Genomic DNA, 138,489 nt, shown 5'->3' on the forward strand with positions numbered 1-138,489 from the left:
AAAAACCTCCAACACCAACAGGGAGTAAAGTATGTGGTCTGACACTACTTTAGACTATTGTTTGGGTAGATTGCTTATTAAAAATAAAGTTCCAAGATGAGCAAGTTCATTCATGGGGAATAGCTAGAGCTTCTGATGCCCTCTTCTGACCATTACTAGGAATTGCATTGTAAGGCTGGAGCAATGCAGTGTTTGAATTTCATCCTCATGAATTTTATAGCACTTATAAATTACTTGTTTGGCTACATATTCACACTAATAGCAGTCATGTCCTCATCTCTCTGTGTTGAGATTAAAGCCAGCGGGTGTTAGCGCCAGTTCATTCACGCTGACATCTTTACCAGTGGTTATTCCACTATAGCCCACATGTATTTACAGACCCCTTGAGGTTGACAGCCCATCAGCTCCTATCAGAAGTCCTTTTAGTGCGCTCCATGCAAGCACAGAGAGACCTTGCATCATTCCCCCCTTGACTTTCCAGATGGAGAAAAATTGGAATATTTTCTGAGCGAGCCTCCCATTATGCTTTTTAGGAGCTCAACACAAGTGCAATCATGCGACGAAAATGAAGGGTACAGTTAGACTTTCCGCTGCAAGAGAGGGAGCAGGAGATTCGTAAATTGTTCCAACTGGATACAAGACAGTTTTTACTTTTAATGCTTTAAGGCTGCAGCTGTCTCAACAAATTTTACCCCCAAAAAGCAAACCGCCTTTCTAGGACTTTACCATTTTTAGAGTACACTCTACAAAGCCCTTTTAGGACAGTTTAAGTGCAGCTGTTAAATGTTTACAAGTTCTCTGACTATTCCTCTAATTTGGGCCTATTCAATTGGCGGCCCGCGGGCCACATCCGGCCCGCGGACCCCTCACAACTGGCCCACCCCCCAATGACCCCTTTCCAACCATCTAAAGCAGCCCTATTCAACTAGCGGCCCGCGGGCCACATGCGGCCCGAAAGCAACCCTCGAGACGACAAGTTCTTACAAAAATTCCAACATTATTCGCAAACATTGAATGCAACACTTACCGTAACCTAGCAACTAACCCACAATGCCTTGCGTTGAGGAGACGCGTTTGAAAAGTTAACATTAGCAGTTCTACACAGGCGAAAATAGCAGCATGTCTTTTTCTGTCCTGAAACGACAAATCGGCGAGGAAAACCGTCGGTTTAATCCTGCGTGGACTGACAAGTATTTATTTATTTACCACCAAGTCTGAACGCCAAACCAATGTGTTTACGCTGCAATGAGTGCTTTGCAGCGCTGAAAGATTATCATGTCCGAAGACACCACATTGGAAAAACATGCCGCGTTTTGGACAAACTTTCCCGAGGGATGTCATGAGAGAGCGGCTATAATTCAGAGTTTGACTGCATCTTACAACCGGAGCTGTACTACAATGAAGCGGACCTGCACAGCTCAGGAAAGGGCCACGAAAAAGAGGCCGTTCACAGACTCAGAAACTGTGAAGGACTGCATGTTGGCTGTCGTGGATGAAGTTTTAACGGACCATAAAGTTAAGACGAGTGTGACATCTGCTATCAAACAGGTCTGACACGTCAAACATTCTCGCCACAGATGTCTTCGAGACATGGTAAGTGCAACAAAGCAGCGTGCTGTAGCAGACACTAAAGGTAGTTTTATGTATTTATGTGACTATTTTCTGTTCACTTATTATAAGTTTAATATTTAAGAAAGACATTTTGTTTTGACAGTTATTTCACTTAGTTGCACTTTATTATGCACTTTGATGTCCGCTTTATTTCATTTCAAAGGGATTGATTATACGCACTGAAGCTGTGACTGTCTCTGATGAGACCAAATATGGACAGGGACACACTGTTTTTTGTTATTTCCAAAGAAGAAAAATGTCTCAAGTTCTGAAAAGTTACTGTTAACCAAGTTACTTTTTAATGCACTTTGAGATGTGACCAAAACAAAAGATGGTGTTTCTAATCTACACTTAGTTTTTATGTTCATATGCACCTTAACATGTGCTTATATTTACCTATCAAAATGTGTTGAAGTTGTGTGTTTGAAATGTAAAATTTAAAGAAGCAGTATTTCAGCACAGGTTTAGTTTAAGTACTGCTCTTCTATTGTGTTTATGTCCTTTTGGATGTGGCAATACGTTAATAAACATCCAGTGTCTTTATCTGTTTGTGTTTATTTTAAATGTTTAACTTTGCTCAGTGTCTGCTAAAAACATCCGGCCCAGCTCATGTTCTTAGTCTGAAAATCCGGCCCCAGTGAATTTTTAATTGAATAGCCCTGCTCTAATTAGACAACTTTAATTAACTGAGTTACTGATGCACACTGCATTATCACATCCAAATGAAGAAAGGGGGTTTGGTATACAATAGGAAACATTTTATTACTAAAAAGTTGCCTTACACTGAAGGTGCTCTTTCAGCAGCGTTTCCACAACTACTCTTTATTGAACTCACAAGATTGGATCTTTTTTAACCACTTAATGGAAAAAGACAAATAAATCATACATGAAATGACAGTAACTATGGGCTATATACAGCAATGGGAGTGGAGGGTCATAGGTGAGGCTTCAGTAGGCCAGCATTGTTTGGTGTTTTAACATACGAGGCTCATACAGGAGGCACTTGAATGTGAGAGCCTTAAGAGCCAGGGGCCGAGCCAGAGTACTGGAGGGAGAGAAAGGTTTAAAAAAAACAAAAAAAACATGGAAATGTCCAGCAACAAAAAACAATGACTACCTGTGTTGAAAAAAAGGAGTACATAAGGTGAATGCATCTATTCCTTCAGCTCAAACCTGAAGGTCTGAGGACTTGGTTAGAGGGGCGTCTGCTGTCACATGTGGGACACTGATGCACATACAGAGCATTTACACAGGCCTGCACCACAGAAATCTAGAGCACAAAGGGTGCACATTCAAAAGCATGCATCGCCCCACAATGAGCAATGTGGTTAAAAAAAGAAAAGATGTAATTAGACATCTGCAACTACGACGAAATTTAACTGTCTGCTGCTTGAGATTGTTAATGCAATAGACATACAGTATTTACAGGAATTATATTTTTTTCTTTTAAACATCTGTCACTCCAATGCCAGTTAAATAAAAAAAAAAAAAGTTAACTGCATTGCGGGGTATGAGGGGAAGTTTACAATAACTGCAAAAATCAGTGTCTTCAAGAATGGCTACCATTTCAATGATCTATTTACAATGAAACACAATTATGTATCCATAAACAAAATAATGTTGAGGAAGAACAAAAAAAAAAAAAACAAAAAAAAACAAAGACATTCTGAAAAGAAGTCTGTGGGTTGGCTGCCTCACTGCAGAGCTCCTGTCAGAGCTGCTTCTGTCCGTCTGCTCTGGGAGTGTGTGGCGTTCAGTGGGTCAGATCTTCTCCTGGATAAAGGGGTGCTGCAGAGCCTGGTTGATGCTGATGCGCTTGGCTGGGTCCAGCATCAGCGTGCCATCCAGCAGGTCCTTCAGCTGCATTACCTTCTTCCTCTGGTCCTCAGGCAGTCGCTGGCCTCCGATCATGTCTGCCAGCAGGTCTTTGGTGGGGTTGATGGTGCTCATCACCGTCACCTTCTCCTAATGGGGGAGAGGAACAAAAAAATGAAGAAAGATGCAAGTTAAACGTGATAAAATGATTTTAACTTCTCAACATTTTAAAGTTTAAAAATCATTCTGTACTCATTAAAAATGCAGGAAATGTTAACTTCCGTCAAATTAAAATGTGATGTAGAAGGAGCAGATTACCCTTTCAGTCACTTTGTCTACTTCAATGTACAGGAAGTTCAAATTCTGATCGAAGTGCTGGTCTTTGAACAAGCCTTTGCGGATCATCTGAGGAAAGAAACCACAACATTGCATCAGTGTTGACTTCTGGACCACTGCTTAGAACAGCAACACATCTCGCTTCATCTAGGCAACAGAAAGTCACTGAAGGAACCGAGATTCTATGATGCAATTTTACCTTGTTGGGCATTTTGCCCTTGAGGTCCATAGCCAGCTTGATCATGTGGTTGTTGGAAGATCCAGGAAACAGAATTTTGCCAGTGTAAAGCTCATACAAAGTGCAGCCCACAGACCACATGTCAATGCCGTAGTCGTATGGTTTTCCTATGACTGAGAAAGAAATTGTGAGGCAAGTGCACATTTAAAAGCAACCAGTCAATGGTGACTGCACAAATAGAGCAACTTACTGATTTCTGGAGCCCTGTAAAATCTGCTGACCAGATACGGTGTAATGTCATTGTCCGCGACGTGTGATGCAGAACCGAAGTCACACAGCTTCAGGATGGTCTTTGATTCATTTACCTGTTAAGGACACACCAAAAAACATACTTAGGAGATGCACAATTTGGTGATTTTTGACCTGATTTAAGGTGAGTGAGCACTTGGATCGTACCAGGATGTTGTCTGGCTTGATGTCAGCGTGGAGGATATTGCATCGTTTAAGCAGCTTGAGAGCCAAGAAGAGCTGCTGGCTGTATGATCGCACAGCCTTGATGTGGAGTCCAACATCTTTGCCGTATTTCTTCAGCACCTCTCGCAAATTCATACTACACACAAAAAATGACATCAGATAAGTGCTGCAGCAGTTAATGAAATGCACATATCTCAAATGATGATTTAAATAATGGTGTTTCTTTTTTCTTAATACCTCAGAGGCTCAAAGACCAGACAAAGATGCTGCTTGTGGTAGAAGTGCCTGAAAAGGCGAAGGCAGTGGAACTTGTCATCAGGATCAGCATCATTCAGCTTCTTGAGGAATTCCAACTCTTTTAAACCAGTTTTCTGCCTGTTCACCAAAAACACATGCATGTTGTCATCAGCGTGCCAGTGGATTTCCATTTCAGAGTGCCAATACTTGTTTAGATAGGAAATGTTGAAATCCACACATAAATGGTGTGACTCACATGAGCTCGTTGTTTCGGATGATCTTCACTGCCACCTCCTGGCCGGCCCTGGCAGTGTCCCTGGCTCGGATCACGTTGCTGAACACACCCTGGCCCGTGTAGCCATAAACATCATAGCGCTTGTCCAGCGTCTCCCCAATGTTCACCCCTAAATAACCACACATTTCACAAATTTGTATTTAGCAAGAATTCTGTAAGTCAACTTTAAACAACGTAGACGTGTGATATTAATGCACTCTGTCTTCACGGGGGCTTTTGCTTGTATTGAGCTGTAATGCCACTTTGCTGTGACATTGAGCAAGCATCCATGGACTGTTCCCCTGATACTGCCACAGTCCACATTGCAGGCATACCTGCAATTAACAGTAAAGATTTGGAAGCACTTACGGTAGTAACCCTCAGCATCGGTCCAGTTGTCCCTGAGGTTGGGATTCTCTTTGAAGTCCTTTCCTACACCTGCTGCTCTCATCCTGGCACTCTGTACAAAAAGCACAAAAAAAAAGAGGTCAGTGTTTCACAGGTGTTTCCTATCATTTTATGCTTTTATACACTGTAATGGTGCAGCCCACGGCTTACTGTAAGCAGTAAATATATTATTTTTCTACTTTTAATGAGGACAAAAAGTTTCTGATATGCTGACACCAGAGGGCAACATGTTTGACCTACTGACAACAGGCAAGTAAGTGTTGCAATTGTGGGACTGTACCAGTTGGTGGCGGTAATGCAGCAAAAGGTTGTTTGCTACCGCCAAAAAAAAAGACTCAAAAGAAGACTAATCGAAGTGGAGTTCATGGCTGCCGCCGGTAAAGCTACACGCAAGGTGTGTGGTGAACACAGGACATTTCAACAGACATGGGAGGAAGAATTTGCTTTTGTGGAGGTAAATAACAAGCCTAACAGTGTGCCTTCTTTGCCAGAAACAGTCCATTCCAAAACGAACGAATCTCCTGCGCCACCACGACAGCTGTCACAAAGACTTCAAAGTTGACTTTCCACCAGGCAGTAATATAAGAAAAGACAGAATATGCAGTCTCATTGGAAATCTTCGTGGTCAATAAGCTGTTTTGAGATTCAGCTGTAAAGAAAGTGACAGAATCACGGAGGCATCATTCAAAGTAGCGTGGACTGTAGCAAGGAGTCGGCGGTCTTTCACTGAGGGGGAGCTGATAAAAAAAAGTGTTTTCTGGACTGCAGTGAGTCCCTTTTGCCGAGTTTATAAACAAAGCTGAGATCACCCGACAGATATCCAAACTGCAGCTTTCAGATTTAACTCTCAGCAGACGTGTGGAAAACATTTCGGATGATTTGTTCATAAAATTGATCGACAATCTTAAGAAAACGCAGCACTTCAGCCTGGCCATAGACGAGTCCACCGATGTGTCGGATACAGCGCAACTTATGACATGGGCTCGGTTTTTTTAATGGTGACACATTCATGGAGGAAATGCTTGCTCTTTTGCCACTGACTGGCCAAAACAAGAGGAGAGGACATTTGTTTGGCACTCATGGACTTTTTCCGGGGACCAGGGAGAGAGATTGCACTGGAAGCAGCTTTTCTGGTTGACACAACCAAGCACCTGAACTCCCTAAATTTGAAGCTCCAGGGAAACAACAAATTGCTGCCTGCCTTGGTGAATGATGTTTCTGCTTTCATGGAGAAGCTCTCTCTTTATGAAGACCAGCTTGGTGACAATGACTTCACACACTTCCCAAACCTACGTTCACAGGTCAGTCAGTTGCACAGTGTCTCATTTGAACCTGCTATCGGTGTTCAGTATTTGGGTGAACTTGCCAGTGGCAACATCTACACTGCCACTATTTTGTTACTGAGACACTTCACAAAGTTATTTTTTTCTTATTTTAAATCCTGCGTGAATTTGACTTTGCTTCTCCATGCTAAGAAATGTGATACAATGTCCTGATTTCAACTGAGTGTAATTGTTTTAGCTTTGACCTCTTCTGTCAGGGCTGCCTATTGATGCACAGTTTCTGTGAATAATGCACACCTATATGTTTTTTATTTCATTTGGTAATACCTCATTGCTCAAAAAAGTAGGTCACCTAAAGAGCTATGTTCGTATGTTTTACAATGGTTGGTTTTTGGCCACAGATGAACTTTTTTGTGATGTGGAAGATTTAATTTTTACTTTATTTTTTGGAGTAGTAGGCCAATTAATTTTTATAAGCAATCTCTTAATTTATTTACTTGTTTTTGGAATAAAGCCTACTTAGTTTTTTGATGTAATTTAGTTAATTTCTCAAAAAAGCATTGCTTGAAAAAATATTTTTAAAACTTTGAAACAGTACTTTTGTTACAAAAAAAAGTGCTAATATGCAGTAAGTATGTATTTTGTTCATATTTTGTGAATAAAGCCCCATTTTGTAATTTGATATATATGACAATTTTTTTATGTCATGACATTTGGCCTTTTTGCTTTTACTAGAAATGCAGAAAACAGCCACAAATAGATCTATAAGGCCAAGTATAATATATTTTCAACAAAATCTTATTTTACTTTTACAAAAGCCTTATGAAATTGTCTTTCTATTGTAGTGCATTTAAAATATTTTGTTACTGAATATTACCTTGATTATTTAAATGTCGTTTACATAATTCAGTCTTATTAAATTAGTACTTTTAGGTTGCAGCCCACACAAACAGAGATATTTTTCTATGTGGCCCATGAGCAATGGTAAGTTGAGTAGCCCTGCTCTAAACTGTAGAAGAATGCTATAAGACACACGTTCAGATGTTCCACAGAGCTTAATATCTGAATACCTACATCAAAGTCAGCAGCAAACATGTCATCCGACTCTGTAAACATGTCAGGGGCTGAAGGCTTCTTTGGGTTGGATCCTGCAACAAAGAACAAGAAAAAAGAAAAACAACGCAAGATGAGCTTCTGCTCATACATCATGTTGTAAAACAGTATAACTGGAACATGTGTTTGATTCACATACTCTGCAGAGATCAAAACATGCTGCAGGTGGCAGAGACACCCAGGCTTTGGATTACAAGCCAGCAACTGAATGAACACGACAGAAAGAAACAAAATTAAAAATCCCTGCATCACAAAAATCTGGATTTCTCACACAAATCAAGCTACTTAATGCAATTTTAGTTTTTTACAGATTTTTGTACTTGGGCCAGTTTTTATTGTGTCCTTGTGTTCATGTGTAAATACCAGCTTGTTCTAAATTGCAGGGCAGTGCCAATGTTAATGCACATGTATAGTTCAAATTTAAAGGCAGTCAGTACCAATCAGATTTCACCTTTAGAAACTTGACGTTCTCCATTTGTGCTGAACTGACCATGAGAGAAGTGCAAGTTAAAAACACTGAAAAATGGCCATTTTGCTTGCTACAAAAAAAATAAAAAATCAGACAGAAAACTGAGAAAAGACCAAAAGATTGCTTTCCCTGATAGAGCTTTTAGCTGTTCAGTGTCTGCGTCTTTCATGTTCACCGAAGGCTGTGCTCTCCAGAGATCAAGCAGCAGTGACTCGTGTATCCTTTCTACAGATTTCAAAGACTTTAACGATGGGTGAAACTAGAGGAAGGACAGAGCAGATTATTGTGTAGTTACCTGGGTCAAGCTAACCCCATTCTGCCACAGATAACATATATGGTACTGTTCTTTGTACGGCCTAAAGCTCTGACCATTTTAACTAAGATTTAAAGGCTATGTGATTACTGTGTCCTTGGAATCCAGTGTGATTGTACTTCAAAAAGCAAGAACATTTAATTTAAAAATAGCTCTTAAATGTATTTATTTCTTCAAATCATGGCCAGCAGATATTGCGGTGTGGTTCATTCAGTTGGCCTTGTATGCCAACAGACACAGTAATTCTGACTAGGACATTACCGTCTTTCTCCTGGGCGATGAGGTTGTGCTTGGCTTTGATGTTGGCCTCAAAGGTGTTGAGGTTCTCTCGTTCATACTCCTTAACATCTGCGGCTACTCGCTCCAAGATGTCATCGGGCGAGGGTGAACGGCTACGTGTGCTGCTCTGGGGGCTGCTGGGCTCCGATATCATGTTGGTATCCTCGTTCACGACCCTGTATTTCTGTACAATAGAAGGAATCATCGGAAATGTTTGTGAGAAGACATAAAAATACTAAGATCAAACTAAATTCAGTTTCACCATCGTTTGGCAGATAAAGGAACTACTGAAACAGCAGATTGGATCAGAGTAGGTATGAACAGACCTGGACAATGGCCATGCGCTGCTGGCGGCGCTGTTCGATGAGAGCCTCTTCATCGATCTCCTCACCATCAAAGTCCTCCAATCTGCAAACATAAGCCAATATTTCAGATATAAAAAGACGACAATTTGCTGTAGTGATCCATTGAAGTTATAGTGAATTACAGGATCAGTACCCATTGTGGCATATCCCAATAAACCAAAAAAAAACTTGATATAATTAAACGTGACTTGTAAATGTATGAGATGCCCTTTGGGTCACAAAAAATCCAATAGAGAAACAAAAGAGTAAATATCTTCTTTTACTCACACTTCTTCCTCTGAGGACTCCTGGTCGACTTTCATGCCCTCTGAAAGACTGCCCTTAAACTTGTCTTCATCTCTGCTGCGCCTTCTTCTTCTCTCCCGATCACGAGATGTTGAGCGTCTATACTGTCGGAGTCGACCATATCTGTCTCTTTCATCAGACCTGCAAGGCATAGATGTGAAGAAAAGGATCATTCAACATCTAAAAAAAATGCAACCTACACCTGCCACACACCAAATACAAGAAAATCTCCAGAAAGAAACACTAACATCAAGCTAAAATTCAGACAACTGTCCTAGCATCAACAACTGACAGGTATCTGAATAAACAGGTAAGTGAAAGTTTCCTTTTAATACGTGAACTGCTTTGATGTAACTCAGAGAAACATCTTCTGTCATAAGCAGAAACAAGCGACAACTGAGTGAAAAGTGAGCTGTCGTCACCTGTGTCTCAGTGGAGACCTGCTCCGTCTGCGGGGGGATGAGCGGGAGCGTCGCCGCGGTGATGGGGACCTTCGTCTTAGAGGTGAGCGACTCATCCTGCGGCGAGAGGATGATCTAGGGCTGTTTTCTCGTGATCTATCTCTGCCTGGTCCTGCATCTGGCCGGGGGCGCTTCCTGTAAGACCATGAAGCGGACAGACAGGCTGAAGTGGGCATTTTACATTTCAAATCGACCAAAACTGCTCCAATGTACCTACCGCAGGAAGAAATATAAATAAAATCTGTCAAACTTCTTTAATTCTTCCATATTCAAGACTTACTGATGTGGTCTATCAGAAATAGGTTGCATAAAGGAACGACAAACTGTCAACTATTTGATTTTTGTGCATATTTCAGTTAGATTTGTATTTACTTAGGTGACACATACTCTAAGAAAGTAATGACAACTTCATCCTCTGTCAGTCAGTTTATATTACTGGACAAAGTTAGTAGGGTCAAAACTGTTCACTTACCTCAGCGGTGAGTCCTGCCTGTCAGCATCCCTTCTCCTGGTGTCTGTTGAGCGGCTGCGGCCTCTCCTGGGTGAGGACCTTGTTCTGGATGGAGAGTGGCTCTGCTTAGATGTCCTGTCTGAGGCACTAGCCGAGGGATGGTGGGCATCTCTGTGGCGAGGGGAAGCACTGCGTTTCCTCATAGGGCTGTGAGGCCCTCGCCTATGAGGGGACCGGTTCTCTTTTCCTGATGAAGCGTCCTTGGATGGGGACTTTGCTGGCCGCTTGTCCCGGTCAGCTTCTGAGCGACTTGGCCGTTCTCTCCCAGGTGATCTGGACCGCCGGCTTGCTCTGTCCTGGTTTGGTCTGTCATCCCGTTGTGGAGAGGAACGTTTATCAGCGCGGCTGACTCTCTGCTCTCCTCTAAAGCTGGAAGGAGAGCTGGACTTCCTTCTCTCCTTGGACCTATCAGTACTGTCTGAATGCTTTCTGTCTTTTGACCTGCTCCTGCCACGGCCTCTGTCTTTAGCACCTGTGTCCTTGGTGCCTTTGGTCACCTTGTCTTGCTTAGACTCCTTGGCAGGCCTGTCTGCAGACTTACTCCGACTACGACGCTTAGAGCTGGTTTTACTGCCCTCTGTTGAGTCCCGTCTAGATTTCCCACCTTTTCCCCCTCTGGGAGATATGGGTTTACCTGAGCTGCCCCTTTGACGCTGTTCTCCATTTCTGAACCTTGCATCTCCATCCTCTTCAGATCCAGAGTTATACCCCTGAAGGATCAAACCCATGCCAGACTGAACCTTGCCCTCCATCAACTGGCTGTCCAGCTCAGCTTTGATCATGGCCCTTTGTTTCTCCAAATCCTCCAGCAAGGCTCGGTCGTCCAGACTTGGATTTCCAGAAGAGGGAGAGGATTCAACTTTTCTATGAGTTGAGGAGCCAAAGAGGACAGCACCAGAGGGTGAGGATCCTTCTTTGCGTTTGTGTTTCCTATGTTTGTGACGATGCTTGCGTTTTCGGTCCTTGTCCTCTTCAGAGGCATGTTTGTGCTTTTTGTGCTTACTACGATGCTTGTGTTTTTTCCTCTTGTGTTTACCGCTGCTGCTGTGATGTTTGGACCCCTCCTCTGTCTTCTCACCATTAGTTTCAGCATCCTCCTAAGATGTGAAGACATCAGCATGGCAATTAGTCCAGATATCACCTCAATATTTGAATTGTTAGATATGTTGTTAATATGGTTATGTTCTTTCCCCTTAAACTTTTGTCTGTTTAACTCTTCCATACTGTGTGCACAGAATGATAAATGTGGACTACAGTGTACTAAATTTCCATTAAGGATGATTCTATTTGTTATTTAATTTGTATGCTTGCAGGCAATAATTTCAAAGACACAGGAAGACATGGAGCACCTACATAGTAAGTGCAACAAAGCTTAAACAACATAGGCAAAATGAATTAGAATTACATTTCATTTAGGGTGTAGAAAAAAGTTTAGATCTGAATTATGACATCATACCACTGAAGATTTTTAGATGTTGGTTTGTCCACCCCTACCTCTTCCTCCTCTTCTTCCTCAGACATGTCGCCACTGTCCTCGTTTCCACTTCTTTCATGGCTTTCCAGATCTTGTTTCCTGTTCAATAAAGGACAACATTAAACAGTGCAGAGACAAAATTACAAATTAGTGCTAAAACAGCAAGTCAATTAGCTGACTGACAGAATTAATTGAAAAGAAATGTGAAGGAACCAAAGGTCTGATACGGACCCCCACCTTCCTAAACGGATCTGGTATCAGCCACGACAGTATTGCCACTATCAGTTACAGTTATTCAGTGACAGCAGGTTGTCACAGCAATCCCTGGCTTTAAGTTACCTTTCAGGAAATTCTAACACAATGAGGTACTGTAAATAGATTTTAAATTAGAAAAAAAACAACACTGGCACCTGCACATAATATCAGCAGACAAGTTGCTTAAAGGTAACTGTATATGGAATAAAACACTGGACAGGTGTGTCTTTACACATTCAATGACTGAGTAAGAATCTCCACCAAAAATACCAAACATGTGTTGGTTCCAGTCACACACGTTTTAAGTATAACCATGGATTTGCTATTTTTAGACTCTCAGGTGGACTTAGCAAGCAATTTGAAGATATGAGCTTTAACTCTGGGGTGCCTGGCAAATATTTAACGTACTTGCATTTCATAAGGAAAAGGCTCAATCAAACAATTAAAAACTAGACAATGCAATAAATAATAATGGCAATAGCAATAATTTTATTTTATTTATATGTCACTTCTTGAAACAAAGGTTTTCAAAGTGCTTGGACAGATAACGCAATCACATGATGCCCACAATACAACAGGTAAAATAAAGGTAAAACAAAAAGACTACAAAAATGAAATTATATATAGAAACAATAACTGCAAATAAAATCAAAAAAACCTGAACGTCGTCAAGCCACTGATATTTAAATAGCACACTTAAGACAGCAGCCAATGAGCGTACTGCAATAATCTCCATACGACAGTCAAGACCTTGTGAGTAAGTGTGTTTTTCTACTCCTCTGATACTACCGTATAAATGTATATGTGCCCATCTGACAACCTGGACACTAATGATTTAAGGAACTCTTTCAAAATCCCAATAACCTGTACTGTTATGAACTTCACTTTAATCCAGAGAGTGTAAAGTGATAAGGCTACTTGTTGAAAATTGTATGAAAAAAATATGTATATATGCGTATGTTATCTGCGGAAAACACCACAGAACGTGCTGTGCTCTTCTTGAGTCATTTAACAAACACGGTGTACATTTAGACTACCTTTTAGTATATTGTTTGTACTACAGTACTTTAATTTAGGATAAAGTTGAAGCCATCATCACCCAGAAGGCAGCATTTTATATCCCCTTGAGCACAAGTGAACTCAGCGGTTAATATGGGATAAATCGCAGTTACGTAATGTGCTCAATTTAGCTATAAACTGCAGAAACACTAAGCAGGAACGGAAAGAATGAGGTGCAACTTCAGCGACAGAAATCAACGACATTGCCTTGACTTCATCTACACGCCACTTGTTCTCTCTTCCCATGAGCAAGACCGCCAAGATGATTTACACTCGTTAGCACGGTTATGCTAACCGTCTTAGCAAACTTAGAGCTAGCAAGCGAGATCCTCGGGTAGCTTCTAGCTATGCTAACTTGCGTTACACTACCGAGGCAGGCCACCAAAAACAAATGCTTGACTATGTGTAGTCTGGCACACACACTTTATTGAGGCAAGTAGACATAAACGCAGTGAAAGGACGTTTCTGCGTGCAACGCGTTAACTTAATGCTAGCAAAGCTAAAGAACATTAGCTAGTTAGCTAAGAACGTTAGTCAGCCGTTAGTTAGCCCCGGCAACAACGTGAACCTGCTACTCTGTTAGCCTCACGGGTTCCAACAACTCCCTTTGGTTCCAGAACCAGGAAGAGGCTTACACCACAATACCACGAAAGTGTTATATTTAATTAAATGACTTACACGTGTTCGTTGCCATTATTCATTCTTCTGGACGTGATGTCCATCTCAACGTCGGCCATTTTCCTCAGCTGAGGGGGCCTTTTCTTCTTCGCTGATTTGGAGCAGCTGGAATGTGACGATATAAAAAGGCTAACGTGACCCCCGATGTGCTGGCGGCACATTGCAGAGGGGATTTGTGGGCTGAAACGTGTATTTTGTCCACCAGAGTGTACACTTGTGTAACCTAAAGTTGTTATTAATGTTTTCTTCAGTATATTAAACACTAATCTGTGAAAAATGCTATAAACTATTAAGGGTTCATAAATTAATTAGAATGAATTACATCTGAATAAGTGTCCCATACTCATTTAAAAAGGTTACTTCCTCAAAACACACAAAAAGGAGATGTTTAGATTGTGTTCATATTTGTGTAATAATAACAATAATAATAAATGTAAAAAAACAAACAACTTGAAAGTAATAACGAATGCCCAAGAGCCTTTCTGCACTATATTCCATTATATTTTAAATTGCCACCTACTATGGGAATTCTGTGCCTTCATTTTTTCATATTTTGACATTTACACCATAAATTGATTCAGAAAAAGCACAAATCAGTGCGTAAAAGTCACCAGAATGCAAAGAATCATGTATGATGTTCAAAATTTACATTGGAAATTTCCCTAAACCTTGCATTAATTAAAGATTTAAACTACATTTATTCTCATGCAGCTCATCATATGGGTTTACGACATCACTGCCATCACTTAAATACAACAGAGGGTTTTAATGAGTCAGCTGACTTCATGGTGTAATGCCTAACCTGAATCACATTGCACACACAAGCTAACTTTATTTTGTCACCCAAATTGCCTCAAACTGGGGATTTGATCCCTACAGTGCAGTTATTGTGCATGAGTAAACTTTGTACCTACATTTTAAATAGTCTTGATGGCAAAAGTGTGAGTTTTAAAATCCACAGAATCATCAATAAAACAGTCAATCGAACTTAAGGGCAAGGCCACATAAAGGGAGAAAACAGAGGGCAAAGGGCAGCTCTTGGAGGTTGCTCAGTTTGCCTTTATCACAGGATGGAGGTCAATTTGTGGGTCATGTGGTTGTTGAAAGCCTCTTGTGCACCCTGTGGCGGTTCTCCTCAGTGTGCACTGCTCACTGAAATGTCATGTGAATGCTTGATTTGAATTCTCTGTTAGGAGTCTGCAGCAGTTTTAACATCTTTTGTCGATGTTCTAAAGTGAAAAGCATGTGACTGTTTAATGTAAAGTTTAATGCCCTAATTCTACAATATAATCTCTAACTGCACTGCATTGTCCAATATCTTGGGCATTTGTCTTGCAGTGAATCCATTCTATATATTTGCACCCATTTCTTTACAAACTATTAGTTTTATTGGCCTGAATTTAGCAAGTATGATCCCGACAAGCCTTCATGCTGCTCTAACTGCAGGCCACCTAAATTTAACTTTAATGGTCTACTCATTAGAATTTATTTATTTATTTTGCTGGTGCACACGAGACATGAACTGCAACAAAATCTCAACAACAGCTCAAGTTTTAATTTGCATTGCACTCAAAACAAGATGTGCAAGTTCCATTTCATGTGAGTTTGACAGTGTTTTTCGAGAGATAGCCATCAGGCCTGCTAAGAAGTACACGTGCAAAAAACAAGTCCATTATCACAAATGCTCATCTTTCTCAAAAGGGAAACCACAACACATGACAAGGAACTGAAGAGTAAAAATGCCAAACACCACGTGTTGCATAGTGTGTTGCCTCATATGAAAATTTCAAATATAATCAGACAGGTCTGAAACATCATGCTGTAATTGCAAAAAGTTACAAAGATATACCTCTGAGTAGAATTTCAAGGATGCAACAGTGCTGAAAGGCTGCTTATTATCTGCTCTTGACAGTTTTATTTGAGGTAGTAAATTGCGTTATTGTGCAGCACCTGTGGCGTGCTTATTCAAAACAATGAGAAAGCAACAGAGGCATTCAGATATAGCAGCACTAATGTCAGCGTTCTGACAGATGGGACATGTGTTTCTGGCAGATGACAGTCCTGCAGGTGTTACCATCATGTTGCTTGGTAGTAAAAATTCTAAAATGTTTATTTTTTCTGTTTCAGATTGGAAACTGAAAGTATATACTGAGAAATATTTTAGTTTTTGCTGAAGCATCTCTGTGTAGAGTGTAAACAGGGAGTCTGGAGCTGTAACTCAGTCGAGGCCCTGTGCTGTTCGGTGTGTCACAGATTTATATGGTAAAGTTGCAGGCTGGTGGTCTCACAACAGATTAAAGTCTCAGTCACAGAGACATTAGATATTCCATTAGTTGAGACCTCTGTCCCAGTGTGCTCAGTAAATCACAGCCGCATACAATATGTGATGAATGTTGTATACTGCGTTCTGCTGTGCCACCCGGAGACCTGTCTCTGTGTCATACAGATTTATTATGTGTGTATGTAGTTTGTAAATACAAAGCTCGGAGTGCTCTCTCTTTTAAAAACAATATATGTTTTTCATTTTCTCTTTATGTCATCTTGTTTTATTTTTACTGTATTAACCTGAACAACAAACGGCACTGTTTAAAGACCCCTTCAGGTGAAAATCAAATATTATTTTTGCTACCTTCCTAACACGTAAGTATGGTGTCTTTTTATGTGCTTTATATGCAAAATTAGAGGAATAAGCAGTAAACACCATGCGCTGAGCAGTTCCAGTTTAAAGTTGAGCATCAATGACAAAAACAACTTGGATTTTGACTTCATATGTAACTAACTTGAATGACTAATCCTGTCAGCTTGCAGATCAGGGCTTTCCATATCATTATTCTTCAGCAATTTTCAGCATGTATGCCTGAAATACTACAATATTGGAACTTTCCATTGTGATGCATCACCAATTCTTCCTCTTGTGCAAATGTAAAGTCAATATCTTGTGGAAATGGACATTGCCATCTTGCACCAGTGATGTCATTTGCAACCATAGACTGTTTGCAACCACAGTCTGTTGGTTTAATAAATGGCCAGAGAGTGACACTGTTGTAGGCTCCTATTTCCTGAAACTCCTGCAGGCCCAGTTGTGAGTGAATCATGTTTTTTTTATTATTTTTTAGATCTAGAAAACCATAAAATATTGCAAGTGTCATGGCTTTCCAAGACAGTCAAGATTACAGTGGCTGTCTTTTCTCAATAAAGTAAAGACTTTGGTTGCAAATAGCCAATTGTTGCAAATATCATCACTAGCACAATATAGCAATAACCATTTTAAACGAGATAGTGACTTCACAGTTGCACCACAGAATGAATTGGTGATGCAAATTCATCCATCTTATGTACAATTTATGATATAAATACACCTAAATGGCAACCGATAGATGATAGTTGTACATATGTCACACTAAGACTCTAGAAGAGGAGTCAGTCAAGGGATCACATAAGTGATTTGGATTCATCATCTAGAAACTACAAATGCTGTGAAGATATTTCAGTCAGATCCAAAGTGGCAGAATGTCCAACCACATCAACACAGTGACTTACTGCTATAATGTATAAAACCTGCACCTTTGTATGAATTAGCCAAGGTATTGACATTGCTAAAGCACACAACAAACACAAAAATCTAAAAACGTTTGTGAGTTTGAGCAGTAAAACCTGCAACCACTTTACTGATGGATAGATTAGTCACTTGGTGCACCAACCCCACAGATCTGATTGATGCCTTTTGCTGATTCCATAAAGAGGGAATAAAGCAGGCAGACATTCGGTCTGCCATGACTCTTCGGGCCTCCACTCTCCAAGCTTCACTGGAGACACAATAAGGATGAGGCCATAAAACACGGGGTCCAACAGATGCTCACTGAAGACAGCCACAGTCCATTATGGAGCCTGTTAAAGACACGCGGGCGGTTTGCTAACCCACCGTCACCCCCAGCCCTGCACTCTTAACTGGGTTTTGTCTCCTTGTGTGGAGAAGGACAGAGTTATGGCTCAGAATGACTTCCTCTGACAGAAAGTCTGCCGGCGCTTCTCAATGAAGAGGGAACGCCTGCTTCTATCAACGCAGATGTTCTTTGTTCCCTGACAGATGTGTTCATCTTTATGGTTTTCTGTCTTTTCTCTTCCTTTCTGAACAGTTTTGCTTTATGAGCCTCTGATGTTTGGTTTTCTGAGCGATCGAGGGGCTGGCATATGATTTACTAGAGTAAAGAAGCGGGTTTGGCAGCCTGACCTCAGCATATGGCCGTGTCGGAATGTTAAATTTATGTTTGTTTCGAGGAAAGGCATAAGAAAGTGTGCTTATATTGTCATGGCATGGTTGATTATTTCTCTGCTATCATCATAGGTGATTTTAGCGCAGAGATAAGGCCAGGTCTTGTAATTCCAGGCAGGTTGGACTATGATTTGGAGCTGAATTGGAGACATTTATGTTAACACCATTAGTGTAGGTTCAGGGTGTGGCTGTTGGAGAGTGACAAATTAGAAAACAGGGACTGCAGAAGCCTTCATTTTCCTCCTCACTGCATAGTTAAGCATGGGTGTAAAATTGGACATGGGTGATAATCAAGGCCCTGAATAGCAGCACTGGAGGTCCACCACCACCCAGGCTACAAAATAAACAATGGAGCTTCAGTAGAAACCAACTAGACTTCTCTGTTAGGTTCTTGAAGATCTTTCACCTCTCATCCAAGAGGCTTTTTTAGTTTTAACTGACTGATATGGAGTTTCAGATGTTTATTGTCTCACATGGCTAATGGCGCATAGACGACCCAGGACACACATGTGCCTCAAGGTGTAAATGATTGTGAAACCAGTTGGTCCCACAACAACAACAACAGCAATCATGGCTGGGGAGACGCCAGTTTACACGACAAAAGACATGAACCAGGAGTGACCCAAGGTGTTAATGATGTCAAAACTTTCTGGGGAGAGATCTTAGATCTTAGCTCCCCTCCTCTGTCTAGAGATGGCTGGTTCAGTTTGACATAGATAGCTCTCTGCTATTTATTCTCCCTCATACAAGTCTGTTCACTCCTCACTGCATTGGACTGCATATACAGCATTGCTCCACTTCAGTGTCGGTGTTTTATCCTTGGGGAGAATCAGTCCTCATAGTGTTTCTGAGCCAGAAGTGCGCTGGAGTTTCAGATACTTCAGCTACGTTTGGAATGACGATGTCGTTCCTCCGGTACTTCCTGTCTTCTCTGTTTGTTGTGAGGCTGTGTTTTTCAGATCTTTTGATTTTAATGAAAGCCCAGTTGGGATAGTCCCAGTTTCGCAGTGCTTTCTTATTGTGTCTGTGTTTGTTATCATTTTCCTCTGCATTAGTAGGGACATTCGTAGCCTTGTGCTTTAAGGTTCTAATAACCTTCAACTTATGTCCCAGTGGATGGTGGGAATCAAACAGCAGTTACTGGTCTTTTTTTAAAAGTCAGATTGCAAAGTTAAGTTACAAATATTCTACAATTTCATTGATGATGCTGAAATATCCCCAGGACTCTTCATCTACCTGATTTGCTGTTGGTGTTGAGGATCGTCTAAAACAGTTTGTCACAAGCTTTTTTAATAATCGTTAGTGATTGTTAAAATCGTATACAGGAGGAATGTCCACACTATGTGTGTAGTAGATGTATAGCTTCACTTTTTAAGATATACTGATGTTTACTTTCTGGCTGAGAATTAAATAAGAAAATCATTACTAATGCCACCATAACTTAGACAACAAGGGAAAAAGCTTGCCTCCTGCCAAAGTTAACTAAATCTGAACAGATGAGTTGTTGTTCCCGTAGTGTCCTTCTATGCCAAGATAATTAAACTATTTCCTGGCTCTGACAAATAGCTTCTTGTTTAACTTTCAGCAGGAAAGAAGATACTAAATGTTTCCTTAAATGTTCTGAGGCCTCAAATCTTCTAAGCTCAACCCTTGTATAGATATAAAGTCCTATGCTTATAAACCTAGTGATATATTTTTCTTAATCCTGAGCTTATCCTGAATTGCAAACTTAACAAATGCAAATTTCTGTTTCAACCCAAAAACCCAGTTTCTGATCCTAAAGTATTCCATTAAAAGTAGAGACCAAAATGTCCTCTGTTTGGAAGATTTCTTTTGACGTCTTCCTATAATGTTAGGATACCAGAACATACACTTAGACTGTCCTGCTATCTGGTGACAAATCAGTCTTCAATCAACCAAACCATTCCCGAACAATTCCCTTCACTCCCTTACTTCTCACCACAAAGCTCTGGCATTGGTTCTGCTGTAACAAATGACAAATGTGTTTAAAATTCCACATGAGAAGGGCTTTAAGGATGAGCGGCAGAGAAAAGTCTCTTTTTCCATTTAAAGTTTACTCTTTCAGAGGAATTATACTGGAATGAGGTATTGAGGCAGAATGTGCTGACTCTGTAAATGTGGTCAAGCCACAGATTGAAGCCCTGCTCAAAACAGACAGATCCTATTATTACAAGGGGAGAGGGGGTTTTCTGATAATAGTGAGCCGGTTTGTTCATGTAATACAATCATTCTCTAATCATTGGTGCTTAAAATGAAATGTACAGCATACAGTGTCTCCACATTTGGTGTCAGTAGGAAACTGAGGCTCTGTTTGTTTTCCAACAAATTCAAAGTCTGAGGTCAGCTTTTGACTTTGTGTTATTTTGGGTGTTGCAGTTTTTTTTGAAGCAGAAAAAGTTTCTATCTCTGAAAGTGTGGCCATTTTCAAGAATAAATGTTTAAGTGACTAACAAAACTGGATGTCAGACAGTTGCATCTGAGCCTGGTTCGTAAGGTTTTTAAACAACAGATTTTTCATCTATCACAGTAGAAATGTAATTCTCTCCATTGTGTTCCATGACAAATATTAATGAATAATAACTGAAATGGATATAGTTATATTTAGCAATAATAACCAAATGCTAGCATGCTAAGGTGCTAAACTGAGACCCTGAAAAGAACACCTGTTAAAAATCAATATGCCAACTATCATCAGCATAACAAGGAAACATTACGTCTGTGTAGATTCTCAGTCATCAAGGTAATTCTAAATCCTAAAAGATGTTTTATGCACCTCAGCAACTAATTTGCAGGAAGTCTTGGGAATTTATGGTTACCTCCAAATCACATGGCTCATCACCCATTAACAACCCAAGACTTATACAACTTAAGGCGTAATTGGAGGCAAAATCTCAGGACTGTATCATAACTACCTGATAAATGGTGTCGTAAACCTCCTCCTCTGCGTAAAGATGGAGGTTCCAGTTTAACTTAGATGGCTTTCTTGACTTCTTTCTCAAACCATATGTCATCTTTGTCCAGAATATGTACACTGCTGTCCTCAAAGGACTGTCCATTATCCTTCAGATGAAGGTTGAGTCTTGTCCTGAGAAGCTGACTCTCCCGTATTGTGGCACACCCTCCAGCTTTGTTTTCTTTACCATATTTTTTGTTTCAAATCTTGGACTCTTTCAGTTTAACTTCAGCCTTCCATCCATCCATCCATCCATCCATCCATCCATCCATACCAACTTTATCCCACCTACACACTGTCTGAGTTGACACTGGGCGAGATGCAGAGTACATCCTGAACAGGTCATCGTGCACACTTTCTCAGATAAAAAAAACATTTTCTTAAACCAACAATGATCCCCATAAATTGTTCAACTACTGGTGCACCCAATGTTGTTCAGAGTAAATGAATGACAAAAAGTACCTGGTAGAAATGCAAGTAAAAACTATAATTTACCCTTTTGACTGACATTTAAAACCATAGATTTATCATTTTAGAATGACAACAAAGCTTAATTTTTCCTTTCACCTGTCACGTCTTTGTCTGAAAGTCAAAAAATCATTCTTCTGTGATGCTGTCCAATAAGATTAATCTCAGTCTGTACAGCTTGACCTGACTCTAAACGTGCACCACACTGTTTTCCTGTTAATAGCTGTGCTCTGATGCCAGCAAAGACAAGCTAATAGCAGACGGACAGCAGAGTCTGGCTGAGATATATTATTTTCCAGGTGCCTTTGTAAAAGGTTATATGTAAAACTGTATCAAACCTCATCCACCACACAACGATTCAACAACCAGTGGTAGTGCTTTATTATTAGAGGGCTTCACAGTAATTCTCTTCCCACTGTATCATTTCTGCTATTGTAATAATACAGGTTGCTTGGTACTGTGCAGATAGTGATATCTGAAAGAGCTCAACGACCCATTTCTTGCTGCAAACAACCACTGAGGAGAGCAATCCTGTAATTTTGCATTTCTCATGCGTTGCTCCATATCATTTGCGATGTTTACTTTTAGAGGGATGTTTTATACATTCAGTACACATAGCTGTTTATAAAAATGAAAAAGGATCCAAGAAACATACAAGAATCAGAATGTGGAAGTGTTGAACATTAAGAAACATGCTGGCAATATTTAAATTGCAGTTTGTGGATATTACAACCATGTTATGATCCCTGATTCTAAATCTGTTTGTCATTTTCCAAAGGATGGATGTTCCCAAAATGCAGTTCAATTCCAATATATCTCAAAATTACCTTCAGTAAGTAGTTTACATTTACAGACATCTTATGATGAAACTGAAAATTACAAAGAAATAACATTTCATTGGAAGTGCATTAGGAATTTTTTTTTTGTGGTTGATGATGCAGAATTTCCAGTGAAGCAGGAATCATTCAATGCAATCTTTCCTTGTAACAACATCTTTTCCACGTGGGCCATGTGAAAGTAAAATCTTCTCACTGGTAACAAGAAATGATGGAACAGCTGGATAAAAACCCATCAAATGTTAACTGGACCGCTTTGGGTCGCTTAAACGTGGCAAATTGAAACTTTATCTTTTCATAACTGGCTGAATTTCCATGTTCGGAGTACCTGTATTTGCCATAATGAAACTGAGTCACTCACAAAGGTACAATTGGAAGCTAAAGGGGGTGTTTGAAGGCAGACTTTCGCACCAACCATTTGCCCCATCTTAAATATAATTGTGCACATTAGAGTAAAATTACCTTTCCTGATTTCAACTGTGCAATTTCCAGCATACTGTACAGATTATTATGCGTGCAGGTGCATTTGTGTGCCTGCACAGTAAGGAGCCCTTTTACAGCTAGCTTTTACTTGCAATTAACATGCTATTTCCTGTGCAGCATTGTTATGAATTGCTTTTACCAGAACTGTGCACGGACGCTCCTTTTCCCACTGTACAGCAGTTAATTACAGCTGAATCGTCATTTCTTCACTTGACCGTGGCTTCCTGTAAAGCTCCTTTTTTTACTGGCTTCCGTTTCTCCACTCAGTGAAACATTAGTGTGCTGCTCAATGGAGCAACAGAAGAGAAAATATGCTCCTTTTTTGGTCAGGAGACAAATATTCGGCAGCAGAGCATCTTTTTTGCTGTGGCTGGACGTTGGCGAGGATACCGGTATTTTGTGATGACAAGAGTTATGTCAGGTTAGAAATGGAGAATCTTGCATTGGCATGGGCTAAAATCTCACTGAGTACCTTTACTGCTCTTACTTGTTGTGCATGGATCCAAGCATAGATTACAAAATGGGCCTATCAGGTTGAGATGTCTTCAAAGATGCACAAAACCATCAAAAGAGACCAAAAATAACCACAAACGGATGCAAAATAACTCCAGGAATACAAAAGAGTTACAAATGGATCACATGGCAATGCAAGATTACCACAAAAACACACAAAGCACCAACAAAATGTCACTATTGGCACAAACCAAGACAATAAATCCATTTAAAAGCTAAGATTTCCACAGCCTCTTCTCAGAATTCTCCCATGTGGTCATTTCCAAACATCTCATTTAAGGATTAAATGTACAGATTGCAGGAAAAGATGCAGATGTGGCATCACTAATAACTAGCTGACAAAGTAAGGGGAGAGAAAAGAGAGAGTGCAAGAGGTTATATGTCCTGATTATAAATAAGGAGATGACCAGTTTTGTCTTTGCAGCCCTTTGCATTCCTTGCATAATAATCCCTGTTGTCAAGGAGGGAGGAAGGAAGGAAGGAGGAAGGAGAGGGGAGGAAACTGTGCTGGGAGAACAAGCAACTGCTGATCCAGACAGTGTGAAGTTAAATGATTTTGGAAACCAGCAGCAAGAGGGAGGGAGCAGGATTGTACTTTAAGAGGTATACACAGTAAAAGTGAGGTTTTGGGGACTTTAGTGCGTATTTTACGCACCTTTAAAGTGGATGACGGTAGATTAAACAGCTGGTGGATCGATATCCCCAAATCAATTCTTTTTTTTCTGAAGGGGCGTTATCTTTGACTTTAACGATTTTTTTTCAAAGTCATGCCACGTTTGAGATCACGCCTGTGATGGGCTGATCCTCCTTGTTTTTACGCTCAGCTGCTGCGAGAGCTCAGACAGGGCTGAGGCGAAAAGTTACCGAAGTTGCCTTTCCTCGTTTGCCAGGTTTCTTCTCATCTTTTTTTTCAATTCTCAGATCTCTACTCCCAGTCCTGCTGCCCTCCCCAGCATGCCTGGCTGACGCCTTGACAGGAATGGCATCGGCTGTGTTTGAAGGGACGTCGCTGGTCAACATGTTTGTTCGGGACTGCTGGGTGAACGGGATCCGGAGGCTCATCATCAGCCAGCGCGGGGAGGAAGAGGAGTTCTTCGAGATCAGGACTGAGTGGTCCGACAGGAACATTTTATACTTGCATCGGAGTTATTCGGACCTGGGGAGGCTGTTTAAAAGACTGCTGGAGTCCTTTCCTGAGGACAGAAGAGACCTCTCCAAGTCTCCAATGATAGAAGGTGGGTCTTAAAGCAAATAACGCACAATAATACAGTGCCAAAGACACACCAGTATTTAATAAAGGCTATATTTCAGGAATTCATTCTAAATCAGGGGCGTAGCTATACTTTACATATTGTGGTGCCATTTTCTCTGGAGCCCCTTCTACTTTCTCCTCATCTGCGCAACTATTTTGCCAAGAGTTGCATTACTTGTTTTCTTTATTGATTTCTCTATTTTCAGTGAAAATATCCACAAATATTTGTAACTTCTTTGTATTTATTTGGCCAAAAGCCCCAAAATATTCTATTCTAAGTAATATAAAGTAAAGAAAAAAAGCAAATCCATATGAGAAGGCAAAATAAGTAGATATTTTTGCCTTTTTGGGCTATTAAAATACATAATTTTGCAAATTTCTCAAATTTTTGTTGATTAAGTCTGATAGATTATGTAAAGGATAAGATTAAACAAAGATGGACTTTATTTATTGCTCAGTTAGACAAAAATAGAGCATAGAAAATAACCAGACAAGAAATAAAAGCATAAAATAAAGATTATAATCAATAAAGTAATGAACTATGTACACCTGTAAATGTTAAGATTTGGCATGATGTGTAATTGTACTGAAATTGTAGGACTCTCATGGCGTGTAGAATTATAAAGAAAAGTTATTAAGATAATTCGTTATTCTACTTGAAAAGTTATAAAGATAAAACCAGTGTTATATCATGAATATTATCAGCTTATTATTTATTTAAGTCCTTCACTGCAACATAAATCACCAGATATTATATTAGTACTAATCACGTTTAACTCATTTGAAAGCTCAATTTTTGCCTGTCTCTTTCGTATCTGGACGATTTCTCCGCCGTAGTGGATTCTGCAGAGGAAATCTTTGCCTCCCCCTCCACAGGAAGATCCCCGGAAAATTGTATTCCTGTTTACATTCATCCTCAGATAGCACAACAGCTGCTGTTTGGTGCTTTTGTGCATTTTTGTGGATTACAGTCAGACCATGGTGGCAGAACAGCTGCACGGAGTAAAAGTTTAACAATAAATTTGAACTACTGAAGTATTTAATTGAATGTCTGGCTCATCAGCTTTGGGTCAGGGGTTGATGCCACCATAGTGGAACTAATTATTAAGCTGATAAAACTTTATCTATCTAAATACAAGAAGATAACACGGTCAGCCTCATCAGTGAAGGTTTAGGGTTAGTCTGGCTTGCTCTGTCTCAAAGCCTACATTTACATTAGTTTGTTCGGAGAGGTTAATAATTCACAAAATCCACTTTAGGTTGTCACATTAGCAGACCTATCACATAGCCTGTGGACAGCAGGTTTCCAATCCTTGTCAATATTTAGGACCTAAAGAACTGGCCTGTAAGGTTTGTTCTCATGTTTTTGTGACTAAAGGGTTGGATTCCCTGTTGGGAAACAACTAAAGAACCAACTTAGATGTCCATGTGGGAATCTGCCCTTTACATGTGATGCATCACAACTCTGTAGTAGTGGTGCAGTGGACTTTTAGGGAAGCTCTCTCTGCTGCACAGGAACAAAAAATTCTACTGAGGCCAATTTTTAAATCAAATGCAATGACACAAGCATTTCTACGCCTTACCAATCAAACTTTATTTTGTAGAACCCTTTCAATCAGCTTAGTGCAGTTCAAAGTGCTTCAAAGACGACTACGTTTTAGGGATAAATTTAGCATAGAATTGAGGCCTTTTATACTTTCTCCTCATCTGCTCTACTATGGCTGCATTTAATGATTGATTTTAGCATTCATCATCTATTTGCTTGCCAGAAACAGTTTCCGTCAAACTATAAATTGGCTCTTTGTTCGGCCAGAAATTCACTTTACGGTGATATAAAACCTCAAGCAGAGTGCATTTTACTGTGATAATAAATGCATGTCCTTGGTATGAGGGGAGGAACCACACTGGGAGGACATCCAAAGTCTGCACAGAAAATACCACGGATGTGATATAAGCTTATTTATATACAAACAGTTAGACCAGATGTCAATGTTAAATGCTGAGTTTTAGGTTTTTATCACAGGTATTATTCTGTTTTCTGACATGGATACATGCAAATACAAAGTTCTTGTGACTCCAAAATTGGGGATTCAAATTCAGAACTGAAACATTACATCTTCTGCTTCTTATTTTAAATTAACACTTGCAGAAAAAACCATGATCACAAAGCTGAGCACACAAGTATGGATCCATTGTCTTGATTTGCTCATTAAATTTTCATTTTAAGGATAAAATATCTGATTATTCTTCCTCATATATCACCCAAATTGTCACTAACCAGCCATGAAAAATAGCAAGGAAGTTAACAGGCTATAATTTATGAATCTTCTGCAAAAAAAATCCTCTCTAAAATGAGCAGCAAAGTTGACTGCAGTGCTTAGTAGAGGGCAGTGCTTTGCCATCTGTAGATTGACCCTATAGGCCTCAGGGTTTGGATCCCACATTGTGGTAACCTGGCATTGCCACACATTTGGCAGAACTCCCGGCTTGTTCTGTGTTTATGATCTCCCCACAGCCTCCTTGGCACTTCCCCTTTGTCTCGACCCACTGAGCCTATACAAATGTTGTGGAAACATCCCTTTAGCGGCGACTGGAAAGCTTTGCTTCCTGCCCAGGCACCGGAATAGCTGACAGAGTTGTTGACAGCTTTGCGGCTGCTATACTGCTCTGACTGCAGTGCATTTTGGGAAGAGACGTTTCCTATCTCATGACTCACCTTTCACTTCTTTATTCTGTCTGTCACCCTTCATACCTGATTACAGCTGAATGACAAATGCTGTGGTGTCAGGGCTGAGGCAGACATCAGTGTTCCTTTGGCTGGTTGAGCCTTTCATTGATGGATCGTGAACCACAGGTTAATAACATTCCTCTAATGGCCTTTTCCTAATTCCTGCCCTCTGTTCAATATTTCATTTACATCCCTACTAATTGCAGATTGAAAGTCCTGACTGAAAAAAACAAAAACACACCGTCTTTCTCTGTCTACTTTGCTCCGGTTTCTGGCTCTGGTCATGTTTTCCTGTTTCTGTGCTGCACCTAGGCAACAAGGAAGGCGTGCAGAGCTTTACAGACTGATGTCATGATGAGAAAGAGGGTGACTGAGAGAGGAGTGGACTTCCCATATTTAGTCCCGCTGCTTAGTTAAGGCTTCATCACACTTACCTTCCATGTGACCCCCAGAGTGAAGGCAGACGGGAAGTGATTGCTCACATTCCATGTGAAGTAGATCTCATCCAGGAATGCAGACCGACTCCTACGTCAACCCGGCCACTGCTCCCTACTAAAGAAATACTCAGCAGTTTATTAGTGTAGCAGAGTGCATGATATGAGCACAATTCTTCTTTCTATTTTGGACAGTTTCAGAGAACTATGTCTGTGCAAGAAACGATCTATTCAGTACTTCTTGTATATTACAGTACAAATGCCGTAGTTCACCCAGTAAACTGAGATTTCAACATGCACATAAATAGACAAACAATGAAGGTAAACCTCTATATAGTGAATAGAGAATGAACAGGAGCATGGTGCACTAATAGATGAATTGAAAAACTGTGGAATATGAGATAAGATGCCTTTATTGTCATAGTATTCATAATACAATGAAATTGCGGGTGCCCATTTTACAGTGATTATCTATATACAACTGTAAAGCATCAAACTGCCTCCCACACACTGTTGAAGTTGCATTAAAACAGGCATTCATGACATTTTCGTGCTCTAGTGAAAAGGTTTATTACAAAGATATGCCACTTTTTTTGTCTGATGAAGATCTAGCACTAAAATGTCATGAATATATGTATTTTTGCAAGTTAGACAGCATGCAGGAGTTTTTATTTTAAACTTTTTGATCTGCTAGTCCCTCTCCTACGCACCCATCTTATCAAACAGATTTGCAAAAAGTTCTTTCCTCTTCATATCATGGCCGCTTGACACTTGTTGTGAATTTGGGGTGGAGAGTTAGATGAGAAGATTTACATCATTCACATATCTGCAGATTAAATAAGAAACTACAGCAAGTTAGCTTAGCACTGCATAAAGACACAATTTTGCAGAAGTGAGAAAAAGGAGCCAGAGCTTGAATTAGCTCCGTTTTTGCATGAAATATACAGCTGTTTCTGTCACTTTTCAGCGCTATACGACGAATGCCCTCCAGATATGCATTGCTATCTGCATATTTAAACAATATTATTTCCCAAATCTCCATTGACCATAACCTGATCTTAACTCTGCAAGAAAGGAAATTGCTAAAATGTTGAAGTTTTCTGTTAAAGTATTACTAAGGGCAGCAGCAATAAGGCTCAGGTGAAGGAGTCTGAGTAGCTGTACACCATGCAAGTTCAGATGTTTGTTATAGAACATTAGAATGACTAATATTTTAGGTGAAATACCACAAGTCTCTGGTACAAATAACATAGATTTTACAGTGACGATCTAGAAATGCTAGAAACCAATTTTGTAAGGTAAAGTAAATCTGGTGCACTATGTAGAGACTATGTAAAGATTAATATTATGTACCTGCACACTGGCTACAAAGGTGTAAATCACATAGCAGCTGGAGACAAAGATGATTTCTGACATTCTATTTCTGTCGACGTCCGCTGCTTGTTGACTAAGCAAACCAGAAATAGCATGTTGACCAAACTGCGGCGGCCTCGCGGTCGGATGATTAAGTGTTATGCCGTTGACATGAGCTTATCAGATCCTTGCAGAGGATAGCTGTGAAACGTGGCGCTTACAACATCTGATGACTGTTTAAGATAGCGTGTTTAAAGAACATGTGGACACCGTTGAGTTCCTGTTTAGCACCTGCATCTACTGTCTTTTATCAACGTACGTAATAGATGAAGTGTCTTGTCAACACGGCATGCAGCCACAGACTTATTATGGTGTCAGTACACACATTATATTTACTATTGTGAAGCTCTATAAATACAGTCACATAGTTTCCTTAGAAAACTGATATAATGAAGCTAATAAAAGCAGCTACAAGTGCTTCTTGCCAAAATAATTTCACGGAAGGATAGTCAGGTCTGAAGCCATCCAAACTGACTGAGTAATGTTGGAGAGGAGACAGCGTTGCATAATTACTTTTAACACAAAGGTCATTGTAGCCAAGAAGCTGGAAATAGACTTTTGAAAATGAAATAGGAGGAAATACTCTCAGGGATAGATTAAGGAAAAATATAGCTGGTCGCTGTTTTTGAAGATATTTTGAGAGGACCACCCCATACTTGAAATAAATAGAGAAAACTGGAGGTTAAATAAGCACAGAAATCTATTTTTGAATGACGCGTGATTTAAATTTTGTGTGCAGTGCTTCTGATATTCTCCTGAGACGCTGTGCTTTTCCCTCCACCCTGCCTGCACTGTATTTTGGTGATTTGTCTTCTGCTACAGCGGGAGTAGAGGTGCTGTAGGAGGAATCCATTGGAGCACTGCAATTTTCGATGTCAAGACTGTTGTGTTTGTGTAACCTCCAAAACTAATTAGTGGATGGGCTGCATGTACACCTCTAAAAATAAAAACACCTCCTTTTATTTATGTTTGGTTCCATGTACAGCTTTAGTGTGGTGATGGCAGTGATTCCTGGAAGGCAGAATATCTGGTTCGAATCAGCACAAAAGCATTCTTATTTGTAGCCTCCCCATTTTGTCTGATTAACATCATACACAAGCATCTCATAGCAGCGGCTGTCTGTTGAATCTACTCTCTATAACTGACACATTATTGAACTACACACAGCAAATTTACTGTGGTTAACTTGATTAAGTGTTGTGCAACAGCAATATGTCGCAGCAGCTGCTACAAAAAAACACACTTCTCTTTTGCACATTAAACAGGCCTCCTTTACTGAAACTTCATTTGACAAAGATTTCTAGTTTTTGCAGTAAAAATCATTTCATCATCATCACAGTTTAATTCCCATATTGGAAATACAGATTAATTTAAAGTAGACAACCAAATTCTAAATGTAACCTTGCAAATGCAAAGGTGAAAACCGCATCTCAAACTCATGTCTGTGTGTCAAAGTTACATATTTAGATTTTTTGGAATCTAATCCATGAAAACAAACATCTCCTGTCTTTACATAGCTTAGATGCTACTCTACAGTTCTATAAAATTCCTGCCTCTCTTATTATGCACCCCTCGCTGCAGCTCAAGCATGCCAGCTCACCTACAACTCTGCTCAAACACTGTGAAACGATTTGACACTACACAGTGGCAAGTTGTAATGTTTGAACCAGAAACAGATTCTCAAAAAAGAGTAATGAAAAGCCTCAGCTTCCAAGTTGACAGGATTGGTTCCTTAAGTTGGTGACATATGAAACTTTGGAAGTCTGAATCTGTGTTTTTGAGACTCATTTGTACTCTGCAGTTTCAAGGTGAAAATGCTTAATTTCACGATGTGTCTTCTAACATATAAAACTCACATGTTAATGAGGAAGAACAAACTTTATTCATCTGCTCATTCACATAATTGAGCTGCTAAATACTTTCACTTGCAACTCTGCATGTCCCATGTTTTCTCTCAGGATGAGCAGTGCTGGACTTCGTATATTTATTGTATCTAATATCACACTGCTCCCGTGTCTGTACCCAATAAATAACAAGCACTTGCTTTTAATCCTTTCATAACTTTATTGTGCTACACATAGGACATAAACTTTGCTAATCTGTCTCCATGGATAGCAACATGAAAGACTGGGCGTGGTTTAAGGTCTCTGCAGAGAAGTTATCATCCAGGCTGTGTTTCCGTTTAAGATGTTAACTGCTGTTAACTGAGACTGACTTGTAGCTCCTCAAGGCTTGAATTTTTCAGTCAAATGTTCCGCTGAACCATTAGATTACAAATGTAAGAAGATAGCTTGAATAGATGTATTGGTTTTTCAATACTCTGGATGGGTTCTGATACTGTAGAGATATTTTTTCCTGACCAGAGCTATTTACAGGAAGACAGCCTAAAGAATCTTCAACTTACAGTCTGTACAACTCAGACATCTGAGTCTCTCTTGCTTTTCACTGCTCATCAGATATACTTTTTCATGTTTATAATATTGACTACATTGACTAAACTCTAAAAACCTGATGTATTAAAATATCTGTTTGCATTGGTCTTAAAAAGGATTACCTAAACTGCCTTAAACTTGAATTTCAGCTGTTCTGTTATGAATGAAACCCAGCAATAAATCAGCATAAGCACATATGATTTGTACCATTTACGAAGAAAACCATGAACAGGCTTTAAGGGGAATTTGTAAGTTAAACAAAAGAAGATCTGAGCTTGAGCCTGTGCGAGAATCTCACTGGTGATGATTTAACTGCCCCATCACTCTTCACGCCCCCGTGGGAATGATGTCATCAGTGTGGGCCATTATAAATGGATGAAGCTGTGAGTGTGCACACAGTCGCTTTAGGCTCTCTTACTCAGTACTTCCATGTAACAGTAACCGCCGTGTGACTACGTTTTGGCCTGTACCACTTGCATCAGACGAGCGCCTCATCATGTGGCTGCAGTCTTCATCATTATTCTCCTCACCACATCCCTTTGTCAGCATGGCAGTAAATGATGCTTTGCTGACTGCTCGCTCTCATGGGCGGCAGCCTTGTGCTGCTAAATGTGCTGATTTTACTCTCCCTCTACCTCTTAAATTGTGTTATCACAGACATTGTTTTGTATCCCCCCTTACTTTCCTCTCTTATTACTGCTGTTATAGAAATGCCAGTTTTAAAGACAATGATATGTGGTCTTTTTTTGCTAGGTTTATGTGTGGTAAATATCAGGGGTCATTGTTAATACAAAGGTTACTGTAATAAAAGCTATATCGCATTTTCTTTTACAGCTAAAGGCAACCTTTTTCTAAAGTAGGGATAAATTTAGATCCATGTGGCTTTTTGTGTGCTGACAGATAACACTCTGGTGGCAGTAAAGGTCATAGCGGCTGCCCCTTACGATTGTCCAGGCACAGAAATAGTTACGCTTGGTATTTTGATTTGGTTTCTTTGTATCTCAGATGTTAAAGGTTTTTTTTATATAGATGTAGTCAGGTTGGACTTAAGGGAGGTTTTCTGTTGGATTGCATTATGCAGAGAGGGTAGACAAAACCTAAAATTGCTGAAATAATCTACTTAAAAACATTGGGTAATTACGACACCAATTAGCCAGATTCCTCTTGTGGTCCCACAACAGGTGCAGCACATCTGGGCATGGAAATAGGACATCTCGGGGTATTTTTTTGGTGCCTGACACCAGAATGTCAGCAGCGAATCCTTCAGGTTTTTTGTGGTTATGTTTCTCAAGCAGTTCCCAAGAGTTTCTTTCGAGGGGTGTGCTTGGTCTGCAACAATATTTAACGATAATACCAACTGTGCTGATATTTAGCTGGTACAACACTCACAAGTTTAGTGTTCTAGCATGCTGGCATGATCTATGTCTAATAGGTGCTACAACAAGATGCAGCTGAGACTGATGGGAATATCTTTGCCTTTGCAGGGATTTTCATACTAAACCAAATTTACAAGTTAAACCGATGATGGTGTTAAACTATATCTCAAGAGCTCAATCAAAACTTTATCCAGAAGGTACCAGTGTCAGCACCACATTTAAAATCAATCCATCAATGACATCATGATATATGACTCTCCACAATGACTATCCACCTCAAAATGAAATGTCATTGAATGACCAAAGTCTGGAGAATTCATCCTCCAGGTACCTTGCATGTCTGCACAGGATTTCACGGCAATTTGTTGAGACAATATAGTGGAAACTCCGTGATGCTAAAACAACAAAGCCTGTCCATCAAAAGCTGCACAATGATGGGATTAATTAAAGAGCTGCTGAGCTCATTTTGTTGGACATTTGGTCCAAATGAGCAGCTAAACCCGGTGTACATTATTCCCTAAACACACCATAATGAAATCAGTGCTTTTAGATATTTATGAGGTCTATTTGTGTGTTCACAGGACTGGTAAAAATCAAAGAGGCAAGCGACATAGAAGAGAAGCTGAACGAGGTGGAAAGACTACTGAAGAATGCCATCAACATGCCATGCAAGGTTAGTAATTCAACTAAAACAGCACATTACAGTAGTAACAGTTCGCTAGCATGCCATATTTACTATGTGAACTTTACTCCACAGTATTCCAGGTCAGAGGTGATGTTGACCTTCTTTGAGCGATCACCGCTGGACCAGGTGTTGAGAAATGACAAAGTCCACAGAATCCAGCCGTGCTTTCAGAGCCCAATCAAGATATCAGGTACATTTCCTCATTAAGTTTACCTACGACTGACATCCCTAATGTCATGTTAACCTATCTGGTGAGGTAATGTTGTACTCTGTACTTTGTAGAGATCATGCGGTCCAATGGATTCTGCCTGGCCAACACAGAAACCATCGTATTTGATCACAGTATCCCTGAAGAGAAAGAGAGACCGTCATCCACCGACTCTGTAGAACATACGTGAGTATTTATCAGCATTTCTGTCCCTTTTCTGTTTCAGTAATTATTACATTTGCCTTGAGATTGGTTGAAAAGAATTTGAAAATCATCCAAAGAGCCACATTCTTTGACCCAGAGTGAGTCAATTATGCAAGCTGGTTGCAACTTAATACAAAGTTCTTGCTTTTTTTTTCCCACAAGTGCAAGGATTTCCATGTTTGAATGTACGGTAATTGCTTTAATGAGTGAAGAAATCCTTGAATGTGAACCAACCCCAGGACCCTCCAGCCCCTTTGTGCAGCACAGGAAGTGTGTCTGTGCACCTCTTCCTTCCCTGGGTGTATGTAGGAAGCAAAAGAGGGACACATTCCTTTTCACACAAAACAAGATTTTACATCACTCTTTAATGACTAATTAAATTTCTGCTGCTGCAACGCTCCGACCTTGTCTCCATGGGTCGATGCAGACAGTTAACACAAAGCCTCAAATCATTTACGTGAAATTTAGGATTCCTTGGATAAACTACATAAGTCCGTTGTCTCCTTGGAGTAATTTGTCTTTCATTTTCTTGTCAGGTATGAGGATGGAACAGAGTTTTTGCCAATGGAAGCAGATGTGTGCGACGAGGAAACAGAAGCGTATGTCACCAACCTGTCCTACTACCATCTGGTCCCATTTGAAACTGACATCCTGGAGTGAGGATGTATCTAGCAGATGCCTGTCGATGGAAATCTCTGAGAAATATATACTCTTAAGTGGAACCAAACTATGCAATGCTGCACAAAGCTGCTCCGATTCAATGCTGCTCTACAGTCAGTGTAGAATATCCACCGAAACATTACAAGAAGCCACAACAGCAGCAACACTTTGTTTTCATCCGCTTTATGCGATGTCACCAGTGTGCCTCATCCTTTTTTTGTTCTGAGACTGACTGTGAAAGACTTTCAGGTGATGGAACACGACCTGTGGGAGCCACATAGAAGTCCTCAGCAACGTTCTGAAACATGCTGCTTGGCCACTTTAGAAGAGCGTCTGTGGTTTGTTGTATGACTGCGATCGGTGGCGTGAGAACCACACCTGAGCTGACTTTTGGAAGCAAATGTAACTTATTGGACCATTTATTCTTAATGAATTGACCAGCACTCTTTCTTTTTGACTGAGTTGGTTTGTCGTTCTCATCTATTCACTCATGATGGCGTCGGCCTGATTCGTTAAGACAGAAAGCCGTCATGAAGTTTTGTGTATTTTCCTTGTTTATGGTGCAGTTATCACCAGCATTTAGCATTTTATTTGTTTGTGTACCAGCTTAAAACTCATAGGTTAAGTCCTGTTTTGATGCTATGATATGCAGTGACATGACTGTACTCTAAGAGCCAAGTGAAACTAGACTGCATGGATTTGAGATATTTGTTGACCGCTAAGGATAGAAGACTAGAAACAGATATTTCTATAGGCTGGTGCAATGAGCAAGAATTATAAAACTAAAACAAGCTGCAGTTTGTTAGCATAAGCTGGAAAATGATTCTTCAGGGTGCTTTTGTTTCACTTGGTTCTCAGACTACTGTTAAATTGAAGAATGCAAAAAGAAATTAAAAGTGTAATCATCATGTTGTCGTAACGCTCTCTTTCCAAAGTGAGAACTTATTGCTGCCTATTTGGATTTTTTTTTCTTTTTTCATGATGTTTTGCCTGAATAATACATTAGAATGTAATCATGTCAGACATGTGGCTTGTTATGCTGCTCATTTTAAATTCATAAACAAATAATTGGATTTATGGGCTCAGAGACCGAGTGTTGCCGTTACATGGAAAACTGCATCAACTCACTGCTGTTGTTGCCATCTGACGATAAATTGGGGCAAAGGAAGCTTTGTTTACTGGGTCAATTGAGGTCATTTCTGTCCCGTTCTGTAAGATGACATGAGTGGGCTCAGGCAGACAGCTGACTACAGTCTCAGTGAATGTGGGAGTCTGCAGCTCGGCCTGTGATGGTGAAACAAGACCTCCCTTTATCTAAGGAAGACAAACGACATTGCTGTACAAAAACTTTCTATAGAAAAAGTTGCATGAAAATGGCAAACACTTGATTAAAATTCATGCCTTTGTATGTTTTATAGGTCCTTCCATCATGCGGAGGACACTTTTATTCCTCAAACCGAGACCGTGAAACTCGGTGGAGCATTGCGTATGTTTTGAATGTGACTGAAAAGACTAAAAATGTATATTTGTGTAGGCTTAGCTGCCATTGTTTTGACAAGTTTTGTCACCGCGGGAGCCACTGTGGCCTTTGAATGTAGGCTAACAGCTTGTGTCCAGGTTTCTGCCCTTCTAAATACAAAGGCATTCAACTCTCACAAACTTGGCACTGGAGCCTTCAGCAGAACGACCCTCCACATGAGTCCGTTTAGTAACACAGTCATGATCACGATTCACCCCGTGAGAAAGTACGGTTCTTTCACAGGGGACAAAACTATTTCATGCTTTTATCTAGTAGGTTTTTGCCTTTCTTTTCTCCAAGAATGCCATGCAGGATGTAAATGATTCTGTTGAAAACCCCTCTTTCATAGAAAACAACATACTTATAGGCAAGAATGAATGATTCACTAAGAAGAAAATGCAAATGTTTGACAGTGCAGACAGACCATATGAGTTCATATTTAAAAATTAAACATCCAGAAAGACCTGTGCGTACTTTAAGACTTTAAGACTCTTTTGTAAGCTTATTTCAGTCACTGCAATATGTAAATTCGTTCATGTTTTCTCTGAAGCTATGACTGAACTGCGGTACTGAACCAACTCAATGCATTGAGGGGAGTGAGTAACAAAATGCTGGTACTTCAGTGTTTCAGTGAAATTTCCAAACATGTCATTTTGTCCACTGTGCCAGCTGAAGTTTGTTAAAGAGCTAAATGAGGACAGCATGACAGATCATATGAAAATAAAATTACACAAAAGATTTAATTTATTTTGTCCAACTTCAGCCAGCTAGCCATCCTATGCCTTGTTGTGTGTTGTATGTTTATATGTCAAATGTGAGACGAGTCTTTGGTGTGCAAATATGTCAAAATGAAGTTAATCTTAATTATAGACTTTGGAAGGTGACGTGTATGTGTTAACATGTTTGATATTGTTAAAGCTATTCAGAGAGTATTAGATACAAATTATTCCTCTAAAAGCTTCTCAGAACAAATAAATATGTTTTCAATAAAACAAATGTTCATGTGAAGTTTGTTTGCACATAATGGAAATACGCTGAAGGGCCCAAAAAACAAACACAGAGGCCAGTCAACAGCTGTGATGGACTGGAGAAAAGTACACTGAATGTACTTAAGTACACTTACTGGGAATTGTACTGTACTTGGGTTACAAAGTACAATTATCTGCAATTAGACATACCTGTAAAATATGATAATATACAGTATTATAATGTTCATAATGTTCATACTGAAGCAGCATTTTGATTCAGGGCTATTTTATGCTGCAATATTATCAGTTTATCCATGTGAAGGATGCAAGTCTTGGCTGGTTGCCTGCCTTAGAGGGACACCTTGTGGTGAGTGATGGTAGTCAACATCAGCATCACATATTTCTATACATTTAAATACAGCTTATTGTTTTAAAAATAATCACCACAAAAAAGGGACATTTTTCGGGGAATACTTTCTACTTACATGTCTTTTTTTTTATTTTAAAAAGATTTGGCAAATACACAACATAACAGCATAACCAGGTCAGAATACATAGTTGTTAGTGTATAAAATCACAATGGTAGGAACTAAAATGGCCAATGACAGCAATTAAACACAATAAATGTCTACAATTATAAATTAGAATACAATTATATCACGTCACAGTTATTCCTATACATTTAAAACTGCAACCATAGAGTCAATGTGCTTTCCAGTGCAGAAATAAAATTGGAGAATTTGCAATAAGAAATTTGAATATTAAGACCTTGCAGTATTATTTATTATGTGAATTTACTGGAGTAATTTGAATATTACGTTAAAACTTTGCAGTATTGTATATCAAGCAAATTTACATTACTAAATTAAACGTTACGATTAAGACCCTACGATGTTATGAATAAGACAAATTAAACTGACTGACCTCAACATTAAGGTTAAGGACATACAATATCATGTAGTCAAATACTGACAAATTACGTGACGTCTTAAAAAAAATAGACGCTACAAAATGGTGCATACAAAACCAAACAATTTTGAAGATTCACATGAGAAATTAAAAATGTTTATTACGATATTTTATACAAAAAATTATGTATGATAGTAGGAGTAAATGTAATTACATTAAAAAAAAATAAATGTGAAAAAAACTACGAGGCTGCGTAACCCCGCGCATGCGCAGAAGGCACCGATTTAGCCGCTGTATTTCCTGCTTGCTGTTTCCACTCGAAGCGATGGCAGAAGTGAAGGCTTCCCTGATTTCTGGAGGTACGTCCACTTGTTTATTCCCGGTACCGTTAACACTGGACTTCACCCCCTTTTGGAGCTTCTGTTCTAACGGCATTTAAAGCTGCTGTGGCTGAAACTGAGGCGCAAACTGAAGCACAGTTAGCTGTGGGGCGACAGCTTTAGCTGGGGATGCTTCAGTCATGAGGTTTCAGGCTGGAGGGCTGGAGGAGGCTGGAAAAGCTGCTGCCTCGCACTCAGATAAACATGCACGTTGTATGATTTTTCCCCCGTGTTTCTTTTATCGTTGCAGTTGTGTTGGCTTTCCTGAGTTCGGCGGTGCTTGCATTTGTTGAGGATCTAGATGACACGTAAGTGGTGCCCTGCTTCAGTGATTCAGCGTCCTGCCACTGTCTCCCAAAAACATGATCTTGTAATGCAACTTCCGAGTGTACAAACACAGTTTGGTGGCTTCTTCCCTAATAGTTTCTGTACTTGGGCTTTTTTATAACTTGTGCAGCTACTAAATGATACAATGCCGGTAGATTTTAAAGGTTACATTACATTTTTTTTTTTTTTTTTAAGAGTCACAAAAATAGAAGCAGGAAATGATTTGGGTAGTCTTGATTACTTCACAGCCTTCAGTGTTTTTTTTTTTTTTTTGTTTAATTGGATGGCTCTTCTGGAAAGTCACTGGATATTATGACTGCTTTGTGTGTGCAAATCTGTGATCTGCCCCTAAGTCTAAGATAATATGTGTTTGGTTCATTCAACTTTTTACCAACAATAACTTGAGCTGCAACATTTAGTCCATTAGTTGACTTTTAGGAATTTAGTCTAACGATTATGTAGCTAAACATGTAGATAATACACATTTCTGGAGCTTGAAGGCACCATCTTGTGCTAATTCTGCTGCTTCACAGTATTTTATAGCCTGTTTTATATTATTGTTTTAGTTGTAGCGCTCTTTAAATGCATGGTGTACAGTAGGAATGCACAGTTATTGCTCGATAAATAATTTAAAATTGAACAATAGCAGACAGATGATGTGTTTTCGGCTCAAAGTTTACAGTATTGTTTGAAAATGTTGCATGAGAATAAATATGGCTTTTCAACACTTAACTATCAATAGTTTGAGCTGCAAATATTACTTCATATATATATTCTACAATGTCGATAAGCAACTGGTTTAAAAAATAGTTATTTTAAGTTTTCTTCCACAATCCTGCCATTCAAATGTGAGAATATCTTGTCTTGCACACTGCATATCTGGCATTTCTCTGTTAGTAGTCTGTTTTATTTTACAATAATGCTTCAATAGTAAAAAATGTTCATAGCAGCCCAAATATCAATTTAGGGTTTCTGTCTGTGTAAATGGTACAGTAATTGTTGCTCTGTGCACTGTGGTGTTGTGTTATAACATGTAGCAAGCCTCTTATAGTGCAACTTTCAGTGTGCACTTAATATCATGCCATTATGTTAGTATTAAACTAATTGTGTCTCCTTTTTTTCCTCTCTGACAGATTTAAAGACACTAGAGTGAATGACATCTGGCTGGTTGATGTGAGTCTGGCGTTATATACACACACGCACATACACAAACACACAAACCTAATCTGGGCCCATTGAGCTATGCTTTACTTCATATCCAGCACTCCGCTGTCTGGATCATCCCCTGCGGAAGTGGCAGCAGTCAGGGTGGGATGCAATGAGGGAGGGGGTCTGTAGACTGTCCTCTGTGTTTGTGATTAGTGAATGAGAAGTCATGCATGGAGGGCAAAGCCAGGGGGCTGGGAGAGGTTTATATCAGAGTTTGTGTGCCGGCCTGTAAAAGCAGATCTAGCTCGAGTGCCCAAAGTTGGGTTCGTTGGGGAGTTTTGATGCGTCACTACTTCTCATACTGACCCAATTGTTAGAATTTGTGTGTTTTGTCACAACTTCTTGAAATGGAAATTTAAATCTGTCTTTATCTAAGTTGGTCAAATGCATTTGCAGAGGAGTTCATCATAGTACAGTCATATAATATAAAATGTTTAAGTGTTAAGTACCTCTTTAAGTTTTAAATTGTACACATAAGATTGTGTCATAGTTAATAATGAAGACTATCAAAGGAAAAACAGAATTAAGTTAGTGTGAATCTTATAGGAGACAGTAAAGAATGAAGAGGAAGGATACCGTCAGCAACTTTTTACAGCTTAAAGGAAGAGACCAGGAAGAGCAGCACAGAGAGGAGATGGAGGAGGAAGATTTTAGAGAGAGAAAGAAATGAAGGCATGCAGAGCTCAGACAGCGAAAGGCAAATCAAAGGTCCAGCTGGGCCACATGGTATGAATACTGCTTTATTATTATACATCTAAGTAAGAGGTACACCTGTCACAGTAATTACCTTTTTGGACAAAATATTACCTGATTTAGCTATGGAAGGTTTTATATGTAATTGGAGGAGTTTTCTTATTTTGCCAAGTGATTGCGTACAAAAAAAACATTTAATGACTGCATCTGCTAGTTGGCCATTGTGTTAAGAGTAGGCATTGTAATATGTTAATTGCACTGCAGCAGAGACCTGATTTTCTCTGCAATTAAGGGGAAAAAAATGTATATTTATCTGTATTGGCATCAATATTTGACCAAATTTGTTGGAAAATATTGGCATATTGGATATTGGCAGAAATTTGGTGTTGTGCATCCTCAGTGTACCGTTTAATTTTTTATCGCTGGCAGAGTTGGTGAGTAGTGGGTGGACACATTGGAGCAGTTATCAGCTCAAGAGCCAGATTTTTTTGGTAATTTTTAAGAGCTGATGAAGCCCAAATTGGACCCAGAAAAGAGTGAATGCTTATTGGGTTTACGTGTTTCAAAAGCAAAACAAAACAAAATCCAAATGAATGCAAATAGCTTTATAAGGTGGTCATGTGTCTGGGCTGCGTGTGTTTGGACATATGCTGAATTGTCATCTGCTCTAAGTGATGAAAAACCAATGAAAAGAGAAGAAATGAGCTTTAAACAAGCATACTGTATGTGATATAGGTACGTGTGTTGTTATTTCTTGCTACTGCCTGAGCCAGAAATAATGGGTGAAACTGCTGATATTGTTTTAGTTATTTATGCAGAGACAATGCACATGAATAAGAATCACTGTAAATGTGTCAGCGTTAGCCAGACGGCTAATTTTAATTGCTGTCCCCTCGATCAGATGGTAGATTAGCTGTTAAACTCACAGTAAAACAACTGCATGTAAAATTAGTGCAGGAAAAACAAAGTGAAAACTGAAAAAAATAAAAAGCATGAAAGAGCAGAGTATGGCAAATAGCATGCAAACACAAGCGTGTACAATGCAGACAATTCATATATATGTGTTATAGATATGTATGTATAAAAAACATAAAATCCCATTACATTATTGGTAATAGTGGTAAAACCAGAAAGGTCACAATCTGACGAATGCAGGCAAGAAGACAAGACAAGCATGTGTGCGGTGGCATGATTAAAGACAAACACAGCCTCAAGGGAAAGTTAGTGGGTGTTCAAAACTCTTAGAGGAAGTGTTGCTAAAGAAATAAATTGCCTTTTTACAAATACGTACTGTGCAACTGTGGTGAAACGGCTGCAGTTACAGAGTATATTTGTTTTGTTATAAACACTAATTCAGCACTGTCAACAGAAGTCTTGCTGCTACAGATGTGCCTTAAATAGCCTTTTATGTGAAATTTATTAGGTTAAGTGGATTGAAAGTCAGTCAGCTATGGTCGTGTGTGTTAGCTTTTTCACATTTGTTGTGTCTGAAACCACTTTAATATTGATATTTTGTGCATAGTCAGACTATTGAAGAGTGTTCAAATCCACGGGCGCAAACAAAGCTCTATGGATGTGTACACAAAGACGATTTGAATCCGTTTCTGTAGACATACACAACAGTAAAGCTGCCAAATGTTTAATTTGGTGTGCAGCCTAATTAACTGTATTAGAAATCTAGTTTTTGTGCAATATAAACAGATCGGCCAGCTATTTTGGTGGAACAAGTTTGACCTACACAGTATTAGACAAGTGGTTTTATTTTTTTTTAATGTTTGTGTGATGATCTAAATATTGCTTCCTGTTTTTCAGTTCTACACTCCGTGGTGCGGTTACTGTAAAAAGCTAGAGCCAGTATGGTACGAGGTGGGAGTCGAGCTGAGGAGTTCAGGGTCGCCGGTTCGCGTGGGAAAGATGGATGCAACTGCTTACTCTGGTGGGTAAATCATGAAGGAGTTGCTGGGTGTTGTGTGTGTCTCCAGGTGATTCAACCTAATTTACTGTGCTGTTTAAACAACATCAAGATGCCCTGTATGTGTACTTTACAGTGCTTATAATTGCTTATTGTGACATTAGTGTAACATGTAGTGTCCCTGATGTAGTAATAGTTTACCCCAATAATTTCAGGACAAAAACTGATATTGTGACAAATGCAGTATCTTGAGAGTAATCCTTTGTACATATTCCAATTCATTTTTCAGTCAAATTCAGTCTGTTTCTAATCAGTAAAATTTCAGACAAATATTCTCAATTTTACAGTCAGACTAAATTAGGAAGGTATTCAAATCTTTTAAGGAGATGACATCAGGATGTTTAAAACTTCTAAAGAGACAGATGGTTCTCAAGATTTGGAGTTTTGGCCTTTCAGAACTATTATCATCTACTTTCCTCACTGAAATGATAATATTTGTTTTTGTGTTGCAGGAATGGCGTCAGAGTTTGGCGTTCGTGGTTACCCTACAATAAAACTGTAAGTGTTCCTATTTGTTTTGATTTCAAAATTCAAACAAAAAAAACGTGAATTTGCTATTTTGACACTTAAAAACAAAACTAAGTCCACATGTGATTAAATGGCTTAATGAATTTACAGTAAATCCAATACTTCATTAAATTATTTAAATACGGTGGTTATCTGTGATTTACCTTTGAGGAACTGACGTGTTCTAGTAGTTCTAGGCTGTAATTCAGTGTTACATCATATTATATCTTATACTGTAGCTGTTATTTTGCCCCATGTGTCTAAGTGTCGCTATCACGATCCCTTTTCCCCCTGTTGCGTTTTATCCCTTGAGGCCTGGCCTGTGGAGGTGTTCTTAGATAGCATATTCAGGAGGGAATAAGGTGTTATTGCGTTTTCCTTAAGGCATATCTAAGTGACAAACACCGTTGACACATTTCCAGCTAAAAGTTTATTAGGTTTAGCACTCCTGAAAGCTGTTAATTGTACATTTATCAGGGGATAATCAGCTTTACTGATTAAAATTTACATTTGCCTCTTGGTAATATTACATGCTTGTCTTTGGTAAGTTCCAAAATCGCTTCAGTTTATCTTGTAATCCGTTGAACAACAAATGTAGTCTGTGTGGTTTCTTTTCCCGACTGTTTCAACTGATACTCATCTTGAAAGTTACTTGAAATTACTTCTTGAAATGCAAATTTATGACTTTAGGTAGACACCAGCTGCTTAACAGCAGACTTCATGTTGATGTGAGATAAATGATCATCCGGCATAGCGGAGTTTCCTGCACGTATTTGAAACCGAATCATTCATCTGCACACTGTCATAATGGGCTCCCCATTTAGTTTCATCAAGCTCATTTGGGGAAAGTGCCACAGGATCACGGCAGGGTTCACAACATTAAACCAAGCAAGTGATGAAGCATCCATCGAACAATATGAGACACCTCCCTCAGTGACAGAAGGAGACTTGATTTAGAGTTCTGTTTCCCCCTGAGTTCATTAAGTCCTGTGGGCTGATGCAACCTTAGCAATCCTTTAATGCGTCGTGCTTGTTGTACGAGCTTGACTGAAGCAGTTTTCTTGACTGGAACTCAATTAGGAAAAGTAATTTGGTGAGTTTTTTTTACCTTCAGTGGTGCGATTATTTAGATTAAGTTGACCTTTGTGATGGATGAGGTTTTACTTTTAGTTACTGTTTCATCAGAATGTTTTCTTAGAGACAGGTTTGTCATGCTTAGATGTCAGACAGACTTTAATTTTGCCAAACACAAGGGCTGTCTCTAATGGGCTGAAAGAAGGCTACAGCTAATGTTTAGTGTTTTTTATTACTGATTTATCTGTTGATTGTTTTTTGGACTGTATATTATTAAAGGCTTTGACAATAAAATGTCAAAATGGTGAAAACGGCCTCAAGAAAGTCTAAGAGAAGCAGTTCAAACCCCAAAGAGGGTCAATTTACAATAATATATCTGCTTTGTTTTTCTGTAGGGCATGGTGAACACTGTGGTTTGTTAATTTATAAGCCCCTTACTGTTTTTTTACCCACTTACACGACTTCATTACTGTCTTTAATGTGAGCCTTCACCATACACACTAAAATCAATGGATTATGCTGCAGGTGTGGACTGTTTTTACTGAGTCTGAAAAATCAATTCTAAAGATTGACTAATTTTTAACCTTTGGGCATTTCAGGTTTTCAATTTCATCCAATTTAACTTCCAGCTACTCTTGTTTTAGCTGATATTTTAATTTTGGAAACTTAAATGCACTAATTAATCTTTTTATTTTATTATCTTTGCCTTTTAATATTTTGGTATTTTTCGAGTTTATTTGTGTGACGACATCTTTTATTCTCTTACTTGGCCACAGTGTGAATGATGCCTTCATACGTGAATGTATTCTGGGGTTATCTAATGAATAAATGAATGAATTTGTTACACCTACTTCTTAATGTACGTATCTGTTCAGCCGCCATATGACAGCAACACAATGCTTAAAAGAATCCAGGCACGGTCAACAGGTTCAGTGGTTGTTTACACCAGATATTAGAGAGAAACGTGATCTAACTGACTTCAATGTGGGATGATTGTTACTGCCAGATGGGCTGATTTGAGTATCACAGAAATGACTAAGCTCCTGGGATTCTTACAATGACAGTCTCTAGAGTTTTCAGACAATGGTGCGAAACCAAAAAACATCCAGTGATTGCCAGTCCTTGTTATTGACAAGGTCAGACAATTGCTAGATTGGTTCAAGCTGCCAAGAAGGTGGCAACAACTCAAGTAGCATTACAAGAGTGCTACTGAGCAGAGCAATTCTGAATACACAACAATTTGAAGTGTATGGCTCAGACCAAAATAGGCTTTTTTCCTATGAGCGAAGAACAGGCATTTCAGGCTCACCAAATCTGGACAGTTAAATACTGGAAAAAATGCAGATGGTAGGTTCAGAATTTGGAGTAAACACTATGAATCAATGGAGCTACCCTGCCTTGCGTCAACGCTTCAGGCTAGTGGTGGTGAAAAAGTATGATTAGTGTTTTCCTGGCGCACATTAGGTCCCTTAATACCAACTGAGCATCGTTCTAATGCAACAGCCAGAAATGAGTGTTGCTGACCATGTGCTTTCCTTAATGGCAACTGCAAGCAGGATAAGGCACCATTTAACAAAGTATACATCATCTCCAGCTGGTTCCAAAACATATCAACGAGTTCAGTGTTCAGTGAAAAGCAGCACTTTTGAGATGTGATTCAAAGAGAGTCACAGCATGAATCTGCAGCGACTGTATGATGCCATTTTGTTGAATCTATGCCACAAAGAATTAAAGGTCCCTGCACCGTATTAGAAAGGTGTACTAATAATCAAAAAAGAGCAGCTGGATGCAGATAGTAGTTGCTGTTTCCGCTTGGTTCAACAGCAACAACAATTAATCAGTTGTTATAATAGTTGACTAACCAGACAGTTTAATTTGAGCTTTTCCTTTATCATTCTTCCCTTTCACTCTTGTTTTGTGTGTGTGTCTCTTTCTTAGGTTAAAGGGTGATCTTGCCTACAATTACAAAGGACCAAGGACAAAAGATGACATCGTGGAGTTTGCCAACAGGGTGGCAGGGTAAGTCCCAACATTTCAAAAATATAATGAACTGAGTAGAAGTTTTCTTATTTCACAGGAAGACAGGGTATACTAATGAAAGCCATCCACGTCAGCTTATCAATGCCGGCCATATTTGTTTCACAGCTCAATGGATTGCTGCCTCTGATGCTCTACTTTAAGCCACTGTATAAACTGAGCCTGACAGATTTCCCTCCTCCTTGAGGGAAATCAAGCTAGATCCGTGACAGAGGGGTTGATCAAACGCTTGGCTCTGATTTTGAGTCCAGGGCTGCAGGTTTTTCAATCCCCACTGGGTGGAGCCACAAGTATACAGATCAAGACTGCACACATTAGTGCATCATTGTTGTGGTTTTTATTTCAATGTTCATCCAAAACAACTCATCCCTGTGGGTTTAATTCCTCCAGACCAGCAGTCCGAGCTCTTCCCAGCAAGCAGATGTTTGAGCACATGATGAAACGGCATGATGTGCTCTTTGTGTACGTCGGTGGGGAGTCTACCCTTAAAGTAAGCCCCAGTTCTGTCTCCCATGCATGAATCGAGATGCTAAAAAAACAAAGGCTAAAAAACAAAGTCTATATTGATTGAATGATAGAAGCACAGCTCTGCCGCATTTGTACTATGGTGTTAACAAAGAATAAATTGCGTGTAATAGCTTTCAGTGGTCATCCTTTACAGCTCTCACTTACTGAAAGCTGTAGCATAAATGCTAAAAGACTCTTTTTTGTGTTGCAGGAGAAGTACAACGACGTAGCCTCTGAGCTCATTGTTTATACTTACTTCTTCTCGGCTTCAGAGGAAGTCTTGCCAGAGGTAAAGCTTTGAATATGCATCATTTATTTCAGTCTTTTGAACGTATTATGGAATGAATTTCAATAAGATACATCTGTTTAATATTTCTGTCATCATATGGTTTTGATAATCTTGGGTATTGTGCCTCCAGTTGATGTTTTTACGTTTGTTGCTTTGCTAGTTTGAAGTAGATTAAATGATTAGCTTATATTATCTTCCTACAATGGCATGTTTTTGCAGTGATCAAAGAAGTCTACCAACAGTACTGTTCCAAATTCTCCAGGTGCACATTTTATGGCGCTGGCTTTAAAGTAAAGTCTTTTTTGTGTTTTCAACAGTCGATGTCTTTGCCAGAGCTTCCTGCAGTTATAGTGTTTAAGGACGGAGCCTACTTTACCTATGACGGTGAGTATTTTGTCTTCAGTCGCTGCTGTCTTGGATGATGAGCTTAGATGTTTTCTTCAATTACTTTTGAATGAAAAGTAGTTTAAGGGAACAGCAGGGTGCCGTGCTGTCCACTGTTCCTTCCTTCCTCCTTCTATCCGCTCATATAATCCTTGTAACTGGAGCTCTGTTCCTCCAGTTTCCCCGCTCCTGCCACTGTTCTTTCATCTTCCTCACCACAGTGAGTTATGGTGTGCCTGGCCCATCATAAAGCACCCAGGGCTCTGCCCACTATTGTGTGTGTGGTTACGCCTGTGATGTTGTGGTGGTTTGTCTCTGGGCGAACATACATAGCAGCCCTGGGTGGATGGACTGCCCTGAGTGGGTGTGAAAGACCACAGTTTAGGCCAAAGAAACCAGGGCAGAGGTTATACTGTATATACAGTAAGACAAAATCAAGAATTGACTCGCTGAAGCAGCCATTGGGTCTGAGCAAAAAAAATCAAATTTGACATAAGCGGTTTAGAGGAGTTGCCTTTTTCTCTCTTGCTCAGTTTGAAGCTTCTCATCGCATCAGCGTTAGTTCCCCGCGTTCCTCCATGATGTCTACTATTTTGCTGCCGCTTTGGGCCTGAGCTGGGAGGCGGAAGTGGAAGTTAAGAGCATCGAGGCACAGAGCCAACACAAAGGGGCACCAGTAGTGGCTGTTGGGGAGGTTAGGCGTGCGCTGTATCACCCGGAGAACAAAATCCATCTCTGCCACCGCCTGTGAGTTCATATCTATCTGCTCCACCTGACCATTACGGAAGGCGGGCTTCCTGCTCCAGAACCGCAGCAGGTTAGGCTCACCACAGTGGACACTGATGACAAAAACTCCACACTCTGCAGAGTCCCCCAGGACCCTGATGCGGAGGATTTGGTGACTGTCTGGCATTGCCATGGTGACGGTGTATTAAAGATGACAAGCACTGAGAAGGAGAGCAGCGTGGCAAAATGACATGGATGCATCCTTCCTTTCAGTCCTCCAGGAACTGCAGAAGAAGAACACTCTTATTATCTGGCATTGAGGCAGAAAAATAGACTGTAGCTCATTAAGTTTAAGCATTTACCTCCAATGACAGCCAAACAGACATTTCTCCAGTCCCAGAAAGAAAATAGTTTGCCTGTTCTGTATTTGCACCACCTGTGGTCTTCAGCATCTTTTTTTTTATGTCCAACTGTGCTGCAGTGTTGATCAGAGGACGGGTGTCTCTGAAAATGCACTAACTAGGCATTGGATAAAACATCCAATGTACCTTATGTGGTTTCTCACTTTGCATGATGTTCTGTCAGAAGCTTTTTATCAAATGTCATTTGGCTAAACTTGCCAGACACATTTACATAGGCACTCAGTTACACCGTTTTATAGCAGACTGTGACGTTTATTGAAGTAAGTGGATATTATTGTGTATACCATACATATTATGTTTTTTATGAGCTGCATTGTTTTTATCTACTCGCTTTAGAAGTTGGCAGTTCCCAGAATATGCAAACAACTTTTATCATTTACCCCCCTGGTATTTGTTCTTGTATGTATTTTGTGAAGATGCAGATTCAAAATACTTATTAGGAATTCGGCGCACACTTGCTGTTCTCACTGTGCAGGTCTGTGTTTTTAAAGAATGGGTCCCACTGAGCAAAGCCACGCCATCCAAACACAACCTCTCGCTTTGTGTAAAATGATATTTGACATATTGATGTTCAGCTTTGATTGCTTTAGTGCACATCACAAACAGCGGCATTCCTTTTGAAGAGCGCTGTTAAAATATCGTACAGCACAGAGGCTCATGCATATTTAATTACTTAAATCCTCAGTTTCATACTCCTATACAGGTCTGCACTGTTATTTTGCTTGAAGCGCCAAGTTGTTTTGATCATTGTGTGTTTGCAGGGAAAGCTTCTGGCCGACATGTTAGTGCTGCAGGAAAACAGACCAACATAATTAGGATGTATGTTCATATGCACAGCATGCTATTTGTAACTGCTTCGGTTGCCAACATAGTAGCCTTCAAACATGTTTTTTTAGTCTTAAAACTCACCAATTAGAGCTCCTTATAAAGCTACCTGTTAATCTGCTTCAGTGGTTGCTGGTTTGGCCTTGATGCTCCTTCTTTGGAAATGTCAGTAAACCTGCCAGCTGTGAGGCATGCAAAGAGCAACCTCTTTGCATGCCTTTATTTGGAGAATTTAAATGACAGGCTGATTAACAGTTCATGAATGTGATGACAAGGTGAGGTCACACGCAAACAGGTGATAACACAATGATGACGCTTTGTTGTGGCACACATGGACAGTATTCACTCCGCTGGTTATTTGAATCAGCAGCGACTGGCAAGGTCAGAGTTAATGACGTGTTGATGAAAAGCTCAATAACCGGTTGTAATTTTTCTACAATAATCAAGGGCAGAAAGGGCAGAGAGGCTGGTATGTCATGAAATAAATGTTTTACATCTGGGAATTGAACTCTGGCCTTTAGGCTACTGGATGACTGACTGGTTCAGACTGAATGATTTGGGGAAAATATCTCATTTCAATTTTTCCTGACAGATACTGCGATTTGTTTTACGCTATATTTTTTAAAGTCATGCTTGAGTTCAATATTCACTGTGTTAAAGATTTAAAACATGAGAGAGCATTACATAAGGAGGATGGCATGAATTTGTAAAGCCGTTGACATGACAGTTTAAACTCTGGGTCAGACGTGCTGCAAAATGTACGAGGTGCAGTTATTAAATATTAACACTTGGCTCATGTCAGTCAAACTATACCATGCATCCCTGAACCACTTTGTATGCACTGATCAATGGACGAGCATAAACCCATGAAAGTTTCAATCAGCTTGGATTAAATACAGCTGAATACAGCATTAGCCTCATGATTTATCAGCCACACCTCGTACACTTTAAATTGCAGCATTTGTGGTGTACTGAATTACTGATTATTTCAAATTACAGCTGGTTTGAAACCCTAAGACTGGTTGTAAATGTTGATGACGTGCCACTTTAAATTTAATCTCTAGGTAAAAAAACACAACATTATTTAATTCAGTATGTTCAGCCATTTCATCATTACATTGTCACTTGTCATGTATAACCAGAACCTTTGGCTAAATATTAGCTAATGTTAATACACTTAAGATATTACTCTATAACAGACTGAATGAAGACGTTCACTCACTTGGACGTTTCTCCGCTTTTGCTAGTATTTCGCTAGCACTAGCACAGTGGTGAAACATTTCAAACCTACTTTTAATGCATGGTTTCTGACTTTTTGAAATAGGTGAAAAAAACATCTTTTAAAATAAGTTTTGATGCACTTCTTTTGTTGTCTTCGCTTCCCGACAGCATGTTAAGAGTAATTACCACTTTCCCAGTTGACAACAGTTCCTGAAGACTTCTTTGCAGCTTCTTGTACTCTGTTAATTACAGCTGTGCTTAACATAGCTTTTACCAGCATTTTTAAAAAAAACTACTCAGCTGAGAATATTTGCTCCGAAGCAGTTAATGGAAACAAGCCTAATTTGCATTTTCTTTAGGGATAAGCAGATTGAGGTTTTTTTTTGGTTGCTTCTTATCAGATTTTAGTCATTTAATAATTGGTATCTGCTGGTACCTGATACCAGCAACTACATAATCCATACTTTTAGTTGTATAGATTTGTTGTAGTACCAAGGTTTGCCACCAGGTAGAGCATTTTGCTGTTGGATACTGTCATGAACAGAGGAAGTGGGCACGTCCATGTGTTTATCGATTAAAGGAGCACTGTGACAAAGACTGTTGTAAGGATATTTACTTCAGGCCAGTGAATGATGTTAACTTAAACTGGGATGATTAAGGGCAGCATTGCTACATCCCAGTGGAACATGTGACGGCTGTTTTTGCAGCTTTTTTCACATTTCTGTTTGACAACAAACACAAACGAAGAATCAGCTATATGTTTACGCTAATATTGATTATTTTCTCCATTTCCGGAATCAACCCCATAGAAAATTCGGGATGAAATTTAATGGGCTTTTTCTAAACAACTAGCTGCTACATTTCAACTCACCAGAAGTTATACATTACAGCTTTAAGTTTTGTGTGACAATAGGTTTGTTAAGTCTTTTCTGTGCAACCGGCTGATTTTAAATGCAAATAAACAGCCATCTACAAATGGTAGCCTCATTTGGGGCACTAGAGGAAAAGTCAGTAAATCACTTAAGCATGCAGGAATCATCAACTGGGGACCATTATTGTTGAAAACTCAAGGAACTCATCCCAGTGGAGCATCTGTTTTTCACATTTTTGCATGACAGCAGATGGTACCAAAGAGCCTGGGACAGGTTTATGCCAATATTCATCGGTTCAATATTCCCAGGACCAGCCCTGAAGAAACTTAGGGATGAGAATTAATTTGCTTTTTTGAAACATTTACTTATTTATTTATTTATTTATTTATTTAACGACATTTGAAAAAGTCGCTTCAAATTTGCATGACAATTATACTAAAACACGACTAGCGGCTACTTCTCAACTCGTCAGAAGTTCCACGTTATAGCTTTCAGTTTGTTGTAGAAATCGGGTTTTGTGCTTTTTTTGTTGAGACTTCTCTATGCAGTGGGCTGTGATCTAACTGTAAATAAACAGCAATCTACAAATGGCAGCCTCGTGACGAGAGAAAAAGTCGCTTACATCTGTAGGAATCATCCTCTGGAGACCATCAATGTTGAAAAGTCGTGGCAATAAATCTGATAGATGTTGAAATATCTTAATCTGAAATAAAGTAATGGGCCAAATGCACTAAATGCATCTCCACATCTTCAGTTGTAGAATCACTGTATAAATGTCTCCCAATCAATGTCTTCTTTACGCCAAATAAAATTCCTCGTCAGCCTGCTTTTTTCCTTATCAGTTAGCAGACTCTATGACTAAGCAGCACATACAGTATCCTCCAGTGGCTCCCATCCCCTGCTATGTTTTTTTGTTGTTGTTGTTGTGTTTTATTTGCTTTTTGGCATCCAGCCAAAGCATCTTCATTGTTAATCTTGAAGGTTTTCTCCATATAGTGAGAAAGCAGGAGAAGCCGTCTTGCCATTACACTGAGCTATCTGTCATGTTTAAACACATGAATCTTTTCATCCTCTACCACCTCCTGCGCCTCCTCCTGCTCGAGTTATCTTTGATGATGCTACCTTCCTCCCCTATTTTTTTCTCTCTGCTGCAGTTTCTACTCTATTTGCATTGTCTTGGAGGTCTTCTGTGCCATTAACCTTCATCCTGGAAATGTGTCAGAGCTGCCTCCTCCCTCTGCTCCCAACTCCGACTCTGGATCATCCTCTCTCCACCCACTGCCTGTTTGTATTCCCCCTCCTGCCCCTCATCTTTCTCCCTTGTCTCCCACTGTGTGAACTCTGGGCTGACAGGCTCCTGTAGGGCAGTATGGAGATTGTAAAGCTGGCGCCCAGGAAGAGAGCAGCTCTAATTTGTTTCAAGGTGATGCAGGTTCAGTCGGCATGGAGGTTCATCAGGCTGTACAATCTCAGTATGGGGCCTCCAGCTCTTTGGGAGCTGCGTGCTGTCTATAAAGCCAAAACATCTGTGGAAAGAACTCGCCGGAATGTCTACCAGATCGACTGAGTCAGCAGCCTTAACAACAAGGCTCCTCTGCCTTTGCACAGCAGCAGCAGCAGAAGCACAGAGAAATAGATTCTAATACCACTGTCAGCTACGACCTTGGGGTTTTAAAAAGCGTGTTCTAGGTTTTAAGTTGTCATGTTCAGTATTGTGCTCCCAGCTCCTTTGGGTCCCAGCAGCATAAAAATCATGTTAAAAGTCATCAGTGTTCTTGTAAATACTGTAATGGTAGCAGAAAGGTCGCGATAACTTATTAACATGTCATAATGAGGTCCTAGCTACATTTGACATCAATTACGAGCATCCTGTAGCCTCTCTGGGCTGGAGAAAACAGTGTTGTGCAAGCAGCCTCGCTACACCCTATTTATACCCTCCAGGGACAGACTCTCACTTCCGTTTGCATGTTGCCTCCAGATGTTGAGGGAGAAACAGCATGTGTTTCACATTCAGGAAGCAATCCTTTATTTTACTTTATATTTTTTTTATTTATTGCACTTTATGATTCTTTTTTTTTCTTCTCCCGACACGTCTGTTGAATTATGCATTTGCTCCAAGTGTGTTGAAGAAAATCTGCAAAAACTTTGCAATTGCATGTATGTATGTTTGGAGAATTTACAAACCAAATCTGATTTTAAAACCGAAAAGCATAATAGCTGTGAAAATGAGGTCAGCTGAGCTAGCGTCCCAAAAAACAAAACATCATTATTGGTAAATGAAAATGACAGTTTTTTTTTAAATGTTCTTGACAACCAGCTGTTTGATAAATAGCAAATTAATCTTGAAAGGTGATTCTGGACGATTGAGCCTGAACAAAATGTTCTTTTATTTATGTCGTGACAGTCTGTTGCTTTTTGATTGTTTACATCTGCATCGATTCCCAATCTGCTCCCTCTGAGTCACACACCATTGAGCTGTTCCAGACCTGGATAGCCCCCCTGACTACTTAAGGCAAAGGCAATCCACTGTCACAACAATTTCTGATCATTGTTTATCTGACCAGTGTCTGTGAATGCTCGGCTTTGTGTCCTCCCTCCTGATTCCCTGTGGAGCATACAGGTGGTAAACACTGTGATCTTCTTACAATCCAGGCATCAATACACTCTTCTGCTTTGCTTTTAATATAGACAGGCTGTGCCCTGAATGTCGATAAGCTGCGCTGCGCTTCTGCCTCTGATGGTTCTCCGTCTCTGTTGCAGAGTATGAGGACGGTAGCTTGTCATCGTGGGTGAACAAGGAGCGCTTCCAAGGATACCTGCAGATTGATGGCTTTACCTTGTATGAGCTTGGAGAAACAGGTGGCGTATGCAGTTGTCATCCATAATCTAAGATCTTTACCCCCAAATTGCATATTTCTTGTTTGATCTGTTTTCCAAAGTTGGATTTTTATTTATTACTATATATCAAAATGGCTTACGACTTCCTTTTTCCATGTCAACTGTTATTTTCATTGTAAATTCATCTGGTCTCTGAATGTGCTTTGACAGATTCAAAGAGATATGACAATACCGCACAGCACATCACTAGCACTATTTTTTTTGATTAGTAGATTTAGTTTTTGTTGTATGAAATGCTACTAAAACATTGAAAACTGTCCAGCATGATTTTCCAGAAATGAATGTTTCCAACCAACAGTCCACAACCTCAAAATATTCTGTTTACTATCACATAAAGCAGAAAAAGACAAAGACATTGTCACTTTTGAAAAGCCAGAACTTGGACAAAACAGACAAAATTTAATTTCTGCTGATTTAAATGGCTCTGTTTTGTTATTTGTGAGCCTAAGTTCTGTGATTTTTATTATAATTTTTGTGTGTATGTCTTTTATACTCTTTATGACTATGGAACCAAAGTCACTTGCACATATTTTTAAATTACATACTGACTGCAAGCATATATCATTTGATGTGCATCAGCACTTTACACACAGCTTCACTCAACCCGCCTGCTTAATTTTATTATGTTATAAATTCCCTAATGTTTAGCATCCCCACCCCCCAAATATCCTTTTCTACAGCGTGGCAGCTTTTTAATTAAGAATCAAATACTATAGAGCTGCTTTTGTCAGGAGTTGCTTGTAAAAATATCAGCCTTCAATGTGCATCGGGGCCGTGATAGAATAGACGATCCCTTCCCTACAGATACAGCCCATGTTGCTCTACTGGCTCAGAGAGTGAAATACAAACTGCCTCTTAAACAGCAGTAAATTGATGCTCTGTGGAGAGAAAGCTGCTTTCTAATATTAGATACAGCATTTTCCTCCTTTTTGTGCATTTTACTGACATCAGTGATGCTCAATGGGTGGATGTTGCTTACATTTGCTACAGTTTCAGTTCTTGAGTTTCATGTCTCGCTGCTTATTGTATTAGCAGTTCTGGATGTAAAATGCTCTCTATAGGATCCTAATTAGATAAACACTGAGTGACTAATTAAAGACTACATAGTTTTGACTGATGTGCATATGTGAAAACAGTATAGAATTTCCCAGCTTTTCCTCTGAAGGCTTTTCTGTCAAGTATCAGATTTCATGAACTCGGGTTCAGTACAGCTGGTGGAATGACAATTTATGTTCCAAAATCCCCCATCCCACACATCATAAGTCACACTGACACACAACTTGGTGCCCATCTCTGAATCCCAGTGCGGCCAAAATCAATGAGTAGTCCGAAACTATATTTAGATTTGTTTTTGAGCTAAAAATGAAGGGACAGAAACTCAGACAAAGATCGGTAGCATATTGAAAACAAAATATGTTTTCATTTTCTTAAAATTTCGCCCTTAAGCATCAAACCAGCTGCAAATCCTGACTAGATTTAGACACTGAAACAAAAGCAGCTTCAGAAACAACACAGGCCACGAACAGATGAATGAGAAAAGGTGCCGGCCCAGTCTATGAACATGTTTGAGAAGATTCAAAGAAATATGATATAAGGCTTATAAATTCAATAACATTACTGCACAGCACTTCAAAAGGGCTAATAGGTCTTTCTTTAAGCTTTTACCAGAAAATCTTGAAATTTGAAGGCCTTGAGTCTTAAGGGCATGAAACAGTAAGTGATTCAGAAGTGCTTTCTGATGCATTAAGGTATGAAGCAGATCTTCACTCTTTCACCCTTGATGTGATTGTGATTACTACTTTGGCATTGTTTAAAAGAAGAGAACACGAAACTCCTCAACCTGAGTGACACACTTAGTAACTTGTAATGACTGAACAGCTTGAATTATTCTCTCGGTTTGGAGGACGGAGCTGCAGAAAACAACACCAGACTGGTGCGTCAGTGTTGTTCCAGTTCATCTGTGGGTCAGAAGTAACACCTAAAACTCACAGAGGGAGACTTGATGCCAGAGGGCAGCAGGGTCCTCATGAGATTTTGCCGAGATGCACTCGAGAAAGTCTATCCAGCCGTAATAAGGAGATGCTCGAAATAAAATGCTGCATTAAGTGTGAAAATGCGGTTCACCGGTCATGCAGCTGGTGCAAGAAAATGTTTTGTATATAAGGTTTATAAGTCTCACTAATGACTTTAATGACATTTAATAAGTCTAGCATTTAATATAGGATGTATAAACAATCAACAAGGACCATTTTTGCGTTGCCGGTTTGTGAAAAATCCTCCTCTAATGTATTGTGTGCCTCTGATCCTCTGGATACCAGCTGCAAAATGATCAACAACCTGTTTTCTTTTACATTTCCAGCCTTAATGATTATGTTAAGCCTATATCGATTGCACTTACATTCATAATTCAATCAGTCAATCATCAATCAAACCTATATAACACTTGTAAAGCAAGTCAAATGCAATTCAAATTTCTTTATAAGTGACTGACAAAGGATCTTAAAAATGGGTTTAGAGGCTGATGCACTCCCCCCCAAAAAACAATGAAACTGCATAAGATAAGCTAAGAAATGTGCAGTTAAGATAATAAGTGATAAACTACTAAATAAATGAGATAAATAACTATTTCTCTCACCTTTATAGAGAATGAGAAACCTTTGGCACTTTACTAATGACACCATTTATAGGTGTGATGTTTAATGAAACCCCATCAGTATTATTAATAGGCTGTCAGCATTTACAATTACATTGTTGCCACACAGAACATCTAAAACCAGCCAGGGAGATTTTAATACTCTCTAAACCCACATGTTGAGCTTAGAAATGGCTTATAAGGGATCTGTAGAGCATTAGTAAATTATTAAACTCATAGTTACAACTTAAAACTCCCACATAAATGATGGTTTTTTTTTTTTAAGACAATGCTACTGTTTTAACTGCAAATTGCGGCATTTTCTTGACTTGGAAACATTGATGCCATTATTCTAAATAATCCTGCAGTGCTATAAGTCCCTGTGCTCATCCTCACAATGCACTGATGAAGGGTGCTGCTATGCTGATTATTCCAGCACAGGAATAAAATCAGCTTCCATCGCAGTAGATTCTGTGTGCCTTGTTAGGTGTTCAAAGATTACACGGACGTAATTCTGAACATTTCAACAGGTTGAATCCTCATGAAGCAGCATTGTAGGGAAAAGAATAACAAAACCTTGCATCTTTTTCCCTCTCTAACAGCCATAACAATAATGCAATCAAAGTTATTTTAAGTACAATATGCAGAGGTGAATATAGCTGCATTGAACACCATCCTAATTGGTGCATGTAAAATATTCTTCCCTCTCCTAAAGCCAATCTGTCCACTATCTTTACATAACTAGTGATGGGTGACCAGCAGGGGGCAGCCTGGCACTCTCATCCGAGCAACAAGGGCTTTCTAGCCTCAAACCATGCCAGTCTGAATAACAGCCCTTTTAAGTTGTGTAACAGTTTTTTTAAGTAGACCTATTTGTCATGTTGTGGGTTTGGGTTTTGAATGGCACTGAAATAGCTCTTCTACCAGAAAGTGACCACTTGTTTCCTGTTCAACAAAGCAGAAAGCCCAAGCTAGCTTAATGTTTGAGTGATGAATGAGTAAAGCGCTCTCTGTGCCTCTTCCTTTCTTTATCCCCCCCTGCTGAAAGGTGATGCATCTCCACCACAGCCTTTTACCTGCCTGCCATTGTCTTCTCTTCCCCCTTTTTGTGTGTCCAATTGTGATTTGTAACGCTTGTCTACTACCTCAGGCAAACTGGTGGCGATTGCAGTCGTCGACGAGAAAGACCCCACAGAGGAGAGTGGCAGGTACAAAGAACACTCAAATTAAAAAGCATGGCTCTTCATAAATTACTTTACAGTTTTCAAATAAAGATAAGACATGTAGTTATTGTTTGGATCTTCCCCGCAAATTGCAACCATTGGCTAAAAAAAGGCTTCCACTTCATCTCATGTGGTATTTCGCCCTCTTCTCATTTGCTTTCAGATTAAAGGCCTTGATTCAGAGGGTGGCGAAGGAATACAGAGAACATTTTAACAGGTAAGGCACAGATACATGATGAGGTCAAAGATGAGAATCCAATTTATACATTTATTCTAGGATGGTGCGCTCACTGGGGAACGCTGCCTGTCTGTTCACAAGTTTATGCCGTTGTCAGGGCACGTCTGCTTTGTGTTGAGGTTCAGTAGAAAGGTAATTATGCAAAATGTCAGCTTCCAAATATAGGTGTTCTTTTCAGCTGTCAGTCAGGAACTCAACTCGGCGTGTATTAATGCATAATTTTCTGTTTTCTCCAGCTCCAATTGTGCAATAACAACCGGAGTCGGGGTGTTTATGTTACGTACTGTGCTGTTCGACATGTTCTTTTACCGGAGAGGAACCAGTGTAACGGGGAGGATTGGAAAAAAAAAAAAAGAAAGGCGAAAAACATTTTTTTTTTTTGCCTTTAGATTGGAAAAAAAAGATGATGGCAGATGCTCACATGTTTAACACAAGGCCTGTGCAATCACCTGCTGTTTGTGTACATCAGGATGATTTAGTGAGTGCAGTCGGTAGGTCATCCTTCAGCTGGAGGATCCGGGTTAAAGCAAACATGTGCTCCACTGAAGTGGCTTGAATTAAAATCAGCTGTAAGGTCGCTGCTGTAGCTCACCCTTATCTCTAATCACCCTCAGCGGGGTGGCAGGCAACAGGGGGGTTTCTACAAGAGTAAATAAAAGCAAATCCATCGCATTTCCATCATTATGCTGTGCTTACAGTGTGCCCCGCCGTTGACCATGTTGCCTCATCAGATAGATTTCAGCTTTTAAATGAAGAGGCGTATCTCAAACCGCCGTGATCAAAGTGTGTCTCCCTCTCCAGGCATTCCCATTAGGGCTGATTGAATTACACAGATCCCTATCATCAATTATACTACTGTCTGCCACACTACCCGGTGCTGTTTTTGAAGACTTCTGAGTTTTGAGATCCCCGCTGAGATCAGAGCTGCCTGCAGTGTTCTGACACACCTAAACGATACTTGTAATTACAAGTCGCCAGCTCGAGTGTTGCCCCGGATGGTGGGTGGAGGCAGGCACACGGAGTCAACAGATCATAGGTGATGAATGACATTTGAATGAGCTGATGCCGTTTGATGCACTCAGAAATGTCACAGTATTCAGCTTGCCCACCGTTTGTTGCATTTGTGGGTGTGTATGTATGTTGTGGGGGACAGGGCCTTACAAATTGCACTCGTGGGAATGCCGGATTTCGTCAGTTGGCGGGTGTGTGCGTTTGGGTGAAATCCTGCACCAGTCATTACTGTTGTGGCTTTTATATGCCAGTTGCCGCATGAAGGACTACACAAGAAGCCTCGTCACAAAGCTCTGCCACAAAATGAGACTTCTGACCCAAGATTTCAGTCCAAAAATGGGTTTGGACTCTGTGGGTTAACCTTAGGGCAACATTTGTAACATTTCAGGATACCAAAGGGTTGCACTAGTTTGTTCTTATACAGTACAAGCATGGCTTTTCTTGCATAAAGGAATGTCACACCCCTCTAAAGAGCTCCAAAGGAAAACCACTAGCACCAAAATGATGACGGAGAATGAAAATGGCATTTCAATTTTTTAAACTACCTTTCTGAATTAATTTTTTATTTATCAAATGCTCACAATCAACAGGAGAATGTGTAAATTTCAGTCAAATGAGGCATCACAGACTCATTGTCTTTCCTGTACATGGACTGATCATGCTTTCTTGTGTAGTTGCCCCCCAAAGGCCCATTCTGAGCCAGGAGAGATGCTAATGACTGAGCGTAATGTGAAAACGCGCAACTCAAAAGTGTATCTCTGCTCTGTGGACCGTTTTTGCATTTTTTGGCTCATGATTTGGGTTTATGGCCCATAGATTTTCACTATCCTGGTTCACTCTCACCTCACTCATCCAGCTGTTTTATGAGGTATTCCACTAAATGCTCCACTATTTTCTCTTGCTAGCTGCTAACTTTTCTTCCATTTGCTGCTGGGCAAGTAGGATACAGGGAAGCGTTTATCAGCAGAAGAAACAGATATTTTCCTCAGGAGCTGCACCACACTGGAGCTAAAAGGAGAGTGAATTTTTGGATTTGCATTTACCAAGTGGGAGAAAACACGACTGCAAATGCTAAATGTTAATGCCACTTTCTATGTGTGCAGCTATTTAGTAATATTCTCAATTTCATTAAATACAAGTGTAAAAATATCCTAAAGCTGTTACGAATGGAAAAATTGGAAACTTTTGTGCCTCCCAGTCGAAATATTACCAAAGACACTGTGGTAGAAACACCTCCTACACCCTCATCTGAATGGCAACCACTACACTTAAACCAACATATATGCTGCAACAATTTTCCTGGAAAATATGTATGCCACGCTATAATTCTAAATTCTTTTAATTATGGCTGTAAGGTTGGTGATTTTAGTATTTAATGAGCTCATAAATAAGTGATTTGCATCATGTCCAGAATGAATTCATGGTGGATTTTTCACCCCTTAGCCTGGTATTACTCACAGTTCCTGCATTGTTATTGTCATACCCACAGGTTGGCCCATAATTTCATTCTTGTCTACAAAACACCTTGTATTTTGAAGTATCTCTGGGAAATTCTGTGGAAGCCTGCTGGTTACAGGGATCAAATGATTTTTTAATGATTATTCTTGTCTATTATGAAGCACCCTCTGTGATTTGGCTACGGTTGAAATGTTGTTACAGATGGAGAAAACACTCCTTTCCTTGGAATTTTATGTAATTTGTTGGACCGTGGCTTAAAAGAACGCTTTTTTTTTTTACCCATGAGAACCATAAAACATGACAAGTAAAGTCAATAAATATCTACCTACGGTTATAAAAATCTTAAGTAAAATAGAAAACTAGGACACAGCAAGGGGAATATTTCAGTAAACACCCAAACTCTGTGAGCGTATTGCAAAACTTGACATCATTTATCAGAACAATTTGTTGCACATTCCAGTTTCTTGTGAATTTCTCAGGAAGTTACTCACCCTTATTTTTTTGGCCAGACTGCTCAATGGTCTGACCAAGAAATGTCAGTGGAAGGATGGACGTAGATGGTGAACAGGCCTGTAAATATTTAAGCTATTGAGGGTCCAAAGTATTCACAACAAAGCAAAACTGGAATGCATTTTATAAGCCTACATCTCATATCCCTACGCTGATGCTGCCAATCTTAAAAATGTGGATAATTCCCAAACAATTTCTGATCTGTATCTCATAGTATTGCAGTTTTCTTTGCCAAAGTTACCAGCTGACTTTTTGATGAGCTTTATTCCCAGTCTGACCCACTATTGTCAGCAAGATTATCGCTAACCTGGGCTGATTTTATATTGCTTCCCGTGGATGTATTATATAGTTCGGGCTCTTCATGATCATGTCATTCATATAAGCACAGGCAGTATTGTTTAGCACCCATGGGAAAGACGTCCTGGATGTGGCTATGATTCAGTTTGAATATAATGTATGTATAGAGGCCCACATAATCAGTCATTCAGTGGAAGTCGCTGGCTTTCCTGGACTTGTGCAACCCCCTTTCCTAGTCTACCCACAATATACTCTGCTCAGACATAGTGCAGTACAATGAGATACAAATTGAATTCCTCCTCCTGCCTTATCGTTTAGATAAATCACCTGAGTCTTTTCTGTGGCGGAATAGATGAGGAGAAACAGGAGACGGCACAGGATGGAGCTTTGGGTTTATTTTTTTTTGCCTGTAGTGACAAAAGGGATCTCTGGTTTTCCACAACGAGAACATGTGATTCCATTCAATCAGGTTTCATATTCATGTGCTATTGTGCATTGAAATTTGTGCTTGTGTTTTACAGTCCACCGAGACGGGGGAAAGAGTCCATTTTGCTTCATTTTTAATTTTTTTGGATGCACTGTTTCACGCCACTGATTTGTCTTTCATCTCCAGTGACTTCCAGTTTGGCCACATGGATGGGAACGACTACATTAACAGCCTCATTATGGGGTGAGTGTCTCATATCCAGCCTCCCTCTCTCTTCTCGTGTCATCTTCCTGTTTCTCTGCCTCATGTTACCTTCTGTCAGCTACTTATCCTGGTCCGCGCTGACTTGTAATGCCAGGCTCTGCCATTAAATATGCTCTCTTGTGGAGAAGTCAATTACACAGACAGACTGCCATTTCTTTTTTAGCGCTTTTAGCAACTTTAACCCCCCCAGACATCAGGCGCGTGCATGGGAAAAATGACGGCGCACAAGCTCCCTGCAAATCCGCTTGTGAGACGGCATGCTAGCTAGAGGAATATATGAGGAATTTACGGATGAGGCTATGCATGGATTAAATCTATAGTGGCTGTGCGCTTTAATAGCTTGCCAAAGAACAGCGCTAATGATGCAGTAAGACCCTGCTGCAGTAGCTTTATGCTCAGTCTGAGGCTGACTGTTAGGGTGTCATGCTCGGAAAGGCCCCTGCAACTGACATCCCCCTACTTTTAATTAGACGGAAGCCCACCAGTGTTACAGGCCAGCAGAGCTGTAGCAGTTGTCTGTTTTGTGTCTACTAACGTATAGCATCTAATTATGTGCGTCTGTATAATTTGGCGTGCGTGTGTTCGTGTGAGAGTCTGCGAACGTAATAGGCCGCTGCAGGATGTTATTTTAATTTGAGCATGTTATTGTTTGTATGTGAGAGATTATAGCAGACGTGGTCTCCTAAGTCCTGTGTAATTAAGTCAGTGTGTCAGTGAGTACAGTAGAAGTTGTGTTTTTAATATGGCTACATTCAACCAGCAGACTCCCGGTGCACGGCTGAAATTAGACAGGAACTGTTTATATTTAAGGATAAAAGAGGTGATTAGCCTGCCTAATTTTGTGTGAGTACATACAATATGTATTTCGCTGGGTTTTAGGGGACTGAATTTGGCTGCTGTAGCGCAGGATTAATTGCCCTCCTTTGAGGAATGAAATCCTGGCCTGTCAATGTCCACTAATCCTTTCCCTTAGGAGGGCCATGGAAATAAATCTGATGGCTTTTTATCCCTCTTTCTGTCATCACAGCGATTACTGTGTTCTGGCAGCAGTTTGTCTGGCGTAAGGCTGCCCCTGCTTTCACCAGAGGCACATAAACACACTCACAGATACATGCATAGAAGATGAGCACCACTCCAAGTCTGAGGTTGTCTTTGCTTCTGTTTGAATGCGGGATTATGGAAAACCCTTATATGGGACGCGTTGTGGGCTGTGAAAAACTTAAAGCGGTGTCAGTTGATGGAAAAATCTGTGTGTGAAGGGAAGACTTGTGAGTCGACTATGAATGAATTGAAAGGTCATCATAACTACACAAACCTGGGGTCAGCTTACTGGTCAGGTAAAGATAACTCCCATTGGACCTCCTGATAAGTTTTTGTTGATGCTGTTTTTGACAAGCAAGACTGATCGATTTAAATCGATTTTCAACCAGGTTTTATGCCGCATTCATCCAAAATGTGTTTTCTGGACACATAGTTTTCAGTTTACATGTCTTGCTGTTTCTAAGGCTTAAAAATACTTCTGGTAACACAAAGTGAAAATAAAACTTGAAGAAAAAAGTGGACTGCTGATAATGAGTTCCAGAAATGAGTAAAACAGGAAGAAATGAGTTAAGTACACATTATTTGCAATGCAAATTGTGTCATTAAAGTCCAGTTTTCACTTGAATTTGGGATTTTAAAAAATCTTTAACCATCATTTGGCTTTAATCACCAGGACATATCTGCGTGTGGCACTAAAACCACACACTTAACTTCCCACAGCTTAGCATAGCATGTTTGTCAAGATATTGTTACGGCAAGCTATTCCCCCTAAAACACAGTTACTTTTTTTCATTTTGTTTGTGTAAACAGAAGAGATACTCAGTAAAAATGTAGTATTCAGACAAACTGAAGAGTAAATTGTGTGTTGGGAAGTGAAGCAGCAGCTACATTTTTGAAAAATATGAATATAAGTGCACTAATAGAGATTTATGAATGCTTCAAAAACCCAACTTGGTCATGATTCCACAAAAGAGACAGCATCCATGCTAAGTCCAGTTTACCAGTACCATATAGGGATCTAAACTTTTGTTTTTACACAGAAGAGATTTGAAATACGTCTTTACACCAGCATGATGGACTGCAGCTTCATAATTAAGAGCTTGCTGGGTGTCACAGAGAAAAAAAAGCAGCCATCAGAGAGAAATTAAACCGTGGTGTGAAGAGAACCACTGGAGAAAAGGAAAGGTGTCCTGGTGAGTGTTCGGCATTAGGTAATGAAAGCTAACAATGTGTTACATCGCTAAAGTTTGCTATCACATATCAGGATATAACAGTATTAATGCTTGCATTGCAGAAACTAGTGTGCAAGGATGAGCTGGTATCTCTCCTGTATAACATAAACCGACACTGTTTTATGGCGCCTCATGAGAGAGAGACAAAGAGAGGTGACTAATCTAAAGGTTTGCACACATAAAAGAAGACTTAGAGCGCACAGTTGTCGTCGACCTGAATCTCTGACAGATCTGTGACCGTTTCCCCTGCTGGCGCCAGAACCAGAAGCTGCTGCTAATGGTGGAACTGAAGATACCGTGTGTTGCAGAGGAACCACAACAGCTATCAGTCTCTCACGGCCCTGATTTAGACCTCCAGTCTGCATCTCCACTGTATCTTCAGGAATATAATCCTCCTGTCTAAAACAAGCCCTGAACAGGACTGTGTTTTGATATAGCTGTGAAGTCTTTACCTGCACATAACTGGCCCAGGCACGAAAGCTAGCTCAGTTGTTAGGAAAAACGTGGACTCGATGTCCACACTGGCTGGAGTTTGTGCAACCTGGACAAATACAGTAACTCATCATAACAAAAAGTTGTGAAAAGTGGAACACAGTTACTCAGATGACATGATTGTGACCCATTGTGAGGGGAAAAATCACTGCTCAAGAAGTCTATTTTTTCATCAGAATTTCTACTTTTATATCTCAAAAAACATAGAAAATCATCGGTATTGCACTTTAAATGCAGTTTCACTTTAAATTTGTTTGCATGATTGTCTTTACAGGAGGAGGAATAATAAATAAGAGGAAACCAAATCTTGACAGCATGGAACAAAATGAATTTACAAGTGTAAATGTGATCATAAACATTAAGTAAACAATATGTAGCAAACAAGAGCACAATGAATATTGGTGAAAAAAACATCCAATCAAAGAAAAAAGAGGATACATATAAAAAAATGGAATAATGTTGCCTATAATTACATGGAATATGGTAAAATTCCATTTTTAAAATAGGAATTATTTATATTTTTAGTGTTATTATTTTCTGATTTTGTTTGTTTTTTTGCAGCTTGACTGATATGAACAGCAATCAAGACGACATACCTGTTTACTTATGTTACATATGGTTGGTTAACCCTCTGAACTCCAAACCAGCTGGCTGTTTTGAAAGGCGTGTTCCCTTCAAAAATGGCCAAGATGACACCATTTATCACAGCCAGAAACTGTAAAGAGAAAGATTTGGTTTTTCAATTTTTTGCTTATCTATGAAAATCCATTTAATTGGAAAACTTAGGTATAAGCTTAATTGACTGATTGATTAAGATTAGGTAACTTTTAAATAATTTACGCAAATAATCTGGCATAAAATTCAACCTGGAAGTTGCTTCTAAAGTGACTTTACTTTAGCTGTTTGTTACACCCCGTCTTCATGCTGGCATCTTCTAATAATTTCATGGCACTCTCCTCAAATGTTGACTTATTCCTTAAATGTAAACCTAACTTGGGCCAACGACCACTTGGCTCTAGCTCCATGCTTTGTGTATTTAGGCTCCTTAGACTAAGCGCGAGGAAGCTTATTTTTAATTCTGACAGATTGCACATGATTTTTCATTGAACCTTCATACGTAGCCACCTGTTTTTGGTATTTTGCATGCATGATTTTGTGTGACACAATGTGAAACTGCTCCTGTAATACAGAAAGTAAACTTCTTCTAAGTTGTAAAATAATGAAAAAAAACAACTGTTAGGCCTAATTAAATTGCCATTTTTTTGCAATTGGGAAGGAAATGCCTTTAATGTGTGAATACAGTACAGTATACGACCCTTCATTATGGCGGCAAATCCCCAGTAGTCCCACTCACAGGGGCGAATAGGCTAATCCATATTTATTTTAAATGGGTGCCATCTGTTGGAGTAGGCTGGATGTCAGATGGAAACACGCATTCATAATGTGTGTGTGTGTTTGTGTGTGTGCATTCTAGTGATTGCGGTTCTCAGCTGGACAGAGTGGCAAGGGAGGCGTTGATGACTCTACCGCACGGGCGTGTATGTTTGCACTCCTGATCTCGGCTGGGTGGTGGATTGGGACAGTGATGGATACGTGTGCGTGCGTGTGCAATTTGTTGCTGGGTTGAGTAACACCGCGGGGATGCAAGGTGACAGCGGCGTGATGGACTGTTCGAGCGCCTGTGTGTGTGTGTGTGTGTGTGTGTGTGTGTGTGTGTGTGTGTGTGTGTGTGCACGTGTGCGTCCAAGCGCCAGGATACCTTATCTAAGCCGGGCTCCGGCATTGTGCGAGACGTGTGGATGAGGGATTGCTTGTTTGTATGACCTTATTCCTTATCCCACCGAGTTTTGTAATTCCTCCTCTGATTTGTTGGAATGAGCGAGCTCCAGAGAGTACAGCGCGTCTTTCCGCGTCTGTGTTTTCTGCTAAAACTAAGCATCGACAATCAATGGACCACTGGGCTTCTATGTATGTGTTTTCTCAACATGGATGCATGAGTTGCTCTCCTCTGGACTTCCCACGATTCACTTGTCAGCTATGGTTTGCAAAGGTCTCTTTAACTGCGACCGGCACAGACCTATAAAGCCCCTGAGTTGCACACTGTTTGCATAAAAGATAGAAGAAATGCCACTCTGAAGTAGGCCAGGCTGGATTGCCTTTTTCCTTAAAAAAAAAAAAAAGAAAGAAAAAATCCTCTCTTTGAAAGAAAGCCCATGGGAAAAGTTAGGTTGCTCCGAGTACAAAGGGTTTGTTTATCTTACTATTGTTTACTCCGTGTTGCAATTTGTTCTTGAAGAAACTGCAATTTGTACCCATCTTATGATGCGCTTTGATAACGGCAGTCCAACGTGCTGAGGGTTAAGAAGATTAAAAGTCATGTTTCCTGTTTTTCCTCAGCGAGGTGACGGTGCCCTCCGTTATCATCCTCAACACATCCAACGAGCAGTACTTCCTGCCCGGCGAGCCGATCGAGACCATGGAGCAGCTGGTCCAATTCATCAGCAGTGTTTTGAACGGCTCTGCACAGGTCCAAATGTTCTCCTCTTTCGCTCCATCTTCCCTGCTTCCTGTTTATGCATTCAGCTCAGCGTAGACCCCCCCGAGCCCCCTCTCCCTGTGTTGTACCATTGTAATAACACCAGTAGTCTTCATTAATCAAGCGCGCTGTCTTGCATTTTAAGTCCTCCCCAGAAAATAGTTTCACCAGATGAGGTATTTTTTCAATCTCCTTTTGCATGTTTAGATTTCATACTGCTATCCCCTTTGAATAGATTATCTACAATAATTCTGTCTTCTAAGCCAAACACTGAGATTACTACATGACTCAGTATTGTAGTGCGCACACTAATCTGGAAAAGAAATGTCATCATTTTTCCTGCACTACACTGAAGTCACCAGATGTATGAAACCAGGGAGCCAAACAGCCAGAGGTCCTCTTCTTTTCTCTTTTTTCTGAGAAAGGTTTGGGCTATTTTTTGCTTGGCAAAACAAACCACCTCCCACCAAATAAACAGCAACAGAAACCACCATGTTTCTGCAGTCCAGTTGTAGCCAAAGCCTGAACGATTTCAGCCTCTCCACGTCACGCTAGTAATGTCTTCCATGAGGCGTCTCGAGGGCTGGTTTGTGCTTCGTGTGGAAATACAAAATAATGTTGGTTGCAAATAATGTGCTTTGGATTTTAGGGGTTTTCTTGGGGAATGTGGAGAGCTGATTTTATTCTTTTTCCCTTCACACATAATAAAATTTTTTAATTTTTAGTGTTTTCAAAGGAAGCATGAAAAGCATGAGCCCTGCAAATGGTGGGTTTTGCCTCATGTGAAGCGTGAACCAACCACAAAAAGACAGAGTTAGCAGTCTGTTGCATCTCTTCCAACAGGTTTTAAAGCGGTCATTGAATTTTTTAAAGTATAGCCCTTCTCATTCTTATTGTGGTACCCAGTTTTTAAGTCCCCTATCCTTTCCTCCTTTGCAATTAAGAAAAAACAACTCCAACAACATGCTATAAAAATGTTTGTGAAGGCTTCTCAGAATACTCGTGTAATCATCCCGCAGTCTAAGTTTAGTCTGTGCAACAGCTGCTTCCGCAAAGACCGTCTCATCCCCACCTTCAGGTCGCTGCTGCCTCGTTGGAGCTCACTAATTGGCCATCCTGATGAATTAGCGTCCGGACAGATCACTCATTGGCTGCACAGGTGCTGTTGCCAATAAATGAGCTCAGACGGAGCAGAACTGCTGGACAGTGAACAAACTAATGTTGGGCACATTAGGTAATTTTGTGCAGGGGAGCGGTTAATGAAACAATATTTAGAATGTATGGAATACACTGAGCACAACGACTGGACACCTGAGACATGGATTATTCAGTCTGTGTACTATGTGAGTAGTTTGAGAAATTTGTTTGATAATTAGAGACTGTTTCTAAGTAATTATGTGGACGCCAAAGTAAAAAAAATGGTTGAAAATCTGTATACATATGTACTATATGTGTGATGAATATAATACTTAGAGGCTCCTCTTTAAACTCTGTCCTCCTGCAGGCATACGGAGGCGATGGCATCATTCAGAGGATCAAACGTGTGGCCTTTGATGCCAGGTCCACTATTATGGTAAGTGGGTGAGACTTCAGTCCGGGCTGCAACATGTCGACTGTCAGAGAATGTGGCGGAAGTTCAAAGTGCTTACAGTGCTGAAATGGAATGCAATACGTCAGGCTGAATTTATTTAACCGCATAGCAATAAATGATCACAAAACAGGTAGCATGTCTGCCTATAGGATAAACATCAGAGCTTTCACTAATTACTGATTTAACCATAAGTCATTTATGACATTTTAGTGCACTGGACATCTCAAATAAAGCTCCAAAATTGGGACTTTTCAGATATATTTAGTTGTAATTAATGAAGCATGTGATATATGCTCTTTTCTCCCCTTTATTTATGTTAGTATGTATGTATTTATTTATTTTTTCCTTTCTTGCCTACTTTGTAAAGCGTCTTTGAGTGTCTTGAAAAACGTATAAGTATTATTATTATTTTTATTAGTATTGAGTTATTTTTACAAGTAGTCATTGCAGCATAGATTGAGGGAAACCTGCATATAACTTGCAGTTGACCAATCTATTAGTACATAAATAACAGAAACCCCAGTTAAGTTTATACATTTTGCATATGGCTGTTTATGCACATCAAACAGACACTTTGCAGCATTAGCATTAATATTTAGTCATGTTTCTGTCATATTTAAGTTTTATTTCCACTCTACTTTTGGCTCTATTTTGGTCTACGCCAGCTCCTGAAGTGAACGTCTGATTTTTTTAGTTCTCTATTCATCTGCTAGTTGCTACCTTTGTGTTATTTAGTGGTGGCATTCACTGAGTTTAGAGTTGTATGCCATTTTTTCTGGCAAAATTGACCCTTTTCACATGGCACAAAATAATTAGATTTCTTGTTCATATAAAAATATTGCAGCTTTTATTTTTCTATTAGTTTCAATCCATGTTATTTTGTGCTAATTATGAATTTCTATAGCAACATGTTTCCCCTGTGCCCTCCTGAAATAGATTTCTCTCTTCACCTCTTCAATTAAAGCACACATGATTATAGTACTCCGGAAGACGTAATGGCCACTCTTATGGAAGAATAATAATAATCATCTTGCTGGTGTGCTTCACACCATGTTTCACCTCGACTGCGTGTGCCAAATTAGGGTAAACTGTATGTATGCAATCTCCTCCCAAGTTCTGCAACAGTGTTAAACAAATGCCAGAGTTCCCACTTGTGAGAGAAAACAACATCCAGAGGACACGACTGGGTGTATAACAGAGAATATGCGATACAGGCAGTAAGCACAGTGTGGGGAAACGGAGAAAAAAAACTCAACGGAGCAGGAGGAGGTAGAGTGGCGAGGGAGGAGAGGGTCAGCAGGCCGAACTTGCTTCTCCTCCTACTTTTACTCAAAGTAGTCGGTTCTTTTGGGTGAATTAGTGTTTATTCTACCAAGGGTGTGCTAGGAATGTAAATACAGCTGTGTTGTAATGCTTCTCAGCGGGCACAGCTGTACTGCATCCGTGGACAAACCTCAGTCCTGCCCATAACATTGTCCTTAAAGTTATGTGAGGAACACCTAAGGGAAAATTATAGATTTCATTTGAAAAACATTGAAGTGAAAAGTATGGTGACTGCTCAAATTTGACGTCGAAGCACAAAGAGAGGCTTTTAGAAAGATTTTTCTTGAGGGTTTAGTTCTTTGGCTGTCAGATCAGGTTTGACATGATTTTAAATGGAACCAGTAGAAGAATAAACCCTGTCAGAAGTAGGTAAATGTTTTAATGCCAAAACAATATTACATTTCTTTAGGCTGTGCAAGAGCATAATGTGCGGGATTTTTATTTGGGTCATGCTATCAGCTGTGCTAAAGGAAGAATCAGTGTGTGAGAGGCTTTGACTTGCTGTACACCTGTAAGAGAAATGAAATGTGACTCTCATGCTTCCCTAAATTTAACGAGCTGCAAGCATCACCATGACTACTTTGGCTCCCAGTGACACGATATGATACAAAGGAGATCGGCAGCAGCCATCACCTTGCCCCCGGAGAGCCTATCTATATGCAGGTCTGACAGGAGCATGAGGAAGCAACCGCATTAGGCTCAGTGAGTCATAGCCAGCTGTGTTAGCATAGCATGCCCATCTTTACCTCATCTAACATTACAGAGCCCTGGCAATTACCATCCCTCTTCCTGTGGCAATGACTGGAGGGAGCATGAATATTTCTTTTCTCCTCCGCTCAGTGGCTGACAGAAGTTGTGACCAAATGCTCCCTTCTAGGTACATTTTCTCTGATGCATCTCACTATATTAAGGCCAAACGACTCATTTGTCAGCCGGATCACTTAAAAAAGAACTTGCAAAGTTGTCTTTTAGTTGTTCGGGCCATTGTTATGCCCACAGGAGATGAGGGATTGTGGTGTGGAAACTATTAGGAACATGTTGTATCCTGGTAAAAAAAAACATGGATGTGAATTGAGAGATCTCCAGGGAACAGACTTCCAGAACAACGTATTGACTTTGTGCGTTTAATTCGATTTCATCTTACCGGGCTTCAGGGATGAATGCACTGACATCTACATTTACTAACGGTGTGCAGATCCTTGGGGGACTAAAACAGTCTGTTAACAAAGCATGTAAAATGTACTGTTCGTACAACAGGTAGTAATTTTAGGTTTTGACAAGTGTAACTTAATTAGTTAGAAAAGTCTCTCGGAGAAATCCCTACTAGCCTGCACACGCAAGACACAGTATGTGGGCATGCACACGTTTGTGTGTTTCTGTAATACTTCTGGAATAGCAGGTTAATATACAGTGCCTATAGAAATGTTCGCCCTCCTTGGAAGTTTTTTTCCATTTTATTGCTTTTAACACTGAATCATGTTCAATATAATTTGGCTTTTTTTGATGGTGATTTAGTAAAAACTGATTTTTTTCAAAATAATGTCAATTAGAAGTATTAAAAGTGAAATAAGCATTCGCCCTCTTGAAGTCAGTATTTAGTAGATTCACCTTTGGCCACGATCACAGCATTGAGCCTGTGTGGATAGATCTAAATCAGCTTTGCACAGCTGGACACTGCAATTTTACTCCATTGTTCTTTGCAAAACTGCTCAAGCAGTTGCCTAGGGATCGTGAGTGAATAGCCCTTTTTAAGTCAAGCCACAAATTCTCAATTGGATTGAGGTCTGGGCTCTGACTCAGTCACTCCTGAACATTCACCTTGTTATCTTTAAACCATTTCTGTGTAGCTTTGGCTCTATGCTTCGGGTCATTGTCTTGCTGGGAAACAAATCTTCTACCGCGTTGCAGTTCTTTCCAGACTGCATCAGGTTGTTCTCCATTACTCCTGTATACTTTACTGCATTCATTTTCTCCTCTCTACCTTTACAAGCCTTCCAGAGCCTGCTGTTGAGAAGCATCCCAGCCTCACGATGCTGCCACCACCATGCTTCATGGTCTGATGGCCAGTAAGCTTAGTTTTGGTCTCCTCAGACCAAAGAACCTTCTTCCAGTTGACTTCAGAGTCTCTCTTCTGTTGAGATTTAATATGAGCTTCTTTCAACAGTGGCTTTCTCTTTGCCTCTTTCCCATAAAGTTTTGAGAGGGTGAAGAACAGGCAACAGTTGTAGCTACAGTCTCCTCCATCTCAGCTACTAAAGCTTAGAACTCCTTCAGAGGACTCATAGGTGTCTTGGTGGCCTCCTTTACGAGTCTCTTTCTTGCACAGTCAGTCTTTGACGGCGGCCTCCTCTAGGCAGATTTACACGTGCTGTAGTGCTTTCATTTCTTAATGATGGATTTAACTGTACTCCAAGGGATATTCTGTGACTTGGAAATTTTCTTGTATCCATTCCCTGACTTATGCTTTCCAATAACATTTTCACGGAGTTGCTTGGGGCGTTCTTTTGTCTTCATGATGTAGTTATAGCCAGGAGTGCTGATGAGAAGAGTCGTTTTTTTTGTAGATTCTTGTCAAAAAAGCTAAATCAAACTGACGATGATTAAATGTTGAAGAGCAATAAAATACATTGAAGGGAGGTAAACACTTTTTATAGGCACCTGTACTTATCCGCTAGGGGTTATGTCACAGTTAGCTAGGCACTCCTTTTGCTGCTCCTTGTTCCTTTGTGTTTTGTCTTCTGTCTAGACAGGAAGTTAGATCAATCAATCAACTTGCAACCTGTGGTTACTGATGACATCTTTGTGAGCATGTGGTCCTGGGAGGTGGACCCATAATCAGCAGGGACAATGGTGTGCCTGTGCTGACAGTGTCTTCAGGCAGATCTTTACTTATAGTTAAAGTTTGAGACTTTATGTATCTCAGTTCAAATTGTACAATGAGTAAGCTCGAAAGAGCCAAAGGATTGTAGATAAAAGGCTCAAACTCTTCAATGTTGTCATCAGCATAAAACAAACAGCTAGTAGAAGAGACAAATAGTTTAACATAATACAGACATCATAAAACTACATGACATGAATGTAATTAATCCTAAAATATTAAACCCTGCTTTAGTTTCTGCAAATGATTTGTGACCTGCCTTCTAAATACGCTTGCAAAAGCTTAATGATGTAATGCAAATGAATGAATAAATGAATACATAAAAATGTAGTATCGCCGCTAAAACAACATAAAAGCCTCTCTGTGATTTTTCCACAAATATTTTTTGATCTGCTCTCTGATTTTTGAATTCACTTTGCCCAACAGATAATGGGAGGCTCTTTACTCTTGCAAACACTGGCTGCTCAGAGAGATGTCATGCTTTTATTAAACAGTGACTCACTCCAGAACAGCTCGACTACACTGAACAGGCTCCAAGCGGAATGAAAAGAAGTGGGGATAAATTATTAGTGCGATTCTTGTTTTTATGTGTGAATTGAAGAAATAAGGGCCATGGCTGGATTGACCCATCAGGGGACCTTCATAGACAACTAAGCTTAAGGGCCATATTGACCCCCTCTTTCTTCCCTATTGGTCACTGATAGTGTGTGTTTGCATCCTTTTTCCTCTTACTACAGTGCACAAGTCCGACTACACATGGAAGCTCCGGAGTATTTTACCCAGAGCGCCACACACTAACCAGTAGTGGTTTGCTGTAATGTACAGACAAATATTGATCCAGCTTGACATTGTATTCATTTTAGTAGATCTGTTTTGTCCTAAGCAGTCGTTAGAGGATGACACAGCTGCTCAACTGAGTTATCTTTCATAGAAGCTATTGCAGTAGCTGCTTTCTGGTTATTTTCATGGATCACATTGTATTACTGTGTACAGCTGCATCAGTTTCATCCAGTCTGTCCACTTTCCACTGCCACTATTTTTCACAGCTATAGCTAAGAGGCTATTTCCATTTTTAAGTCGTGCCCACATTTCACATACACTTTTGCTCAGTTCATGGAAAAAACTTTACCAATTTCTCATAAAAGTTGTCACATTCTCATAGTTTTTGACTTTTCCTGAAAAAGGGAGTTGGTTGTTGTGAAAGGAATTTTAAAAAGGGCCACGCAGATAACAGAAGGGGAGGAAAAAGCTGTATGAAATGCTTGACTAGTGAATTACTGCAGCTGATGAGCTAACTTCTAGTTAATCACAATAATTCACAATGGTGTCTGTTATCTTTCTGTTCCGGTTACTCCACCGTTACTTCAGTTATGGACGAGGAAAAACAAAGCAATCCTATCTAATGAAGAGTCAGTTAGCAAACTCATGCACTCATTGGCATAGCTCCGTTGCTAACAGAAACACAGAGTCACACAGCCATCTGCAAACAACGGCTCTGTTGTTTTGCAATATATGTTCTGACAGATGAAGCTAAATATAAGTGAAAGGTGCAAATGTGCTAATAAGCTACAGGAGATTCCTTTATGTTGCACTTGCTGTTCCTTAAAGGTCGTTTTTTTTTATGACAGGTGGTTGACGGCACTGAAAGTTCACTGAAGTTTAACTTTTTGTGGAATATTTGCACAGATTAGTTTCCATTTAATGTTGCTGCTTATCTGATTGCTAATGGTTGACTGCCAAATTGGTTAGTTGTTTCTCTGTTTATGGGGGAAGAAAAAAAACTATTTGCATGATGCTAGACCCTTTTTTGAATCACCAAGCAAAGTGAAAGGTGTGGACTGCCATGCAACATATTCAGGAAACACTACAGGTACCAAAATTAGATTTTGACAAAGGCAGACGGGGCCTCGACCAGCAAACAGAAGATGAATATCTAATTTTTGTGTCCACAGTGCGAACGTCAGCCTGGTGTTCGACGAGTCATTAAATATAAATGCTCATCAATGGGGCCTCTTAACAAATAAATTTGCAATTAATCAAATTGTCACACAGTGATTTCACCCAGAGACAAGAAAGTACAAGGTTTAGGAGGGAATTCTGACTGACTGTTAATGTTTGCAGATGATAAATGGGTTTTACCTGGATGTGTACACTTGTATCAAGAGAAAAGTGTCTTCAGCATGGTAGTTAGTATATGAAGTTTGTTTCGCATTTCAGGATTCTCTCCTGTCCATTCTTGTTATCCCTGTTGTCGCTGTTATTTCTATGCTTACTTTGCATCTTTTTCAAACTTGTCTCATCGCCCTTTTCTTTTTTGTTTCCCTTTCATCTTTGTTGTCTCCTTTCCTACATCAGTCAGTGTTTCGAAGCTCTCCTCTGCTGGGCTGCTTCCTGTTCGGCCTACCGCTGGGCGTAATTAGCCTGATGTGCTACGGCATCTGCACAGCTGAGTCGGATGATGGTTCGGATGACATCGACGCGCTCAAGAGGGAGGGCCTGACCGATGAAGAGGAGGAAGAAGAGGAGGAGAGGCAACGCGCCGCTGAGCTCGAAGGCCCCGACGACGGAGAGAACGAGGAGGAGGATGTCGGAGAGAAGGATCCCGAAGTGAAGAAAACCGATTAACACAGGGGCACCCGCCACATAGAGGATGATAGGCCTAGTCAAAGGCAGTGACATGAAACTCAAAGACATATCAATGTATTACTGTTCTGCTTCTTTGTTTTTCATCTCACTTCCCCTAAAAGCCCCTCCAGCACAGACTTTTCCCTCCCGTCTTTGAGTTCTGTGTGTCGGTGCGTAAGGTCGGCCGCTCGGTGAAGCCAGTGAATTATATTGAAGCTAACAGCCTTTTTAATGATGGAGAGTAAACACAGCGCTCATGAGAAAAGAAGGGATGGCTGTGAACCAAACATACCACCTTATTTATTTTGATTCAACCAAGCAGTGGTTTATTCCATGTGATGTGCGACACTCTCTCTTGTTGTTAGGTTGTTGTTTTGAAACCACTTAAAAGCCCTCATTATATCTAGTTTTGGTCATATCCCAAACTGTTGTGTTTTTCTCTTCGATTCTAATTTACTGTAATATCCTTCAGATGTAGAAAAAGATAAATCTTGCCTTCAAAACGTAATGGAAAATGAACACACTGAGATATTTTGTTTACCTCTACCCCATTCCAAAGCTTATGTATCATAATTAATGCGCGTAGAATGAAAAAGGAAGTGCCCAAGAAGGAAAGTCTGCCATAAATGAAATGTGCTTTTTTTCTATTGTATGCTATTGCCTGAAAATATTCCCCCTTTTTCTTCTTCTTCTTATTCTCGGGGTGCAAAGTGCTGAGACGGTCATGCATTTCATCTTATCTCTCTGCCAGACACCTGTTTGTGCCCATTTTTGCTGAAAGATGATGAAAAGAGTTGGGTTGGTAATTGGTGTCAGTCTCTCTGATACCAAAAAATGGCAGACGGACATATTTTTTTTCACCCATTTCCACCCAGCACGACCACCCTGCTAAAAATTCCTTGTATAGATGGGGTGTATCTGTCTAGAAAAGCCATAACATGCATCAGTAGCTCCTGTGGCTCTTAACAACTCAGGCAGGCCCTGTCTGTTTCCATATTTCAGTCTGTCCTCCATCACTGGTTTCTGTATTGAATTCACTAGGCAGGTTGAAGTTTACATCCCAATGCAGTGAGATGAACTTTGAGAATATAGAATATTAGGACTGTGTTCCCGCTACTAAGATGGACTCTCTTTTGTTATAACCCAATGTTGTCAGTTAGTCGTAAGGCTTAGAAGTTCTTCCATGTCTCTTTTCCTATCCCAAGTGTATGTAATAGGTCAATACAAGTAGAGGTTATGGCTTCCTGTTTAAAGCTGGGGAAGGCAGGTTTTTTGTTTGTTTTCGTTGTGTTTTGGGTCATAATTCGACAAATAAATACTTTAATCCTTTTAGCCTATTGTAATTCAGGTGTCTGAGGCCAAACTAGGCTTCTGTACCTCCTCCTGGCTGCATTTTCAGGCCTTTGAAAATGTAAAAATTAGGATTTTAGCCAGTCGGAGGGCTTTCTACCAATCAAATGTGATACTATAAAGAGCAACAAAGCCCATAGAGAGGACAAGATGATGTTTTGCAATGTGTTAGATGGAAAAGTTTCACTCAGATGGGTTTTGTTGCATTTTTATCTTTGTTTTTTCCTTTTTCAAATCTTTGCCTACATCAGCTTTACCTCAAGAGGCCAACCTATTCCACAAATAAGCAAATGTTCCTTAAGGTCTGTTACAAACCTTTTCTTATTATAAACACACAGTACAGTGCACCTTATTGGATTTGGGGTCCCGTGAGGCGAGTTAAAACATGTTTTTTGAGTGTCTATAAAGTAGATTCTTATTCTTATTTTGTGCAGGAAAATATCTGTGACTCCAGTAAAAAACCTATTCACCTTAATATTGGATGTTTTTTTTTGAAAATGATTTTGTTTTTTGCCAAGAGTTACATGAGATAGTGCTCACATGTCTGTTCGGCAACTGTAAGGTTAGCAGCTAGTCAGCTTAGCTTAAAAACAGGAAACGGGGAAACAGCTGGCCTGCCCAAAGGTAAGAAAATCTGCCTAGCAGCGCTATTAAAAGTCAACGCAACTTCATCGCGCTGTTGTAGCTCAGTAACTCGATCGACTTAGGAACTTCGACATAAGCACACCTGCTGTTTTTTAGCATACAGAGGCTGTCTGTATTCTTACTGTGAAACTGCACTAAAGGAAAACCATGCCCTCGCCTTGCCTTCTGGTCTTTGTAGTTGCCTGCCATTCTCTGCCAAACTTCCTCTTCGGGTTTGAATTGAGATTGTCACACTTTACTACAGGTTTGAAAGATTGAAATAAAGATTGTCCTCTTTTTTTCGTTGACGACCTTCTTTATTTCCCCTCCATCTGATGCACATATCCTCAGCTGTTCTCTCTCTTTTTTTTTTCCAAACTTGTCTGCCGGTCATCCATTTAGACATCTATTCCACCATCCAGCTTCAATTATCACACCTATAAATGTGTTTTTTCTCCTCCCGCCGATATGATCCGAGGTAGAGGTGTCTACTCAATTATGGCAGATATAATCACATTTTTGGAGATCTGGGTTTAACCATGGCTGATTGCATTGCTTGATGTGAAACTCATTTATTTCTTCTCTTTAGGGAATGGCAGCGCTCACAAGTCAAACTCGGAGACGTGACTTTACATAATGGAAAAAGCACAATGTCAGGGCGTACTTTCTGAAGCCTGACCTCTCGCGCAGTTTGAGAGACGGAAAGAAAAAAAAATACGTGTTGCTTTTGAAAACTTCGATCAGTTGTTTTTAGGTGTGATAGAGGAGAATGTTCTTTTTTTTCCCCAATAGATGTCATTTTAGGGGGGATAAATTACTACATCAGAATCAGTGTCATTGAGTGGTGCTGATGCAAAAAGTAATTCATCGCTCAATTACCTCGCTATATATTCTGCGAATGAGTTCCATCGTGTGGCAAATGAAGGAGGCCTGCTGTCTCTTTTCTTTCGGAGAATCAACAGTCTTGCACACTAGACAAGGGCAATTACACTTTGCTGCCCATTCTGACGTCTGTCTTATGTTGAAAAGGCAAATTCCGGCGAGATAGTAATCATCTCATTTCTGGCTTGCATGGGAGGTGTTTAATGGTTTGGGTTCACATGTAAGGTCGAGGTAAAGGGAGAGATGGTTATTTCAGCTAATGCTTCAAGCCTATATTTCAAGGGTGTTCTGGGCTCCGTTGGTGTCACTCAACAAGATGAGAAATGGCTGATTAGCTTTGCTCACCATGGAAACCAGCCCACACTCTGCAGATCCTGTTAGAAATAAAGCGTTTTTTTTTCGTTGCAATATGGCTGATAGATGGCTGCAGCTGCTGAAGTCCATCTGTTTGCTGCCACTTTTTAAAAAAAAAAAAATACCTCAATGCCTAATTACACAAACAATGTTGGCAAATCTGCCCTTTACAGATACCACCTCCCCTTCAGTGAGTGGCTCTTTTGTGCTTTGTTTTCGTTTCCATCATCAGCCATTAGATCATTTCTCATAGACCCGTTCGACTATTTTCGATGGCGCGACAGTTCAACTGGACTTAATAGCCGCTTGTCAGCTTGTCAGTCGATAGATGGTGCTTGTTGTTGTTGCTTGCTTTTCCGAACAGCCTGACATTTTGGCAAACTTTTTCTTGTGGGATGTGTGTGAAAATGACTGCGCAAACACGGTGGCTGCCCATCAAAGCTATTACTAGCTCTCCCACATCAGAAATCACCAAACAGACCTGCAGGGGACAGAAACTGTGAGCAGAGAGAGCAATAAGAAAACATTAGTGGCACAAAAGCACCCTGTTACTGAAAAACAAAGAGTATATGATAAATAAAATTATCATCTAGATTAAAAGGATGATTATTTTAATCAATGCAGTACAGGAAAAACAGCTCAAGTAGGTGTTAATCCTTGAGTTTAAACTAGTTTTTAAAATGATTTGGTTTTATTGCAGTGTCCAGTGTCTTTAAGCTCAACTAATTTCAACCTGATTTCAACACACTTGGACACATCTGCCTTTTGTCACAATACAAGGTATGAATATTAGAATTTGAGGATAAAAATGTGAATCACGTGGCCTTCACAGTTACCAGATCTCAATCCAGTCAAACACTTATGAGAGATTTTGAGGGAGGGAATATGCTTTGGAGGAATGGTCCTGGCCCAAAACAAGTCACTGCATGATAGTTTTTCCATTAGTCACATGTCTGCACTGTACAAACTACCTTTAAGCTGTAGCTGAAGTCTGCTTTGGTGATGGCAGTTTATTTTCGTGGATTCTGTCAACTTGAGATTATATTTTTCTCTTTAAACTGGTATTCAACTTTTCAGTGAAGTGTAGAAATGAGGTTTATTACCCTTTTAGAGTGCTAAAGCCGTAATAAACCTCATTTCTACATTTTACTGAAAAGTTGAATACCAGTTTAAAGGGAAAAATGTAATTTCAATTTGATAGCATCTCATGTCTATGTTTCTCCAGATGCTACTTCTTTAACCCACTGATGCACAACACGGGTCAAGAGATACACATTTTCCATCGAATATGGGTCACTTTTGACCCATGTTGTGCATCAAAGGGTTAAAGGAGAATCATTCATTTCAGTTGGTCCAAAGATTCTTCTCAGTAATAGGAGAGAAGGACACCTGGCCTGGACTTTACTGCTCTTTGTTCTGTTTCGATTGATATTGTCTGAAAAGATCTGTGATTGGCCGAAGAGTCTTCCTGAAAACGGGGCCAAAAGAAGGTGCAGAAGGAGAATTTCCTCTAAGACCACTTGAATTACAATATGCTCAAAGGTCATCATTGAATTTTTGCGCAGTGATCCAACATATCTAAACTCAAGCTTTAAAGAATGAGTCATTGATTTTGGAAGGAAGACTGTTGTAGCTGGCAAAGTTTTATGGTTGTTGGAGAGGTTTCATCCAAGAGCCTTCTTCAGTTGAAGCCTCTCAAAAAATAAATCACTTTTAACTAATTCTCTCAAGACTACCATGGCTTAAATGACTGATAATCTACACAGACATGTAATTAAATTATGTTTTGGTCCATTAGTTGGTTGAAAATATTGCTGGGTTGGAGTACATGTATGACTAAATGCCACACTTACAATCCTTTATTACTTTCTCCTGTAAGTTGTGGCTTTTGGAAAGACGGAGAGGCCTAAAACTCGACAGCCACGCCGCGTCCACTTACTGTTAGGCGATCCCTGTTTGCGAGAGTGCAGCAAATGGTCAATTAGAACTCATCAGACTGCAGCTGACACACACTCGTCCTGACTCCACATCCTGATTTGTGACAGATCTTTATTTATAGCTGAAGCCGACAAATGATGCACAGCTGTGCCGAGAATAACAAGTGCACGGCCCGTATTATCCCTGTCACCTCTAAGTGCACTGTAAGCGTTTCCCAGTGGAGTGTTTCTGCTTATCACTCTGCCGAGGAGCCTCTTCCGCACAGCTAATGATGTTGCCTGGGTCGTGATCATTTACTGAAGGGACCTGTCCCCTCAGGGTGGTCAGGGTGACTTTACGCTACCAGAGAGATGTTTCTGGAGGAGGTGACATGTGCCCGAGTGGGGCTGCTGATGCCGTCGCTCCCACCATCACCACGGGCACTTTTTCCTTCTGATTATCTGAAAAAAAAAATCAGCTGTCGCTGTCAAAGAACGTGGCAGGTTCATGAACACATGCGTGAGGGTTGTGCATCGTTACAGCCTCCGTGGCTTATGTTTAATCTGAGAATTCTTCCACACAGATGTTCGGAGACGTGACTCGCCTGCTGCACCCAGAGCTCACTTCCAAGCCTCCTCATGGAGTCTGCAGCCAGCTGGGTGTTAATGATGGTTCAGTCAACAGCACTTATGTACACTCGTACACACTAGACTAATGCGTGTAAGCAAACATGCACACATTACGTGGGACTTTTTCTTGTAAACTTTAACGCGAGAGCTTGTGGGAACCGTCTCCGAATCCCTTTAACTCCCTGAAAACCGGATATCTCTGAAAATACTACTGAGGCACGAGGAGCCGGGCGCTACAGTCTGTGAAGGAAGTGGGATTTACTCAAGTTAAGAGCTTTTGCACAATAATCCTGTCCAATCAATCATCCAATCAACAGTCTGAATGGGTGGGGTCACGAACTGGGAAGAGAGGGCGGCCTGTTTATATGGAGTAGACGGCACGTTATATACAGTTTCAGAAGTCCCTCCTAGAAAAACAATGTTTGACAGCTCAGGATGGACTCCCAGTTTTCAAAATTCCACCCAGCAGATAAACTCAGATGTTTCTCTTTACTTAATTGTACATGAAATGAACTCCACATGATCTTAAAATATTGATCCACTGGTCCAGTTAATATACATGTGGCTAAAAGGGTGTATTTTACTCATGTTCAAGCTTTAATTAAGGTTCAGACTCATCCTGGTGTATTCAGTTATTCACAGTTAGTTTGATATAGTATCTTTTGAATCCTTTATTCAAACGGCGCCGTTGTATGGGTTCACCTGTCTTATCTTGTTATTGAATGATTTCTGTGCGAAACGTGCATTATGCAACAAATTTGATCAAAATAATGAAAAGAAAAAGCAAAGATTCAATGCACTTTGGGACATAGACACACAATACAACCTTTTGAATATGAGTCGAGTGAGAATTCTGCTGCTGTATTTTAAATGGCATCGGCCCATTTTGAACCAAATCTGACAATCTTTTCATCATTTGAAACCATTTGAAGTTACCAATAACACAACAATAGCTCTTAATTTTGTAATACGAGTGTGTTTATTACCTAAAAGTGCCTTTTCTGTTCTCTTTAGGGGCATATTTGAACCCCTAAGTGCAATTTTTTTTAGCCACAAAATGGCAGAGTCCAACCAATAAAATGCCAACAAGCTTTTAGTCTCTTTTCGTAAAAAAAAACAAAAAAACAAAACAAAAAAAAAACGGGCGAATGTTAAGTGGTTACAGAAATATTTTGAAATCTAAATAAGTGTTGTATTACATTAAATAATGTTAATAATAATAACAACAATAATAATAACACCACTGCCACCAACAATAATAATAATATTAATAATAAGCTTTATTTATATAATAATAATAAAATTTGTTTATATACTACTACTGCTACTAATAATAATAATAGTAGTAAAAATAACAATATACTTTATTCATATTGTAATAATGTACTTTATATAATAATAATAATAATAATAATAATAATAATAATAATAATAATAATCATCATCTTTATTTGTAATAATAATAAAAAACTTTATGTAATAAATAATAAAAGCTTTATTTATATACTACTACTACAACTACTACTACTAGTAATAATACACTCTATTTAAATAATAAAAATAATCTTTATTTCTCTAGCACCTTTCAAAAGAGGGTTTACAAAGTGCTTCACTAAGCATTGAAATACACAAAACATTAGCTAAAAAGAAACAAAAAACAGTGCAGCCTTAAGATGACCAAACACCAAGCATCAGAGCAGAAATCAAAATGTATAAATGCATGATTAACTGCAATAGGAAGCATGACAAATCAAACGACAGGCTTCACTTCAGCCTATTCAGCTCCCTACACATGCAAACCATTCTGAAAGTAGCAGTTATTTAAAAACTCAATAATGTGTCAGTTCATTGGGGGATAATCCCACCTGTGGTCCTCCTCTGCTCTCGGCCCTGCATCCTTCCAACCACCACAGAAAAAGTAACGCATTTAAAATTCACCCGCTGCCTTTGAGAGTTCATGTGAACAATGACAAGCAAAGTACAGGTGACCACTCCTGATGTGCTAATCTTTCATTCTTTGGAACGGCGGCACAGAGTGATGTTAGTGGTCATTACTGAGCCCACTTTAGCATCCAGCACCACAGAGGAGTAACAACACAGCGCCTACAGAGAGTAATAACATCTTAGTGCTCCTGTGCACACATTTGGCCCAGGCCAGTGGTTAACTTAGCAATCTAATAGGAAATGCTTCCTTTTCAGCTCCCTCTGATAGCTTTTTAATTGCTTTCAGTGACACTGTCACCTCTCCCCGTCAATAGCCTGGGGACCATGTTGTGTTTGCAACATGCGGCGAGGGACTTCTGTAATGCAATCATGAAATAATCATAATTAGGAAAACATAATTGTGCAGAATTATTTGGTTTAAAATGACCCAGAGGTGCAAACTAATCTCTTAAAATACATTCTTGTTGATAGTAGATGGCTTCGCAAGGCATTTAAAAACAAGCAATAATGAGGCTTGAGGATTACTGCTGTTTATAAGGACCACAACAACTGAGTGTAACGGGCTCCTCGGGGCGTCCGGGTTGTAATCATACGCAGGCTGCTCTGGATGTTGCTCTGCATTATTGTCAGTGCATGAGGCGAGGCTGTAAGGTGTCTTTAACATTTGTTGACTAAAGGGAAAAACTATTACAAGGACAAAATGTTAAAGAAGTCCACAATCATCAGTGTGAAATGAGAACATCTTTAAAACAAACAGGTGGCTCTATGATTGGGACATGAGAAGCTGCATGTGCTGAAATTACTGTCAATTGTCGTGCCAGTTTTTTCCTTCTGTAAATCGATTCCTTTCATATTTAAAGCATAATTAAATACAGAGCCTCTGCTGCGAGGCAGACAAAAACAAAGATAAAAAGAAAGGGTATTTTTTGAAATATAGATAAAAACATCAATAAGACATTCACTGACAGCTCAATGTCATTTTCCTGTCTTCAGCATTTACTGTCATTATCAAAAAGCACATGAAAGACTTATTTCCTCTGCTTCATATACTACTGATGGTAGATGTTCATTTCATGCTAAAAAAAACCTGACTTACCCAGTAATTAACATATTTGTAAAGGTAGCATGTAAGCTAAAAGGAATCAAAGCATTTTAAGAGGACACTTTTCTCTAAATTCTCTATATTTCTTTAAAATATCATATATTTTTGTGCACAATTTTATATATTTAGTGGACACTATGGAATTTTATAATGATAAAGTTGAATATTTGCTTTAGTTTCTGTCATTGTTATAATACAGATCATATTTTACCTCATTGTTTTGAATGATTTACTCTTATTTCAAATATTTTTCCTGTTTTGTCAAATTTCAGATAGCATCGAGTAAAATCACAGAAAAAACAATATTAAATTAAATGTTTACCTTTTAGAAAAAAAAACAGGCCAAAAGTGTAAACATCCGCATCAAAAATCGACAATTACTAACAATTTACTAATTGGAATTTGTTCTTTTACAACATTTGGCTCTAAATTTACATCATTTTAAAAAATTATAATTAAAACAACAAAAATATCATTATTTTACAGATATTTGCCTGTAAAATTCTAAAAAAAATTAAAGATCGAAAAAATCTAGTTTTTAAACTGTTATTTTACAGATTTTCCCAATTTTGTTTAAATTACAAATGATATCTGGTAAAATCATAGAAAAAAGTATTAGTTTAAATGATAACCATTAAAAAATCTGATCAAAACTGTAAGCATCCACATCAAAAATCAATATTTTGTGAATTGGAATTTGTTCTGTTACAACATTAGGCTCTAAATTTATACCATTCTTAAAAATTTTAATTAAATCAACAAAAAAAATCATTATTTTACAGATATTTTCCTCTTATTTAAAATAAAAATACTGAAGATTGAAAAAATATATTTTTAACTATTATTTTACAGATTTTCCCCATTTTGTTTAAATTACAAATGATATCTAGTAAAATCCCAGAAAAAAATGTATTTATTTACATACTGATAGTAAATAAAGGGTCCAAACTGCACACAATCTCTTAATCAAAGATCTGTATTTTCACAAATTGTTTTTTTTCATTTATAATATGTGATTTAAAAAGTACACTGTTTTAATGTATTTAAATCAGCTAAAAATATCATTATTTCACAGATATTTGCTGTTCATATTTTTGAGCATTGAACTATTCCACCATATTCCAACATATTTTTTCTGGCAGTCGAGTTACCAGATTTTCAAAGTTTTTTTTAATTAGATGTTTTTCCCTCAGTATATAAGAGCTCTCTTGAAGCCAGGTGTTGCTAATTAGCTTTCACTGTAAACACCACTATATTCCCACTGAATAGTCTTCTTTTTTTTTTTTTTTTACATTTTTCATGCAAACTGCATCCGTTTCTCTCAAATAAACCATAAATAAATCATTAAGTATTTGCTGTGACCACCCTTCAAGCGTCTTTGCCAACTTGCCACAGTTCTTCTATGGATTTAGGGCGTCTCATTGACTTCTGTCTCTTCATGTTATCCCCGACCGACTCCTTGATGTTGAGATCAAGACTCTGTGGGAGGCTCCTTGTTCTAGTTGTGGTTGGAGGTGGTTCTTTATGACTCCGGCTCTATGTTTAAGGTTGTTGGGCAGAGAATCTTAAATCACTCCAAATTTGTTAAGCAAACATCCATATGAGTGCAGCTATTAGGTGGCTCTGTGTCTGAATTTTTAACCTGAATACGACACACTGAATTTTTCTGGCGCTACTAATTTGAGAAAAGGAGAAAAAAAAAACCGGAGCAGAGCCGGTTATCTCAGTCCACTTGTAGATTTATTGCTCACCACACAGAGAGTAGCCTCCAGCAACCCAAGTCCAGGTCAAATAAAATCGTCACAGAAAGCAGTAGCTTAAATAAAGTTCCTTACTCTGCCTAAAGTGAATTATAGGCTTCCCCAGAGCATGATTATCACCTGATTCTCACCTCCTGTCGTGAGCTGCATCGCCATATTGTGTGTGAACGAATTCACAGTTATTTTTATTTACAATCAAAGCCTGTGCAATCTTTGTTTTTGGTACGTCTTAAATTGAATGTTGACACTTGCAGAAAGCCTCCCACCAACAGTGCATGGAAGACTCCTTATCAAAGCTCCTTTTGACACACTGACCATCTAGTTTATGCATCACTAAAGGCTGCTGTTTTTTTCTTGTTTGCATACGTGATCAGTACATTTCATCAGTGCACTGTAAGTTGTTGGAGCAAAATTTCATTTGCACTTGGATGAATTGTAGTTGTTATGTCTTGTCTTGGTATGACTGTTAATCAGAGCACATAATAGACCTGACCGTGAACATGTTTTCTACTATTTTGTTATGGTATGTGATTATGTTGTGACCAGCGTCAAGCACCAAGGTCTAAAAACACAGAGACTGTGTGATTCCTCAGGTGAGGAGTCTATGTTGTCTTCATGAGAAAGGCAAAGCTGTGCTACGTGAAGGACAGATACTATTATATATATGCAGATTTCTTGTGATTGGATGACCATGAAAAACTTGAGTTATGTTTTAGAAGCGGAACCTTTTTCATGACAGAATTTCTTTGCCAGACCTAAGGATAAAAGACAACATATTTAGTTTGAGAACTGAGCCACAGAATAATGTGTGCTTTTGATGTATTTCTGCAATGTTATTATATTGATGTCTTGTAAAACCAATTGGGGTTGGCCATGTTTGTGTGCATGACATGAAAACCAATTAACCAACCCACCTATCTATCTATCTATCTATGAACTGAAGATATGAAGTAGAATCATACAGTGAGATAAAACACAAATCTACAGGTGTAGGGCTGAATTCAGTACGAACCTTTGTCATGGTTAGAATGGTTTTGGTTATTATTGAAAGAAAGAACCAGAACTTCATTTAGCTAAGACAAGCAGTGAGTTTGCATTTTGTGTTTTCATGAGTATGCATCACTATGCATCATGGGAAGTCTACTTGTATGCTAGTTTTGTTTCTTACAAACTTAATTGAATGATTTGAGTGAGCACTCAGCTGGTGATTCATTCAACTAATCAAATGGTGTTCTTAAGTTCTGAAGTGGATTAAATGGAGGGCAGCAAAACTCGGATTTACATTTAGTACTCTATTGGAGATACTTGATTTGTACAATGAAAGGTGGCTCGTGCAGTTATAGATCCACTAGTGGGGTGTTTGCCATCTTCGTTATTTTCACGCATGGATTGTCCTCCACAGAGTCCAGACCTCAGCCCCATTGAGAATCTTTGGGATGTGCTGGAGAAGACTTTGCGCAGTGGTTTGATTCTCCCATCATCAATATAAGATCTTGGTGAAAAATGAATGTATCTCTGGACAGAAATAAATACTGTGACATTGCAGAAGCTTATTGAAACGATGCCACAGCGAATGAGTGCCGTACTCAAAGCTAAAGGCTGTCCAACAAGACATTAGTGTGTGATTTTTTTGGGACGGGCAGTGTACGTATATATATATATATATATATATATATATATATATATATATATATATATATATATATATATATATATATATATATATAGGTCCAAATACACATTTTTAACTTCCAAATTTACATAAAAGAGCTTTAACTGATCAAGAATGTTACTAAAAAGATTATCACTCTGAACAGAACCCAGGCCCATTGTAAAATATCCTTTATGATGTTTTACAGTGTGTGATTTTCAGTCTTTCAAATAAAAACCATTACATTTTAGCTTCTATAATCAGAGATTTCAAAACGTCTATTACATAACATACATAACATTAAAACTACACACACTGTCATTGTATTTTATATGGCTCCCAGAATGAATAGCTGCTGTGATAATACACCTCGTAGAAATCCAAATAAGCAAATAAAACATTTCCTCAACTGGAAAATCTACAACTTGGCAAAGAAAAAAATGTTAATAAACCCTCAAACTGCAGTTCCTCCAAACTAAAGTGAAAGTCAGATGAAACAACCCCACCATGTCATTGTCAACTAGCGTTACTTTTGAAGCGGTGACATGTACTCTCTTTGGGGACGGGAGCAGCCTGGATAAGTGGTGCAGAAGTTGTCAACCATCCAGATAAATCTTCTCAGTGCTCCACGCTGCCTAGACCACCCAGGAGGATCTAGCCCGGAGGTTCGTCAAGGACAGCCAGAGGCAGATTCAGAACTGGCCCTCAGCCCTTGTTTTTTCCCCAAAGTGGGTTTGTCTTCTATGGCTGCAGCTCTGTGCGTTTCCCTGCTTGTGATGCCTGCATAGGTGAAGCTGCATAGAAGCCAGTCTGTCCTGTGTTTTCCTGCCTTTCTGGTTTAAACCGGGACGAGCGTGAAAATTGCAAAACAGCTCTGGCTGAAGAAGACAGAGGGGGAAGGGATGAGATGGAACACCTGGAGTTAATGAAAAAAATGGAACGCTCATACGCAACATGAAGGGTCCTGCAGGATCACGGCCTGCCACAGACACTTAGAGGCTACATTTGTCACGAGCAAAGAAATGGGAGGCGGCAGCAGGCACTGAAGCTGTTACTGCTGCAGTTTTTTTTTATTTATTATTATCAATCAGCTTTTTCTGACAGTAACATGAGACAGAAAGAGAAAAAGATGCCAACTGTCCTCGCCTTAAAGAATGGACATGTGATACCAGCAGTTCTTAGAGATGAGGTGAAGTTTGGAATGTCATTGAAAAATCTTATTTCTCTGAGAACCACTTTAAGGTCTGGAATTCATCTAAATATCCCAGAAACGCACATAAAAAGCAATGTCGCTGAATCATAGCTCCATTATAAGTTTATTTACCTCACTAGGAACAATCACATTTTACCATTTTTTTCACAAGTAGAAACCGTAACTCACTTTGGAAAAAAATAAAAGTTAAAATGGTAATTTAACAGAGTAATAAAGCATAAATTTTACATCTGTAATAACTTAACCATTCTTTGAATCCACACTTTATGCCGATATTTTATTCATCCCTCAGAGAAAGACATAAAACACAAAGCAGAGCCCTGCACTGCAGAGACGCATATCTCTGTGTTACGCCGAATAAAGCATAATACAATTAAGTGGACAATCTTCCAAAATGATGAATGCTGTTGTTGCTGTTCTGTTGCTTTATCCATTTATCTTTCTTTGGAAATTACATAAATCTGTGTGATACTCTCACCCCTCTCCATCAAGTACAACTAAAGGACATAGAGGCTATTAGTTCTGGTTTTTTTCTTTCCATGGAGCTTCAAGCCACCCAGCAACCTCTGATGTAAATCAGCTGCAATGCATCATAAATTAACATGACAACATGCTGATAAATGACCTTGAAGAAACAGTCAATAGCAACTAGCAAGTAGGCGGCAAATTTCATTTCTAAAACAATCCATTTTGGGAAGAAGAAAAGTTTGGGTGCACAAATCTCTTGGCTCCACTGTCTTTCGTCACTATTTCTACACTATTCAAGTGCTCCGTTGCCAGATTTAATGCTCAGAACAAACAAAAAAAGCAAAAGCAGATTCCTAATTTCTAAAATGACCATGAATTTGGCACATTTTAGCAGCTGTAGCTACCTTTTCTGAGCTAACGCTCACGGCAAATCTCTAGAAGTTGCTTGGAAACATCATCTCCTACTGACTTCCTAATGTACAGAACACAGTGTGTGTGCAATTTAATAACTTGTGCTAATTTGTGTGTGTGAATTACTTAAGCCCTTAAGCTCTCAGCTATTTTTTTCCACCTGAAAAAACAACCCCCAGTTCAGTTCCAGCTCCACAGACTGTGCGGCCAAAATGAACAACCTTGGGCTCCACTGATAACAGACACTTGGGAGAATTTTGAAACACAATAAGTGTCTTATCAGCAGGACAGAGCGGAATTCCAGCACCTCCGGCCAAACTTGACATTTTTACTTTCTCCGAATCAAAACTGTAAATTAGAGAGTAAATAAAACAATGAATCAGTGGCACTGATATAACTAAACCTGCTCTGAAAACAATCTGATGCAACAAAACTGAAGCTCGACAAATGCTGCATCCATTTTAGTCCCAGTCGCACTCTGCAGTCTCTTCATTGAAACTGCCACATCTGGCAACCTTTGAAAAATGGCACCACTTGCATTTTTATAACAGATACCGCCTGCTCCTGGTGCAGGGACCTCCGGGGAGGAAATGTTCCCTCACAGAAATCCACGCAGAACAACAGAGCGGATGTTTGTTCCAGAAATCTTGGATCAGGCCGAACACAAACTGAAAGCATTCATTTTCTATGAGGCACGAGTGAATCATTCTGGGATTCAGGGACTGACCAGTAGAGTGAAAAGAGGGATTAAAAGTTCAAAACATGCACATCGTTAGGGATATGTACATTGTTTGCACTTATAGAGCAGCTTTAAACCTTCGCTAGGCTAAAAAAAACCTTCATAATGTGGCTTTTATTCACATTAAAACACACACCAATGGTGGCAGAGCTGCTTTGCCAACTTCAGTGTCTTCACAATTACACTTTTTCCACATGGAGGAGCCAGGGATCAAACCATGCGATAAGTGGACGACCTGCTCTATCGCCATTTTGATTCATAAATAGTTTATTTGCTCACAGATCAGCGAACAAACAAAGTGAATCAACCTTTTGCACTGCAGCTTCCTTAGGTTCAAACATGATCTATGGATCAGGTTGGATCTAACAGATGTGCAGTTTTAATAATCCACACGTCTCTCTTTCTAATTGGCCAGTTGTAGAGCACATGACACAAAAATTTCCATTTTTGATACAACAATACATTCGGCATGTTAGTCATCATTTTACATGCTTATGTGCACAATTAAGATATCAAAAAATGAGAGTTTTTAAGTTTTTAAAGTGTAATTTACTTATTTACACACTGGTTGCAGACTGGAAAGTGAAACGTTAAAAGATGTGGTGAAATATTCACACATCCACCATCATTTAGTGATATTTGAACATTAATCGTAAGATTGATCTATCTAATTCATTACAGACTGTGGAAAGGAAACAAAGCTCAACATGCATCAAAGGTAAGATGTGTATGTGACCAACGCTGTGCAAATTTTACACTCTTTTACAGTACGTCTGTTTATGGACCAATCTTAGAGCTGCGTGTAAAATGAATGCCAATGTTGCCCTGAGTATGTAGGAAGTCTTGTTATACATTCATACACATGTGATATGGATTTCATATTGCCAGTGCCAAAAATATATTAAACAACCCCCCTGGGATTTTTCTCAGTGTTTCTGTCTGATTCATTAAATGAGAACCCTGGGGGAGGTTCTTAGATATGTGTGTATGAAGCCTACATATGTGCATATATAATGTCAAAAGACCAAGGCTGAAGCTACAGGCAGTCAGCAGTCTCACCAGGAGATGATATAAGTAGATTCTACTTAAAGGCACTGTATGATAATACATAATGCAGGGCAGAGCTAGTTAGATGTGTAGGCCAGCAGGTATAAAACGCAAGTCACACTGAAGAAAAGATGCCAAAATTACAACAAACTGAAAGCATTGTGGAATTTTCATAATGTGACAGGAAATCAGGAAAATTAACCAAATTGTGATATTACATCAAAATCACTTAATTCTACAACTTAATTCTGACAACTGATGCATTTTCCTATCATTTAATTTATTTAATCAAATCAAAGATGTTGATTATGAACCTTTTGTCATACAAATGTAGTTGTTTAGTTAATAGGAAGAACGATATTTTACAGTTAATGTTCTTACTTATAGAGGAGAAGTTGTGGCAGATTTGCTTCCTTCACATTATGTTGCAGTATTGTATTTTTATTATGTTGTCTGAATGCACCGATATACATATACACTATCACTCAAAGGTTGGGGTCACTTAGAAATGTCCTTATTTTTGAAAGAAAAGCATTTTTTTCAGATAGATAGAAGATAACATTCAATTATTCAGAAATCCAGTCTAGACATTGTTAACGTGGTAAATGACTATTCTAGCTGGAAACGGCTGATTTTAGATGGAATATCTCCATTGCGGTACAGAGGAACATTTCCAGCAACCAGGGGCGGATCTACTGGGGTGGCATAGGGCGGCAACTGCCACCCCTAGAAGATGCCTTGCCACCCCGGCTGCCACCCCAGTTCTGAACGATCTGATTCAAAAATATGTATATGAAAGGTTGTGGCCGGCCGTAAAGAGCGACAGTACAGGAAAGACGAATAACGAGTGAAACTCCGATGTCCGAGTGCTTTCGAATGCACCACGTAGACGTCACGTCCTGTACAGCCTATGCTGCTACATATACGAGGCGACACACCCCCCTCTGAGGGAGCTGCTCTTTAGACCTCACTCATGTGGATGACAGCTGGACTTCGGTGTAGCCGGCAAAACGCGACAGTAAGACACTAGTTAGACTGGGTTAGACTACATGCTAATATAACTGTTCACAATGTATCAAATGCTAATAGTGTCTAAATTCACATAAAGTGTTTGCTTGCGAGACGAGCCACGGTTTCCAGTGAGCCTGGGCCTTGCGAATTTTTAATTATGTAGCTAGCTAATGTTAGAGAACAGCCACAGAAGGATGGTGGGGGATCGTCTGTGGAAGTTTTTCTTTTCTTTTTTGATAATTACATCCTGTGGTTCTGACAACAGACTGTAAGTCAAAATAAATCACACATTCACTAAGACTTTACATGACATTAAAGTGTAACCAAACCTCCAGTCACAGCAGGTTTTCATGCACTGTTTGAAAACTACATCCTGCTTGTTTAATGCTGTTTTTTATAAATTTGGTGTCAAGGTCATAATAACACCAGCATTAATGTGTTTCATCATAGTACAGTCATATCATTTAGTTTACAGCTGAAAAAACGTTTACATGTTAAGTATCTCTTTCAAGGTTTAACTTTTACACATCAGTTTGTATCATAGTTAATAATGAAAATTATCAAAGGAAAAAACATAGTTCAGTCAGTGTGATTCTTGTAGGAGACGGTAAACAATGAAGAGGAAGGGAACCACCAGCAGCTTTTCCCAGCCTAAAAGAAGAGAGGAGGAAGAGCATCCCAGAGAGGAGATGGAGGAGGAAGAGTTAAGAGAGAGAGAAAGAAACGAAGGCATGCAGAGCTCAGACAGTGAAAGGTAAATCAGAGACTATCTCTGGTCCAACTGGTCCACATGCTATGAATATTGCTTTAGTAGAATATATCTGAGTAAGAGGTACACCTGTCGCAATAATTACCTTTTTGGACAAATTATTATCTGATGTAGTTAGTCTTTTAATTTTAAGATGATAAGTAGATACTTAATTCTTAAGAATATCCAAATATTGGAATTATAGAATTATTGTAAGAAATGTCTCAAATAAAGAGCATCAAAAATAAAACCACAAATCTAAGACAATAAATAATAATAATAATAATAAATTCTAGATGAATTGATAATGTAATCATTGTGGCAGGCCGAACATAAGCATAGATCACACAAATGCAGATTTCCCAAAACAGTGCATAAGAGAGACATTGTCTAGTCTTAATCTAATTTGTTGCTAAATTTAAGAAACATTTTAAACATATCTAGCATTTGGTTTCTTCAAAGTGTATAAGGTTGACTTTATTTCAGTTTAAACCTTTTCCCCTTTCTGCTAGACATATCAAATCACATATTGTGATTGACAGCTAATAAGAACAACTAATGTTTAGGATTGGCTGACAAATGCAAATGATATTTACTTATTTAACATACTTATTTCAGCAGTATTTGTGTCAATTTGATAACGCCTGGTGGTTGGTTTCATCCAAATCTGTCATTCCATTTTTGAGTAATGTTGCTAACAGACAGACAAACCAATGCCAATCACACCCTAAAATGTATCTACCACCCCTTTGCCACCCTATTAATTTTTCTCTAAATCCGCCCCTGCCAGCAACCATCACTCCTGTGTTCTAATGCTACATCGTGTTAGCTAATTCTGTTGAAAGGCTCATTAATGATTAGAAAACCCTTGTACAGTTATGTTAGCACATGAATAAAGTGTGAGTTTTCTTGGAAAACATGAAATTGTCTGGGTGACCCCAAACTTTTGAACGGTAGTGTATATACATATACATATACATATACATATACATATACATATACATATACGTATAGTAGTTACCAAATGAGATGCCCCATGCCTTTGAAAAAGATACCTTTTAATACACAAAATGCTTTCACATGCAGATTTGCTGTTTCTTACATATACATGTGCATGTGTTTGCTCTGTTTTATATAGTTGCCCCTGTGGACAGAAAATAGAAGGGTGTGTAGCAAATGTAAAGTCACATACCAAACCTATACCTATAAATATGATTTATGGGTGCTTAAAATGAATGTGGCACAAACAAAATTGTCCATTTTCATGGTATGTGCAGGTATCAGAAAGCACCTTAACTCCCTAACTGAGATGGGTACAACCAACCTGAGCTCCTGAGACTTCTCTTTCGTTTATGGTGGGTGACACTTTATAGCACTGTAGAAAACCCACCCAGTCTTTCTAATATCCTCCATGACTCACAGACTCACACGTGTGCACACAGGTAGCTGAAACAACCTTGTCGTCCTTATCTCAAAAGATCAAAAATTGTAAACTCACTCATGATGCACACGTGCAGATAGGCGCCAGCTCTTTGTCCTCCTAATTTATTCCCGTCGCTCTCTTTCGCTTCTGTCAACAGCGTCTGATATCAGAGTGAATCTGAAAAGTTGCTTTGCTGATCAGCATGCAGGAGAGACGGCGTCGTTTTTTGCATGTGAATAAACAGTTATTAAAATTACGGTCTGAATCTCGAGAGGATCGGAGATTAAACAGCTACATTGACTGACACTTCCTGATACCATTTTCAAGCAGCGGAATACACACTTGAATAACCTCAGTGTTTACTCTACCCTCATGACTGCAGGCTCTTTAGGCAGCAGGTTTGACGTACATTATTGGATGGAATAACCTTCAGCTAGATGACCTGGAATCGACTTCTCATATAGTCAATTACGAGTTCTGCTGCTGTGTGTTTGAGTAAAAACTGCGGCTTTACTTGTGTTGTGCAGATTCCACCTTTTCATCCTCTGTCTGCACTGGAGTGTACGACCAGTTCACAGTCTTATTATGAAGAGAAAACAAAGCAAAAAGTTACTATGACCTCATGATAAGAAATATGTCTACAGTTTAATTCATTAATTTAAGTTTGTCTGGGAAGTTTGGCAAAGAAAGGAGACAGAGATAGAGAAGTTTAATAAATGCATTTACTGAAGTGTAAAGCATTTTTAAGTAATAAAACTTTAATAAAGATATGAATACAAAGCCCCACCACTATTTTGTGAAGAAAAAGCAGCGCGGTTCCAGGGGGACAATGGTTATTGCTTGAAACATTTGCAAAGAAAGGAATAAGTGAAGCGGAATGAGCTGCAGGAAAGGTGTTAATTCAGGTGAAAGGAAGGGAGGATATGTGAAAATAAGCTGATGTGTAAGCAGTGAATGGAAATGAACACAGTGTGGAAAACAAAGCTTGTAAAGTGGTGTCCAAAAATCTGGATTTTGTCTCGCATCTTGTTACCAGCTAATTGCTTTTTAACTTTTGTTAGCCAAAATGTGTCAAAAAAAAGAGAGCTGTGTTTGTTCTTGTTTGTGCTGGTAGCAAAAGAGTGCAGCTAGATTCCTGACTCCTGTAAAATAATAGCAAAACGTTGTATTTCAACATGGAATAACTTAATTTTTATTATTTACTTACTTATTTTTATTTTTTTTAACAAGCTTTAACAAAACACTAACATATTGTTATCTTTAAAAGACCCCCTCCAGTGAAAATCAAGTGTCTCACCTTATTAAATATTCATGAAGGACAGATGTTTTGGGTAAAAAAAACATCTGATAAACCCACTGTATGGCACCAGCCCAACACCACATGCTCATACGATGCACAGAGTTAGCTGTGAGTGGGTGAATATACCAAATAAACCAAAAAAGAGCAACAAAGGTCCACTTTGTATGTATGTATGTTATGTTTTGGGCCATTCGTAGGAGGCAATGGAGGTTTAAATAACATCTTAAATGGTGAAATCCATTTCAAGACTGTAGATATAATCAATACTTGATGAAAATCCATATTTTTTTTACCTGGTTAGCATGTGTAGGATGGTTTTTATATGGTAGGTGACACAGACAAATGACAAGTCAACACCATGACAGAGCATTTTCACCTTGATCACAGTCTCAAAAATACAAATTAAGACTTCTAAAAGTTCCAAACCAAAGAAACCAGTCCTATTAACTTGCAGGATGGTGCTTTCTGTAGCATTATTCTTCTTTAGTTGCATGATTTATAGCTGATTTCCCCCAATATTACAGCATGCCATTGTGCTTTACAGTGTTTGAGCAGTTGTAGGTGAGCTGGTGTGCTGAGCTGCAGCAAGCCATAAGGGATGAGTGGAAACAAGAGTGGTGGGTCACATTAAGCAATTTTAAGTCAGGAAGGGATTATTTTGATGGACGGAACTCTAAATATGTAGCTTTAATGCCCAGAGGTGAATTTTTAGGGGTGAAATAAATGGCCGTAGAAGGACTTTGAGTGAATATGAGAGACTTATTAGCAGTCAGTTGCCTCTTTATACATCCAGGACATATGGAGTGATGTTAGAATTCATTTAGACTTGTGTATGCTCTCCTTTTATTTCTGTTTTGCTCTCTACCAACTCCAGAATGAAGAAATTCTGTTGAGTGACTAAATGCTCCACTGTGCTAACAGTCTGTCTCTGGTTTGATGTTGGCAAACAGCAAACAACAGCCTTTAAGATGCTTTGCTGCTGAGAACAGCTGCCTGCTGTGGTCAAAAGGATGAGAGCGAGCTAAACCTGTGAAACTGCCAGTCTGACAACCAAAATAATGAGCTCAAAGACTCTTCAGCCGAGGAGACGAGACAGCACTGTCTCACTAACCCGGTTATGTGATCTGTTGTTGAAATAAAAACATTGATTTGAGCTGCTTTAGCATTGCATTTGCCATGAGACATGTTGGCCTCTACACATTTTGAACCGAAGCTCACTAAGAAATACAGTGATGTAGAAATTTTAAAATTGTCTTTGCACTGCTCCACGAGCCGAGAAACTGCTCCTCATAACTCAGCTGTCAGAGACGAGCAGCTCATGAAGCTTTTGTCTGCTTTCAGAGGCCGCCTTGTCAAAACCGAAGGAAATGCTGATGATGGAAAGGCTTGAGGAGGCAGCTCTGGTAAACTACCCCTCTTTAAGTCAAACACAAAGTGGAAAGATCTCCACTCCAATATGTCTGCTGTCCTGCATTCCAAAATCCAGACATCAGCATGCTCTTGAGGGATAAACATGATGACGACTGCCTCTCCGGTGTCAAGTACTGGAGTGTCTGTGCTGCGGTCTCGGCCAGTTATAATGAAGTGTTTCTGTCTTGGCTAACAAGTGCTCTCTAACCGCCCTGCTCCCTCGCTGAAATCCTTAACAGCACACCATCACAAGGCCCCCATGTTATCTTGTAATGACTTGTAATGACTCATCATGCCACAACACTCGTGTGATCATAGCAGGACACCACGCTCTGCCTGCCTCGCGGTTTTTGTCTTTCCATGCACACAAACACACCCACACAGACAGAGTACTGCTGCAGTGTGACTTCTGTACCCGCTTTGTCTGCTTCGCTAATGTCGGCCCGTGCACCTCAACGGGGATTTTTATTGGCACTACTGCATATACAGTCGCATTACTCACTGGACCAGATGAATCTATGAGCTGTGAAATCATTCAAGGGGTGTAATGATGAGCTATCGCAGATCAGCTCTAGCTTTTGTAGCAATAAAACACACTGATAGAGTTAGGGCTGTGAATATGCTGACACTCAGAAATGTGAAAAGCTGCAATAGCAAAGTTAGGATGCAGTGCGCTTCCTCTTTTTTGTTTCCTCATTCATCTTAAAGCATATTTCTTCAGAGACAGTGGACACTTTCTTTAAACCCCCAAAGGATGTCCGCACGCAGTCTGTAATGAATAACTTATATTTGCTCTATATTCATACGTAGCCTGACAACTGTGTAGGTTTATTTTGCACTGAAGGGTCACATATAAACAGCTGCAGAGAACAAGTTCACAAAGCAATTATGTCCTCTGATAATTTTCATTAAGAGATATTATCAGCAGCTCATTTAGCTCTGGGTGCTTTAGAGTTGACTGATATTGCAGATTATTCCTGGATTTCAAGGTGAATGTAGTGTAAGAAAATGAAATATTTAACCCTCTGAACCCCCGTGGCAGGTTTTGAAGGCATATTATGTTTAAAATATTGAATATTTAAACCATTAATCAGTGACACAAGCTATAAAAATAGAAAGAATATTTGGATTTTTCATCTTTCTTAGCTAATCGTGTCATATGGAAAATTGACCAAATCTATGTTCAAAATCGCGATTTAAGCGATATACAAAATTAAAAATTTTGAAAAATGTCACAAAAGTAAAACAGTTTTATGTCTTCCAGTAACACTCTAGGGTTGAAATTTTGAATTTCAAAGTATTTCAATGAGTTACCTTTAATAATTTATGGCATTATGACTGTGTTATACTGAATAAATAAAAGACATTTCTGACTTGTATTGCAATAACAAAAAATTAGCCCACGGTGAGTAAAAATGTGACATGAGCAAAAAAATGTGCAAATATTAAGAAGCAGAAGATTACTTTAATATGACTTTTTAAAAAAATGTTTCAGTAAAACTCACTGTTAAATATGACTCTTTACTCGATTTACTGGCTTTCTATTGTCTCTAATAATGTTTAACCATGATGTTAATAATCCCCAAACCTTGTCTTAACAGTTTTCATTGTCTAACCTTCCTGTCACGTGTAGACATCGCTGAAATAATTAATTCAGAAAATAAATATTATTGACATTTTACAGTTGTACAGAACTGACTACAGTCTTTGCTTAAATAAAGTGTCCACGGCTTACCTGACTGAAAGGCTGCTAGTCACTGAAGAGACGCTGATAATAAAGGGCACTTCCAAAGCTTTCAGTCTACACACTCCACTTAATTACACACACAAGCCGAGTCCAGGCTTACAAAGCAGGTTCATATATACTGCAGTAATTAATTGCAAAGCAAAACTCTGTATCCCTGACACAAGATGACACTCAAGGGTGCTGTAGTCTTATGCCGTGTGTGGACTCTAAAAAAAAGACATGCAATGAATGAGACAAAAAAAGTTAAACAGTCATTTAATAAATACAGAAAACCATCAGGGAAATGCTCCCATATGTCACAGTGCCACAAAGTTAAATAATAATCAAAAAAAAAAATCTACTTAATGAATTTGGTCATTAGCAATATAGAAATAATGTAGGTGCTATCTTGCAAATCACTGCATATCTTGAGTGCTTGAAAATACTAATAAAATGTTTTTTTTGTAGCTTTTCTAAGCCACATCATACAGATTTATACCATAAATTAATCATATACTAGTTTAAGGTCTGTCCAGGAGCCTTTCTGAGGTGTTGCCATGAAATATACAGTAGATGAATGGAAAAAGATTCAGTCTACAACACCGCATGCAAACAAATTGTGGAGAAAAAATGAAAATAAAAATAAAAAACAGGATTGAAAATGTTCCTTAAAACTGTAGCACACATAGAGGTCCACTCTCAAAAGATATTTTACACTTTATGTTTTTAAAATCATCATCCATCCATCCATCCATCCATCCATCCATCCATCCATCCATCTTCTTCCATTTATCTGGGGTTGGCAGCGGGCTCATTCCAGACTTCCCTTTCCCCAGCAACATTTTCCAGTTCCTCCTGAGGGATCTTGCGGCGTCCCAGGCCAGATGAGATATGTAAATCCTGTGTCTACTGGGATCTCCTCTCAGCAGGGCTTTGGAGGGAAACCTGCAAAGGAAGTCGCCCCGGAGCTTCTTAATCAGCTCTCCGAACCTTCTCTTCTGGCTGTCTGTCCCTGAAGAATCACCCATGTCATCACAGTGAAGGGGTTTGCATGTCCCAGTGATCCTTGGAGCTGTGCTGTCAGGCTCAGTGGTCCCTGGTTGGGTCTCTCAAGGCATAGAGCCCCATGGATTATCAAAGTTGGAGCTTCTGTAGTAAAGCACGGTTTAGACGATGGTGACGGCAGCAAAGTCTGGCTCGGTTGAGTGCAGAAGTTTCCATAGCCCCAAGGCTTTGACATACTTCACGTGATCACAGAACAAAAAGGTGGTTTGAACACTAAGCAGTATTTTGACAGTATTTTGTATTTTAGTAAACAATAGCAGCTCGAGAGCAATGCACAAACACCTGACGATGAACACACAGTTGACATTCTGTTTACTTCTCTCCTGCTCCCTGTGCTCAGGTATAGTGTATTTTAATAGAGCCTAATTTTGAACAAAACTTTTTTTTCTGTTACTGTTGTTAGACAATGGAACGCATTTGGAATAGTGACGTAAACACACCTAATTAAGAGACATGTTACCTAAGCTACGGCTCTAAATTTTATAGTCATGACAGTCATGACATACTCTGCATACCCATCTGTTAAAGGCAATCACCGTGTTGAGATTTTGTCTGGATTTTTTAGGGCTAGGGCTTTAACGCGCTAATTATGAATAATTAATTACAGAAAAAATAATGCATTAAAAATAAAGCATTTAATCGCACCTTTCTCAGTTCCCTGATTTCTGGCACACTGGTGACACTGATGCACACTCCAGCCCAGTAGATGGTGGTAATGCACCTAAAGTCTGTTTGCCAGCCGCGAAGAAGATGCACAGGATGAGTGAATCAGCGCAAAAATGTCGAACCAACGTGGCGGCTCAGTTGCAAACTTTCTCTTTTATTACGAAAATTGTTCACCAAAAAGTATTTCTCAAGCATTTGAGGTGAGAAATAAGCTGCTGAATCTGTCCTCGTTTCAGTTCAACGACAACTAGTTTAGACGTTTAGTTTCGCTATGCGTCAGACCTCCGCTCCTTGTGCCTCATTAGCATAAATGAAACTGCTTTATGCAAATGAGCTCCAGGTGATGCACCATACATGAACTACAACAGTCTTGGTATTGGCAAACAGTGTAGCCAGACCACAGTAGGCCACTTTTCAAGTCAATGAAAGTGCTTGAGTTTAAAAAAGTCTTAAAATGTTGAATGTAATCGCGATAAATACACTTTGAGTTTGCAGTAAATTGTGAAGGGAGTAGACAAATGAAAAATGCACCGATAAAAATAAATGAAGCACAAACGTTTTGTTGTTTAAGTTCACATATATGTCTATTCATCCATTCAGTTGTCAGCCAAAATTTATTTGAATTTCAAAATCTATGCTTATTGTGTTAAATATTGCTATTAGGCAAAAATGTGATTAATCGTGATGAATTAATTACAAAGCCTCAAATGAATTAGATGAATTTTTTTAAACACATCCCACCACAAGTATTTTTATGAATTTTTTAGTACAAAAGTCATAGAAAATTTTAACAATAAGGAAAGAGGTGCTGCTTTGTTCTTTGATTGTGCTGATACATGTTGCAGCTGGATTTACGTACATACTAAACTTTTTCACTTTCTTAAGGAGTTTGATAGGAACTTGGATTTCTTTTGGTATTGCAGTGCTGACTTAATATAGCCCTTCTTTTTTTTATATTTTAACTTTATATTTAACTTCATGTATATCTGATCTCGGGTCAGTTTTAAACTTTATATTTAACCTGATATTTAAGTTTACGTTCATCTGATCTCAGGTCAGTTTTAAACTATATATTTAACTATATATTTAACTTTATATTTATCTGATCCCAGGTCATTTTTAAACTGTATATTTAACTTTATATTTATCTGATCCCAGGTCAGTTTTAAACTTTATATTTAACCTGATATTTAAGTTTATATTTATCTGATCTCAGGTCAGTTTTAAACTATATATTTAACTTGATATTTAAGTTCATATTTATCTGATCCCAGGTCAGTTTTAAACTTTATATATGACTTGATATTTATCTGATCTCAGGTCAGTTTTAAAATTTATATTTAACTTGATATTTAACTTTATATTTATCTGATCTCAGGTCAGTTTTAAACTGTATATTTAACTTGATATTTAACTTTGTATTCATCTAATCCCAGGTCAGTTTTAAACTTCATATATAACTTTATATTTATCTGATCTCAGGTCAGTTTTAAACTGTATATTTAACTTGATATATAACTTTATATTTATCTGATCCCAGGTCAGTTTTAAGCTTTATATTTAACTTTATGTATATCTGATCTCAGGTCAGTTTTAAAATTTATATTTTAACTTTATATTTAACTTTATGTAAATCTGATCCCAGGTCAGTTTTAAGCTTTATATTTAACTTCATGTATATCTGATCTCGGGTCAGTTTTAAACTTTATATTTAACCTGATATTTAAGTTTACGTTCATCTGATCTCAGGTCAGTTTTAAACTATATATTTAACTATATATTTAACTTTATATTTATCTGATCCCAGGTCATTTTTAAACTGTATATTTAACTTTATATTTATCTGATCCCAGGTCAGTTTTAAACTTTATATTTAACCTGATATTTAAGTTTATATTTATCTGATCTCAGGTCAGTTTTAAACTATATATTTAACTTGATATTTAAGTTCATATTTATCTGATCCCAGGTCAGTTTTAAACTTTATATATGACTTGATATTTATCTGATCTCAGGTCAGTTTTAAAATTTATATTTAACTTGATATTTAACTTTATATTTATCTGATCTCAGGTCAGTTTTAAACTGTATATTTAACTTGATATTTAACTTTGTATTCATCTAATCCCAGGTCAGTTTTAAACTTCATATATAACTTTATATTTATCTGATCTCAGGTCAGTTTTAAACTGTATATTTAACTTGATATTTAACTTTATATTTATCTGATCCCAGGTCAGTTTTAAGCTTTACATTGAACTTTATATTTATCTGATCTCAGGTCAGTTTTGAACTGTATATTTAACTTGATATTTAAGTTTATATTTATCTGATCCCAGGTCAGTTTTAAGCTTTATCTTTAACTTTATGTATATCTGATCTCAGGTCAGTTTTAAACTTTATATTTTAACTTTATGTTTAACTTTATGTATATCTGATCTCAGGTCAGTTTTAAACTTTATATTTAACTTGATATTTAACTTTATGTATATCTGATCCCAGGTCATTTTTAAACTGTATATTTAACTTTATCTTTAACTTTATATTTATCTGATCCCAGGTCAGTTTTAAACTTTATATTTAACCTGATATTTAAGTTTATATTTATCTGATCCCAGGTCAGTTTTAAACTTTATATATGACTTGATATTTATCTGATCTCAGGTCAGTTTTAAAATTTATATTTAACTTCATATATAACTTTATATTTATCTGATCTCAGGTCAGTTTTAAACTTTATATTTCAACTTTATATTTAACTTTATATTTATCTGATCTCAGGTCAGTTTTAAACTGTATATTTAACTTGATATTTAACTTTATATTTATCTGTTCCCAGGTCAGTTTTAAACTGTATATTTAACTTGATATTTAACTTTATATTTATCTGATCTCAGGTCAGTTTTAAACTTTATATTTAACTTGATATTTAACTTGATATTTATCTGATCCCATGTCAGCTTTAAGCTTTATATTTAACTTTATGTATATCTGATCTCAGGTCAGTTTTAAAGTTTATATTTTAACTTTATATTTAACTTCATGTATATCTGATCTCAGGTCAGTTTTAAACTTTATATATAACTATATATTTAACTTTATATTTATCTGATCCCAGGTAAGTTTTAAACTTTATATATAACTTGATAATTATTTGATCTCAGGTCAGACTTAAAGTTTATAGCTAATTATGAATAATTAATTACAGAAAAAATAATGCATTAAAAATAAAGCATTTAATCGCACCTTTCTCAGTTCCCTGATTTCTGGCACACTGGTGACACTGATGCACACTCCAGCCCAGTAGATGGTGGTAATGCACCTAAAGTCTGTTTGCCAGCCGCGAAGAAGATGCACAGGATGAGTGAATCAGCGCAAAAATGTCGAACCAACGTGGCGGCTCAGTTGCAAACTTTCTCTTTTATTACGAAAATTGTTCACCAAAAAGTATTTCTCAAGCATTTGAGGTGAGAAATAAGCTGCTGAATCTGTCCTCGTTTCAGTTCAACGACAACTAGTTTAGACGTTTAGTTTCGCTATGCGTCAGACCTCCGCTCCTTGTGCCTCATTAGCATAAATGAAACTGCTTTATGCAAATGAGCTCCAGGTGATGCACCATACATGAACTACAACAGTCTTGGTATTGGCAAACAGTGTAGCCAGACCACAGTAGGCCACTTTTCAAGTCAATGAAAGTGCTTGAGTTTAAAAAAGTCTTAAAATGTTGAATGTAATCGCGATAAATACACTTTGAGTTTGCAGTAAATTGTGAAGGGAGTAGACAAATGAAAAATGCACCGATAAAAATAAATGAAGCACAAACGTTTTGTTGTTTAAGTTCACATATATGTCTATTCATCCATTCAGTTGTCAGCCAAAATTTATTTGAATTTCAAAATCTATGCTTATTGTGTTAAATATTGCTATTAGGCAAAAATGTGATTAATCGTGATGAATTAATTACAAAGCCTCAAATGAATTAGATGAATTTTTTTAAACACATCCCACCACAAGTATTTTTATGAATTTTTTAGTACAAAAGTCATAGAAAATTTTAACAATAAGGAAAGAGGTGCTGCTTTGTTCTTTGATTGTGCTGATACATGTTGCAGCTGGATTTACGTACATACTAAACTTTTTCACTTTCTTAAGGAGTTTGATAGGAACTTGGATTTCTTTTGGTATTGCAGTGCTGACTTAATATAGCCCTTCTTTTTTTTATATTTTAACTTTATATTTAACTTCATGTATATCTGATCTCGGGTCAGTTTTAAACTTTATATTTAACCTGATATTTAAGTTTACGTTCATCTGATCTCAGGTCAGTTTTAAACTATATATTTAACTATATATTTAACTTTATATTTATCTGATCCCAGGTCATTTTTAAACTGTATATTTAACTTTATATTTATCTGATCCCAGGTCAGTTTTAAACTTTATATTTAACCTGATATTTAAGTTTATATTTATCTGATCTCAGGTCAGTTTTAAACTATATATTTAACTTGATATTTAAGTTCATATTTATCTGATCCCAGGTCAGTTTTAAACTTTATATATGACTTGATATTTATCTGATCTCAGGTCAGTTTTAAAATTTATATTTAACTTGATATTTAACTTTATATTTATCTGATCTCAGGTCAGTTTTAAACTGTATATTTAACTTGATATTTAACTTTGTATTCATCTAATCCCAGGTCAGTTTTAAACTTCATATATAACTTTATATTTATCTGATCTCAGGTCAGTTTTAAAATTTATATTTAACTTCATATATAACTTTATATTTATCTGATCTCAGGTCAGTTTTAAACTTTATATTTCAACTTTATATTTAACTTTATATTTATCTGATCTCAGGTCAGTTTTAAACTGTATATTTAACTTGATATTTAACTTTATATTTATCTGTTCCCAGGTCAGTTTTAAGCTTTACATTGAACTTTATATTTATCTGATCTCAGGTCAGTTTTGAACTGTATATTTAACTTGATATTTAAGTTTATATTTATCTGATCTCAGGTCAGTTTTAAACTGTATATTTAACTTGATATTTAACTTTATATTTATCTGATCCCAGGTCAGTTTTAAGCTTTACATTTAACTTCATGCATATCTGATCTCAGGTCAGTTTTAAACTTTATATTTTAAATTTATATTTAACTTTATGTACATCTGATCTCAGGTCAGTTTTAAACTTTATATTTTACTTGATATTTAAGTTCATATTTATCTGATCTCAGGTCAGTTTTAAAGTTCATATTTTAACTTTATATTTAACTTCATGCATATCTGGTCTCAGGTCAGTTTTGAACATATTTAACTTTATATTTAACTTCATATTTATCTGATCCCAGGTTAGTTTTAAACTTAATTATCTGATTTCAGGTCAGTTTTGAAGTTTATATTTTAACTTTGTATTTACCTTCATGTATATCTGATCCCAGGTCAGTTTTAAGCTTTACATTGAACTTTATATTTATCTGATCTCAGGTCAGTTTTGAACTGTATATTTAACTTGATATTTAAGTTTATATTTATCTGATCCCAGGTCAGTTTTAAGCTTTATATTTAACTTTATGTATATCTGATCTCAGGTCAGTTTTAAACTTTATATTTTAACTTGATATTTAACTTTATGTATATCTGATCTCAGGTCAGTTTTAAACTTTATATTTAACTTGATATTTAACTTTATGTATATCTGATCCCAGGTCATTTTTAAACTGTATATTTAACTTTATATTTAACTTTATATTTATCTGATCCCAGGTCAGTTTTAAACTTTATATTTAACCTGATATTTAAGTTTATATTCATCTGATCTCAGGTCAGTTTTAAACTATATATTTAACTTGATATTTAAGTTCATATTTATCTGATCCCAGGTCAGTTTTAAACTTTATATATGACTTGATATTTATCTGATCTCAGGTCAGTTTTAAAATTTATATTTAACTTGATATTTAACTTTATATTTATCTGATCTCAGGTCAGTTTTAAACTGTATATTTAACTTGATATTTAACTTTGTATTCATCTAATCCCAGGTCAGTTTTAAACTTCATATATAACTTTATATTTATCTGATCTCAGGTCAGTTTTAAACTTTATATTTCAACTTTATATTTAACTTTATATTTATCTGATCTCAGGTCAGTTTTAAACTGTATATTTAACTTGATATTTAACTTTATATTTATCTGATCCCAGGTCAGTTTTAAGCTTTACATTGAACTTTATATTTATCTGATCTCAGGTCAGTTTTGAACTGTATATTTAACTTGATATTTAAGTTTATATTTATCTGATCTCAGGTCAGTTTTAAACTGTATATTTAACTTGATATTTAACTTTATATTTATCTGATCCCAGGTCAGTTTTAAGCTTTATATTTAACTTCATGCATATCTGATCTCAGGTCAGTTTTAAACTTTATATTTTAAATTTATATTTAACTTTATGTACATCTGATCTCAGGTCAGTTTTAAACTTTATATTTAACTTGATATTTAACTTTATATTTATCTGATCTCAGGTCAGTTTTAAACTGTATATTTAACTTGATATTTAACTTTATATTTATCTGATCTTAGGTCAGTTTTAACTTTATATTCAACTTTATGTATATCTGATCTCAGGTGAGTTTTAAACTTCATATTTAACTTGATATTTAACTTTATATTTATCTGATCCCAGGTCAGTTTTAAGCTTTATATTTAACTTTATGTATATCTGATCTCAGGTCAGTTTTAAAATTTATATTTTAACTTTATATTTAACTTTATGTAAATCTGATCTCAGGTGAGTTTTAAACTTTATATTTAACTTGATATTTAAATTAATATTTATCTGATCCCAGGTCAGTTTTAAGCTTTATATTTAACTTCATGTATATCTGATCTCAGGTCAGTTTTAAACTTTATATTTTAAATTTATATTTCAATTTATGTATATCTGATCTCAGGTCAGTTTTAAACTTTATATTTAACTTGATATTTAAGTTCATATTTATCTGATCTCAGGTCAGTTTTAAAGTTTAGATTTTACTTGATATTTAAGTTCATACTTATCTGATCTCAGGTCAGTTTTAAAGTTTATATTTTAACTTTATATTTAACTTCATGCATATCTGGTCTCAGGTCAGTTTTGAACTGTATATTTAACTTGATATTTAAGTTTATATTTATCTGATCCCAGGTCAGTTTTAAGCTTTATCTTTAACTTTATGTATATCTGATCTCAGGTCAGTTTTAAACTTTATATTTTAACTTTATGTTTAACTTTATGTATATCTGATCTCAGGTCAGTTTTAAACTTTATATTTAACTTGATATTTAACTTTATGTATATCTGATCCCAGGTCATTTTTAAACTGTATATTTAACTTTATATTTAACTTTATATTTATCTTATCCCAGGTCAGTTTTAAACTTTATATTTAACCTGATATTTAAGTTTATATTCATCTGATCTCAGGTCAGTTTTAAACTATATATTTAACTTGATATTTAAGTTCATATTTATCTGATCCCAGGTCAGTTTTAAACTTTATATATGACTTGATATTTATCTGATCTCAGGTCAGTTTTAAAATTTATATTTAACTTCATATATAACTTTATATTTATCTGATCTCAGGTCAGTTTTAAACTTTATATTTCAACTTTATATTTAACTTTATATTTATCTGATCTCAGGTCAGTTTTAAACTGTATATTTAACTTGATATTTAACTTTATATTTATCTGTTCCCAGGTCAGTTTTAAGCTTTACATTGAACTTTATATTTATCTGATCTCAGGTCAGTTTTGAACTGTATATTTAACTTGATATTTAAGTTTATATTTATCTGATCTCAGGTCAGTTTTAAACTGTATATTTAACTTGATATTTAACTTTATATTTATCTGATCCCAGGTCAGTTTTAAGCTTTACATTTAACTTCATGCATATCTGATCTCAGGTCAGTTTTAAACTTTATATTTTAAATTTATATTTAACTTTATGTACATCTGATCTCAGGTCAGTTTTAAACTTTATATTTTACTTGATATTTAAGTTCATATTTATCTGATCTCAGGTCAGTTTTAAAGTTCATATTTTAACTTTATATTTAACTTCATGCATATCTGGTCTCAGGTCAGTTTTGAACATATTTAACTTTATATTTAACTTCATATTTATCTGATCCCAGGTTAGTTTTAAACTTAATTATCTGATTTCAGGTCAGTTTTGAAGTTTATATTTTAACTTTGTATTTACCTTCATGTATATCTGATCCCAGGTCAGTTTTAAGCTTTACATTGAACTTTATATTTATCTGATCTCAGGTCAGTTTTGAACTGTATATTTAACTTGATATTTAAGTTTATATTTATCTGATCCCAGGTCAGTTTTAAGCTTTATATTTAACTTTATGTATATCTGATCTCAGGTCAGTTTTAAACTTTATATTTTAACTTGATATTTAACTTTATGTATATCTGATCTCAGGTCAGTTTTAAACTTTATATTTAACTTGATATTTAACTTTATGTATATCTGATCCCAGGTCATTTTTAAACTGTATATTTAACTTTATATTTAACTTTATATTTATCTGATCCCAGGTCAGTTTTAAACTTTATATTTAACCTGATATTTAAGTTTATATTCATCTGATCTCAGGTCAGTTTTAAACTATATATTTAACTTGATATTTAAGTTCATATTTATCTGATCCCAGGTCAGTTTTAAACTTTATATATGACTTGATATTTATCTGATCTCAGGTCAGTTTTAAAATTTATATTTAACTTGATATTTAACTTTATATTTATCTGATCTCAGGTCAGTTTTAAACTGTATATTTAACTTGATATTTAACTTTGTATTCATCTAATCCCAGGTCAGTTTTAAACTTCATATATAACTTTATATTTATCTGATCTCAGGTCAGTTTTAAACTTTATATTTCAACTTTATATTTAACTTTATATTTATCTGATCTCAGGTCAGTTTTAAACTGTATATTTAACCTGATATTTAACTTTATATTTATCTGATCCCAGGTCAGTTTTAAGCTTTACATTGAACTTTATATTTATCTGATCTCAGGTCAGTTTTGAACTGTATATTTAACTTGATATTTAAGTTTATATTTATCTGATCTCAGGTGAGTTTTAAACTTTATATTTAACTTGATATTTAACTTTATATTTATCTGATCCCAGGTCAGTTTTAAGCTTTATATTTAACTTCATGTATATCTGATTTTAGGTCAGTTTTAAACTTTATATTTTAAATTTATATTTAAATTTATGTATATCTGATCTCAGGTCAGTTTTAAACTTTATATTTAACTTGATATTTAAGTTCATATTTATCTGATCTCAGGTCAGTTTTAAAGTTTATATTTTACTTGATATTTAAGTTCATACTTATCTGATCTCAGGTCAGTTTTAAAGTTTATATTTTAACTTTATATTTAACCTCATGCATATCTGGTCTCAGGTCAGTTTTGAACTGTATATTTAACTTGATATTTAACTTTATATTTATCTGATCTCAGGTCAGTTTTAAACTTTATATTTAACTTGATATTTAACTTTATATTTATCTGATCTAAGTTCAGTTTCAAACTTTATATTTAACTTGATGTTTAATTTTATATTCATCTGATCCCAGGTCAGTTTTAAGCTTTATTTTTAACTTCATATTTATCTGATCTCAGGTCAGTTTTAAACTTTATATTTAACTTGGTATTTAACTTTATATTTATCTGATCCCAGGTCAGTTTTAAGCTTTATATTTAACTTTATATTTATCTGATCCCAGGTCAGTTTTAAACTTTATATATAACTTGATATTTAAGTTCATATTTATCTGATCTCAGGTCAGTTTTAAACTTTATATATAACTTGATAATTATCTGATCTCAGGTCAGTTTTAAAGTTTATATTTTAAGTTTATATTTAACTTCATGTATATCTGATCTCAGGTCAGTTTTAAACTTTATATTTTACTTGATATTTAAGTTCATATTTATCTGATCTCAGGTCAGTTTTAAAGTTTATATTTTAACTTTATATTTAACTTCATGCATATCTGGTCTCAGGTCAGTTTTGAACATATTTAACTTGATATTTAACTTCATATTTATCTGATCCCAGGTCAGTTTTAAACTTTATATTTAACTATATATTTAACTTTATATTTACCCATACCAGGTCAGTTTGAAGCTTTATATATAACTTTATATTTATCTGATCTCAGGTCAGTTTTAAACTGTATATTTAACTTCTCATTTAACTTTATATTTATCTGATCCCAGGTCAGTTTTAAGCTTTATATTTAACTTCATATTTATCTGATCTCAGGTCAGTTTTAAACTGTATATTTAACTTCATATTTAACTTTATATTTATCTGATCCCAGGTCAGTTTTAAGCTTTATATTTAACTTCATATTTATCTGATCTCAGGTCAGTGTTAAACTTTATATTTAACTTGATATGTAAGTTTATATTTATCTGATCTCAGGTCAGTTTTAAACTGTATATTTAACTTCATATTTAACTTTATATTTATCTGATCCCAGGTCAGTTTTAAGCTTTATATTTAACTTCATATTTATCTGATCTCAGGTCAGTTTTAAACTGTATATTTAACTTGATATTTAAGTTTATATTTATCTGATCTCAGGTCAGTTTTAAAGTTTATATTTAACTTGATATTTAACTTTATATTTATCTGATCTCAGGTCAGTTTTAAACTGTATATTTAACTTGATATTTAACTTTATATTTATCTGATCTCAGGTCAGTTTTAAACTTTATATTTAACTTGATATTTAACTTTATATTTATCTGATCCCAGGTCAGTTTTAAGCTTCATATTTAACTTTATGTATATCTGATCTCAGGTCAGTTTTAAAGTTTATATTTTAACTTTATGTTTAACTTCATGTATATCTGATCTCAGGTCAGTTTTAAACTTTATATATAACTATATATTTAACTTTATATTTATCTGATCCCAGGTCAGTTTTAAACTTTATATATAATTTGATAATTATCTGATCTCAGGTCAGACTTAAAGTTTATATTTTAACTTTATATTTAACTTTGTATTTATCTGATCTCAGGTCAGTTTTAAACTGTATATTTAACGTGATATTTAACTTTATATTTATCTGATCCCAGGTCAGTTTTAAGCTTTATATTTAACTTCATATTTATCTGATCTCAGGTCAGTTTTAAACTGTATATTTAACTTCATATTTAACTTTATATTTATCTGATCCCAGGTCAGTTTTAAGTTTTATATTTAACTTCATATTTATCTGATCTCAGGTCAGTTTTAAGCTTTATATTTAACTTCATATTTATCTGATCTCAGGTTAGTTTTAAACTTTATATTTTAACTTTATATTTAACTTTATGTATATCTGATCTCAGGTCAGTTTTAAACTTTATATTTAACTTGATATTTAACTTTATATTTATCTGATCTCAGGTCAGTTTTAAACTTTATATTTAACTTGGTATTTAACTTTATATTTATCTGATCCCAGGTCAGTTTTAAGCTTTATATTTAACTTCATATTTATCTGATCTCAGGTCAGTTTTAAACTGTATATTTAACTTGATATTTAACTTTATATTTATCTAATCCCAGATCAGTTTTAAACTTTATATATAACTTTGTATTTATCTGATCTCAGGTCAGTTTTAAACTTTATATTTTAACTTTATATTTAACTTTATGTATATCTGATCTCAGGTCAGTTTTAAACTTTATATTTAACTTGATGTTTAACTTTATATTTAACTTGATATTTAACTTTATATTTATCTGATCCCAGGTCAGTTTTAAACTTTATATATAACTTGATATTTATCTGATCTCAGGTCAGTTTTAAAGTTCATATTTTAACTTTATATTTAACTTTATGTATATCTGATCTCAGGTCAGTTTCAAACTGTATATTTAACTTGATATTTAAGTTCATATTTATCTGATCCCAGGTCAGTTTTAAACTTTATATATAACTCGATATTTATCTGATCTCAGGTCAGTTTCAAAGTTTATATTTTAACTTTATATTTAACTTCATGTATATCTGATCTCAGGTCAGTTTTAAACTCTATATTTAACCTGATATTTAAGTTTATATTTATCTGATCTCAGGTCAGTTTTAAACTGTATATTTAAATATATATTTAACTTTATATTTGTCTGATCCCAGGTCATTTTTAAACTGTATATTTAACTTTATATTCAACTTGATATTTATCTGATCCCAGGTCAGTTTTAAACTTCATATATAACTTGATATTTATCTGATCTCAGGTCAGTTTTAAACTTCATATTTTAACTTTATATTTAACTTTTTGTATATCTGATCTCAGGTCAGTTTTAAACTTTATACTGTACCAAGAAGTCAGTGTAAAGGAAATGTAGACCTAAAAGGATTGTTTAAAGGAACATTTAAACTATTATTTTCATTATTTAATAATCTGTTATCAGTCAGAACCCTGGCAAATTTATTTTCATCAGTTTTTTTTAGTGGAAGTCACAGATAAATGAGCTCTTGGTTTTTCCCGGCGTTACTGAGTCAAAAGCTGCTGTTTCAACACAGACACGTTCACATGCATCCATAAACCTCTCAGCACTCAAACACCCACAGACAGGAGGCCGGCTGGGCTGAGGCTCGGCGGTGTCCTCAGACCCACGAGTCGGGGAGTCGCTGAACTTGTTGGTCCGGTTTGAAGGCCTCCGTGTGGTCCAGTAGAAGTCCACATAGTCGGTGTTGGCTTTGAACCGCAGCGACTGGCTGCCATCAGGTGGACTGGCTCGTCCTCGTAGGACTCCTCCTGTAGCCTTTAGGGGACCACAGGAACATTCAGTAGCTGTTGGAGTTCTTCCTGTCAGGCTCGTGGTAGAACGCCTCTGAAGTATCTTGTACTTGTCTTATCTGGAACAATCTAATAGCCTAAACTGTTAACAGTGGTGTAAGGAAGCAAACACACAGGCATAGATTAGGACTCAAACTAGATTTATTTTAGAAAACAAATCAGCTTAGAGGCATTTGCTCACACGTGGCTGAATAGGAGGCCGTCCAATCAGATTCGAGGTATTCACTCTGTAGGTTGTTTGTTTGGTGAGACTCTTGGACCTCCATCAGCTGACATGGATGTTTGATGGTCTTCTTCTCTAGTGCCAGATGATTCATCCATGAATTCAGCAGCGACAGACTGAAATGAAGCTCATGCTGCCGTTATTGAATTCCTGTTCCAGATCAAATGTTCAGAGCTCACCTTGAATGCAGCCGTCTGCTGTCTGATAGTTTTTCTCATTGTAGTCTTCAATAAAGTCTTTTTCCTCATGTCAGGATGTGGTGAGACTCTTTCTCAGTCTCTGCAGACGTCCCTCATTGTGCATCTCCAGAGAAGAAACAGAAAATTAGTTTGTGTTGATTATTGTAAACGTGTATTCTGCTCTTTATTTGTTGTATAGAAGGATTGTGATAGTAGGTTTGATATTGTTTCAACATTGTTTCAACATTGAACCTTTGTAGGGGCAACAGCATAATCTTTTAGTTGAACCGCTACAAGTTTGTCTATAAGTGGTGGCAGTGGTGGTGCAACGGTCAAGTCTCTGGACTACTGATCAGAAGGTCAGAGGTTCAAGTCAAGATGCGGCCACTGTCGGGCCCTTGAGTAAGGCCCTTAACCCTTCCTACTCCAGGGGTGCTGTACTGTGGCTGACCCGTTGCTCTGACTCCCCCAATTGGGGAGATATGCGAAAATCAGAATTTCCCCTCGTGGGATTAATAAGGGATAATAAATTTAAAAAAAAATTCTATCATCATGTTCTGGAACCAGGACTCTGCAGAAGTTCCTTCAATCAGATACTTGTGTGTTTCTATTTAAGGCCTCAGGTTTGAACGTACAGCAGAGGATTAGAAAGGAGTGATTTCAATGTTTAAATCAGTCCAGTAAATGTTTGGAGTAAAAATGATTAAAATTTTGATTTAGATAGATTTGTGTCAAATAATATTGTAGAGTCTCACTTAAATATATCAAATGAGTTCAGTGTATTTACATTTTATAGAATATTTGATTTCTTAATCTCATTACTGTAGGGTCTGACCCTAAATATTATAATGATGTAAATTTAAATAATAAATAATATTGTAGTGCAGAGTCATAAACTTTAATCAGCTAAACTTACATAATAAATATCACTGCACAATCTTAACCTGAACATTCATATTATTGAGGTAAATTTACATAAATCATGATATTCTAGAGTCTTAACTGGAATACGTCTAACATGAATCTTGTTGTATTGTGCTGATAAACAACAATAACCTGACTTTCAGATAATATTTATTGTCTGTGATTGTGAGACTAAATTCCTCCAGATTCTGGAACTTTATCTCCGGCAGCTGTAGGAATAAATAAAAATCAAATCTGTTCATTTCCACATTATGCACATTTATTTATTCTTAATATCTCAGACTGAATGGTAGCTGGCAGTAAAAACAAACTCATCTGCTGGACTGAATTTCCCAAAATGGAAACATGGACAGAATTTAACACTCATGTATCCATGGCAACACTAAAGTTTCTGCTTCTTACCAAAGTTCACAACACAAGTAAAGATTTTAATGTAAAACTTGTTGAGAAACATGGAGATATGAGATCCCAGAATCAGCCACAAGGGTGAGACTCTGACAGAATAACAGCTAAATAAGGGAACACAGTATGATAGTATAACCTGTGATTTCTAATTGATTCATGCTATAACCTAATAAATGTGTTAAAGCTAACTCAAATGTCTATTTTTTATAATCTTGGTGTAGAAGTAACGGAGTCACAGGAGTTTCATTGCAATAAAAGTGATTTTCTGAATATTTACATTTATAATCTTTGTTTAAGAAGTAACTAAGTCAGAACAGCAGCTCACTGTGAAAAGTGATGATTTTGATTAATATGACGAACTGATGCTTTATGAAATGGAAATGCTTCTATAACAGGTATCGCAAATTATAAACAACTTTCTTTAACTCAGACTTTCTGCTTCAACCTCACATAAAAAGGGGAGTTTAACTCATCAGCTGACTGAAAATGAACGGCTTGTGCAGTTCTAGATCCCAAAGTAGGATGTTTCAACTCATGTTTTACTACAAATACATGCAATAATAAATAAATACAATGGCTGGATGTTAGTTTATTCACTATTAATGTCACTTTATATACTGGATTAAACTTGAGCAGTGGAAGAGAGAAGGAATTTATTGAAACTATGGAGATTCAGAGAGGTAATTTTGCGCAATGTTAAGTGCGGTTTCTCTTTATCTTATTTCTTTTCTTTATATTTCTTTTCTTTTTATCTTTTCTTTCTTTTCCTTTTTTCTCATTTTTTCCTTTTTTCTTTTTTCGTTTCTTTACCTTTTTCTTTTAATTTCTTTTCTCTTGTAATTTATTTTCTTTTCTTGTTCTTTTTCCTTTTATATCTTCCCTTTTTTCTTTTTTCATTTCTATTAATCTAATTTTTCTTTTTCTCTCCCTTTTTTGTTTTTTCTTTTTTCTCCTCCTATAAAACATGAGAGCTCCATTAAGTTATGTGAACTTGTTTGTTTTCTTTAACTCGAATTGTCATGGAAAGTTTTGAATATTAAACTCAAGTTTATAAGTTTTAGAAAATTAAACTTAAAGTAATTAGTTGTCTTGACTATTTGTAAGTTTTATCACTACTGCCAGTGTTGATTTGACTTATTTAAGTTATACCTTGAAAAAAGAAACGGGGTGCTGGGTGGAGGGAGAGGGGGTGCTGCTGAAAAAATACCACAATTTTGGGATTAGTCAAAAATAAAACTGTAAAGCTATGATATCTAAGAATTATCGTGCTCACCAGTTCTCCAAACTGGACAGACCATAGTATTTCAACCACAACTTAATTATTGACGAAACAATGGAGAAAACAGCAGTGGACTACTTCCAGCTGCGGAGGGACACACTTTTCAAGCTAGCTGCAATCTGACGCAGTGACGCAGGCAGACTGCAACTGACCTGGGCGGAGGGATACGTCATTCTGCTCGGAGAACAGACACGGCGGAGGTAAGTTATCTTCTAGAAAGTGCTTTTGAGTCTTTGTCGATAAAATGTAATAAAAACGTCAGTTTCTTCTGTGATAAAGTGGTATAAAATCAGCACAGTGACAGAGCTTCGCGAATATGACTACATTACCGTGTTTTTCTTTTTGCTAATCCATCCCGTCAGTCGAGGTTTGAAATGACGCATTAGTAAATTACACAGCTGTTGTCGATAGGGGACATTTTCGTTGACGGGCGTTCATTTAGGTTAGAAATGCTTCCGACGTGACAGGAGCAATAAATAAAACAAACTTTTGAACTCAACATTTGCCTGCAAGCAACTGGTGGCTAATGTTACCCATTTGTTAACTAGCTAGCTTGCGACGCAGTCAAGTCCAAGTCGGTCCGGTTTTTTCTGGTTTGACAGCGAGACTCCCCCCTCCCCCTCCAGACAGCGCTCGCCCTTTATCCTTCAGCACAGTTTTAACTTATGAAATAACATGTTAATGAAGTCTAAAATAAGACTTGGACGCTTATATTTACTGCATATAGTGAACGTATTTGTCGATGGTCCGAGTGTTTGAGGGGAGGCATTTGTGTTTGTACGGCGTATCCTAATGAAACGAGCTAAAATACCGTTAATTTCTTGCATTCACGCGCCGCTGTGCATCTACCGCCGCGCGCTCTCTGTTCATTCTCTTGCTCGCGCTATCACATCCGAGCCCCCTCTCCCGTTAGCACAGCTGCCCGGTGGATTAACATCCTTGTCAGGTTGCAACGCTGTCTGAATTGTGTGTGGCTTTTCTAGTTTATTTTTTTTCTACTTTTGCTAGTTAGGTAAAGTTGGCAAGATATTCACAGATTCGGACTTCCGGCATCAATAACTCATGAGATATACCTTGTAATAACATAAACAATGCCTCTTTCCCATCATTGTAAGCTAGACAATGCGCTACAAGGCCAGTTTTATCGAAAGTCGCTGTCTTTCAAGCTGCAGAAATAACATTGATGTCTATGCACAGCTGGCTGTGCAACGAGTGAACAGGGACCGTCTGCAAATAGCAAAACCGCAGCGAAGAGAGGCACTACACAAATATTCAATTACTTAACTTTTATACACTGTATTGTCACAAAATTTACTGCAGCCATCAATTGTCTCCTGCTGGTCATACTACAATTCTTGGTTTGACACTAAAAAAAATCTGAATTTTAAGGAATTTTTATTATTTTATTAGTCATAAAATTCAATAACTTCACTCTTGTTTACTGTGGTGTCACCAAAATCACTGGAGCCATCAATTGTCTCTTGCTGGTCATACTACAGCTCTTGGTTTGATACTAAATTAAAAAATCTGAATTTTAAGGAATTTTTATTATTTTATAATTAATTTATTAGTCATAAAATTCCATAACTTCACTCTTCTCCGGCTGGTCATACTACAACTCTTGGTTTGACACTAAATTTAAAAATCTGAAATTTAAGGAATTTTTATTATTTTATTATTATTTTATTAGTCATAAAATTCAATCACTTCACTCACCGAACTACTTTTGCTAATGACCCTACAATCTACACTTAATTTTATTTTTCGTTTAATCTGGTGGTTATTAAATCGATTATTCCATAAAAGGTCATAAAATAATATTCATAAAATTATTAATCACAGCTTCATTAAGCTCATGGTGACACCCTCAAATTTGTCCCAAATACATTATTTTCACTGTCACATTAAACAAAACAATGGAGCAGTTTTTTTTATTTGGAAGCTTGTAAAAAATTAATTTGGGGAAATTAAATTAATTTATTTTTATTGATTGAAATACTGGAATTTATTTTCTATATGACTTATCTAATAATATCAGATATTTTTTAGATCCAATCTCTGTGTCTTTTTTAAATGTACTAGATTTTTTGGTTCTTTGTAGAAATACTTAATAACGTAAATGCAGTTTCATGTAGAAGGACCCAAAATATCTCTTTCTCACACTCTTACTCATGCAATATATCATAAGATGATGCAGATAGGTTAAAAATTGATTCACATCATCCTTTTCAAAACATGCAGCTCATTTTAGTTTTTTTCTCTTGCAGTTGTATGAAGCAGCCATTTCATAAAGCAGGACTTTGACCCTTCAAAGTGTTGTGCAGTACCTTGATAAAGAGGTATGTATAGTGTGAATTTGTTAATGTGAACTTCCGTAAGAACTCTAATATTGCATGAGCTCACTTTTGTCTAACTTTATGTAGGAAGCACATCAGAATAAGAGGACAGCTGCCCTTCTTGGTCTTCCACGTTTCTTCTCGTCGGATACTTCAGAGATCATCAGGATGTGTGATGTAAGAATATATATTAACATGTTTATATAATATTAATGATTGACTAGATTTACTGGTATTCATTTAAAACAGAACTGAACATCCCTTTTTTCCACAACATTGCAGAACCTTTTTCATTCAACGTTTAGTACATCATTCAAAACTTACTGGCAATTGAAATGTTTTAAAATGAGCTGATAGGCAGTTTTAAAAAGAGAATGTGTGATACGATGATATAGACTGCTGAACTTCATAAGTTAATCACAATAAATGCATAGCTGACTATGAGGTGTATTTTAATGCAACCACAATTTTTTTTTTTTACCACTTTCAGTTTATATTAGGTCACCTGAGACGAAGTCAAGGACCTAAATTAATTACAAATTTCAAAGCTCTTCTTAACATCCAGATATGGTAGAATCAGTACACTTTGTGGATGGAAGGGTCCAGGCCCCAGGGTTTCACATTTCCCCTTAGGGAGTGGGCAAAGTTTATCTAGAAATAGTAATCGTAACCTTGATGCCCTAGAAATTAAGGTCTTGATAAGTTTGTGAAGTCTGCATTCAGTCCTCAAGTAATGAAGCCACTAAAGTGGTGACAAAACCTTTGTAAAAATTAACCCTCTGGCCTTGTTCGATTACAACATCAATTCAGCTTGTTCGTGGCCATTTTTGGCCACCCACATACTGAGTCTGTAATTTTTTAGATTTTTTATGTTTTTTGCTACTTTTACTGCATAATGTTTTTAACTAACATCAGTTCGTATCATACATATAAAATATTCATTCCTTTTAAATTTTTTAACCCTTCAAATGCCAGTTTGTTTGTACAATGCGCTTGTTGAAAAACAACCTCAAAAGTGACCATTATCTATATTCCCAGTGCTATGTATTTTTCTTGTTTAATTAATAGCACAGTCTGAGATATGTAACTGATTAACAGCAACACTGTTTATGATGCATTATTATTTTTGAGCAGAGAGGACAAAAACAAAAAAACTCCCTCTCAGCTTGTTTGTGGCCAAAAATGGCCACCCCCTGTTTGCATTCACAAAATGCTTTAAAATTAATATATATTAAAATATTTTTCCACTTTAACCAACTTGATTTTTTTAAAGTTGCATCAGTTCTGTCCATGAAAAACAAAATTTCATTCAAATTCAGAATTTTAACCCTTTAAATGCCTTTTGTTAATGATCTAAAAGGGGAAAAATGCATAAAATCACATTTTTTAACCAAATAATGCATGCTATCTGATTTAGTTTTTCACCATAATTGCAGCTATATGTATGTCAATAACGAGCAGTGTCAATTTTTATGCATCATCAATTTTTTGTGCAGTGATCAAAAAACAAAAAAAACTCCCTCTCAGCTTGTTCGTGGCCAAAAATGGCCACCCCCGTTTGCATTCTCAAAATGCTTTAACATTAATATATATTAAAATATTTTTCCACATTTACCAACTTGATTTTTTAAAGTTGCATCAGTTCTGTCCATGAAAACCAAAATTTCATTCAAATTCAGAATTTTAACCATTTAAATGCCTTTTAGATCATATAATGTTAATGATCTAAAAGGGGAAAAATGCATAAAATCACATTTTTTAACCAAATAATACATGCTACCTGATTTAGTTTTTAACCATAATTGCAGCTATATGTATGTCAATAATGAGCAGTGTCAATGATTTTTATGCATCAATTTTTTGTGCAGTGACCAAAAAGCAAAAAACCTCCCTCTCAGCTTGTTCGTGGCCAAAAATGGCCACCCCGTTTGCATTCTCAAAATGCTATAAAATTAATCTATATTAAAATATTTTTCCACTTTTACCAACTTGATTTTTTAAGTTGCATCAGTTCTGTCCATGAAAACCAAAATTTCATTCAAATTCAGAATTTTAACCCTTTAAATGCCTGTTAGATAACATAATGCTAATGATTTATAAAGGGAGAAAAGCACAAAATCACTTTTTTAATAAAAATAATGCATGCTGCCTGACTAATTTTCTAATCATAATTGAAGCTAAATGTTTGTCAATAATTATCAGTATCAATAATTTTTATGTATCATCAATTTTTTTGTGGAGTGACACAAAAAAGAAGAAAAACTCCCACTCAGCATGTTCGTGGCCAAAAATGGCCACCTGCTGTTTTTACAAAATGCTGTAAAAAATACCACATATTATTATTATTTTCTACTTTCAACAGTTAAGTTTTTAAAATTAGAATCAGTCCCGACTATGAAATCCAAAATATCATTAAGCTTCAAAACTTTTAACCCTTTAAATTTGATTTGAGAAACAAAGCAGCAGTTGTTTACTTTGAACAACAGCATGTATTTTGATAGCGAACAAGCGCACAAAAGCAGGGCGTGTGTGTGTGTGAACGTGAAATAGTGTGTTTCGATGAGAGAGAGTGTGTGTGTGTGTGTGTGTGTGTGTGCGCGCGTGCGTGCGTGCGTGCGCGCGCGTGTGTGTGTATGTGTGTGTGTGTATGCTGAAGGGCAGCAGGATGTGCAAACCACTGTAGAGTGATCTTTGCAGACACGCTTTCCACAGCTAGATGGAGTGGATGCTGCTCTTCTCCTGAAGGTGCACAGTTCACACCTTCTCCTCATTTTGTTGGTGGTCTGTGGGTCACACTCTGATTCAGACTGCTCTATCCCAGCAACAGTTGTAGCAGTGGCTTTTGAGCATGGGGGACAAGGCCTTCTTACAGTTTTTTGGGTCACCAGCATGTGCCCCAGCTCTTCCAGGAACGCTCTCTTTTGGTAGGTTTTAAGCAACTACTCAGGATGGACTGATTTCCACAGGACAAAGGCATTGTATACCGAGATATCCAGGAGTTTTTAGAAGAGAGCCAGTGGCCAGTGGCTGGTTTTCCTTTCCGACAACTGTAGGTTCTAACAACCTTGTCTAGTTTATCCACACCGCCTTTGCACCTACTGTAGTCCAGGATTGCTGCAGGCTTCCTCTTTTCCCCGTTGCTGACTGATGGTTCCCTGTGCTTTGTGCTGAAAAGAAGCACATTCTTCCCTTGTTTGGGCATTTAGAAAACCACCGTGGTAGTTTTGGTGAAGCAAAGATAGACGACAGAATCTAACTCTGCCACAGCTGGAGGAGCTGGGGAGGTAGCTCTGGTTTGTTTCTCCTGATTGTGCCAATCAGAGCCAGTTTTCTTCTGAGGAGTTCCTCTGCCAAGACAAAGGAAGTGGAGAAGTTGTAAGAAGTGACAGTGTGTCCTTGGAGCCCCTGTGTCAGTTGGAACGTGACCTTCATTCCCTGGTTAACTTCCTGGGAACTACTGTGGGGTTTTCCCTTGTAAATCTGCATCCTCCAGGCATATGAGCCTTGCCACATCACAGATATTTTTAACGCTGTTCTTGTAAGTGACCTCCCCAACGCTTGTTGGGCATATATTAGGTGAAATCCACAATGACCTTTGCAATGCAACAAGCTGCTCATCTCACACACACAGGAGAGGATGTGTCCTCATCTTCAGGAGAGGATGTGTCCTCATCTTCAGGAGATGATGTCCTTTCATCTTCAGGATATGTCCTCATCGTGGGCAGTGTCTCTTCAAGTGCAGAGTGATTTATCTTCGCTCTCTGATCACATCACAGTCACTTTTTTGAAGCAGTGAATATGACCTTCTTGCCATCTTGCCAGAGAAGAAGATGATCTGGGAGCTGTTTGGCTCGTCCAGCATTAGTATTGACTGCCCCTGCATAAAGTCCAGGACAGATTTATAAACAGTGGCAGAGTTTGTTTTGGTTTCCTGTAGCTGCATCTTTGATCTCTGCAAAGTGACCTGTGATTTTTTTTTTTTTTTTTTAGGAAAGTAGATATTTGAGTGTGTAGGGCTGTTGTGTAGTTGTGTGTGGCCATTGTTTTATGAAAACAACAAAGCTACAGGTGCTTTCAACATGTGCATCAAAGTCCAGTTTGCCCTGGAACACTCAACGCTCACCAGCCTGCATCAGCACAAATTCACTGCAAGCTGGATCTAAGATGCAACAATTTATTTCTCTCTCTTTCAAATACAATTTTGTGCTGCAATTTCATGCACAGACACAATTTTTCTCATTATCTGACAGCCTTAAGATCCACACCTGTGTCAAAATTGTGTCATTCATTTACTCCATTGGAGGGCAGTAACCCATCATACGCCCCTATTGGAAACTAAGAATATTACATGAAATTGTTCCTTTGGCTAAAAATAGAAAAATGACACAATCTGGTAGAAAACATTAAAAACTACAATTTTGAAGTGTTGAGTTAGGAATTAAATCAATTTTACCTAACTTGTATGATTTAGTACTGTGAATAACAAGGAATGAAAATATGTAGTTTACATGGGTTTCAATTGGCCAAAAGTGGCCACGATAGAGCCAAGAGGAGCTATTGTTAGTATACAGTATATTTTTTACATATTTAAAGAAATGAAGTTGAAAATTAAAATATCTGAAGAGAATCTAGACCCCAGGAAAATTTCATTCCATTTGCATTAACACAGCTGAAATGGTCAAAAAAAAGAAAGTGAAGTGGACAAAAATGGCCAGCATAGAGCCCAGAGGGTTAAAAGAGCTCTGAATTAAAAACATTGACTTAATCTATGATGGAGCTGAAAAAATCCGACCAACAAGCATTGGGTGTTTGCTTCTGATATGACTGTAGCAGCATAAATCCTAAAGTCACAAACCCAAATTTGTCTAAATCAAGTTAAAATATTGTGTAAAATGCCTCAAAACAAGATAAAAAAAAACTGACTTGAAATTGTCTGAAATGACTTAAAAGCTCAAAATTTGTCCAAAACAAGTTAAAATATTTGTCTCATACCCATAACCCAAATGTCTCATGACCTGCTCAAAATGATATAAACTGAATTGAAATTTTCTGAAACGACTTAAAAGCTTAAAATTCTACCAAAATGACTTAAAATTTGCCCAAAACTAATTAAAGTTCTGCACAAAATCACTGAAAACTTCAGTCTTTACTCATAATGTGTCCAAATGCATAAAGTTCCTGCTGTTGGGCCTGAATTTTAATATAGGTGTAACCAGGTGGTAAACAGAGACTAGTAAATATACTGAAAACCACTGAAATCCCTGTTTATGACTCTTCTGCCAATTTTCGTTTTGGACAGCAGGGGGCGTATTGTTATTGTTGTATTCGCGAGACTGGAAGTTGTGGTAACAGAGATGGTCGCGGATCGGGACAGTAAGAAAATGTAAATAATACCATGCTATGAAAGACTGAATTATGAAATATAGTGACAGAGTGGTAAATTGTTTATTTGCATGAAAAATCCGCTTTTTAGTACCGATGGTTAGAGAATGAAAACACTGTGCGTGTGCTGCCGGTGCCAATCTTCCGTGTGCTAGGTACGAGACTTCCGGTGTATCGTCTTATGTTCTTACTTCAATGAAATATGAATGTATTACTATATGCATTGTATTTTTGTGTTGGTTAATGATGAGATATTTGTAACTGCTTTTTTGTTACTGCAGTATGTGTTTAGAACAGAGGCTTATACAGGGCAATGTGGTAACTGTGGGTTTTATTTGCCTGCTAAGTGCCACAGCCTTATGCTTCTGTTTTTAGTACTATTTCTGGTATTGTTTCTTATATATCTAGTAATGTGTTGAGCCATAGATTTTTATAAAACACATTTCAGTGTATAAATTCTATTATATGTAAATAACTTGGAAAACAAAGAACCCCCACAAATTTAATTTGAAGTATTGGTGTCTTATTTAACCCGGCTTCAAATCTAATGTTAGATTCAGTGTTAAATCCACGAACAGAGACTTTTGGTGACTTTTCAGAGCGTATTTTAACATAAACTCAGACTTTTGGTGACTCTTCTGTTCGTGTTTTAACATAAACTCAGACTTTTGATGACTTTTCTGTTCGTATTTTAACATAAACTCTGACTTTTGATGGCTTTTCTGTTTGTATTTTAACATAAATTCAGACTTTTGGTGACTTTTCAGAGCATATTGTAACATTCAGAGCTCTAACTCAGACTTTCCTCTCTTCTCCAGCGTTAAAACTTTGTCTGCAGAGAGAAAAGGACTCCAGAGTGTGAGACTGGAGGATGTTGGCGGGAGTCTGTTAATCTCTCTGGACCTGACATTTGAAAACCTCCACCTCTCCTCTCCCTCCCAGCCCACTGATGTTAGGAAATCCAGCTCTGAACAGACTGAACTTCTAAATCCCTCCTGGAAGCTTCACCCTGAACAGACTACTGTAATGCCGTGGTAGCGGGCAGATTACAGGTAACGGGTATAAACTGTTAGTAACGCTAAGAGTCACATGATGCTGTGCCATTTATGTAGCGAGGCAGAAAATAAGGACGGGAAGCTGCCACATTCAACAGATCACAGTTTCCACAGACCAACAGTTCACTTTATTTATGCACACTGAGAGGAAATTTATCGCTTATTTCTGTCAACCAAACTGGGTCAACATCATAACGTAGCATCGCTTCACATCACGTGGAATTTACACTGGAATTTATGAAGAAGCTGATAGAAAACTGAATTCAAGTTGAGCTAACTTAACCCTCCTGTTGTCCTCATTTACGGGCACCAAAAAATATTGTTACCTTGTCTGGAAAAAAATCAGCAAAAGAAATTCCTCAAATTTCAGAAAATTTGCAAAACCTTCAGGAAGAAAACGCCAATAATTCTTTAAAAGTTTGCCTTAAAAGTTTTATTTTTAAAAATGTCCCAAATTTGACAAGAGAAATCTTGTAAATATTTTCAAAAAATGAGTAAAAATCTTCCAAAAAATCCTTAAAACATCTAAAGTCATTGCATATATATCAATAAAACGTCTAATATTTTCTTTCAGAACATTCAGAAAAAAGTGAGCGAAATTCGCTGGATTTTATTTGTGTTGTGAATGTTCTTAACAAACATTTTGACATTTCGTTTAACTGTAAACTGTCTGAAAATGACAAAAAAGATGAAACATGGTGCAAAATTACTCAACAATTTCTCCTAATGAGACAAACCTTTTACAAAGTGACTTGAAATTGTCTGAAAAGTCTCTGTGTCCAGGTCGATCCATGTCCCAGTCTCTGAGTCCAGATCGCTCCAGTTCCTGGTCTCTGAGTCCAGATCGCACCATCTCTCCGTCTCTGAGTCCATGTCATTCCTGTTCCCAGTCTCTGTCTCCTGGCCGCTCCTGTTCCTAGGATCTTTTTTCAGGTCGCTCCATCTCTACGTCTCTGAGTCCTGGTTGCTGCAGTTCCCAGTCTCTGAGTCCAGGTCGCTCCAGATCCAGGTCTCTGAGTCCTGGTTACTGCAGTTCCCAGTGTCTGAGACCAGGTCGATCCAATTCCCAGCCTCTGTGTCCAGATCGCTCCTGTTCCCAGTCTCTTTTTTCAGGTCACTCCTTCTCCCAGTCTCTGAGTCCAGGTTGCTCCTGTTCCCAGTCTCCGAGTCCAGGTCGTTCCTGTTCCCAGTCTCTGTCTCCAGGCCGCTCCTGTTCCCAGTGTCTTTTTTCAGGTCGCTCCATCTCTTCGTCTCTGAGTCCAGGTCGCTCCATCTCCCAGTCTCTGAGTCCAGGTCGATCCAGTTCCCAGTCTCTGAGTCCAGGTCTCTGCTGTTCCCAGTCTCTGAGTCCCGGTCGCTCCAGTTCCCTCTCTCTGAGTCCAGGTCTCTGTTGTTCCCAGTCTCTGAGTCCAGGTCTCTGAGTCCTGGTTGCTGCAGTTCCCAGTCTCTGAGTCCAGGTCGCTCCAGATCCAGGTCTCTGAGTCCTGGTTGCTGCAGTTCCCAGTGTCTGAGACCAGGTCGCTCCAGTTCCCAGTCTCTGAGTCCAGGTCGCTCCATCTCCCAGTCTCTGAGTCCAGGTCGATCCAGTTCCCAGTCTCTGAGTCCAGGTCTCTGCTGTTCCCAGTCTCTGAGTCCCGGTCGCTCCAGTTCCCTCTCTCTGAGTCCAAGTCTCTGTTGTTCCCAGTCTCTGAGTCCAGGTCGCTCCAGATCCAGGTCTCTGAGTCCTGGTTGCTGCAGTTCCCAGTGTCTGAGACCAGGTCGCTCCAATTCCCAGTCTCTGTGTCCAGATCGCTCCTGTTCCCAGTCTCTTTTTTCAGGTCACTCCTTCTCCCAGTCTCTTGAGTCCAGGTCGCTCCTGTTCCCAGTGTCTTTTTTCAGGTCGCTCCATCTCTTCGTCTCTGAGTCCAGGTCGCTCCATCTCCCAGTCTCCGAGTCCAGGTCGATCCAGTTCCCAGTCTCTGAGTCCCGGTCTCTGCGTCCCGGTTGCTGCAGTTACCAGTCTCTGAGTCCAGGTCGCTCCATCTCTACGTCTCTGAGTCCAGGTCGCTCCAGTTCCCAGTCTCTGAGTCCAGGTCTCTGCTGTTCCCAGTCTCTGAGTCCCGGTCGCTCCAGTTCCCTCTCTCTGAGTCCCGGTCGCTCCAGTTCCCTCTCTCTGAGTCCAGGTCTCTGAGTCCTGGTTGCTGCAGTTCCCAGTCTCTGAGTCCAGGTTGCTCCAGATCCAGGTCTCTGAGTCCTGGTTGCTGCAGTTCCCAGTGTCTGAGACCAGGTCGCTCCAATTCCCAGTCTCTGTGTCCAGATCGCTCCTTTTCCCAGTCTCTTTTTTCAGGTCGCTCCATCTCTTCGTCTCTGAGTCCAGGTCGCTCCATCTCCCAGTCTCTGAGTCCAGGTCGCTCCTGTTCCCAGTCTCTGAGTCCCGGTCACTCCAGTTCCCAGTCTCTGAGTCCAGGTCTCTGAGTCCTGGTTGCTGCAGTTCCCAGTGTCTGAGTCCAGGTCGCTCCAGGTCTCTGAGTCCTGGTTGCTGCAGTTCCCAGTGTCTGAGACCAGGTCGCTCCAGTTCCCAGTCTCTGTGTCCAGATCGCTCCTGTTCCCAGTCTCTTTTTTCAGGTCACTCCATCTCCCAGTCTCTGAGTCCAGGTCGCTCCTGTTCCCAGTCTCTGAGTCCAGGTCGCTCCAGTTCCCAGTCTCTGAGTCCAGGTCTCTGCTGTTCCCAGTCTCTGAGTCCCGGTCGCTCCAGTTCCCTCTCTCTGAGTCCAGGTCTCTGAGTCCTGGTTGCTGCAGTTCCCAGTCTCTGAGTCCAGGTCGCTCCAGGTCTCTGAGTCCTGGTTGCTGCAGTTCCCAGTGTCTGAGACCAGTTCGCTCCATTTCCCAGTCTCTGTGTCCAGATCGCTCCTGTTCCCAGTCTCTTTTTTCAGGTCACTCCATCTCTTCGTCTCTGAGTCCAGGTCGCTCCATCTCCCAGTCTCTGAGTCCAGGTCGATCCAGTTCCCAGTCTCTGAGTCCAGGTCTCTGCTGTTCTCAGTCTCTGAGTCCCGGTCGCTCCAGTTCCCTCTCTCTGAGTCCAGGTGTCTGAGTCCTGGTTGCTGCAGTTCCCAGTGTCTGAGTCCAGGTCGCTCCAGATCCAGGTCTCTGAGTCCTGGTTGCTGCAGTTCCCAGTGTCTGAGACCATGTCGCTCCAATTCCCAGTCTCTGTGTCCAGATCGCTCCTGTTCCCAGTCTCTTTTTTAAGGTCACTCCTTTTCCCAGTCTCTTGAGTCCAGGTCGCTCCTGTTCCCAGTCTCCGAGTCCAGGTCGTTCCTGTTCCCAGTCTCTGTCTCCAGGCCGGTCCTGTTCCCAGTGTCTTTTTTCAGGTCGCTCCATCTCTTCGTCTCTGAGTCCAGGTCGCTCCATCTCCCAGTCTCTGAGTCCAGGTCGATCCAGTTCCCAGTCTCTGAGTCCAGGTCTCTGCTGTTCTCAGTCTCTGAGTCCAGGTCTCTGCTGTTCTCAGTCTCTGAGTCCCGGTCGCTCCAGTTCCCTCTCTCTGAGTCCAGGTCCCTGAGTCCTGGTTGCTGCAGTTCCCAGTGTCTGAGTCCAGGTCGCTCCAGATCCAGGTCTCTGAGTCCTGGTTGCTGCAGTTCCCAGTGTCTGAGACCAGGTTGCTCCAATTCCCATTCTGTGTCCAGGTCGCTCCTCTTCCCAGTCTCTTTTTTCAGGTCGCTCCATCTCTACGTCTCTGAGTCCAGGTCGCTCCAGTTCCCAGTCTCTGAGTCCAGATCTCTGCTGTTCCCAGTCTCTGTGTCCAGATCGCTCCTGTTCCCAGTCTCTTTTTTCAGGTCACTCCATCTCCCAGTCTCTGAGTCCAGGTCGCTCCTGTTCCCAGTCTCTGAGTCCAGGTCGCTCCAGTTCCCAGTCTCTGAGTCCAGGTCTCTGCTGTTCCCAGTCTCTGAGTCCCGGTCGCTCCAGTTCCCTCTCTCTGAGTCCAGGTCTCTGAGTCCTGGTTGCTGCAGTTCCCAGTGTCTGAGTCCAGGTCGCTCCAGGTCTCTGAGTCCTGGTTGCTGCAGTTCCCAGTCTCTGAGTCCAGATCTCTGCTGTTCCCAGTCTCTGTGTCCAGATCGCTCCTGTTCCCAGTCTCTTTTTTCAGGTCACTCCGTCTCCCAGTCTCTTGAGTCCAGGTCGCTCCTGTTCCCAGTCTCTGAGTCCAGGTCGCTCCTGTTCCCAGTCTCTGAGTCCAGGTCGCTCCTGTTCCCAGTCTCCGAGTCCAGGTCGTTCCGGTTCCCAGTCTCTGTATCCAGGCCGCACCTGTTCCCAGTGTCTTTTTTCAGGTCGCTCCATCTCTTCGTCTCTGAGTCCAGGTCGCTCCATCTCCCAGTCTCTGAGTCCAGGTCGATCCAGTTCCCAGTCTCTGAGTCCAGGTCTCTGCGTCCCGGTTGCTGCAGTTCCCAGTCTCTGAGTCCAGGTCGCTCCTCTTCCCAGTCTCCTTTTTCAAGTCGCTCCATCTCTACGTCTCTGAGTCCAGGTCGCTCCAGTTCCCAGTCTCTGAGTCCAGATCTCTGCTGTTCCCAGTCTCTGAGTCCCGGTCGCTCCAGTTCCCTCTCTCTGAGTCCAGGTCTCTGAGTCCTGGTTGCTGCAGTTCCCAGTGTCTGAGACCAGGTCGCTCCAGTTCCCAGTCTCTGTGTCCAGATCGCTCCTGTTCCCAGTCTCTTTTTTCAGGTCACTCCATCTCCCAGTCTCTGAGTCCAGGTCGATCTTCTGTTCCCAGTCTCTGAGTCCAGGTCGCTCCAGTTCCCAGTCTCTGAGTCCAGGTCTCTGCTGTTCCCAGTCTCTGAGTCCCGGTCGCTCCAGTTCCCTCTCTCTGAGTCCAGGTCTCTGTTGTTCCCAGTCTCTGAGTCCAGGTCGCTCCAGATCCAGGTCTCTTAGTCCTGGTCGCTCCAATTCCCAGTCTCTGTGTCCAGATCGCTCCTGTTCCCAGTCTCTTTTTTCAGGTCACTCCTTCTCCCAGTCTCTTGCATCCAGGTCGCTCCTGTTCCCAGTCTCCGAGTCCAGATCGTTCCTGTTCCCAGTCTCTGTCTCCACGCCGCTCCTGTTCCCAGTGTCTTTTTTCAGGTCGCTCCATCTCTTCGTCTCTGAGTCCAGGTCGCTCCATCTCCCAGTCTCTGAGTCCAGGTCGATCCAGTTCCCAGTCTCTGAGTCCAGGTCTCTGCTGTTCCCAGTCTCGGAGTCCCGGTCGCTCCACTTCCCTCTCTCTGAGTCCAGGTCTCTGAGTCCTGGTTGCTGCAGTACCCAGTCTCTGAGTCCAGGTCGCTCCAGATCCAGGTCTCTGAGTCCTGGTTGCTGCAGTTCCCAGTGTCTGAGACCAGGTTGCTCCAATTCCCAGTCTCTGTGTCCAGATCGCTCCTGTTCCCAGTCTCTTTTTTCAGGTCACTCCATCTCCCAGTCTCTGAGTCCAGGTCACTCCTGTTCCCAGTCTCTGAGTCCAGGTCTCTGCTTTTCCCAGTCTCTGAGTCCCGGTCGCTCCAGTTCCCTCTCTCTGAGTCCAGGTCTCTGAGTCCTGGTTGCTGCAGTTCCCAGTCTCTGAGTCCAGGTCGCTCCAGATCCAGGTCTCTTGAGTCCTGGTTGCTGCAGTTCCCAGTGTCTGAGACCAGGTCGCTCCAATTCCCAGTCTCTGTGTCCAGATTGCTCCTGTTCCCAGTCTCTTTTTTCAGGTCACTCCTTCTCCCAGTCTCTTGCATCCAGGTCGCTCCTGTTCCCAGTCTCCGAGTCCAGGTCGCTCCAGTTCCCAGTCTCTGAGTCCAGGTCTCTGCTGTTCCCAGTCTCTGAGTCCCGGTCGCTCCAGTTCCCTCTCTCTGAGTCCAGGTCTCTGAGTCCTGGTTGCTGCAGTTCCCAGTGTCTGAGTCCAGGTCGCTCCAGGTCTCTGAGTCCTGGTTGCTGCAGTTCCCAGTGTCTGAGACCAGGTCGCTCCAGTTCCCAGTCTCTGTGCCTAGATCGCTCCTGTTCCCAGTCTCTTTTTTCAGGTCACTCCATCTCCCAGTCTCTGAGTCCAGGTCGCCCCTGTTCCCAGTCTCTTAGTCCAGGTCACTCCAGATCCAGGTCTCTTGAGTCCTGGTTGCTGCAGTTCCCAGTGTCTGAGACCAGGTCTCTCCAATTCCCAGTCTCTGTGTCCAGATTGCTCCTGTTCCCAGTCTCTTTTTTCAGGTCACTCCTTCTCCCAGTCTCTTGCATCCAGGTCGCTCCTGTTCCCAGTCTCCGAGTCCAGGTCGCTCCAGTTCCCAGTCTCTGAGTCCAGGTCTCTGCTGTTCCCAGTCTCTGAGTCCCGGTCGCTCCAGTTCCCTCTCTCTGAGTCCAGGTCTCTGAGTCCTGGTTGCTGCAGTTCCCAGTGTCTGAGTCCAGGTCGCTCCAGATCCAGGTCTCTGAGTCCTGGTTGCTGCAGTTCCCTGTGTCTGAGACCAGGTCGCTCCAGTTCCCAGTCTCTGTGTCCAGATCGCTCCTGTTCCCAGTCTCTTTTTTCAGGTCACTCCATCTCCCAGTCTCTGAGTCCAGGTCGCTCCTTTTCCCAGTCTCTGAGTCCAGGTCGCTCCAGTTCCCAGTCTCTGAATGCAGGTCTCTGCTGTTCCCAGTCTCTGAGTCCCGGTCGCTCCAGTTCCCTCTCTCTGAGTCCAGGTCTCTGTTGTTCCCAGTCTCTGAACCCAGGTCTCTGAGTCCTGGTTGCTGCAGTTCCCAGTCTCTGAGTCCAGGTCGCTCCAGATCCAGGTCTCTGAGTCCTGGTTGCTGCAGTTCCCAGTGTCTGAGACCAGGTCGCTCCAATTCCCAGTCTCTGTGTCCAGATCGCTCCTTTTCCCAGTCTCTTTTTTCAGGTCACTCCTTCTCCCAGTCTCTTGCATCCAGGTCGCTCCTGTTCCCAGTCTCCGAGTCCAGGTCGTTTCGGTTCCCAGTCTCTGTCTCCAGGCCGCTTCTGTTCCCAGTGTCTTTTTTCAGGTCGCTCCATCTCCCAGTCTCTGAGTCCAGGTCTCTGCGTCCCGGTTGCTGCAGTTCCCAGTCTCTGAGTCCAGGTCGCTCCTCTTCCCAGTGTCTTTTTTCAGGTCGCTCCATCTCTACGTCTCTGAGTCCAGGTCGCTCCAGTTCCCAGTCTCTGAGTCCAGGTCTCTGCTGTTCCCAGTCTCTGAGTCCCGGTAGCTCCAGTTCCCTCTCTCTGAGTCCAGGTCTCTGATTCCTGGTTGCTGCAGTTCCCAGTCTCTGAGTCCAGGTCGCTCCAGATCCAGGTCTCTGAGTCCTGGTTGCTGCAGTTCCCAGTCTCTGAGTCCAGGTCTCTGCGTCCCGGTTGCTGCTGTTCCCAGTCTCTGTGTCCAGATCGTTCCTGTTCCCAGTCTCTTTTTTCAGGTCACTCCTTTTCCCAGTCTCTTGAGTCCAGGTCGCTCCTGTTCCCAGTCTCCGAGTCCAGGTCGTTCCTGTTCCCAGTCTCTGTCTCCAGGCTGGTCCTGTTCCCAGTGTGTTTTTTCAGGTCGCTCCATCTCTTCGTCTCTGAGTCCAGGTCGCTCCATCTCCCAGTCTCTGAGTCCAGGTCGATCCAGTTCCCAGTCTCTGAGTCCATGTCTCTGCTATTCCCAGTCTCTGAGTCCCGGTCGCTCCAGTTCCCTCTCTCTGAGTCCAGGTCTCTGAGTCCTGGTTGCTGCAGTTCCCAGTCTCTGAGTCCAGGTCTCGTCTGTTCCCAGTCTCTGAGTCCAGGTTGCTCCAGTTCCCAGTCTCTGAGTCCAGGTCTCTGCTGTTCCCAGTCTCTGACTCCCGGTCGCTCCAGTTCCCTCTCTCTGAGTCCAGGTCTCTGTTGTTCCCAGTCTCTGAGTCCAGGTCTCTAAGTCCTGGTTGCTGAAGTTCCCAGTGTCTGAGTCCAGGTCGCTCCAGATCCAGGTCTCTGAGTCCTGGTTGCTGCAGTTCCCAGTGTCTGAGACCAGGTCGCTCCAATTCCCAGTCTCTGTGTCCAGATTGCTCCTGTTCCCAGTCTCTTTTTTCAGGTCACTCCTTCTCCCAGTCTCTTGCATCCAGGTCGCTCCTGTTCCCAGTCTCCGAGTCCAGGTCGCTCCAGTTCCCAGTCTCTGAGTCCAGGTCTCTGCTGTTCCCAGTCTCTGAGTCCCGGTCGCTCCAGTTCCCTCTCTCTGAGTCCAGGTCTCTGAGTCCTGGTTGCTGCAGTTCCCAGTGTCTGAGTCCAGGTCGCTCCAGATCCAGGTCTCTGAGTCCTGGTTGCTGCAGTTCCCAGTGTCTGAGACCAGGTCGCTCCAATTCCCAGTCTCTGTGTCCAGATCGCTCCTTTTCCCAGTCTCTTTTTTCAGGTCGCTCCATCTCTTCGTCTCTGAGTCCAGGTCGCTCCATCTCCCAGTCTCTGAGTCCAGGTCGCTCCTGTTCCCAGTCTCTTTTTTCAGGTCACTCCATCTCCCAGTCTCTGAGTCCAGGTCGCTCCTGTTCCCAGTCTCTGAGTCCAGGTCGCTCCAGTTCCCAGTCTCTGAGTCCAGGTCTCTGCTGTTCCCAGTCTCTGACTCCCGGTCGCTCCTGTTCCCTCTCTCTGAGTCCAGGTCTCTGTTGTTCCCAGTCTCTGAGTCCAGGTCTCTAAGTCCTGGTTGCTGCAGTTCCCAGTGTCTGAGTCCAGGTCGCTCCAGATCCAGGTCTCTGAGTCCTGGTTGCCTCAGTTCCCAGTGTCTCAGACCAGGTCGCTCCAATTCCCAGTCTCTGTGTCCAGGTCGCTCCTGTTCCCAGTCTCTGAGTCCAGGTCGCTCCAGTTCCCAGTCTCTGAGTCCAGATCTCTGCTGTTCCCAGTCTCTGAGTCCCGGTCGCTCCAGTTCCCTCTCTCTGAGTCCAGGTCTCTGAGTCCTGGTTGCTGCAGTTCCCAGTGTCTGAGTCCAGGTCGCTCCAGATCCAGGTCTCTGAGTCCTGGTTGCTGCAGTTCCCAGTGTCTGAGACCAGGTCGCTCCAATTCCCAGTCTCTGTGTCCAGATCGCTCCTTTTCCCAGTCTCTTTTTTCAGGTCACTCCTTCTCCCAGTCTCTTGCATCCAGGTCGCTCCTGTTCCCAGTCTCCGAGTCCAGGTCGTTTCGGTTCCCAGTCTCTGTCTCCAGGCCGCTCCTGTTCCCAGTGTCTTTTTTCAGGTCGCTCCATCTCCCAGTCTCTGAGTCCAGGTCTCTGCGTCCCGGTTGCTGCAGTTCCCAGTCTCTGAGTCCAGGTCGCTCCTGTTCCCAGTCTCCGAGTCCAGGTCGTTTCGGTTCCCAGTCTCTGTCTCCAGGTCGCTCCTCTTCCCAGTCTCTTTTTTCATGTCGCTCCATCTCTACGTCTCTGAGTCCAGGTCGCTCCAGTTCCCAGTCTCTGAGTCCAGGTCGATCCTGTTCCCAGTCTCTGAGTCCAGGTCTCTGCTGTTCCCAGTCTCTGAGTCACGGTCGCTCCAGTTCCCTCTCTCTGAGTCCAGGTCTCTGAGTCCTGGTTGCTGCAGTTCCCAGTGTCTGAGTCCAGGTCGCTCCAGATCCAGGTCTCTGAGTCCTGGTTGCTGCAGTTCCCAGTGTCTGAGACCAGGTCGCTCCAGATCCAGGTCTCTGAGTCCTGGTTGCTGCAGTTCCCAGTGTCTGAGTCCAGGTCGCTCCAGATCCAGGTCTCTGAGTCCTGGTTGCTGCAGTTCCCAGTGTCTGAGACCAGGTCGCTCCAATTTCCATTCTGTGTCCAGATCGCTCCTGTTCCCAGTCTCTCTTTTCAGGTCACTCCATCTCCCAGTCTCTGAGTCCAGGTCGCTCCTGTTCCCAGTCTCTGAGTCCAGGTCTCTGCTGTTCCCAGTCTCTGACTCCCGGTCGCTCCTGTTCCCTCTCTCTGAGTCCAGGTCTCTGTTGTTCCCAGTCTCTGAGTCCAGGTCTCTAAGTCCTGGTTGCTGCAGTTCCCATTTTCTGAGTACAGGTCGCTCCAGATCCAGGTCTCTGAGTCCTGGTTGCCTCAGTTCCCAGTGTCTCAGACCAGGTCGCTCCAATTCCCAGTCTCTGTGTCCAGGTCGCTCCTGTTCCCAGTCTCTGAGTCCGGTTCACTCCTTTTCCCAGTGTCTTTTTTCAGGTCGCTCCATCTCTACGTCTCTTAGTCCTGGTCGCTCCAGTTCCCAGTCTCTGAGTCCCGGTCACTCCAGTTCCCAGTCTCTGAGTCCAGGTCTCTGAGTCCTGGTTGCTGCAGTTCCCAGTGTCTGAGTCCAGGTCGCTCCAATTCCCAGTCTCTGAGTCCAGGTCGTTCCTGTTCCCAGTCTCTGTGTCCAGGTCGCTCCTGTTCCCAGTCTCTGAGTCCAGGTCGCTCCTGTTCCCAGTCTCTGAGTCCGGTTCACTCCTTTTCCCAGTGTCTTTTTTCAGGTCGCTCCATCTCTACGTCTCTTAGTCCTGGTTGCTGCAGTTCCCAGTGTCTGAGTCCAGGTCGCTCCAATTCCCAGTCTCTGAGTCCAGGTCCTTCCTGTTCCCAGTCTCTGTGTCCAGGTCGCTCCTGTTCCCAGTCTCTGAGTCCAGTTTTAAACTTTATATTGAACTTGACATGTAACTTTGTTTATCTGATCCCAGGTCAGTTTTAAATTTTATATTTAACTTGATATTTAACTTTATATTTATCTGATCTCAGGTCAGTTTTAAACTGTATATTTAACTTGGTATTTAACTTCATATTTATCTGATCCCAGGTCAGTTTTAAACTTTATATATAACTTGATAGTTATCTGATCTCAGGTCAGTTTTAAAGTTTATATTTTAACTTTATATTTAACTTCATGTATATCTGATCTCAGGTCAGTTATAAACTGTATATTTAACTTGATATTTAAGTTCATATTTATCTGATCCCAGGTCAGTTTTCAACTTTATATATAACTTGATATTTATCTGGTCTCAGGTCAGTTTTAAAGTTTATCTTTAACTTGATATTTAACTTTATATTTATCTGATCTCAGGTCAGTTTTAAACTGTATATTTAACTTGATATTTAACTTTATATTTATCTGATCCCAGGTCAGTTTTAAACTGTATATATAACTTGACATTTATCTGATCTCAGGTCAGTTTTAAACTGTATATTTAACTTGATATTTAACTTTATATTTATCTGATCCCGGGTCAGTTTTCAACTTTATATTTTACTTTGTGTATCTGATCTCAGGTCAGTTTCCAACTTTATATTTAACTTGATATTTAAGTTCATGTATATCTGATCCCAGGTCAGTTTTAAAGTTTATATATAACTTGACATTTATCTGATCTCAGGTCAGTTTTAAACTGTATATTCAACTTGATATTTAAGTTCATGTATATCTGATCTCAGGTCAGTTTTAAACTTTATATTTACCTTGATATTTAACTTTATATTTATCTGATCTCAGGTCAGTTTCAAACTGTATATTTAACTTGATATTTAACTTTATATTTATCTGATCCCAGGTCAGTTTCATGCTTTATATTTAACTTTATATTTATCTGATCCCAGGTCAGTTTTAAACTTTATATATAACTTGATATTTAAGTTCATATTCATCTGATCTCAGGTCAGTTTTAAAGTTTATACTTTAACTTGATATTTAAGTTCATGTATATCTGATCCCAGGTCAGTTTTAAACTTTACATTTAACTTGATATTTATCTGATCTCAGGTCAGTTTTAAAGGTTATATTTTAACTTGATATTTAAGTTCATGTATATCTGATCTCAGGTCAGTTTTAAAGTTTATATTTTAACTTTATATTTAACTTCATGTATATCTGATCTCAGGTCAGTTTTAAACCGAATATTTAACTTGATATTTAACTTGATATTTATCTGATCCCAGGTCAGTTTTCAACTTCATATTTTACTTTATGTATATCTGATCTCAGGTCAGTTTTCAACTTTATATTTAACTTGATATTGAAATTCATATTTATCTGATCCCAGGTCAGTTTTAAACTGTATATATAACTTGACATTTATCTGATCTCAGGTCAATTTTAAACTGTATATTCAACTTGATATTTAAGTTCATGTATATCTGATCTCAGGTCAGTTTTAAACTGTATATGTAACTTGATATTTAAG

The 138,489-nt window shown here is 39.0% G+C and overlaps 3 protein-coding genes and 1 long non-coding RNA gene across 5 annotated transcripts; 3 read left to right on the top strand and 1 right to left on the bottom strand.

Annotated features, from left to right (window-relative positions):
- Positions 1-2,401: 2,401 nt before the first annotated feature.
- prpf4bb (pre-mRNA processing factor 4Bb) lies at positions 2,402-14,023 on the bottom strand. The gene is made up of 16 exons (XM_023263110.3): positions 13,879-14,023; positions 11,907-11,985; positions 10,374-11,509; positions 9,863-10,036; positions 9,423-9,581; positions 9,117-9,198; positions 8,773-8,974; positions 7,691-7,764; positions 5,295-5,385; positions 4,908-5,055; positions 4,652-4,789; positions 4,397-4,550; positions 4,191-4,305; positions 3,962-4,113; positions 3,745-3,831; positions 2,402-3,576 (listed from the first exon to the last, which is right to left on the bottom strand). The coding sequence occupies exons 1-16, from the start codon at positions 13,935-13,937 to the stop codon at positions 3,373-3,375; spliced, it is 3,054 nt and encodes a 1,017-aa protein (XP_023118878.2). The 5' UTR covers positions 13,938-14,023; the 3' UTR covers positions 2,402-3,372.
- Positions 14,024-23,906: 9,883 nt separating this feature from the next.
- pxdc1b (PX domain containing 1b) lies at positions 23,907-37,332 on the top strand. The gene is made up of 6 exons (XM_023263096.3): positions 23,907-24,028; positions 24,347-24,660; positions 33,642-33,733; positions 33,818-33,935; positions 34,028-34,139; positions 34,694-37,332. The coding sequence occupies exons 1-6, from the start codon at positions 23,976-23,978 to the stop codon at positions 34,815-34,817; spliced, it is 813 nt and encodes a 270-aa protein (XP_023118864.2). The 5' UTR covers positions 23,907-23,975; the 3' UTR covers positions 34,818-37,332.
- A 1,146-nt stretch (positions 37,333-38,478) lies between these two features.
- Positions 38,479-78,616, top strand: LOC111563843 (protein disulfide-isomerase TMX3). The gene is made up of 16 exons (XM_023263109.3): positions 38,479-38,572; positions 38,844-38,901; positions 40,054-40,093; positions 42,635-42,758; positions 43,247-43,292; positions 46,314-46,394; positions 46,803-46,902; positions 47,131-47,208; positions 47,526-47,592; positions 54,419-54,517; positions 58,339-58,396; positions 58,575-58,628; positions 62,539-62,595; positions 67,779-67,908; positions 69,422-69,490; positions 76,065-78,616. Exons 1-16 carry the CDS (start codon positions 38,479-38,481, stop codon positions 76,332-76,334), a joined length of 1,425 nt encoding a protein of 474 aa, XP_023118877.1. The 3' UTR covers positions 76,335-78,616.
- Positions 78,617-93,367: 14,751 nt separating this feature from the next.
- LOC129348030 (uncharacterized) lies at positions 93,368-102,078 on the top strand. 2 transcript variants are annotated; one of them, XR_008600449.1, is made up of 3 exons: positions 93,368-93,443; positions 94,038-94,190; positions 98,249-102,078. It is a non-coding gene; the product is annotated as an uncharacterized LOC129348030 (long non-coding RNA). The 2 variants fall into 2 exon arrangements; XR_008600448.1 differs by having other exon boundaries at positions 93,398-93,704.
- The last annotated feature ends 36,411 nt before the right edge of the window (positions 102,079-138,489 follow it).

This window comes from Amphiprion ocellaris, chromosome 22, assembly GCF_022539595.1.
Source record: "Amphiprion ocellaris isolate individual 3 ecotype Okinawa chromosome 22, ASM2253959v1, whole genome shotgun sequence".
Lineage (NCBI taxonomy): Eukaryota > Metazoa > Chordata > Actinopteri > Pomacentridae > Amphiprion > Amphiprion ocellaris.

What these genes read in the sequence shown, in the direction of transcription:
- prpf4bb (XM_023263110.3), bottom strand. Translation starts at nt 13,937, where the DNA reads ATGGCCGACGTTGAGATGGACATCACGTCCAGAAGAATGAATAATGGC. An exon ending in CTGGTCTTTGAGCCTCTGAG is followed by an intron (nt 4,551 to 4,651) that starts GTATTAAGAAAA and finishes TTTTGTGTGTAG; the next exon opens with TATGAATTTGCGAGAGGTGC. An exon ending in TAGACAAAGTGACTGAAAGG is followed by an intron (nt 3,577 to 3,744) that starts GTAATCTGCTCC and finishes CTCCCCCATTAG; the next exon opens with GAGAAGGTGACGGTGATGAG.
- pxdc1b (XM_023263096.3), top strand. Translation starts at nt 23,976, where the DNA reads ATGATTTTGGAAACCAGCAGCAAGAGGGAGGGAGCAGGATTGTACTTT. An exon ending in CCATCAACATGCCATGCAAG is followed by an intron (nt 33,734 to 33,817) that starts GTTAGTAATTCA and finishes TTTACTCCACAG; the next exon opens with TATTCCAGGTCAGAGGTGAT. An exon ending in GAGCCCAATCAAGATATCAG is followed by an intron (nt 33,936 to 34,027) that starts GTACATTTCCTC and finishes TGTACTTTGTAG; the next exon opens with AGATCATGCGGTCCAATGGA.
- LOC111563843 (XM_023263109.3), top strand. Translation starts at nt 38,479, where the DNA reads ATGCGCAGAAGGCACCGATTTAGCCGCTGTATTTCCTGCTTGCTGTTT. An exon ending in AGCCTACTTTACCTATGACG is followed by an intron (nt 47,593 to 54,418) that starts GTGAGTATTTTG and finishes TCTCTGTTGCAG; the next exon opens with AGTATGAGGACGGTAGCTTG. An exon ending in GTATGAGCTTGGAGAAACAG is followed by an intron (nt 54,518 to 58,338) that starts GTGGCGTATGCA and finishes CTACTACCTCAG; the next exon opens with GCAAACTGGTGGCGATTGCA.